Source organism: Papilio xuthus, unplaced genomic scaffold (genome assembly GCF_000836235.2).
Source record: "Papilio xuthus unplaced genomic scaffold, Pxut_1.1 DF824655.1, whole genome shotgun sequence".
In the NCBI taxonomy this organism is placed as follows: Eukaryota; Metazoa; Arthropoda; class Insecta; order Lepidoptera; family Papilionidae; genus Papilio; species Papilio xuthus.
In genome coordinates this window covers 4,140,237-4,278,530 of record NW_013533994.1, presented here as the reverse complement: position 1 = coordinate 4,278,530, position 138,294 = coordinate 4,140,237, and the positions used below count along the sequence as shown (strand labels likewise).

Below are 138,294 nucleotides of genomic sequence, written 5' to 3'. Positions count from 1 at the left end.
GCGGGGTCTGCGCGGGGTGCGGGGCGAGGGGTCGCAGGGGACACCGCAGCCTTAGCAGGAGAAGATCCGCTACCCTGTAATCATTTTTTATTGTAAATAATCATTGAATTATATATTTGGGCGTATACCCCACGCGTGGGCAATACATCTCGGATTTATAGTGGGCAGTTTGTCGTATAATGTATACGTATGTGGGAAATGTCTCTCTTATGTATACCTGAAATCAATAGCAAGAATTAAAAAGACTTGCAAAGTAAAATTAAAGCTTATTTCAATGGTATAAAGTTCAGTTTCATTTGCGATAAAAAAATCTGCTCTGCTCTCGGTTAGGTGGGGAGTGCGTTTTATTCCCTGATCGTGGGCAATGACTTACTTGCTAAGTGGGCAATGTTGCATAAAGCTGGGCGTGGGCAATGACTCACCTGCTCAGTGGGCAGTGGCGCGTACCCGTTGGGCGTGGGCAGCTCGTCCACAGGCACAGGTCTGCCGGCCGCGTGCAATCGTATCGCGTCCTGGTACTGCTTCACGATACGACCCATGCGACGAGCTTTCGACGAATTACCTTGTTCTTTAGCTTTCGCTTCTTGATCCTAAAAAAAATTGTTTTTTTAATTGAAAATACGGCGCACTGTACACGGAGGGACGTAAAGTACAATATTTTTAGTAACACGTAACATATTCTTGAGTTTATTCAACGACTAGCTTTTGCCGGCAGCTTCGTCTGCACAGTTTTTAAAAAAAATTGTATTTCATGTGTTACTACATACTATGTAGCCTATGTTTCCTTCCAGATGGATGTTCTACATTTATACCAAATTTTCTCAAGAACCTTTGAACTGTTCTAGAGAAAGTTTCTAACATACATCCAAACATTCACAATTGATATTAGGAGTTAAAATTAATCGAGACATACAGATCGGCAGATATTTAACGACATATTACCTGGAATGCAGCAAGTCTTTGTTTCAAAGCTTCAGCGAGTGTTGTAGCTGTTATCAAGCCGGCAGGTTCCGGCTCTGGCTCCGGAGGACTGGGTTCTGTATGCATATTGTTAATTCGTTAGTTAAACATTATAAAAACAAGTTATTTCTACTTATAAAAGTAACCAAAAAGATATAACTTCGTCATCAAAATATCCGAAGAATTTTTTTTTTCAAAATTTTGGTTTTTATTAAAAAATCAATTATTTTTAACCTGTTGAATTCTGCACACTGTCTTCTCCTTTCTGTTGCGATTTGAATGCAGCTGCGATAACTTCAGGCGTAGGCAGTTCACTGAGGTCCATCTGTTCACCGGCTCTGTATGCTTGCACCACCAGGTCGAATTGTTTCACCACCTTCAAGTGTTCTAGTGCTAATGCCTTATCACCTGACTGCTTGCAGGATAATGCAGCTGCTTTGAATTCCTCTTTACGTTCTGAAAAAAAAGTTTTTTTTTTACGGTTTTGTCAAAGCACACTTGTGATATTTTTTAATAAAGTAACAATTATTTAACTGTCAAATAAAATGCAGTAGAATTGTACAAAATAGACAGCATTATTAAGTCATAATTACTCAAAATAATCTGCAAGCCCTCCTGTCTCTCCGGGCTGATCCCCTGCGACTCCACCCTAGGAGGTGGGGGAGGAGGTTCCGTGGGTTCTGGAGCTATCGGCGGCTCTGTAGCTTCCAGAGGAGGAGATACTGGCGGAGCACTGGGCACAGGTTCAGATGCTGCAGCAGGCTGCTCAGAGGCAGGTTTGCCTAAGCTGACAGGTGGTGGTATGTCCTCATTCTTGATAGGTCTGCCTGCTTTAGCTTGTTTGAGTAGATCATTGAGTGTTTTTAAACCACGTCCAAATCTGTAGATGAAAAATTTGACTTTCATATCTTACGAGGCAACTTGTAATAATGTACTACTGCCATTTGAGTTCCTAAAATTACTTTAGAGAGATTCCAAATAATCTGCTAAGTTTTGGGTTCACTGCACAAGTTCAATAGCTGTCTTGGATGATTCAACAAAGAATTACAATGAAGGTTAACCCTTGATCAACATTTAGAACTATAATAATAAATTGTGAAGTTACATGTACCTTCTAGCACGGCTACTCTCTCCACTCTCCTTGGCATGTTTCTCCGCTGCACTGTAGTTAGTGATCCTGTCCTGTAGCACACTGATAACACTACTGTCTGTGCTGGTAGGCGGCGGGGGCGCGGGGCGAGCAGCGCGGGGTGGGGGAGAAGGTGCCTCATCATCATCTATGGCCAACTCCTTCAGCTCACTCAAAAGGTCAGGGTCGTCATCATCGCCTAGTATTTATGAAGTAATTTTTTTTAAGTTTTTGAACTTATTTTGTAACCTTTTGTTTCCATAACTTAAGATAACTACAGTAGTGATATTCTTAGCTAACCAATGTTACACAAATGAGGATTTCCTTCATTGAAATGAATTGAGGAAATCACAAATGAGACAGTCATCAATATAATTCATTTTAAATAGCATAATAATAGCATCTATATCTTAGAATCACAGTTGAAACTGGATAAGCAACAATCTAAGAGACTAGCTTATGTACTACATTACTTATTATGCTTATGTACTTTTTAACATTTTACATGGCTAGACTTGATTATGACATTAATGAGTTTACATATTTTATTATTTTTTTAATTACATCTTACCTGACCCTTCATCATCAGATGGAATATCCTTGAGACTCTCAGCGATCATAGCATCCAAGTTGGCCGCGGGCATTGGTGCAGGTTTCTTAGGCCGGCGAGCTCCCCCACCACTGATAGCTGCCAATTCAGCTTCCAAATCGATGTCATCATCAGACAGATCAAGAGGTTCATCTCCATCGTCAAAGTCTGGAATATCTAGTAGACCAAACTATAATAAAAAAAATGTATTAAGTATACTGTATTGTTTTTAATATTTCGTATTTCTTTATTTATGGGTACAACATGTATTAAAGAGCATCTTAAATTTAAATTAAGACTTAAAATTTAAACTAATTAAGTGATTTTGATGCTTTCTTCTAAATGGTAAGATTAGTAGTTATATCTTTTCATTCAACACTAATCTGGACATAAAATTTACAACATAGTCAATTTTTATACGACAAAAGTTAAGAATTATTATGTGTTTTTGCTAAAAATCAAGCGATCTTTCTAAGACAAAACAAACAATGACTCACTTGGGACAAGTTGCTCTTTTTTCCACTACTTGGTTTGCGCGACATTGTATCTGATTATAAAGATGAATTAAAAAACTTTGATTGCAATGTGCTCAACAGGGTATTACAAGATTATTAGTACAAAAGATTTTTTTAATTTGTTAAAATTTTCTACTCAGTTTTTGACTTTGTCTTGTCAAAACTTGTCAATAATCAATAACAATTTTCTAACTGACATTGACTCATTGAATGAACGAAGAATATTAGTAAATGTCAGAGGCAAGCAGCTAATTTTATAGTCTGTAATTAACCGCGAGGCAATCACCTAGTCTAAAATATCCCTTAAAAATACCTCTCCTTTACCCCCTTTTACAACTTCTATTTGTTTAGTTGAAGATAGAGGAAGAGAATAAATACTATTCCGCAGAACAGAAATTGACTTTTTACGTCGTTACATTAACTCACTTGGGAATTAAGAGGTCACAAGACATATTAAAAAACGTTAATTTCATTTTGAAACACCTCATTTTCCCATATCACAAGAATGTATGTAAAATAAACCCAAAAATATGCACGTTTTTAGATTTTTTTTAGCGAAATGCGAAAGGAATATCAATTTCCTGTTTTAACATTTATACTCTATTTTGCTTTGCTCTATCTGTCTGTGGTGAGAGTGACGTATGAACAGCCGAAACGAAAACGAAAGAAAAGCCCTCAGTGCCGTTGTTATCTTCTAAAATTCCTGAAGAATGGAGACAAACGGCCAGGCTAATGGGCTTAAATCCAGAAAGAAAGACAACAGTGATGGGAAGGATAATTTATGGTAATGGTTATTTGTTATTTTACGAGTAACATACAGCATCCATGTAGGGTATCCAATGTGTCACACCTACGTGATGTCAAGATTCTTACCTGAGAACTATATGACCTAGCTGCGACGAACACCTTTTGTGTGCTAACAAGCGCTAGAGTATTCACTACAACATTCCATTCCATACATAAACATGTGGACTTTTGTGTGTAAGGTAATATTTTATCGTTCAACAATATTACGGTGAATGTCTCTTCCAGGTCTGCGATTTTAGAAGAAGTTCAAAACCAGGGTAACACTAAACTACCTTCAAACAAGAATGTATTAGTTTTGGGCGATAACGAAACTGGTAAAACCACACTCATAGCTAAGTTACAAGGTGTTGAAGACCCAAAGAAAGGCTCAGCACTGGAATATGCATATATAGATGTAAGAGATGAATATCGTGATGGTAAGTACCTTTATTATGTCAAATATTATTCTTATTAGAAAATGAAAGTAATCCCTGATTAATACAGTAACTGTAAACAGGAAATTTCAATGTTTTGAATCAACCCATAATGTATATAAAACCACTACAATATTACTATTTTCTAGTACAACTAGTGAATGGACACAACAACAAAGAAATGTTATATAAATAAAGCTAAATGAATATTTAAAAAAAAAGTTGCTTATCTGTTAAATGTGGAGTAATTAAGCATAATAATAATAAAAAATACTATGAAATTGCTAAAAGTTAATATAAAAATTAAAACATTATGTTACTTTAGTAATGTGTTTCCTTGTTTTAGACCACACAAGGCTCAGTGTATGGGTGCTGGATGGAGATCCAGGCCATACAAACCTGCTCAAGTTTGCACTAAATGAGGACACATTCCCACACACCTTGGTCATATTCACAGTAGCAATGACCACACCATGGGGCTTACTAGATCAACTACAAAGCTGGGCGTCCATGCTTGGTGATCATATAGACAAATTAGATCTCACACCTGGTAAGTACTCTTACTTTCTTACAAATATTAAAAATGTGAATGTTTAGATGGATGGATGTTTGTTTGAAGGTGTCTCCAGAGTGGCTGAACTGATCTCGATGAAATTTAGCATGGATGTAGAATATATTCTGATTGACTTAAAGTCCTATGTCCCCCTAGTGAGGCAGAGGGTGTCCACAGTGCGGAAGAACATATAGGATACTAATTAAGTTTTTTTTTAATTCCATGCAGACAGTGTCACAGGCTATAGCTATTTATAAAATTAATATTTCTGATGGACTAAAACACAATTATGGTACAGTCTACAGATTTTACGGTTTTAAGTATAAATCCTATTTGAGGCTTAATCATAGCATAATCTTCATGTTTTTTTTTTAAACAATATTGTTATTTAAATATAATTTTATATAAAGAAAGTTCTCAGTTCATTGTAACATCCGAGGTGAACTTTGTCCTGTTATCTCTTGAAGTGTCACTTTCATATGTAGTTGTGTAGAATTTTTACACATATAGCTATTTATTTATAGTTTAAATCCTCTTTTGCTACATATATCTTGTTAGAAATAATGAAATATTGATGTAGATATCTCAAATTTGTTTATGTTTACTCATAGTTGAATTAATTTGCTTGTGCATTTTTGTTGACATCAATATTGTTTTGTTATCTGTGATCTTACACAATAGGTTTTTTTGCGACATTTTACAATAGAGGCTTATCTTCTTAACTTTGATTTAATCTTCAATAAATTTATATTGATAATATTTAAGTCTGGTTAGTTTGAAAACTTTAAGAGTATGATATAAAAATGAATCTGAATATTTTATTACTGGTTTAAAACTTATTAAAGGTATTTAAAAATAAACATTTTCTAAGTTGATAAATCACTATATAGCACATTTATAATGCGTTGTTTATTTTACGATGCAAATATTTCCGTTAAGATGCTATAAAAGATCCGGATACGACGTTATACGATAAAAGAGCTTAAAGTTAAAAGCTCTAAGTTTAAAATTCCTCGTACTTTATGGTAAAGTTTCAAAGACACTAGTAGAATATTAAGGTCCAACATAATGTTTATTTCTCGACGCTGACTCATTCTGTTACGTCAGTGACGTCTTGCGTAGCTTAATCAAATGCTATGTTAAAACCAGCTGCTTTATTCAATGACACATTGTCGACAGGTTATATGACTTTTGAACTAAGCTTAATATGTGTTTAGATATAAGTGTATGTGTTTACATATGTGTAAACGATAATTGTGTGCACCTGAGATGTTATAGTTATATTTTGTTAGACAATTGAAAATGTCAAGTTCAATGTTTACCGATTAAAATTATCTTCGCGTCTGTCGAAAACAAATGCTGTACTTAAGTAGGGGTACCATCTTAGGTCGCGGATGAAAGCGCAAGCATGCCCGTGGCCTTGCCATGATGCGTAGGAGGAACTGGGTTTAGTAGGTATGCTTCCCATCCGGAAGAGAATCCCACATAACTACCGCGTTACCCCTCGGGGCGCGGAGTATGCATAAAGCATTCCCCTCTGAAAAAACAGAGGGGTACTATCTTAGAATGATCGTAGATCCGTTGTTGGTGGAAAATCTTCATGTTTCGCATTACTCTGACGAAGTATTCGCACTTACGCCAGCCCTAAGAATTGACATCGATCGATATCTTGACGTCCAGTTCTCTCCCCTTGTTGTCTGTACGTACCATCATATAATTGAGTCTACGTGTTAACTTATTAGTCACAAAAATAACCTCTTTTTAAATATTAATAGGCTTCTATCGGTAGCAAAGGAGTTTGCCTAAATAGCTGACCTTATCCGGCTTCTAAAGGTCACAAACACCTTTCGTCCGATTTTTTTCGGGTATTTAAGTCAGGTGATTGACCGTTAATCAAGTCTATTATTTGAGCACTAGATAATAATATCTAAAATCTTTTCTAACGTCATTAAAATATTAGAAATAATCTCTTGAAATACGTTTTTTTACGCCGAAACTAAGGAGTTTCAGTTTATAATTCAATTACCAAAAGTAAGTTCAACTAATTAAAACTCATAGACAATTAACACATTAAGGAAACGTTACAATTACATCTTATTAGAATAATTTATTTCCAGTTAGTAAGCTTTTTAACTTATAACGGGTTTCTAATCCGGTAACGTAAAAATGTATTTGTCTTAATCTTCACTTAGATTTTACATCTGTTCTATTGTTTACTTTTGTACGGGAAATAGAAAAAAAAAGTTAAATTAAACAAATTGACTCCACCTAAAATCTAGTTTATTTACACCCTGTATATTGTCAGCTCTTTTGAATCTGACAAATACGAAATAATATTCAGTAGAAAGTATATGCTTTTGTGAAAATAATTCATGAAGTTGTCTGATATTATGAACGTAAGTATAGATGTTTTCATGAAGGAAAGTTGATTGCGACAGTTTTTAAAATATTTTGGCACTTTAGTTCTTGTATGTAGCAGAGTGGCGAGTGCGACGCTCTCATCTGCAATTAATTTGTGAAAGTGCACGGCCGCGGGAAATGACCGTTGCTGACAAATTTATACATCACTACGAAGCTGCAATACGTTTTTTTTTATTAAAGGAAACGGAATAGCGAACGATTCATGTTTTTTTCAACACTTTATAATTAAATTACGATATAAATAATGCAATCTGAACGCTCTTTGCTTTAAAATGCATATGAAGAGCATTTTATGATAGTATTTTGAAATTATATGTATCCTATGGTCAGTCGAGGCGTTAAGGTAGGGCGAGGTGGTGCGGCCGCCTAGGGCGTCGGGCATAATGGGACAACGCAAGCGCCAGAGTTAGATATAAAAGGGCACATGGGATGCAAGTAAGATAGGGTAATTTTGGAGGATTTCTCCCGACATGAAAAAAGGGGGTGTCGTAAAAATCTCGCCCAGGGCGCCAGAATCTGGCCCTGCCCATATTGTCGAAATTACTGATTACAATTAAAACTTGTCAGTTAACTACCACAATGACGTCAGCATCATTGTACTGGTTGATATCTCCAGCTCCACAATTATAACATACAATGATAGTTATACATGCATTACTGTTGAGTTGCTTGTAAATGAATCTATACATCTAAGAAATTCCCTCTGAATTTAGCTTCAAAGATTGATTAAGCCATTTCAACGCGCTGTTTGGTCCATAGACCCATGTTAAGTAATTAGTAACGTGGCCTTCTCTCAAATTTACCTATCTATATTATATTCATCACCTCGTGTATGTCCCCACCGAAGGACGTAAAGTAGAGGGCTGTAGGGGCTCAAGGTCAAAAGCTTTGGTCAACGGCGTTGGTCCAATCACGATTGGTTATTTGTACACATTTTTATTTAATGTTATTACATACAATATACATAATTAATTATATAACACTACTTTATCGTGTGTTAACAGAGCATTGTTTGAACGTTAGTATCCTAAATAGCGTCCCCTGTATCTTAGTGTGATGTTTCCAGAACAAAGGTTGGACAGTAAGAAGGCACAGACGCAGAAGTGGCAACGGTACACGGAGCCCGGAGACGAGCTGGAGCCTGCTACGTCGCCAATGAAGCGATCCTCACGCAACTTGGCGGATGAACTCGCGCATGATGATGATGATGACGCGCCGCTGCCAGAAGCCGTGCTCACAACCAACCTAGGACTGGATATTGTCGTCGTTGTAACTAAGGTAAGGGTTGCTAGTTAGATGTGGTTTTTCTATACACAAGTTTTTTTTTTACGTTGTCGTGTTTAAGTTATCACTAAGAAGTGATATAATCACCTACATTTGTTTTAAAACGTTCAGTATTTTTTAAAGAAAAGGGTTACCGATTTTTAATTTTAGTAAATAATGCCTGCCGAAGTCGCTAAGAAAGACTTTTAGTCCAGATTTAGTGTAGGAAATCTCCACTGAGCGACTATTAACTTAGTGATAATAGTGCGCAATAAATGAGCAATTACGTTGTTACATCAGACGGACTACATGAGCACATTGGAGAAGGAACACGACTACCGCGACGAGCACTTTGACTTCATGCAGCAGTGGGTCCGCCGCTTCTGTCTGCAGTACGGCGCCGCACTTTTCTATACCAGTGCCAAGGAGGACAAGAACTGTGACTTACTCTACAAGTACCTCACACATCGGATATACGGCTTACCATTCCGCACGCCCGCGCTTATTGTTGAAAAGGACGCGGTGCTCATGTGAGTATTTTATACATAGATTTATTTTTCTTATATAATAGATTTATGAAGGATAACGCCTAATTTTATAACTGTAACGTATTATGTGTTTGATGAAATCCCATTTTTATAGCATCATCTTTTAATATCAAATCGCAAAGAAATATTTTCATGAAGAGAACAAACGTCGTAACCTATTGAAATTTTTAACGCGCAATCATGGAATAATATTTTGTCTAGACAAGGAGTGAACAATCTTAATTTTGGTAGTTTTTATAGATGATTTGGTACAAATATATCAATAAAGTGTGCATGTCCGTGTATATACATCACTTTCTTATTATATTTTTTTGTATAACGTTTACTTCATGTTTTGTGTATGTTGCGTGCTACCCATTTTAATAGTAAAGGGATATTTATGAACCCCTGGTCAAACCCCACCATATAAAATGGACGGGGAAGGACAATTAATAAACGAAACGATTATTTTCTACTCTATCTATATAATAAGTAGAGTGGTAATTTGAATGCAACAGAATTTCAAAATCCTAGTGAAAACATTGGCATTACGTTTTCTTACGTATTAAACTATTTATCCCTTGCTTAACTTTGTTTTAAAATGTCAGTAAAATACCACAATTTCACTTTATCTAGTGAATGTTGTTGTTGTGATATAAAAATAATAGTAAAAGTTGTGAATTGCATTTGAGATGAGGCGGTATTGTGATAGGGTGAGTCATTTGGCGCATGTCAATGTGACTCACAGATCGATAGTCCGCTCTGCAGTGTTAAGATAAACTTATTCCGCATATTTTCTAATTTGCTATTGGCGTTTTTAATACTAAAGTAACAACAAACGGTCATACCAAAACATGAAAATTTTACTAATATTATAATTACGAAAGTAGATGGATGGATTTGTTAGAAGGTATTTCTAGAACGGCTCAAAGGATCTCGATGAAAGACATAGATGTAGAACATAGTCTGGAAGAACATATAGTCTACCAATTAAGTTTTTTTTTAATTTGGTGTGAACGTAGTCGCCGCCGATAGCTAGTCTTATATGCACGTCGGCTTACGCATTTATAATATAAGCAAAGATTTCTTTTTTCTTTTTTAGTCCCGCTGGATGGGATAGTATGAAGAAGATCAGCATATTGTACGAGAACATGCAGTCTTGCAAGCCCGATGACTACTACCGCGACATCATCGTACAACCCGCAACGAGGAAAGTCAGTATTATGTGCTATCTTTCTTTAATTTATACTTCCTATGTATTTATGAGCTTCGGTGGCTCAGTGGTCAAGCACTTGACTTGTAATCTGCAGGTCCTGGGTTTGAATCCTGCCATATACCAATGTGTTTTTCGATTTCTGATTTACATATGTACATTTATCCGACGTTTTTACGGTGAAGGAAAACATCGTGATGCAATCTGCACATATCTAAGAAGAAATTGAAGGATATGTGTGAAGTCAACCAACCCGCACTTGGCCTGCGTGGTTGAGTATGGCCTAGTCACCCCTAACTAAGGGTAGGCTCTGAGCTACTCAGTGGGGACGTATAGTGAGCTGATGATGCATGATGCATGTATTTATATTGTTGTTTGTGTTATTATTTGAAAATGACGGGGACGATGACTGTATGTTTTGGTTGTAGTATTTGTTGTGAGAGGAAGGTGTTGTGTGTGCAGAGCGGAGGTCTGCGCGAGGCGGAGGTGTGCGCGGAGGACGAGCAGGCGTTCCTGCAGCGTCAGCTGGCCGCGCTGCAGGCCGGCGCCCCCGCACCGCGCGCCGACTCCCCGCTGCGCGCCGCACAGCGCACCGCCGCACAGGTACCCACCACTACACATCTTGCTCATACTTTTAGAACTTGTCAATATGAGTGTTTCCACACAATGGGATTTTTTCCCCATTGGATCGATTGAGTGCTTAGAATAAAAAAAAATCCTTTGGTTCGATAGATTCTGGTTAACCGTTCGCTTCCGAGACCAAATTTCCCCTTTAATACATATCGTTATCTCTATTTTGTCAAAGATAATGTCAGAGTAGCAATCTTTTATATTGAGATTTTGGTCTTAGAAACCCACGAATAGACCATCAAAGTTATCTCTTTCCGTGAAAATACGGGTAACTAAAAATCCTATAACTCATTATATCACTTCCATATAAAATAAAATAAAAAAGTGACTGTGTCGGACTGCAGCAGTCTTGTCATGTAATGTCTTAATAAATATAATTAATTTGTTTTTGTGACACATTGATAAATATTGTACACTTGTTGGATAGTTGGACGGCACAAAGATCAGCATGGGCGGCGGCACTCCGGGCAACGAGGGCGTGCTGGCGAACTTCTTCAACTCGCTGCTGTACAAGAAGACGGGCTCGCCGGGCGGGGTGGGCGGCGTGGTGGGGGGCGCGCGGGCAGCGGACGCCTCGCCCGCCGCCGCCGCCGCCGCCGCGCGCTCTGACGCCGCCGCCGAGCTGGACCGCCTCACCCGCGCCAAGCGCGCCCCCCACCCCGCGCCCCTCGACCTCAACGCCTCCGACTGCTAGCCCGCTGCCGCACTGTCGCAGTCAGTACTACACACTATCGCCCGCCAGTACGCTCGCGCTAAATTAAAAAAAAAAAAAAACTTAGTTGTTCTTCCAGACTATGTTCTACGTCCATGCCAAATTTCATCGAAATCCATACAGCCTGGAGATATCTGCTAGCGTACATCCATCTATACATTCGCATTTTCATGTTAGTAATATTGAATAAGCCAGCGCTGCACCACGATCTACCTTATGTTAAATGATGTGGTCAAAAGATGACATGCGCTAGCTTAATAAATGTCTATTGACTCTACTTTTACTTCCATTCTGATGGGAAGTGGACGAGGAGATGCATGCGGGCATGTCAGACTATTTTTTACAGCTATAAATGACTACTGCTGTTAGTTTAATTTTTATTTGTATTTTAATTTCAGATCACATTAGCGAGCGAACACGAAGTAAGTCTAGCTCCGGCTCCTCCAGTGAGCGACGCTTGCGCACCGCGCCAACAACTGTTTCAACCTTACTCTATACATTGCTGGCTTGTACTTGGTTGTCGTCGTCTCGGTGACCTCACGCATCGATGTAACTCGAATACATCTGTACCGTCGACTACTCATGTCTGCGTCGTGGTGTCGCTTGCAACCGTCGTGTGGATTCGCGCGCTGTCGCGGCGCTGTGATTGGTCGGCCGATCGCGACGGGCGATGGCTATTGGTGGAATTTCATTGTGACGTCATGTAGCGCGCTTGCGTCGCGGCGGACGTGTCAATATCGGCAAAGAGTGATTATAAATGTATTGTTTATATAAAGGAATAGATGTATTGTAAATTTAATTTGGTAGGATCGGGCCATTTTCCTCATAACGAAATTATTTCATATTTATACCTCGAAAGTTATAAAGATAAAAAATATATAATAAAATACTGTTATATAATCGTGTCAAATATCAATGAAATGACTAATAATAACAAAATTTTTAACATAATTAACTGACTTTTAGTTATACGGAAAATGTGTCTATTTCTACCATTAGGAGCAAGTTTGTAATACATTTCCATTACGCTACAGTGAAGTCGAAAAGCGGAAATTATTTCCTATTTCATAAATGTTTTATTTGTAATATGTTTTTAATGATATTAATTAAGTATTTATTTAGTTAGCCTCAAGTGTACGTGATTAATAAGATTATGTGACGGCAACAATACGTATTTTTTAATAAAAATTTTTTTAATGCAGTCCAAAATGGCCGTCATCGACATTTTGTATACGGACGAACCGTCGTTTCTGTGGTAAAACATTTGAAATATTAATTTAAACTCTATTGCAACGAATTTTAAGCATATTTTTTTGCAACTGGTAAAACTTGAACTCCCTATACTTAGTAATTGTATACAAAACAGAGGTCAGGTACAAAAATGTCTAAAACTATGTGTTAACCACAGTCAGGACGGGCCTTCTGTACTTAAGTAAACTAGGAATGGTTCAGAACTGAGATTAGGCGATTTCCAAAACAACGTGATCTTCTTCAACGGAAGACTGGCCGTGCGATATTCATGTATAACTCAATCACTGTTTTGTACAAAACTATCTTATTATGAACAAAGACAACAACGTTTGTAAACAAAATTCATCCGTAATTTCTTAAAAATTAACCACTTTGATATGGTAACACTGAAGAAATTCTACCAATTTAGTAGTATTTTATCTTGACAATTGTGTGTTGCCAGTCATGTGCGAAATTTACCGAAATGTTTACGCGTACAAAATTGTGATATTTATGATTGTTGCCGTGTATGAACGATGGTTTACCTTCTATTGCCCGCATTATTGCGGCAGCTATTGACTTGAATTCGTTGAATATTTTCAAGAATAGTCAATATTAAATAAGGTAAAGTAACCCATGTACTATACATAGATAGACCCTTAAATTTAAGATTATCTGTAAAAAACACTTATTTGATGGTTAAAATTGGTTCTAACGCAATCGAAAAGTCATTGGATGATGACTATTCGTATTTGTGCGCCTAAAGACCTACCAAATTTAAACAAAACTAATTATTTAATGTCTTGTCCAAATTATCGAGAGTTTAATCCTATTAATTTTATTGCACAAATTATTTTAGTTTAAAAACAAAAAAAACTGATATAATTTTTGTTACTCGGTGATCATATTTGAGTTGCTTAAAATTTTATTTATATATCAACAATATATATTGGTAAATAAATAATAATACATTTCTAAAGTATATAGTATTCGAGTGTAATTCGTATTAAAATGTAATAATATGTAATTTGTAAGGGACTATCTATGTATTTAGTGCTTAATGTCAAAACAGTTATTTCCCGTGTCATTGTTCATTCTGTCGGTTCACTCGTTTCACGTAAACTATTTGATATTGAAATTAATGGTGACCTTTATTGTTGCTCTTTGTAGCCGAATTTATTTATTTTAATTCGCTGATTTTTTCGGGAGATTATTTTTTTTATATCTGGCCACATTTAATGGAAAATGTACGATAACGAGTGTACACATTTTTTGTAATTCGAATTTTTTTTGTGGTGCAATACAGAACATTCCAAACATGGTTTGGTGCTTATTATTTTAGTAAAATTATCGAATACAATCTGGAGTTTCATTTTTTTCAATATATTGCCCGTTCGCTATCTTCGTTCACAAAAGTTCGGTTAGTGATTTACTTTTTAAGCACTAAAGGTCACTATTATTAAAAATGTTTACAATTAAGAAAAATGCACACTTAGAAGACCACAGACCATATCGTAGGTACTTAAAATAATTATTAATCTTGTAGCTTCGATAAAATAATCATAATTATTGACGGATATGGGCTTAGCTTTCCGTATACAATTCCTAAACTTAAGTATTTATAAATGTTAATTATTATTTTTGGGATTTGTAACTTATTAACTTGAGTAATATAGCGTAGTTGTAAAGTAGTATTATTTAAATAATGTGACAAACTTATTAAGATTAGTTTTTTAATAAGTTTTTTTTGTTTAACGGCAGCTAATCAATTCTTAATGCTATTCAGGCCATTATCTCGAAAAATTTAACTATTATTTACTTTCCATTATTCACTTCTAATTAGTAACACTATTAGTATTTTACATATGACAATACTTTGTTAAAACTACATCGAAATTCAAAAATACTATAAATAAGTTTGTCAAAGTTTAACTGCTATTCGATGTATTATATTATTATTAATATGTAATTGGACGTTTTTTCAAATTTCTTTAAGAGTGTTAAGAAGAAAAGCTATATATTTTTGTAATGAGGTCAAAAGTGGCTATACTCCATTGTTGGGCGAGTTTTGTAAGTGTTGCCATACTGCGAGATCATTTTTTCTACCAGTGTGGGATAAAGCGTTTGACAAAATTTCTTTATTTAGGATATCGCTATCGTATTAATATTAAAAGAAAGTGGGCATAATGTAATCGTACGTAGGATATTATAATTATTAATATTGAAAAAAAGATATTTTGGGTACAAATTACTCGAAAGCCTTGTGGCATCAAACTTAAAAATTTCACTAAGCCATCATTCAACACGGCTAGAAACTAGATAATGTACTGGAAAATACGGATTAGTTTTCATTTTATTGCTCATATATTTTTCTCTTATATGAACTAGTCAAATTATCGTTTCTTTTAATAAATAGTTTTTGTCTTTTGTTGCGTCTTTCTCTGTGATATGCATAAATAGAACAAAGTGGTGTTTCTCTGTTGTATGATTGGCCACTTATCCCTTGAAAATAGAAAAAAAAACAGTTCTTTATATTTCATCAAACATGTTCTAAATTTAATTTGATAACTTATAATCAAACTTTACTTTTAAAAGCCCATTTTTAAATTATTATAAATTTTTGTTACGAAAATAATATTGAAATTGATAACTTTTTAATTTTTAGTAAATTAAAATAGAATTTTCAAGTTTTATCGCTCATTGCAAAATGCAATTTTGGTTGTAATTATTTTTTCTTAATATAAAAGGCATAGTGATATAGTAATAAATTCTCAGTGGATAGTTTTTTACGCTTTTTTAGATTAGTACATAAATATTTATGGTGAATCTTATATTGTCCTATATTGTGTATGATGATTAAAGCTTAATTTTATCATTATATAACTACGAACATTATAATATTTATGTAAATATATCTATTTGTATTTTAACATATGTAAAGATATTAAACTACCATTTTTAATTGAAAACTATCAGGCATATATTCTTGTTTACACATAATAAAATGATTTTAAGTTTCAATCTGTCATGTGTTTCAACTTCAATTATATTTATGTCCGAAACAATATGTGTAAAATATATAAATTGTAAGGCATAATATCTGAATTCTGATGGTTTTGATAAAAAAAAATTAATAAATCGATGTATTTAACAAATCCGCTCAATTCATACATAATATTATATAAATAACATTTCTATATTTTCCATTTAATAACTATGGGTGTTGATATACACACACTAAGTTATAGGACGTTTTATTTAATAAATACAATTACTGAAAATGGCTTCATTACCCAAAGTTTTGCACAACATGGACGCAATTTGTGAATGGTCTTGTCTATCAAAGAGTTTGATTTCCTGTAAATGCACTCGACTCCGTAATGAATTTGTGTTACTGAGTGACCGCAGTGTATTTCTTAATCCTATTACATAGCAAGCAATTTTTATTCTAAAGCTTATTGGCGATTATTGTACAGATTTTCAAATAAAATAGCACTGAAACTGTTCTCTGAATGTGATTTTTATTTATGAAAGACCTTCCCGCATTAGTTCGGATGAAGTCTTATCCTCAATTCACGTAAGAAAATGTATTGTTCCGTATTTGATTATATAACATTGTTTATTATCTGGGTATTTGTGTGGTTACATTTTTCGAAAATGGTTATGAAACATCTAAAAAAGATTCCCATAAATTAATGTTACGTTTTTGGGTTTTTAGATATTGCAACTCACGAATACTGTCACTATCATAAATGACATATTGACGTTCATTAATGTCAAATCTCATCTTCAGTCAAACGAGGGATTTGGCAAGTCGCGTAGGAAATGTTTATTAAATTATTTAAAAGAAATCTCTGTTCGTAAAATATCATTAATGCGGTTATTAAATTTGTAGAAAAGGTCCGTGCAAGTGATTCAGTGTCAAAGTGAACTTAGTGCAACTAAATGCAGTTCTTCACTAGTGTTTAATAATAGTTTTTTTTTTTATTTCCAATTCAATTTCACATTTGCTTTGTATTATGATCGATTGAATTTGAAGTGGCAAATATCATTATGGGGCAAAGTCCGAGTTCAGTGCGAAGTAAGTCTAGTAGAAGATCTTTCCGCGGTTTTGTCAGGCGGACGAAATTAAATAAATCCAGTTTGAGTCATACATTCAACCTGCCGCCGTCGGAAGAGTACCCAGAGCTGATGAATGTGAACACAGCGACCGAGGAGCAGCTGATGACTCTGCCCGGTGTCACCAGGCAGCTGGCGCGGGAGATCGTCCGCCATCGGCAGATGATTGGCAGATTTAAGCGAGTTGACGACCTTGCGTTAGTCTCAGGTGAGTTATGTTTTTTTTTAATTTGTGTTCATTAATTCAGTAATATTTAGGCAATATATTGTTTAATTTCAATATTACTCAAAGAGTTTCATTATTTACATAAAACTTGTAGGTATTGGGGCAGAGAAGCTTGAGTTACTAAGGCCAGAGATATGTACAAATACGAGAAGACAGATATCTCGCGCTAGTTCATGCACACATTCTTTAGACAGTGTGAGATTTACGGGTGAAAATAAATTATGCTCCATCAACAGTTCAAGTGTTTTCCAACTTCAATGTGTACCTGGTCTTAACCAGGAAATAGCTGCAAATATAGTGGACTACCGAAACAAAAAGGGCCCTTTTAAATCCCTCGATGACTTGATTAAAGTAAGAGGAATGGATATAGTAAGATTAAGTACAGTGAAACATCACTTGAGCTTAGAACCAAGGAAATGTGAGAGTGTTCAGCTATTAGCCAATGGTCATACATTTGGGTGGACTGAAGACTCAATAAATGAGCCAAGCTTGAACGGTGTACCAGAAGTTAGGACACCTCATAGAAAAAGTTTGTCAATGCCAAACAAACTGCCAATAACATTGCCAAATGGATTTGCTACAGCTCCAGTAAATGATATATTAGATTTATTGGCTGCATATTCTCACCGGCCAGTTGTTGAGGAACTATTTACATATGAAAGAGATGGTGTAAGATGTTGCCGCATAGCATCATGGAACCTGCACCAGCTTAGTATAGAAAAGATAACAAATCCTGGCGTTAGAGAGGTGGTTTGCAGGACTATTTTGGAAAACAAGTAAGTACAACTTGTTGGTATTTATTTATTTGTAATGTTTAAGAATTGTTAAAATATATTTTTACATTGATCTGATGATGTTTAAAACAGTTATATACAAAGTTTTTTAAGGAGTAAATAAGACAAAGATGAAAAAAATATACATTTAGTTTAAATTTAAATTACATGAATGTTTCTATAACTGTACTTTACAATGTTTTATATAATTGTTATCTTAAATAAAGTATTGTATACTTTAAGATAACAATTGGACTATTCAGATAAGATAGAAAAGAAATACCAAAGTAGATAGATAATGATGTTGTAACATGTAATATATATGTTCAACTATTCATGCTGTGTGTTGTTACTAGCTGTAGCACGCGGTTCTGTCCGCAAGGATTTAAAAAAAAATTAGTAGTCTATGTGTTCTTCCAGAACAATGTTCTGTATCTATGCCAAAATTCATTGTGATCCGTTCAGCTGTTCTAGAGATACCTACAAACAAACATCCATCCATCTTCCACTTAGGCCCAGCCATAAATTACAAATTAGCTTAAATCTATGTCAACCCTTTTATTTTAAGCTGAAATTAGATTTTTTTTTATCACAATGATCTCCAGAATTCGCCGAAATAATTAAGCGATCACTACCTACAGATACCCACAAATGTAGATATATTGCCTACCTAATTGACCGAAGAGGACAATAAGAAAGAGAATATCTCCCGTTCCTATCAATTTCCTGCTCCATCAAATCCACTTTCCCTTTCCATACGAAAAAAAGGTGGGAAAGGAAAGAGGATTAAATTTAGGCCACACACGCTCATCAGAACAAACATGGTGTTGCTTTCACTACACACCTATCTTCTGTGGGTTTGTGGTATAGCACCGAGCGACCTAATCCAGTTGTGTAACAGACGTTGTTGCTGACCTCAACTACTTAAGAAACACTATCATGATTGTTAAGACTAGATGTTAATTTACCAGGTTATCAATAATAGCCATACAAGATGTGTTGGAGCCGGCCGCATTGAAGGTGATATGCGAGGAGCTGAACAGTCCTGCGTTGAGGCGGGTGCGTGAGTGGCGTTGCAACAGTCATAAATGGGACTACTGCGCCAACGACAGAACTGATGGGTGAGTTTTATAATATCTTATCTTATATCTTTATATGAGCAATGCTTGTATATATATATACAACGTTTTTAAAAAAAAATAGTATATAGAGGGTTTCGGGGGCGATAAATCGATCTAGATAGGAATCATTTTTAGAAAATGTCATTTTATACGTGTTTTATCGATAATCAACTTAAACATAAACTTAACTTTTTCTATCGCTAAGATTGAAAAATATTATTCATATGTCATCATTTTATTAGTAATTCGTACTTAAATATAATTACCAAAAAACACAATTTAAATTTATCGGTCATCCAGATTTTAATAACTTTATGCCCGGTTTACATTATTCCAGTATAGTAGCGCTGGCCCGGTATTCACATTATGCCAGCACTGATTTTGTCCATACTGCTTTGGGGTGGAAAGGGCGCGCTTTAATGTACATTATAAGTTGGTTGATGTATGTCTCTGAAATATTAGATTGCTTTAATCTGAAGATTCTAATTCAGTCAGAATGTACTGGCATGTTTTATCGAGACTTGATATGGTGGTATACTTCTCCCTTTTTTTGTGTAATCCTACAAAAACATGTAACATTAATTATGCCGAGATTAAATACAATGGCGAATTCAAAATCATAAACCGGAACTAAGTAGATACGGGCCTGGAAGTACGACATTGGCACATTTTCCTTTATGTTATTTGACATACATAACATTTCGAGTGAGACAACTTTACTCTTCATATAATTTTACATCAGAATTTTATAGTTTTAACATCAACAACATTTTTATTTGTCAGAAAAACGAATAAAACGCTTAGAGACGGTGCTGAGTACCATTGCGTGACTACAGCCATAAATATCGTGTGTAGTTTATACGTGGTTATGCTCAAAGACAATTTGTCATTATAATTATCTTTGCCAAGGCTTCGTAAGTCACCCATTGTGCGGAAATTTGTCTGTTTAAAGATATCTTTCGGATTAAATCTTGCCGGATGCTCACCCTCGAAGTAATATCAAAATTGTCTTAGTTAACCTGACATTTTTTTGTAAATTCTGTCTACCCCATTTGAATACCTCTCTTCAACTGTTTTACGATTCATTTAGTAACAATTCGTAATATGTGAAGACGTGCCTCGTCTCATCAATTGCAGCTTGTCTCGGCCCCAATTGACCTTCAACTGGCAATGCAGACCTCTGTCGTAGAGGTCACAATAACTGAATGCCGCCAGTGTTATGCAGTTCTTATTTGAGTATCGCTTTGAGATTCATCTCTAATTAGTGTAACAGATGGTAGTTACTGTTATTTCAATCTGGTTGCACAGAGATAGTAATGTTGCAGATGTTTGACTTTGTCAAATATCTTCAAACTAAATATAATATAACTAGCTGTCGCCCGCGACTCCGTCCGCGCGGCATTAAAACGTAAAAATAGATGTTGGTCGATTCTCAGTCCTACTCGATATGTTCACAAAATTTCATGAGAATTGATCAAGCCGTTTCGGAGGAGTATGGGAACGAAATTTGTGACACGAAAATTTTATATATAAGATGTGTATGTTTATATTTTTGTCAGCTATGCGTTATTTAATCGTACTATCAACATAATTAGCAATCTTTGTCATATCTATCCAATTTCACATAAACTTTATAATCTATACAATCCAAGCTATTAGACTTTAAAATTTATTTATTGTTGATGTACAAAAGTAATTTTAAAGTAATTATTTTAAATCTCTCTCAAGTATGATTGGCTCCAGCCAACGCGTAAACATTAAGGTTAAAACCTCGTGAGGGGCGACCCTACTTGTGAAGTTGGGGAGATGATGACTATATATTCATATCCCAATTCTACATTTAAATAATCGGTACAATACCTTCATATGTACAATGGATATTCATAGATTATTCTATCGTTAGAAACAAACAAACGTCACCACATTAACTAACGGACCTTTACTGTCACCTGTAACTACAACGTGTTTGTCGGTAGCTAGATCGAACGATAACAGTTATCAATTCAACAGAGACTGCCACACAATACATTCCATCTCCAAGGCATTTAAAAATTAAAATAAAATGTACAGACGTCATTGTACCACTTTAAAAAAAAAAGCATTGTATTTAGCGACTTTATTCAGAAACTTTTCGATAAAAAAAATAATTTTAAACTTTACGTGAACAATCACAGGCGTGTCAACCTCGCACATGGACTGTGAACGCCCTTGAATATTGACACAATAAAAGAAGATAATATTAATTACCATAAACGTTAGTTAACATACTTTTTATTTAAATATAATCAGCCAGTTTTTATTTACATAAAATGTGGCACAAGAAACATTTGAATAAGTGTTTTAAACGTTTTTAAACTATGAATAATTATGCCTAAATATATAATAATTTGCCATACTTAGTGTCGTTTAATGGCTATTAATAAGTCCATTAGTGTATATTGTTTTAAGGATTTATAAGAAACTAGCTGTTGTCCGCGTGGATATATAAAAAAACTTAATTAGTGTAGCCCACCCATCCATCTATCCACATCACATTCATCTAAACATTCGCATTTATAATATTAGTAAATTAAATAAAAAGCAGCTCTTCAAGGCATAAATTCGAAATAAAAATGAATAAATAGTATCCTATGTCCGTCTCCTGGCTCTAAGCTAACTCCTCACCAATTATCAGCCATATCGGTAAATAGTGTAACTAACACGACTTTCTTTTATATATATGTAGGCAATTAATCTTTACATACATTTAGATTTTATCGTATTCAAAATGATTTGAAACGGATGCAAATGTTACTCGTGATAACATTATAATGTTGATGATTAAATTATTACGTGTTATTCTATTGTGATTTGAATAAGTAAAAACGTAATTTGACTATTTATTTTTAAACTACGTACGTTCGCCTAGTAACTGAAATATTCATTGCTTCTGTTATTGTAAACTCATAGATGTTACGGTGGAAAAGCACTTTAACTCTGTTACAATTCTAAAAATAATATAATAATAATGAACTCCAAGAATGTCTGTTTCATCATATAGACTGATTCTCGGATCTTTTATATTTACAGGTTTGCATTAGAGCATGGTTGTAAGGAAGTGGGTCAATTATTTATACTTTGACAGCGATAAAATCTTTATTTAACGTAGTTTAAATGTATGAATGGATGGATGGATGTTTGTTGGAAGTTGTCTTGAACTGTTTATAATCGCGCTGAAATTCGGTACTGATGTAGAACATAGTCTGGAAAAAGTAGCAACTTATTGTTATTTTTAGGGTTGCGTACCTCGAAAGGAATAAAACGTTACCCTTATAGGATCACTTTTTTGTCTGTCTGTCTGTCTGTCTGTCAAGATCCTTTTTCTCAAAAACGCGTGAAGCTATCAAGCTAATATTTAGCGGACTAGCGGTCTACAGCTGGTTTATAAGATTGATTCTACATTTAAATATTAACGGTACATGTACGAGACATATTGCAGTCGGGGTTGCGGACGAAAGCGAAAGCGTGCCCGTGACCTCGCCATTATGCGTAAGAGGAACAGAGGGGTTTAGTGGGTGTGCTTCCCATCTGGAAGAAATCCCACATAGTTACCGTGACCCCCCCCCGGGGGGGGGGCACGGAGTATGCATAAAGTATTCCCCTCTGAAAAAAAAGAGGTGAGACATATTGATAAGCAACATTGTACATTCATACATAATTGTGGCTTTGATAAAAATAATCGTATTTGATTGTGGTCGCCTTCGTTTCATCATCAGCCATTAAGTACAGCTGTTAACACGTGATACTAAATGATGATTCATTGTGATATGTAAAGGAATTAAATGATATACTTTCATAAACTACCAACGCCTAAAGCTTGGAAAACTGAAGTTTAGCTAAACGCCTTCATCATTGTGACTATGATATTTTACTTCTATATTTGACTAAATAAACATAATAAATCGTCACTAATTCGTTTAATCCAACACACGTTTAATCACAATATATGTCTGAAAATTTAGGGTCGTAACTTCAGTTTTAATCCAAATAAAGAATTCACAAGACGCATATTAAAAGCATACGTAAGTGAGCCCTCGTCCCGGTGGATAGTGTTGGTTTAGAAAACTGAGGGGTTTAGTGGGTAGTCTACCTGTTCCTTGGAGTAGGAGATGGGGAGAAAATCCCACGTAACCATCGTGCCTTTCCCCAAGGCACGTACTGTACGTAACGAATTCCCCCCTGACAAAAAGGTGCATATTGGAATCATTGCGTTTGTGATCTGTTTTTTAGTAAAAATGTGTTGTGAAGAAGTGTTTTTTCAACTCGATGACAACCCTAGTTTATTTTAATTTTGTTTTAGGCCATCCCTAGGCTTCATCTACGAGGCGTCGCACAAGGGCGTGACTGTGGAGGACGTGGGCGTAGATCAGCTGCACCTGTTGTCAGAGGCAGCGGACGCTAAACGACTTAGCGAAGCTCTGACAGCCCTTCGAACTGACGACTGTCTTGCTTCGCCACAAGGTTAGTTACACATATATTACTCTTTTGTCCACTCACAATCGCTAATTGTGATCCTTAGCGTGGCTTTAATGGTCCACTTAGTTATTAACGAGTTTGAGGTAGTACTTGTTTTATAAGTAAAAATTAGTCTTTCAAATCAATTGATCTATGTATACCTTTACCTATTATTAAAACAGTCTAGTCTCTTTACAAACCTAATCAAATTTTATACGTTTCAGACTGTTCTTTTTTGTCTGACTACAGCTAAATCACATCGCAAAGTTCTTTCTTTTATCATTTAGTGTGAAACTGTGTGAGTTAGTCACTGAATCCTTGAACGTACTTACTTTGAACGGATCTTTATGTGGAATAGTTTTTTTTTATTTCTTCGTCTTCGTCTGGCTTCTATAAATACACGTTGACTGGACGCGTTTGCACCGCACTATCTTTGTAAGTGGGGTCGCAGATCTGTGACTATCATGAATATTTGCGACATAAGTTTTCGTAGTATTCGACAAAATAATTCCCAATAAGACCGCTTTCTCATATAAATTTTGTCGATAAACTTATGAATACTTTATCGCATATTTTCGTGGTAGGCACTGTAATACGTTAGAGTCAAGGTCGGTTATAATACGAGTGTTTGGTCTATGGATTTGTTTGATAATAACTGTAGGTCATATTTGTTATGTTTTTTATCATAACAATTGGTCTTTTATATGACCAATCAAAACAAATACTATTGTGATTTTTCAAGGTCATAGACATAGCTGGAAATGGGAAATGCGATTTCTTGGCCTTGCTTTCCTTATTTAGTTACTAGCTGTCGCCCGCGACTCCTCGCGGAATTAAAAATTAACTATATTAGTAGCCTCATTGTTCTTCCACACTATGTTGTACATCTATGTCAAATATACATACGATGTCCGTGCAGCCGTTGTTGAGATACATTCTTGCAAACATCCATCCATCCATACATCCAAACATTCACAAATGCGATGCTATTATAATTATAATATTAGTAAGAATTGTTAGTTTCTAAACAAGGAGCGGACCGAGGTGTAAGAAATTGTTCCACTCGACCAAACCAAGAGCCACTAATGCTGTACAGTTATAAAATTTACATATCTAAAGTAAATGTGTGGAAGTGCAGAAAACTGATGATTGATTAATTACGTGTGAATTTTGACCAATGAGCAACGAGCAAATTATTCCATGTCAAAGTATTAAAATGAAACCTTATAGCTTGAGAATGTTGCGCTGTGTTGTTGATACAGCGTCGTGTTTAGACACGGGCAAGCGGTCATGTAACAAGCCGGCCGATGTTTATATCGCGGCTGAAACATTTCGCCTTCCTGAGAAAACCGCGCACACAATTATACCACTCGTACGATACGCCACGTGAACGGGAAACTGCAACCGATAGGGCTGGCAAAAATAAAGCTATTTGTTAGTTGAATAAACAATAAAGACAATATGATGATGTGATGCTAACGACTTCATTATAGTATAGTAAATTCAGCAAATTATCAAAATGACTAGTGTAAAATTTAATTTAATATCAAAAAGTTAAATTAAAGTACTCAATAGTTTGCATAGTTTAAACAAATATATTTTTTTGATCAAGAGTTATAACTAGCTGTCGCCCACGACTCCGTCTGCGCGGTAATAAAAAATCTTAATTATTAGCTTATATGTTCAAACTATGTTATACATTTATGCCAATTTTCAGCAAGATCCATCCAGCCGTTCTAGAGATAATTTCAAACAAACATCTAAACATTCGCACTAATAATTTAAAAGTGGTAGAGCCCGCTTTAACATCTTCGCACGAATCGGCCCGGCTCGCCCGATGAAATACCACGACCACACAGAAGACAGGCGTGAAGTGGAAACAATTCCGCGTTACGTCTGATGAGTGTGCGTCCCGGAGGCCTAATTTAGTCCTCTTTCCCTTCCTATCCTTTTCTTTTTAAGGAAAGGATGGGAAGTGGAAGTTGACTTTCCGGATGAGAGGATGCAAGGAAAGGGAAGATATTTTCTTTCTGTGCATCCTCTCCTCCGTCGATTAAAGGTAGGCAACGCATATGCAATTGCGTATGTCTATGGGCAACGGTCACTTCGCTATTTCAGCGATTTTGGGTGGCCGCTCGCTCGTTTGCCATCTTATGATACAAAAAAAATATATATATATTAGTAAGATTATATGTATTTTTTTAATTGTGTCAACCCTATAATGCGTTGGCGTTTCGTTTGCTTGTATTGCGTGTGGTATCGTAAGGTAACTCGCAGATCGATTCATGAATAAGTTTTATATTGCTGAAAATAGAAAAACTGCATTTATCCACATCGATATTTCACCAAATCGATTATTTTACACCTCCATCAATTCAATCACAAGTAAAAAGCCGCTTTATCAATGATTATGATTAAAAAGTAGTCAGTTTTGATATATAAAAATCTTATAAGAGGACAGCATTTAGATTGCATTCTATCTAAAAAAAACATATAAATTCAAATTTCAAAAATAGAACAAAAAAAAACGTTAAAAATATTTTTCATAAAGTAAAGTCAGTTCTAACCACTTCAATTACTTTGAATCTGCGTTCAGATGGAATAGTTTCGTTAAATTCGCAAACTGCTATGTTCCAAAAATAGCTCGCTATGTATTGATAAAACATGGAAACTTCTTTCGTGGAAACGACTGTGCACGTTTACGTAGCTATGTAACTAGGAAATTGGAAACGATTACAATATGATTTTGTATAAAAGACTAGCTGTCGCCTGCGACTCCGTACGCGCGGAATTAAAAAAAAAGTATTGGCCTCAGCGTAATGTTATATAACCTATAGCATTCCTCTATAAATGGACTATCCAACAAAAAAATATTTTTTCAAATTAGACCTGTAGTTCCTGAGATTAGCGCTTTTAAACAAACAAACTCTTCCGCTTTATAATATTAGTATAGATTACCAGTCTTCACGTCGAATTACCAGGAGTCCAGAAGATTGGCAATAGTGTTCTTTGTATTTTTAAATTAAACTTGCTCTTTCGCGAATTTTGTTAGATACGATCATTCAGAGTTGAAGTTGTGGATCAAAAGTTACGTTGATAGACGCGTGATTCTTTTTTTTATTTTAGTAAAGTTACACTTAATAGCTGTTTCGATTGTAATATAGTTTACGTGTAATTGTTATGCAGCAAATGCACGAAAGTCTTTGGAACAATGGCCGGTCCGAAAGCGCACACCTCGTCGTTTGCATAATTGATTCAATTTGATTCCATTGAGCAATGAACGCCAAGTGTGAGTTGTTCTTTGATTGAGTGTTACTAACCTTGCGAACCAAAATAGAAACAAAAGGAACGATGTTCTTCTCTTTCTCTCTCTTTCGTTCTCTTTCTTTAGGTGCTCCAACGTCAACTCCGAGTTTTTTTTCATTATTTTAGTTTACATAATTTGCATATTAATTTTTGCTGTACAATTTGCTTTTAGTTTTTGTGAGGAAAATGGTTGTAATTATTTTTTAAATTTGCATGCATGACATCAGTGACATTGTTTTGGTAAAATATGACCTTGAGGAAGAGATCGTGTTGTAAGATGTTTATTTGCCCGACTGGGAATAGGATTCATGTTTTTGGCTTGTATTAACGTATGTTTTTATATATTACTTCTTACTAATATTATAAATGCGAATGTTTAGATGGATGGATGGATGCTTGGTTGAAGGTATCTCCAGAACTTCTAAGCGGATCTCGATGACATTTGGCCTAGAAGAACACATAGGCTACTAATTATGTTTTTTTTTAATTCCGCGCGAACGGAGTCGCGAGCGACAGCTGTCGATAATTCGTTTGTGACTGCTGTGGGCTTAAACGTATTTTTGATTTGGTTATGATGGATATCGGAATTATTGATTTTTAAAACACGTTTTGTGCGCATTTGAAAGATAATTTCCTTTCTATTTGTCTTTGTATTGTAATTTTTTAATTAAATATTATATTAGGTACACTACATTGTCGGTTAATTACATGTTCTAATATATAAATGATAATTCCAGTGTTCACATAATTTTTATCATCAAATGTAATCACGGATATATCTATAAGTAGTAGATAGTGGCTAGTTTATATTTTTATATCATTAAACTATGAAATGAGAAGAACGTTCACCTGACGATAATCTTTTTGGTCCTTCGTGATTAGATTTTTCCATTTAGTTTAACAATTTCACTCTATTCTGCTTGGAGACAGAAAAATATGAAGGTATTGAGACGTTTATGTAGTTATAGAAATAATATTATATTACCAGAGAAATCATACGGTTTTTATTATAATGTATCTATTGTGAAAATTAAAAGTTACAGGAAATTAGACCTTATCTTCTGCCAACATATCGTTGAAATTCGTATGCATTTTGTAAGGAATATTCCATTAAAATCGTTTAAATGCAATTTTTCCATTGCCTTCGCGTTAAAATGTCAAACCTTGTGCAGGCAAGTTGTGGAACTAAGCATACCGTTAATAACGAGTTGCACTTGTTTATTGAATGTCGAAAAAAAAAACGAAAAGACCGGTTCCGTGCGCGTTCAAGGCAAAGGACGTGATACGTTCATCGCCTTTACATGATACGACTTTTTATCGTTACTGTATTCAAAAATATTTAAAACAATTCCCACTAAAACTTGTTCTCTTGCAAAGAGACTTTGTTAATGAGGTTAAATGTCAAAGAATTAATGCAAATTAAATGTAAATAAAAAGTATGGTAAATATAATAATAAATATAAAAACAATTATCTTTTATATAAAATTCTCGTGTCATAATTTTCGCTCACATACTCCTCCGAAACGGCTTGACCGATTTCATGAAATTTTGTGAGCATATTGAGTGGGTCTGAGAATCGGCCTACATCTATTTTTAATCCCGCGCCGATGGAATCGCGGGCGACAGCTAGTAATGGTCTATTAATCAGTTTAAGAGACCCACCACACTAAAGACTTTTAGCCGCTAGTTTGATCGTGCGCTTAGTTAGAATGAGCATGAAGGGAGGTGCGCACATTACACTGATTACGTGCTCATAGTGATTAAGCGCACAATTAAATTATCGGGGAACTAAAAGTCTATAGTGTGCGGGCTTAAGAGTTAGGTGTGCTAAATAAATGGATGATGATAATAGAATGCTCGCACAAATCGTATGGTGTAAATGAGTTTATTTAAGTTGGCTATGGTAATGTGACAGGCGCGCACAAGTGTTATTGACATCACCATGACCCTGATCTCAGCGCATTCGTTAACCCTATTACATTTATAATATTTTTTTTATTCAATATAAATAGCTAACTCCCGCGACACAGTCCGCGCGGAATTAAAAAAAAACGTAGTAAGTAGCCTTTGTGTTCTTCCAGACTATGTTCCACGTGTGTGCTAAATTGCATCAAAATCCGTTCTGACGTTCCGAATATACCTTCAAACATCCATCCATGTAAACTTTCACATTTATAATCATAGTAATAAGTAATATCTACAATAAATGTAATTAATGTAAAGGAGTGTTGGTGACAGAAAAAAGTCCTGGTTGCGCAACATTCGAAAGTGGACAGGGGTTGCGAGTGCCGCCCAACTTTTTCGCCTCGCAAGAGACAAAGGAAAATATGGAGAACTGATCGCCAACCTTCGCTAGTCGGAGAGACACCTCAAGAAGAAGAAGAATGTACAAACAGTATAGTCAAATAATACTCCTTATATCTGATTACTTCTTGAATTAAACTTCGACAAACAAGATTACATCATGTGATATATATTTGAGACAAATACGCCCTTACATACAATGTAAATTAACAAGGAAAGTCTCTTTATGTTGTGTAAGGAAGACAAAGAGCATCCGGTTCCGTGTTTATAACCTTTACTTGTCAAGTGGAGTTTTATATGTTTAAAAGCGATACGATATAGACCAGTGCTTCAACAACATATATTGTGACATACTTATGTGGCCTAGTACTTAAAACTAAGTAAACATAGGTATCAAAAACCCTTACGGCAATCTCAAAAAAGTGCGACACGGTCCTTATCTGTCCCGGTGTGCATATGAGAAATAAATCACAATAGCTTATTAGAGATCTTTGTTAATATCAACAAGTACCAAAAATTCTTGTCTGTCTTCGTGTCTGCTACCTTATGTCGTGTGTGTCATCTTTTATGTCTAGACATGTTCTTTTTTCCGCGGTAACAGGACCCCTAGATTCCTAGATTTCTCTCGCTCTTTCCCTCTCTCGCATCATAGATCGCTAAACCAAAGTGTGATATAGACTAAAATGAAAGTAACCCGTCGCTAGGCACAACGGATACACGACAATGTGTCGTATGAATATGAATATATCGCGGCAAAGGCATTAAAGAGCATCGCTTAGCGCACCTCGCACCATGCTAAGTAGCTTCCTGTTCGATTCTTATGATAATATAATATAGCAACATGTCACGGAAGTTTAGGCCTGGATTTGTTATATATTTTTGTAAAGCTATTGCATATCAACAAATTGTAGATTTTCTGTTTTAAAATTACATGCAATAATAGTATTTCTTTAGTGGTTACTTAATTCTCTAGGTATGGAAGTTAGTGTCCAAAATGTTGTAGTAGATTCATTGAGAAGTAGTACTTGGTTACCTAGTTGGTTATAATATTCACTTCAGAAGTTAAAATAGTACTTATATGCACTCTTATTGCAAAAACAAAGGGAACTTGTTTTAGCCGACGTCGACACTGATGTCGTTTGTCCGCAACTGGCGACACTGATGTATAAATAAACCAAATCGGATTAGTTTATATCAACCGTGCAATAAATCCGTTCGGTGCAAAATTAACTATACGATATAAATGTTGACATAAAACTTTTAGATAAACCATTACAAAAGAATTTAATAAAAGGTTATTTCAAATTTCCAAATTGTCAATCTTTTTTATCGTTCTTCACTAGATATTAAATTTAAAGTCTTAGAATATAGTACTGTTAGGAAGAAAATCCGACACTGTGTCGGTATACTGGCACAATACTAGCCTTGCTAAAATGTCGACGTTTATGTTCTCTCACAATTCATTCTGACACTGGACTTTGTAACGAAAGCACGTCATTCACGCCAAAGGATTCTAATTAATAATGTCTAAAAATACTTAGATTTCTTAATTGCATGTTAAGTGAAAAGTTGGCACTATCTTATGAATACGATTATAATTGTTTGGCATGTCTAAACAATTCATATATCTGCATCATAAAGCGATGAGTGTGACATGCGGCCGGATATCCGACGTTAGCCAATTTACATCGCATGTTCCAACCTCGTGATACATTTTATTTTACGTATAATATCATTTTAATATAAAATCAATTATTATTTGATCTTGACTTTTTTAAATGAAGAATAATATTAGTAATCATAAACAATATGAGATGGGAGGATGACATACAGACGGCAGCCGGCCCATATTGGAGGAGAGACGCACAAGACAGACAACAATGAAAATGTTTAGAGAAGGCCTATGCCAAGAGGCACACTGAGATTAGAGACATCTTATAAATTTTTGAATACCTGTAACTATATAATTTCAGAATAAAGGGCTATATTATGCGAATGTTTCGATGTTTCGATCCCCAGAACGGTTTAACGGATCTCAATTAAATTTGGCATAAATGTAGAACATAGTTTGGAACACATAGGCTAATTACGTTTATTTATTTCCTCGCGGACGGAGTCGCAGGCAACATATTAATCTAAAGAAGTAAAGTTGTAGGTATAGTTTACAGCATGTGTATACACTTTTCAAATAATTAAAACACAAATTTAATAGCTATTTTTAGTCTCAGAATTCGTAAGCAATCGGGTTACTATGATGCAACAACTTCAATATATATAAATTAATTGGTCATGTTTATTTGTAGTTTTTGCTTGTAACGCCTTATTTGTTATTGCAAACAAAATACTGTTTGTTCGTTTATTCAAACTATTACATTCAATTTTATCCTTATTTTAGGATTTAATAAGGTAACATTTAATATCTAGGGTAACCTAATTTGATATTATTGTAATTTAGTATGTGCCATTTGCAATATCACACAAAACATTTTAAAAGGTATGTACTAAAAATAGTAAAAAAACCTCAAACGTCCGTGACGATGTCGATATTTTTATGGGAAACGGAAAGGTTGTGAGTCGTCGATAAAGCTGAAAGCGATAGCGGTTACGCGTTGTTAAAATTATTCGATTGTGTTGCAAAAATACATGCAAAAAGTCTTCTACAACCAATTTGTACACTTATTGTGTAGATTTTATGGTTGTTTTTTCATTACACGAATTGTTGGCTTGGGGGGAAGTCATATGTACCGTAAATTTACATCATCAGCTCAGTATACGTCCCCACCGAGGGCCTCGGACCCTCCCTAAGTTAAGGGTGATTAGGCCATAGTCAACCACGCTGGCCAAGTGCGGGTTGGTTGACTTCACACATATCTTTGAATTTCTTCTCAGATATGTGCAGGTTGCATCGCGATGTTTTCCTTCACCAAAAGAACGTCGGATAAATATACATATGTAAATCGGAAATCGAAAAACACATTGGTACATGGCGGGATTCGAACCCAAGACCTGCAGATCGCAAGTCAAGTGCTTGATCCCTGAGCCACCGACGCTCTAAATAAGTAAATTTACATACTACAAGATAATTAAGAACTTTAGTATTTTTATGCCTCGTTTCACAATATATCTTCAAATTAGTCATATAACTTATTATTCTAGATTTAGTTATCTTCGTATAAGCCTAATTATAGTCTCATTCACATTTTGTCTAAATAAAGAATCAATTTAAAACTCTTCTTTTTACCTTAAAGTCAACGTCTTGACAAATAGAATTTTTCTTGGTATTTGAGAATTCTTCGTAACTATGAAACCTTACTATCAAACTGGGTCAATGAGACAATTACCTAGCCATTAACTCATTACTAGTCGTGGTCAGGACAACATTCTTTACGTAAACCTTTAACTTTCTTTGGATTTGAAACTAAAAAGTATTATAAAATCATCTTATTGACTGAAGACGGATAAGAAATAACCTGAAATATAGAAAAAGACAACTTAATAATACAAGTTAAATTGTCTTTAATGTTCAATATTTTTCTAAAACTATAACAAACATTACTATCAAATGTTTGTTGTCTGTCTGTGTTGTTAAAGGATTAACCGTTTATTGGACTATGATTTATTTAAAGTCGAGATAATAAAAGAAATTGTCATAATGTGATAACGCCAAAGGCATGTACATATTTAAAAGTCTTTGTGACCAAGAGTATAAAATAAAGCGAAGACAAAATGTATTACGAAGACAAATGTGTTCGGAATATATATATTTTGTTATACATAACAACTTGTAAATACATTATTATATTACATAAACTATCATGTGTCGTTGATGAACTTATAAATCTGCTTTTATCACAAACCGCTGCTGTGTTTTATGAGTAATACAAAATCAATACATATACCAATATAGACGTTCCATATGTTTATGACAATAATATTCTTGTATTATGTAACATGTTATCGTATTATGTATTAAGTAATAGTCTTGGATAGTACATATTAGGAATCGAAAGGTAATACAATCGGCACCAGATTGGATCCTTGAGGTACACCGCAGTCTACTTTCGAAAGTTGAGACTAATATTTCTTCAAGACTCTATGTAAGGTTTAATCAGATCAGAAATCGACATTAATCAGTCCGTTTTAATGCTCGTAATAAGAAAATAATTCGTTTATTGCTCATTTTAATAAGTAATACTTTATCAAACGCCTTTAAGAAATCGACGTAGACTTAGTTGTGTATAACTTACTAATTACTGTTTTTACTCTACTGATTTAAGCGAATAATCTTTCTTTACTTATGTATGAAGACTTATGCTGTTTATATAAATAGATAAAGATCTCTTATAGCCTAAACGTCTGAAGCGATATTGACAAGTGAATCGAGTTTTTTGATTTTTTCATTAACATAAAATGGTTTTTTTTGTAGTATTCCTAATATGCGGTCGTCCAGTGATCATGGTGAACGTGCAGTGCCAGGAGCCGCTGGTGGAGGAGCAATGCGCTCGGTTGGATGGGGTGGCGGTGCTCGCGCTCGCCTGCAAGCTGCCGCTATTCTTCGCAGGAGATTTCCATCGATGGGATAATATACATTGTAAGTACTACGTACAATATTACTAGTGTAGCCTAAAGTCTTAAAATTTTGATTCACATCCCGTTACATGATTTCTGACACTAGAATTGACATACGAGTTCATCTTGCTAATATTATAAATGCGAATGTTTGAATGGATGGATGGATGAAACTTGGCATAGATGTAGAACATAATCTGGAAGAACACATAGGCTACTAATTCAGTTTTTTTAAATATCGTGCGGACGGAGTTGCGGGCGAATGCTAGTCTCCTATAAAAGTGAATAAGACCCTCAGTTTAAAGGAGCATAATTTAGTGGCACATTTGTAACTTCTTGTTCAGAAAATTGAGTCGTCTTAACGCACTATATATACAATTCTAAAGTCAATACGTGAACATTTGTATATATTTACGCCTAGTCCTTGACTATATCGAATAACGCGTAGCGTAAAGTCAATAACAATCTAGAGCTATCAGCGCTATTCGTTGTAATGACGCAGCTGTGCATCCTTTGTTGTAAAACATCGTGTTCTTGATGAGATCTTACTCATTTCATATGGTACAAGTTATAAGAGAAACTTCGAAGTTTGATAGAAGTAAATACTTCTGAATGTCTATAAAGATAAAACAAAAGACTGGCTTTGGTATATTGTAGACTTAAACAATATTTTCCTATCTTATGTTATATTACCAATACGCCTTAAAATAAAAAAAAAATTAAAAAAATATATTTTTTGTCATAAGAAACGAAAGTACATCTTGTACAGTAATTTAACAAAAAAGACGAGAACAATGCAGGCTGAGCGTGTACTGAGCTGGTTTCCAGCCTGTAGTCGTGGGCCGAGTTGCATCCGTTCAGAAGTATCCATGAGGTCGTTTACAACCAGAAGTTGAACAAGAGTTACGAGCATTTAACAAACAAAACAAAAATAACTAACTTTGATTGTTATAGAGTTCAATTGTTTCTTTAGGTCTTATAACCAAAGAAGTGTTCAGCTTAGCATAGCTTTCTTTGTTTAACATATGAAATTAAAAGATAATATCAGTTGTGTTGCAATTTAAAAATCTGTATCTCGTCACTTGTACCACGCTACAAATTGATAAATCAATTAACAAGCGGCTTTGTATTATAATGATCTGTGGACTGGTAATAAAGTGGGTAAATAAATAAACGCGGTCAGCGCTAAATCAATAATGAGATATCTAGGTAATCACGTATCAGAATATGCTAGATGCATAAATTAAAGCTAATGGAAATCCTAATCTGATTATTAAAAAATCTAATAGTTCATTTTTTTTACTTCTAGAAACATTTACGGTTTAAATGTTATGTTATAATTATTATAAGTTTAATGCTAATAATATTAATTTATTTAAATTGGCACAAAACATAACGTAACCTTTGAATTTTTGCAAATAAAAGTATTCAACATGTCCCACTTCGTGCCAATTGTGACTAATAAATAAAAAGGTAAATAACCTTGTTTCTGGCAATCGTATATATTCAGTTTATATAACAAACCTTTCACATTACAATTACGAACCTTTTACGTTAATAGAAAGTCTATATTTGTTTTGGCTTGTAAATAAGATTGTCACATATTGCTTTCGGTAAATAACATATTATTTTCTTTCTTTGCAATAAGTAAAAGTGAACAATTACATCGTCTCTCTGATAATTCCAATCCGTAAATATTTTCATATCACGACAAAACACAACATATTTTATTAATAAAACAAATAATGCCGTCATTTGTTATTCTTTGAAGCGAAATATTTATTTTTGTTGCAATGATGTAATGTTCTTGACACTGCATTGCGTACGCGTTGTCATATCTACAGGCTGCAGTATTCAGTGCTTTATCAGTTAACTCTGCCGAGTGTTTGCGAAAGTACCTACGTCATCTGTCAGCGGAGAAAGTCACTTGTGATCATATAGTCTATAGCAGTTGTCCGCGACTTCGTCCGTGCAAAATTAAATGTGCATTTCAGCGAGATCCTTTTTGCCTTTCTGGAGATAGAAGAAAACAAATATCCATCCTTACACCATCATCTCTGTTTTGTTTTCAGTGTTAAAGAACTGCGAGTCGGTGTTGGATGAATCGGTGCCGACTAAAGTAGACGTAAACAGCGGTGGCCAGAGCGCCATCCTGTCCGCGGGCGAGGTGGCCACCAGCAGCTGCAACGGGCGCGCGGCGGCCATCCGCTCCGGCCTCAGCCATCTGGCCATCCCGCGCGGCTGGTCGTGGGGCGGCCCCGCCTCCCCACACTGCCCACTCTGGGCTGAAATAAACATCCCAGATTGACCACCACTCATATATATACAAGCCAAGACTTTACCCCCAAAGTATATCGTTGTATTTTCATTATTTATGTTGATCCTTTTGATGCACACGTTTCCTTATTGAGGTTACGCGGATTTGTCAACTTGCCCGCCATTTTGTGTGCATTTAGTTTTAAGCATAACTTTCCTGTATTAATTTATTTATTAGAAATTATTTTCACATATAAATTATAGTGCAGTGGTAGTCAACTGTTTATCTTTGCCCACTTGTGGACGATTCATCTTTCGCGGTGGGCAGTAGAGTTATAGGGCGAGATGGGGCGACCGCCCAGGGCGCCCTGCATAATGGGGCGCCTGCAGTGCCGCCTAAGATATCTTATGTTTGGAAGATTTTCTCCGATATAAAAAAAAGGCGCCGCAAAAATCTGGTAGGCGAGGCGCCTGGACGTGAGCGCTAAGTAAAAAAAGGTTGACCACTTCTGTATTTAATGTATAATAATTAAAATGTTACCTATTTATTAGTTAGAAAATTGTAATATATTTAAATGTTATGTAATTATATTGTAAATAGAGATTTTTAAAATATAACATTATTGGTCTCCAGGGATTTATATTTTCTAATTCTTGATTATCTTCCTTTTAATGAAATGGCAATTTTGCGTCCTTTATAAATGATAGGTGTAAAAATATTTATTCTAGGGAATGCATTTAAGGGGCTTATTTAAGAAATAAATATATTTATTGGATAATTATGACATAGTTGTCATCTGTCAAGTTGAGGTTATCTGTCAAATTTGACAGATAAAATTTAGTTTCTGTCAAAGAGTATACAATCAGAAAACTGATATATTTTAATATGTCGTATCCTTAAGAAATATCTGTGCAAGTGAATTTTTAAACTTATATCTTCATTCTTATAGACTTTAATATCAATGATGTGTCAACTGTTTATATCAAATAATTTCTTCATATATTTTTCCATTAAATTCATTATAAAAATATTTTTAGCGATTCTGAGTCAACGCCAAACATTTAATTATCAATATTTTTAAATGGAATAACTTGATTTAGGTGAAGGTGGCTACTTAATTTGTTTATAAAACAAATACGATCTCATATAAACAAAGATATGCCAATATATTGTTAGGATGTGATTTTTTTTATATAATTTGTTTATCTTCATAAATGTATAAATTTATATTTTTTTTAACTTTTCATTTCTGAAAATGTTCTATTAAAAATATAATGTTTATTACATTTTTTTAATTTTTAATAACGAATGTAGAAAAATCATTTGATTTACGATACTCTGTACGATTTTATGCAAGTTTTACCTAAACATGTGATAAATATATGAATATTTTATTTTTTTAAAACCTTTTCTTTCATTGTAATATATTTCTGAATGTAACCGTGGGTGTTCACAGCTGATATATCTGACAAACGATTCATATTCCGGCAGTGTAAATCCACGGTTATAGTCTTTGTTTTAAATATTGAAATCTTAATAAATTATAACAAATATAACTGTATCTTTATTTACTTTTACCATACAAAAAACATAGCTAAAATAACATAATTTAAAGCTTAAACTAACATATTTTGTTTCAAACAACTTTCGAACAATTCTAAGAAACATTTGGACTGAAAAAAATTGATACAGAGAAAGGTTCAAAGCTTTTGTATTTTGATTCGCATTGGAACAAAAACGATATTCTATATGGTTTTTCACGTGCTATAATTTTAACTAAAGAAACGTAGGCGAGGCGAGTGATAATCAAAAATCTTGGTGCTGCAATTATTAATTCAATGAACGGCCTTTTTTTGTTTTTTTTTTCGTCTATTACTAATCTATGTTTATGTCATTTAGACACTTTTTAAATGACCCAAAGGTCTATGTTACCAGGTCATAAAATTAAAAAAAAAACTTTTTAAATGTCATTGACAGTTACGACAGTTTGGAATTTATATTTCAAATATTTATAACTTTTAAAAATGTCTGTCAGCAACGAGAGAGTTAATTCTTTAACATTCGATTATTTAACGACTTCGAGGACAGACTACCAAGTATACGATTTAAAGCCGACCCCGAAAACAGTGTTCAAAGATAATAAGCATACAAAAACAGTTAACGTAGAAAAGAAAAGGGAAGCTACTATTAAATATACTCAGACTCTAAAAGAATGGCAAAGCGTACCTTTCGATTTATTGATTGGACCGAAGCCAATATTACAAACAAACCCACATCATATACAACCTCCTTTCGTAAGTAAAATTTCTAAAAATTTTACCTAACTTCTACAGCGAATCGGTTTATACCCGGCTTAACAATCTTGACTAACTCCTCTTAGGAAAAGGCACCTGATTTGAGAGCTGATGAGGTCAGAAAAACAAGACCTCGTCTCATCATATCACCTGCTGTCGTCGTGGACGACGTCGATGACAAGGTGTAAGTTTTAATCATAAATTGCTTTTAAAAAACAATAATCTAAATTTTAAAATACTAAAGAGTGAAATATAATAATTTCTACTATTTAGAACCCGAAACATTCTGATGGAGAGTACTTATACTTCGGAATCAAGGAAAGCATTCCGCTTCATTCGAGATCGGCCCGAAGTAAAGGCGCCCTTATGTGAGAAGTACGCTCCGCCAAGAGTGGTAAGCCTACTTTTGTAACTACTCTAGTCCCAATGCCAGTTTTACTGCTAATAGCGCAGTGGACGAGATTTCTAAGGCGCCCTCTTTTTTTACCCTTTGGAGAGGAAGGGGGTTTACCAGGATTACGTGAGATTGTGTAATTCGCAGACCTGTGACTCCCCTTTCTGTCCGACGCCCTACCCTAATTTGTTGTGAAAATCTTCTCTTTTTGTGTGACAACATAAAATACCTTGATCCTTGATTTCACTGGCGCTGTTTCGCCAGAGTCGCTTAATGTGGATTTTACTGGAAAAAGGTACACGCTAAAAAGAGAATCATAACTGTTAGGATTCAACCTTTAGCTCGATGTACTTCCGAGTTCACATTTAAACCTTGTTAATTTCTAGGTCGACCTTCCGAAGTTAGCGCCACCTACCATAGCGCCGGAATGGCGTATGGACTCCATGAAATGGGAAAGAAAACAATTAAGAAGCCACTGCGAGCCGACAATGCATTTTTGGACAAAACGGAGGCAGTATTGAACTCAACAAATGTTTTGTCACTATCGAGGTAAGTTCCTTGATTTTAAATGTCCTAGATATCTCCATTAACAGATCTTCAATTTGTTTAATAATATTTTTTATTTATTTTTCAGGTAAAGTTTTTAAGAGTCATGTAGTTTATTCAGCAGAAGTTTATATGAAGATTATGTTTTTAAATGATGTCTAGCGAATTAATTAGTTTATAAAGTTATTATAGAATTTTGTACATAAGTATACACAACCTAACAGTTCACAGGTCACGTCAACCTGATGGACTTTCAGTGGTATTTTTGATTAGCTTATACGTTTCATAAGATTTTTAATTATAATTTTAGTTATTTGTTAAACTTACTGTTTTAATTTAAATAAATTTATTACATTTCAATGTAGTTTCATTTAAGTTTGTTTTACACCAAACAAAAATTTTAAACTAAGCTAATTTCTCCGCCTTTCGCAAAGGTTCCTAGGGAAATAGGGCGCATGAATTTTACCATAGTTCCACATGTTATCTCCTTTTTCAAGTCTTTAATAAACTTTAAATATAATCTATTTTCATAAATAACCGTTAGAAATAAAAATATGACGTTTTTATGTCATCCAAGAAATTTATTTGATAAACATATTTTCGAGGTTTCTTTTGTAATTGTGTTTATTTTGAGTATTTTATTTTCGATTTGATTTAATTCAACGTAGTTATAGTGTTTACAAAAACATAACAATGACTACTCGACAGGAAGTTTTAGATTCTATGATAAACGACTATAAGACTACTATGGCCAATGATTACAGAGAAAGTGCGATCAAACCGTTCATAAAAACTGTGTACCAAGAGAAAAAACCTTTTATCCGAGAGAAATGGAAATATGTTAAATATATTCACACGATGAGGGAATGGGATGGAGAGAGAGCACCTTTTGATTTTACAATTCCAAGAAAAGCTATTTTACGTACAAATCCACATCATATCCAACCAGCTTATGTTAGTACACATTTTAAATAATGAATCAATCATTTGTTAATAATTTCACATAACCTCATGCCTTAACCGTGGGTTTCTGAGACCAAAATCACCAGTTAAAACTTATTGTTATCTCTATTTTGTCATAGACAAAGATACGTTTTATGCTGAGATTTAGGTCTTTCTTTTCTTTGGTTGGTCTTAGAGACCTACGGTAAGTCAGACATTTCCTATGTTTATCTTTTAAAAGTATTGTGGCATCGATTGCTTAATATAGTTTAAACTAATGTTATTTATAGGGTAAACCAAAAGATTTAGAATTGGAGAGTGTCAGAAAAACGAGACCGCGACTCGTCATGACTCCCGCCATTAGTATGGATGATATCGAAGACCAGGAGTAAGTACAATATTATGAAGAATATTACCTAAATTTAAGTTTATAGTAGAAAAAATGCAAAATACATACGGAACTATACCAAACGCTTTTATTTTCAGTAAATGGAACCTGCTTATGAACAGTTCGTACACAACGCGAATGACCATAGATTACGAACCTGTCACCGAGGTGTCAAATGTCGTGGCGCCGTTGCTCGGGAAATATTCACCGGCAGCTCCGGTAATTTGTATAGATATATACGAAAAATATGCAGTAGAGTTGCGATGTAGTGAATATTACAACACAAACTAATGCTTTTCGGACCAAAATCGTTAATCGTTTGAAGACTATTTTGCTCTTACAAGTTAAATTAATTTGTTAAAACCGCACCTGACGGTTTTAATCGTAGTAGCGATCTTTTTGACATTAATCTTTTCTTTTAGATTAAAATGACGTCACTAATTATTATTTTTTAATAGTTAACGATATCAAAATACAAGCCGCCTTACGTATCTCCGGAATGGCGCATGGAGACGACGTCGTGGGACCAGCGGCAGATCAGGGACTACTGCGACGCCAATAAAGTATTCTGGCTCTATACGAAACCAAAACGAGACAAGACGTAAAAAATATAGATTTTTAACCTATCTCACCATAGACAAATGTTGATTAACATAGACTGTGTAAATGCACTATGGTTTAACTGTCTTTTATAAAAAAAATATTTTTTTTATTTAACTTCTATATATGTGTTTTATTATAAATGTTGATTTAAAAATAAAGTAAAACATTTCAAGATTCAAATTTATTTTTTAAGCTTAATAACGTTCATATACAATTCTAATTTAATTTCAACATTTACTTACACTACATAAGGCTTTTCATGATTATATAAAACAGCACATTAAAAAAAAACATAATAAAAAACGTCTTTAAATCAAACTTAAAATCAAATATCACAAATATTCGATAAAAAATAATTTTGAAATAATACAATAACAATATTTTATAAAACTTATTTATATAAAAAAACATATTTTACATATGGTATAATTTTCACAGTTTTTTTTTAGTAAAACATAATAAAAACATGTCTTTTGAAATTAACATTAAACTGTAGGTCACATGGACGTCGCCAGCCGATGATCTAGACCCAAGTCTAAGGGGAGGGGGAATCTTATTCAAGAAAGTAATATTTACATGCATTTTATATTAGCTGTTGCCCGCGACTCCGTCCGCGCGGTATTAAAACAACTTAATAAATAGTCTATTTGTTCTTCCAAACTGTGTTTTATATTTATCATTAATTTCAGCGAGATCTGTTTAACTGTTAATATCCATTCATTCAGATATCTAAACATTTCCAATCGACAGCTACCCCTCTCTAACCCCCCCCACCCCTGACGACGCCATTTAATCAGACTGGTGGTTAATTTTTATGCGATATTTATCTCCTATATGTCTTGTCACTAAATATAGGAAGCTAACAATATATATAACAATATTAAAAATATAACTAGATTGGTTAACAATTTCATACAAACCGACTAAATTACAGTATTTTTATTCGATTTTTTTTCTAATTTTTTTTTCAGTCTCACTAAACACTTTCGTCAAAGACTTTATTATAGACTTTTAAACAATAAACGCAATTGCGTATAATTCAATAAATATAAAATATTTTTTTATAACACGTGCACTGCCGACACTTCCAAATTCACTTTTACACGAAAAATCGTAATAGCATGACGTGTGTTGGAATTAATTTTGAAATCAAAAGAACAGTTACAAAAAATAATTACATATTTCAAGGCAAACATGTCTTACGTCCTTAGCTTATTTAAAAACATATGTCAACAAAATCACTTAAATAATAATGTGGTATTCACCCCTAATTTAGGGTAGGCTCCGAGCCCCTTGGCGGGGATGTATAGTGAGCTGATGATGAATAATGTGGTAACACCAAATAGGTGATAAAATTGCAGTTAATAGCATAACATACAAATCAAACATATGAAGTGTTGAATGCATCTAAATAGCAACATAAATTGTGTATGAAAAATGTCAATTTCTAGAATAATCTTTCCCAAAGTAGGTGATAACGCCCCCTTGTGGGCGCTGCAGGTCACAAGGGGGGCGGTAAGAGACCCAGAAAGAAAATGGGGGCGTTGTGTAGAGGCCTGGGGGGTGATTTGTAACTTTATTTAGCTAGGAGGCCTCTTAGACAACGATGCATGAGCTCTCGACTCTCAACAATAACTTGTGAAAAAATGTTTAATCTCAAAATGGGCAGTACACAAAATAAGTTTGGGAACACACTGATCTAGAACCTAGCGACGTCTATTAATTGATGATGTTTGAATACCGAATGAGTGAGCGAGAGATAAATATTAGTTAAAATACGTCTGTCTCTTTTCATCATATTGCCAAGTGACAAGCATTTTTGTATGTAGATGTATGATTGCGGCAAATGGAATTACTCTGACTACATATTTGTTGTGTTTAAATGTCTTAATAATTTCAAATATTTACTTCAATACATAGCGTGTATTTCGTATGACCATATTGACCATACGGTCATACTGATGGCCATATTGTCTTCGTGGTAAGACCTCATGAGGTCATCCATGGTGAGCACAGACGAGACATATATTAGCGAGAGCGAGCGCCGAGTTCTGTCTCACAGCTGGGTTGGGATCTTTAATCAACTGCAGTAAGCGTGATTTAGCACTTTTTGTTATATCTGGATCTAGATCTATATCTTCTGATGTCTTCTCTTGTATACGGTAAAGTTCCGCGTATAGTAGACCTGAGGAAAATGTTAAGTTATTAAATAAAATTTCATAATTAAATCATTTTATGCTTGTGATGTGAAATATTTTTCTTTCCCACCCTTTTTATAAGGGTCTAAAACCTCAGCAAACATCACTTACTGGATTAAAAGTTGCAACTGACCTAACAAGAGCGGGGGATGTGGCTTCATCTCCTCGACGATGCAGTGCAGGTAGTTAACAGCGGCCTGCAGACATGAGGGCACGCAGCGAGGCATCTCCTCCGCCAGCTGCCGGAGCAGCGCGCCCAGGAACTCGTCCAGGTACAGCCGCCCCTCGTCCACGAGATGCGCTTGCACGAAATCATTCGACTTCTTTACTTTCAATGTTTTGAATACTTCACGTAATGTGAATTTACTCGCCTGGAATAAATATGTCTTTTCAAATATCACAGTGGCTAGTTTTGGCGACATTTGATAACTTTGTTTACCCCAGAATTTATATATGGTATGTAGCTATTCAACATAATATATATATATATATATATATATATTTTATGTTCAATTACTTTTTACTTTTAAATAAACTTAAATCAATGTAATTAAGCATATAAAATATCAAACTCACTCTAACAACAGCAGGATTGTTATCACACAAATGCAACAAGAAGCAGGGCAGGGAGCTAACAGCTTGCTCTATGAGTGTCTCCGAGCTGACTCTGGAGGCGATGATGCCGAACAACCTGATGGAGGCCTCCCGCAGCTGCGCGCACTCCGTGTTCATGAAGGGACGTATCTTCTGAGATATGGACAGCAGCTCGCGATCAAACTCCTTGTCCAACGTCTCCAGCTCAGTCAGCAAACGGCTCAGACCTTGGATGGCGGCCAGGGGCACGTTGTCAATCGGAGATCTGAAACAAAATGTTTATTAACGATTTTAAAGCTAGTAGCTAGCGCAAGAATGATCGTAATCAGTAAAGACATATCCGACTCGAAGGACCTAAATTATTAGGAAGTAATAAACACGTTTATTGATACATTTAATTAAATAAAAGCAGAGAAGAATATTTAATTACCGATAGAAGATAATATAAATGGATTGTCTAAGAATGCATCTATCTCATAGGATCAAAAGAGTGTTGCAAAGAACTGACTGTGTCTTGTGTGCATCGATGCCCTGGCTGAGCGCGCTGAGCGCTGCGGGCAGTGCTGCGGGGCGCAGTGCGGGCGGCAGACGCGCGACGTTGGCGGCGCCGCGCAGGCTGGCAGCGCGCACTCGCGCGTTCTCGTCCTTCCACCCCGTGCTCAGCGTCGCCAGGATCGTCTCCGCCAACACCGGCTTCTCGTTGCAACTGAAATTTAACATAGCTCTATTACTGTATAATTCAATTTCATTTTGATAGACGCCTATTTTTCTTTCAAATTAAGTAGAAAAATGAGTATGTAAATTAGTTGCCGGTGCCAACCTTTTTGAAAGACAAAAAAACAAACAAAGAGGTATTTTTAAAAAAGAAATATGTCTTTCCTTTGAAATAGTGTGGTAGTTATGTATTGTCACCATTGTTGTAATATTTGTATGTACAGACCGATGGTCGAGCAGGTTGGCGAGCAGTGCGGCGGCGGCGCAGCGCTGCGGGGGCAGCGGGGCGCGCGCACACCGCGCCAGCCGCGCCACGCAGCTCGCCAGCCGAGGTCCAGCCAGCGCGCCCGCCAGCAGCGCCGCCAGCTCGCACAGCGTGCCCTCGCCGTGCTCCACAGACAGGCACAACGAGCACGCCTCTCTCACCTACAGTTATGTATTGTCACAGATATTGAAAACGGACGTAACAACTTTTTTTCAAGGTCACCAAATCAAACAATAATTCAATTGCGTTCGCGCCATGGTCACCTCACTATCTCGAAATTGCAGCTTTTTTCTATAAAAAATAATTGAAAGATAAATTTTTGCAGCACAACATCCAAAAAAATCTAACCAGCACATACCTTTTGACAATCAGCTTGGTCTAGGAATGCATTGAAGGTGTGAACAGTGATCTTGGCGGGGGAGAGTTTGATGGCGTCCCTGTTGGGCACGATGGCGAAGCGCTCGCGGCCGCCAGTGGGCACGGTGTAGGCAGGCGCCGCCGCCTCCAGGTAACAAGCCAGCGTCGTGTACAGTACAGTGAACATGTCCGAGAACTTCGCGATACACAGCGCCTTCATTGTGCCCACTTGTAACATTTCACCGAGCGCGCTTATCAGCTGAAAATACAAAGAAAAAGGACTTTTAATATCAAAACAAATTTTCTATAAGTATTTAGGAAATATAATGAAACTCACAGTAAGCGGCTGCAACGCAGCGATGTGAGTTTCAGTAACATGGTAGGGATCCTCGTACAATTCGATAGACGTCATCAGCCTTAGGAAATTGTCTATGATAGCTTCTGACAGACTTTCATCGCTCGCTAGACATCGCCAACAGGCCATCACTGATCTAAAAAAAGACACTCAGATAAAAATAAATGATAAATTCTTTTGATAAAAAATTCATAACAATAAAAAACTTACGGTTTCAAGGGCAACTTCTGCGTTAGTAGTACAGCGGTGACCGCGTTGGAGTGGTGCCGCGTTAGTGACGTCAGCGGCGACAGCAGCCTGGTCATGGCATCCTCGTTCACTTCGTCCATCGTGGTCAGCATCACCTCCACTATCCTTTCAATATTCTGGTACAGATCTTGACCCTTCTTCATGAAGAGAGCGTTCAGCACCGCACTGATACCTACACTCCTGTACTCCTGGCTATCGTAACCCTCTAATAAACTCTCTATAAACTGCATCGTGTGATGATGAGGTATCTTAGATGATATTGTATCGCACAATATCGTGCAGTAATCACTTATCATATTCAAATCATTCGTCAATATATTGTTCTGTAGGTGAGCGAGACTCGCCATACATTCATTGTCCGCTTCGACAATAAGTCCTTCGTACAAATCTTGCGTTTGAATTATCAATTTGATGCAATCCACTGTGGTCAGTCTCACTTGGAAGTTAGTGTCGGCGACGCCCGGAACCAGTATCCCTAGTAGATATCCCATCTGACCGAATTTACTTGGAGTTTCATAATTTAGCTTTACATTTTTAATGTAAGAGTCGAAAACTACTTGAAGGATCAGCATGGAAGCAGATCTGATTTCATCATTTTCACTGCGTATCCACTCCATCAGAAGACCGACTAGATCATCGATCGTGCTCAAACATGTCGATTGTATTATCAACTCTCTAATCAGTTGGTGCAGTAACGTCAATGAATCGTTCAAAGTTTTAGCCAATAAATCGTTCTTATCCCTGTTCCCATCTATTTCATATTTATCCTTAAATGATGACAGTTCCTCGAAGATACTTCCGAATAGAACTCGCAGTATAGTATTCCTCTCTTCAGGTAATATCCCTTTTTGTAATTTAGTTAAGGCTTTCGAAGCTTTTACTATTATCGGGTACAGTTCCACGTTGCGACCGTCAATGTTTGAGTTGTAAATTTGTGATAAGACAGCATTTAATAACTGCCAGCGATTCCGCAGCGTGATGTTATGATGTGACGCGGGTTGAAGCGCCTTACTTATTTCGTAGAGTGTTGTCACGCTCGCTTTGCACAAGTCAAAAGGAGGATTGGACTTCAATGTTTCGTGCAGAATAGATGTTACATTTTCCCCGAGACGCGCTAAAACGTGTACGTCTAAGCATTCGTTGGCCACTTTTCCGTAACAAGATATAGCTGCAAATTTAACTACACTAATTTCCGTTTCGTTTTTGGAACTTTTCGGCGAAAGGAAGTTAAATATTTTACTGCCTCTTTTAGCTTCATTCTCTTTATAGATAGCATCTAGCTCATTCATGACGTCTTCCCCGTGCTGCCTAGATGCTATTCCGACTGCTTTGCTGACGTAATCGCAACTCTCCAAAGGTATCGCTTTTAAAGAGAAGAGTATTATTTTCAAGACTTTCTCGACGGCCGCTGCGTTAGACATGTGACAAGATAGGATAGCCAAGTACTGTAAGGATACACCTTTTATCATTGGAGACTGTTTCTTGCTTAGAACCTGTTGTGAAATCAGTGTCGCTATCGTCTCCACCCATTTGTTGCTGTTCACCTGTTCGATGGCGGACACCAACATGTCCAGTAACATGCCATGCCACTGATCCCTCGATTCATTCTTATCTACAAACTTTAACAATCTTTGAATTTCGACCGTCCATGATTTCTTTAAATTCTTATGAACATCGCCGGAATACTCCTCCAAGAATATCAACAAACTCTTATTCTTTTCTTTCTCGTTAGGATCGACGATGTGTGTTATGCATCTAACAAAAACTAAATCTGCACTTATTTTGACTTCGAGAGCTTTGTCTGTGGGCTCGTCTACGATTACATCGGAATTGTTTTGTAGAAGCGAAGTTAAACAATGACTCACTGTAGTCATTGAACTAGTAAATTCTTCAACAGTTAACGCAGTAAGTAATAGATTTCGTAATTGCGTTCTAACACTCGTTACCGTGTTACACATAAGTATTAAGGAACTTTTACAAGTATCGTGCAGATCTAATATGTCGTGTTTAGGAATGTTAGCAGCTCCCTCGTAGCCGCAGTGTTTTATGATAAATTCTATCATAGAGAAATCTTCGGATGTCGTTATACAATTTCTATAAACTAAACCTACGATCGCTTTAATAAGCAATTTCTTCATTTTCACGTTTTGTTCCATAGTAATCATAACTTTTAGAATAGCTATAAATTTGATAGCATACTTATCAATAAAGACTTGCGACGACGTAGTCAAGTGTGTCAATATTATCACAGCCTTCATTCTATCTTTTTCCTGGTTATTTTTACAGTGATGTAGGAGACCTTCGATGGTCTGTTCTGGAAACTGTCCGGCCATGTGATCGAAACATCTTAAAACTTCGAAATGATTTTTTACAGTGTGCGGCTGATCATAATCCGGTTCGACAAGGACCAAATTGAACATGGCGTGATTAATAGCAGTTATTACATTGTCATTTAATGTCAGCTTGGGATTCAAAGTCGACGGTGAAAGCATATAAGAGATACATTGACTAATGTAGTAGAAGTTTAATGCTGGTTTTCGATACAATGACAGCAATGAAAGGACAAACTTGTTTACAGTTTCGTTGAACTGCCTTTCAGATATCAGTCTTGTTATTGGGCCGAGCGCTTCCAATATCGATTCAGATACTTTAGGTTCATGAGATGAGAGCCACTGGTTGTATAGTACATCAAATATTATGGAGAATTCCGTAACAAAATTTTCTTTTATGGATGTAATATTATCATTCTCGACATTGTCACCAATCTGTTCTGCGACGGCGACTGCGAAGTGACCGAATGCTGTAAAAAAGTTTATAATACTATAAATTACCTATCTCAATAGAGTCCTATCTTCTTCATTGTCTCTACTTACCGTAAGCGAAGGCCTGTTTGACGCCGTCTTGTTTGACTAGAGTTAGAAGGGGCAACATTTTGCTTAGAATCTCCTTAATATGGGGCACAACGTCGTGCGTGTTGACCGCAGCGAGTGTTCCCAATGTGTGAACAATGGCATAGTGTGGCACTGACGCCGGTGACAGCTGGTTGATGAGGAGCCTAAGTACCTATACAATATCATACAATTCGTAAAGTAGCAATTGCTTGTTCCAACTTGAATGTACATATTTTGTATGTAAGATTATACCACTTGTTGACTCGCGGAATAACACTTTCATTTAGACTTTGGACTATCAATAAATAACAAGTATATCACTTCATGGCAGTTTGTAATTTATTATACAAGCAATGTTTTATCATTTAATGTTGTTTGTGTGAATTGTTTCCAAGATAAGTAGTCTCCAAAAATAAACCTATGGTCATAACAGTTTTTAGTGACACATAGGCAAATATTTTTCACCTATAATACTTTACTAACTGCCCCCCGCGACTCCGTCAGCGTGGAATTAAAAAAAAACTTAATAAGAAGTCAATGTGTTCTTCCGGACTATGTTCTACATGTGTGCCCAATTTCATCAAAATCTATTGAGTCATTCCCGAGATACCTTCAAACAAACAAACATCCATCCATCTAAACATTCGTATTTGTACGTAAGAAGAAGTAAGATTAACATCTTTCAGATGACTTTTAGACTCCACACTAAAAGATTGTAAAACAAAAAAAAATGCGTAGAAAAAAAGTATTAGTACTTTGTAACAATGTGTAAATTATTGATATGTGGTAACAGAATCTTCTAATATCTAACACATGTCATAAAATTAGCTAGCTCTGATATCTATATTGATAATACAACTGATGCACATGGCGGACAGACAAATGCAATATATTTACATTTACATATGAATCATGCAGTCTGTTCCAGAGCTTGGAATGAAAACATATTTATCTTGACCTTTATTTATGTATTCTGTTATGATCCTGCTTGTAATGTTTAAAAATAGAATGCAATATGTATAGATTAAGATCCTGGTTTTACATTGTTTATAATAACAAATTGTGATAAAAACTATGTTTTATATATAAAAGCAAGGATAGTACACAGTAAATATTGCACAAAATTTACGGTCTTCACTTACTCTAGGTTTCTGAGACCGAAAACCCTATTTAAAACATATCATCCCTATCTTTTTGACATAGCAGATATAATAATCTTATATATAAAATTCTCCTGTCACAATTTTCGTTTCCATACTCCTCCGAAACGCCTTGACCGATTCTCTTGAAATTTTGTGAACATATTGAGTAGGTTTGAGAATCGGCCAACATCTATTTTTAAAGCCGCGTGCACGGAGCCGCGGGCGACAGCTAGTATGCTATTAATGGGAATTTTGTTCTCAGAAACTGACTGTAACTAAATTATTGCCAATATCTATATCTACTCAAGTGTACTATATCTTTTTTTTCTTTTTTTACTGTTTCTATTAGGACTTCATTCAATAATTAACTCATTAAAAAATGTGTGATACAAATGTAAGTCACTATTACTATTCACGAACTGACAGGTTTACTTTAAATATTAATTATTGTAATGCCAATTTTAAAATCTGTAAATCGGAAAATCTACCAAACTATTATGCCCATATAAAACAAAGTATTCAAGAGTTATAACTCAATTGGTATAAAGTGTTGATTAAAATAAATAATTACCATATCCAAGTACTCATGGCTGACAGCAACCAGCACTGACGAGGCTCCCATCTGTATGACAGGCTCGTAAGCTGTGTTCTCCGTCATTGCCCGAAGCATTGCATTCACCAGATCCGTTGCTGTTTTTGAATTGAGTTTCTTCACTTGATTCACACATGTTTGTTCTAAAACCCTGTTAATCACAATATAAAGTCTTGTTACCACACAGTTATCAAACTAAGAAGAGACATACTGACAGTACATAATATTCATAACTAAAGCATTTAACTTTTCAAGTGTTATATGCCTCTTTGATCCACAATTTAATAAGGTTAAATTTATCATAGTGTAGTTCTATTCAAATATCTAGGCGACTCAAGATCAAGGCACTCTTAACGAATTGTGTTCTATGCAGCAACACAAGCAAAGTTAAGAGCTGCCAAGATCTCTTAAGTACTTGTGCTCAATCTTGATGCACTGAAAATGTATTACTTTGACTGTCCTTTATGTACATTACTAATTTTGCAGCAGATCACATCTTTTTTTTTATAACAGAAGGGGGCAAACAAGCAGCGGGAACACCGAGGTGTTCAACAACGCCCACGGACATCAGCAATACCAGAGGAACCGCAGATGCATTGCCAGCCTTTGTGGTGGTGATAAGCTTGTTTCTTGAAGAACCCTAAGTCATAGTGGTTTGGAAATACCGCCGAGGACAGGCCATTCCACAATTCTGCTGCGCAAGGCAGGAAGTTTTGCGATCTTATCTTATCTTAAGAATCTTAATCTTTTAAATGCTATGTATCTTTTAAGTTTCTAGTAATATTATAGTTAAATGATTGAATGGTCAGAGATGGAAATTGTCTTATTAGTATAATTATTGATATGGACATTTGGTCACTAGCACATTTGTATCAAAATGTAATGAAAATGCATACAGAATGTATTTCTAATAAATTAAATTCAATGAATCTGATGAACTATATAATCAACTACAACTTTAACAAACAAATTAAATCAAGAATATTTATACCCATAAAATACAGTTTGTCACAAAAACAATACAAACATTCAAAAATATTTATAAGAATATCAATATGTATCAAGTAACATTTGTAAATACCTTGTAAAAGGAAAATTCTAGACTAAGAGCTTACTAATAAAGAAATAAAATGTAATTTTAGTACTTTTATTTAATAAAAAAGGGTATGTAATAACTTACATGAATCTTTGTTCATCTGCGGTACTATAATATAGTAAAATAAAAAAAATTAAATAGAGGCGCAAACTTGTTTTAGTTTTATTATTGTATAGATCAAGATATTAAACAGCTATTTAATCTAATAATTGCTTCTAAATATGTATAGCTATCTTGATAACTTTATCAAGGTCACTAAAAGCTAAAAAAAGGTGAAATGTATGTGTGGCGTAAAATACGTAGCTGTTAATGCAAAGCATTTGCCTAAATTTAATGAAAATATTAAACTAAAGTTATTGAAAATATGATCAGAAGCAATTGGCTAAGACTTTACGTAATTCTTATAAGACTTATTTTCAGCCATTTAAATAGAAAATTGTTGAATACTCACTTAACAATATTGCTCAGCTGCGTATTGTTGACTTTGGCGCTATTCTTATAAAATTCACTAAATATATCTATCACTTCATTCGGATATATGTTTGCTATTTTCGTTAGGGACTTAATTACAACATTATTTACGGAATTTTCACTATCCCCAATAGCATTTATTAACACTGTCACTGTATCTGCAAATTAATAATTCATGAAAACTTTATAAACCACAAATGATTCGATTTATAATGCTTAGCACAATAATTACCTTGTAAACAATCAGTTTTCGTAGCTGACATGATTCCGTATTATTTTTACCGAAAATACTTCATAATAAACAATCTTTTTATAATATAAAATGTAAACTGACGAAATTGAACGAAATGAAAACGACGAAATTACAACTCGTTTCGTTTTGACAATAAGTCAGTGTTGCCAGCAACTCCGAATATGCTATTGAAATTTTTCCAGCAAGCAAAGAAGCCCAATCGCTATAAAATTCGTTACAACTTAGTTTTACTAAGCGTTTCACAACTAAAATCAAATCAGAGTTTCATAAGCATTCTGCTTCATCTGTTGTCAGCGTCATCTGCTTCTCTCAAGTAGATTAAAAGGCGAGTCGCCATTTGAATCTTTTGTCGCCGATTTCAATTCTAAGAAGCCTAATTTTTGACAAATTGCTTATGTCGTCAACACTGGAAGCAATGACAATGATGACCAGAGAGAATTATGTTGAATACCATAGAGAAGAACGTTAAAGAAGTAAAACACTGACATCTATGAATGCAGTGGCTATGGAATGGAGTATTTTGTGCCTATTTAATTTTCGCCATTTTGGCGCTGATGGTAGCGGTTTGAAGTGGTGGTGTGGATTCTAAACAAAAATTAACATAGAATTAGCTGTCATGTTGAGTCAGCAAAAGCTTTTAAATAAGAAGGAATTAAAAGCTGTCATTTCCAAGCAATCGCCTCTCCATTTATAGAAATCAGTGAAGTAAAAGAATAACTAGTGCAGAAATTCTAGGTTTTCGTTGTTCATTTTCACATTCATTGTTTTACAAATGCATAGTGCGAGGAATATGTACTCGCGATAACGGATAACATCGCGTTTACATATTTGTCGCACTTTTAATTTGAAAATTTATCAAATATATTATATGTCCAATGGAAATCCCATCTCTTTAATAGTTTAATAGGGACCGATGTATTCTTGGGGTTTTCAGTATACATATACAAAATAAGGCACCTATCATCTTTTTATACTCTTTGAGAAATACACGAAAGTAAACTCGACAAACTCCGAACCGAATCCGAACACTGAATGACGGTGTACTGCTGACTGGTGTATAGCTATACATTTTATGTAGTTTTACGTTCATGCAAATCGCGGATAAAGCAGACGTGCCGCTCCCTTCACCCAGTAAATTTTTTACCACTGAAACGTATACCTAGACTGTACCAAAATTGTCAACACACCATAAAAAATATCTTTAATTAAAATTAAAAGCGACTTTCACCGGAAACATTAATAATCTGATTAGTCGAATCAAGGGTTGTGGAATCATCCCGCATATCAGTGATTGATCTCACAATGCATCCGTGTGCATGGTCAGTATCAGATATATCTGTGTGATGTACCGAGTGGCTGAGTTAAGTGACAAAGCAGAAGCGTCGGCTCCCACTCGAAACTATTATCCCATTCGAGATTACGTTGGGCCGGGAACTAGCCACTTGATTTAGTTGCCGCAGGGACACCAAAGCGGTAAATACGGAGTCGCAAATCCTGCTTCGCATCATTTATCGCCAGGATTTCGGTAAGTGCACGCCCTAGATTTTAATTCTTGTTTCGAGTTCAGAAATCGTTCCGCGCTCGCCCGTTTCTGACATTGAAGAGTGCCCGATCAGCTGCCATGTATTCTTAAAATAGACTTATATTGTCGAGCCCCTTCTGGCAGCGGCGGCAATCAGCTGATGGGGACAATATTTAAATTCAATTAACCATTTACCTGGCAGTCCTCAGCTTGCGTGTCAATGGAGCCCTTTCATTACGACATAGATAAAATATTATCTCTAGATTATATTTTGGTATAAAATATTTTTTTCAGTCTACAGTAATTATATGAGTGTTGTCTGTTTTAGATTTAAAAATGGTGCAGCAAGATTTGACTTAGATCGAAGAGGACATACTAAAGGGTGATGGTCCAGCGATGGCTCAGGGATGCTCATTAGTGTGAGTTCCGAGCGAGCTAAGAACTTTGAGTGATTCTGGTGCAGTGTTGTGTTGTGTCTAGTCATAGTGAAAGTGTGTGAGTGTTGTCCGACCCGGAATGCCCTCCGCGATGTTGTCCGCCGTGCTCGAAGAGGAGCCGGATCTGTATGAGGCATTCCCCCCACATGTTGACCCAACTGGTATTACAATCCTGACTGATAGCCCCCCAGGTAAGATTCTTAACTAATTTATTCTACATTTATATTATAAATTAAATTATTAATTTATAAATAAGAAATGTATTTATATGCACAGTCCCAAAATCCATTTTCTTAAAGAAAATTCTAATATAAATTCATTAAATACAGTAAAGATCAACACTTAAATGACATGATTACAGTAATAAATATCTTATCATAGCAAGACAATCTAAGATAGCTTAATTCAAAATGTAGAGTTGACTTATCTTTACTGTAATGATCCGAACAAATAATTATATCAATGTTGTTACAGCAGTTTTTAAATGGCTTCATTTGTCCTACTGCATAACAAACAATACACACCTTGTTTTATTTATCTAAACAAGGTCATAATCTTTATTTACTTAAAACATCTTATAGGATTTATTAAGCCTATGTGTTCACGGCTTTACCTAAATATTAAGAGAGTTTCTTTGACTTGCATTTTATGATTAAGGAAAATCAATACAAATATTTTTTAAGCTATGAATATGTTTGTAACATAAATATTATTATTATTTGTACATGATTTGAAAAGTATAGCAAAGTAACAGACATAATGCCTTGATCTTAGTTTTAGTTTTCTGTTTTTGTAATTTAAATCTAATAAAATACGAAAATTGAACAAAATACATTAAACAAAATACATTAATAAAATATGTAAAAATAGTATTTAAATATCATGAGACATATTTTAAATCATTTGCATTTTTAAGTAAATAATTTTTAAACTAATCAAATTTGCAGACAATATTTTTTTACGCGTGCATGCGTGCGCATGATTACGCGCTTTTCTAGACGAATGTTCTCCGTGCATGTAACATGCGAATCAAAAATTGCGTGGTATATACATGGTGTACCAGTATAATAAAAAGTACCAGTGTCATTTTTAACATATTACGAAGATCGAAGAAATGTCAATCACGAATGGTTTGTCGATCAACCATACATTAGCGTAAGCAACATTTAACATAAGAATCATATTAGGAAGTTAGTTTATTGTAAAGGCTAGAATTTTTTTAACAGTTAATCCAAAACGAAACTTAAGCGTCGATTAAAAAGGCAACTTAATTTATACCATTATGAAATAAACTTCACTATAGAGAAAAGAGTTGTGTTCTATTCATGACGTAATAAAGTTTGAGTCACAGCTTTTAGCTTTTAATCCAGAATTTCACACACACAAATAATAGAGACGGTTATTAGGCAGCAATATGGCAGAAGTATTGCTCTGGTATTGCTGATGTCCATGGGCGTCGTTGAACACCTCGGTGTTCCCGCTGCTCGTTTGCCCCCTTCTGTTATAAAAAAAAGTACGTAGTCGGCTAAAAAGACTTTTTTATTTAATCTATGGTCCTTGGGCCATTGTGGTAGTGTTTATAATTTTTCGGATTTGCTGTCCTTGAATGTAATACGCAAATTTTAATTAGATCTATCAAGTTAATGCAAAGTTTCCTATGTCACGATATGCTTTTCACAGGTACTTGCTAACGTGCAATACATGAGTCGTTTTGTGTAATCGTAGAATTTGAGTCATGATTCATATTGTTATGCGTACCTAAATCTACAATGCATGCAAAATAAAATATTTGCAAATAATGTAAAGCTCTTGTTATTAGGATCTTTGGCTTGTATACAGTTAGCTAATTTAGATTTTCCATATTCAATTTATTAGCAGCTGGCTTTAAAAAAATAGAGCTAAAACTTTAATATTTATAGAACCTTGTCCACCGATCCCACATGAGTGGGATAAGGCTATGAATATGGTGATGAATTTACTAGCCTTCTTAGGTTATTTTATAACGAAAGCTTTTTTTTATCTAAGCACGCTACAGTGACGTTCACAGAATCTTATAGTGGTGGAGTGGTACTCAATTCCAGCACTTGCAACAAAATTTTTAATTTTATGTAAATTCGTGTCAATCAAATTTCACTGCCGAGACACATGAAGGTTCTACAAAAACTTATCCTTTTCATTGTTAAACAAAACCAGATAACTACGTATATGTTTATTTTATATGTGTGTAGTCAGTTAAACTCGCAGAAAGCATGAATCTGTTCATTACGGCGTTAGCGAGTTGATTGTATCGTGGTCAAACGGTGACAGATCGGTTTAAACCAGCAGCTGCCGGTTGACGGGTGTCGACAGTAAATAACATTATCGCTCTCTGTAAATAGTATTCAATTTTTTGTTATTGTAGAATGCAATAAACAAGTGAATTACACGAATTTAAATGAGCTGCAATATATAGAATATTGCTATAAGAATAAGTTTGCAAATTATTGTGATCTCCGTAGAATTTTTTAGTAGAAGGTACAGTAGTTTCTTTGACTCGTTATCCTGAGCATATTTTGTGGCAATGTCTGTTAGGAGTGTATTAGGTAGGTACTGTTTGCCAAATGTTGTTTAAAAATTACAATTCACATGTAGCCTAATTGATAGTTAGTATAGCTTCTACTCGTTTAATAAATATTTCTTAAAATTAAATGTGTTATAAATCTTACTAACATTGTAAATACGAATGGTTGGATGTATCGACTCGTATCTAAAATTTGGCGTAGATGTAGAACATAATCACGAATAACACATAGGTTACTAATTAAGTTTTCCGCGCGGATGGAGTCGCGGGCGACAGCTAGAAGTTTTATAAAACTTTAAATAATAGAATAGAAACCCTCGTCTGAATGACTAGATACGATAACGGCGCAGCGCTGTCTCGTAGTTTTTACGTCCATCATTTACATATCTATCCAGACGAAAGCTATTTGCATGTTTTGCGTAGAAATAATTTACATTAACGTATTTGAACTAACGATAATGTGAGTTTTTAAATAAAAATATATAAAATTAAAAATTAAAAATAGTGTAAGAGTTACACCTATCTTTGTTCTGGGTATATCATTGCTTTTTCTCAGTTTTCTCTTCAGGAATGAGAGGGAAGGCGATATGTTTTCGTATAAATGTTTCGCCAGTGAAAACCCTAAGTCCTCTTTATGCTTTAAAATATGCCAGTTTAATTTCTCGAAAATGCACAGACTGAATAGCGGCTTCTTGACTGGGTTTGTTTTACACAGATTGTGCATATGAAGACCTAACCTATTCCAACACTATGGCAAATGGATAGGTTCGTTTCTATGTATTTGGTGTAGTTGTGTTCGAGGAATACTGCAGTGCATGTGTTTGTTGTAAGGTGATCGGTTAACGCGTTCGCGGCAGCTCTGTTGCTAAGTGATAGGCAAGGAAAACGGTTTATATTGTACTCATAGTATGTCACGTGTACGGTAAAGTGATTCCGGATATATGTTATTGTTATTTAGCCTGTAAAATCGAATTACAACAGTTTAGAAGTGATGAAAACGGTGCTCACGCAAATAACTGTCATCCCTTTTATTGTTTTGAAAAAACATGGATAACAATAAAATCCTGAAAGGTACACAGGTTTAATTTTTTTAACTTGTGTTATTTGAAGGATTAAGCATTAAGAAAAAGGAGTCTTTAGTGGCTTCAATCAGTAGCTGGTTGTAGGTGACATCGAGTACTGCATACACCGTTTTCTTTCTTGCGGTTGAATAGTTTCCAGAAACAGCGGTGTGCGAGCATTGTTTTTGAAATATGTCGCCGTATGTACACATGAGCGGCAAACACATGAACAATAGCTCACATTTGATACACTGCACATTATGTTCATGGTTTATTTTAAAATGCAACTGAAAATTAGCAACATAGATAACCTGCCAACTATCTTATTAATATTAAAATGCGATAGTTTAGATTGATTGATGTATGGATGTTTGCTAACAACTCGACAGTAACTCTGCAACGTAAATCTGGAACGGCTCAATGGATCTTGACAAAATTTGGAACATAATCTAAAAGACACCATAGACTACTTACTTTGTTTTTTTTTTAATTCCGCGGTTATGTAGTCGTGGGCAAGCTGGTTACTTGATAAATGTGAAGATTATTTGTATGTAACAATTACTAGCCAATGTCAAATTTATTTTGTAGTTTTGCTAATCTTTTGTACTGTATTTAACACTTACAATGGGTTTTTTAATGCATTTTGTCTGCTAAAATTTTTGATATACAAACGCATTATTCAAGATACTCTACCCTGACATGTCATTCGCCTTAACTCTCCTTGACTTTTGTAAGAGGAAACGATATCTTTAACATTTCCTATATTTGCATGCATCTGATCACGTCGCCAGTATTTAGCAGGAATGATTACGTTGAGTTTTTTTACACAGTTTATCTACACCGAGATCAGATGATTCAACAAATTAAATCCGTTGTTTTCATCGAAGCTATTAACGTTGGGCCAAAAGCCAATATCTTCTCTGAACTTTTTCAATGTTCTTTATTTTTAATTTTATCACGATCGAATGAGGTAAACGAGCAAATGATTACAAGATGTTGTTCAGTTATATTTGAACTAGCTGTCGACCCCGACTACGTCCGCGCGGAATGAAAATAAAATGAATTAGTGGTCTATGTGTTCTTCCAGACTATGTTCTACATCTATGCCAAATTTCAGCGAGATCCATGCAACCGTCCTGGATATACCTTTAAGACATTATTAGCGAGAATCCTTTGGCGCGAATCTAGTGCTTTCGGTACCAAGGCAAGTGTCAGATTGATTAGTGAGGGGATATAAACGTTGACATTTTAATAAGGCTAGTGTTGCGCCGATACCCCGGCATAGTGTCGGGTTTTCTTCCTAACAAACATCCATCGTATTAGTAAGATTAGTAAGGCTAATGTAAAAAAAAATCGCTAGTTAAAATCTACGCTTAGTTTCTTTGTAGTAAAGGTGTTATATGTAGGCTTTGCACAAAGGTTACTATGTTGCTGGCCTCGTTGTTATTGTCAGTTATATTAGTAATAATATAATTTCTATCAATTTGTATGATGGTTATTCAGCTATAGAAACCAGTTATGTTAACTTAAATACTGATAGAATGTTGGTAGACATAGCACATACGTTTATATGGGATACTATAAATATGTGATTGATTTAGAAGATGGAGTTAGAAATACAATAAAATTATAATGAAAACTCCTGTTTTTTATTATTAAATATATTGTTTTTTGTACATATATAGATGTGTTGAAGCCTTAATCTGAAAGAGTAGTCTATCAGTAAAGTGGTACACAAAAACATTGTTGGATAGTATAGGGTGCTCTTCTTTCGTCCTGAAAAAGTATATTTTATGCAAAATGTGTCCCCAATGTTTACCTTACTCTTCCACCATCACCCCTGTACATCACACTCTATGTAGGGTTGGTATACCAGTTTATGTCCTCATGTCATTTCGATCGTCACTTCGTTTTTTAATTATGTCAACTTTGTTATGTCAGCATTCTCTTAATTAAAAAGCTTTCACTTATAATCCATTTTATTGCAATTCTCATCTGTAATGTTAGTCACCTCAAAGTTAATGACGTGATGGCCATTGGAGTGCAAAGCGTAGGCCCTTATCGTGTATAACACTAATGTGACATACTTGTTTACAAGGCTGTTGATTAAAAACTTTAAATTAACCAATGGAAATGAACTATATGGATTTATTTTTAATTTATTTATTCCTAATTATTTTTTATGATTTATAATAATGTGATCGTAATAATAACATTTCAGGGAATTTAATATAATAGTACCATACATTTTAAAATCATTCCATTGGTTTAGGCTGCTGGTTACATTGGAAAGAACATACGTATATTCGTCAAAAACAGTACCCATATACAGGATAATTGAGGATGTTTATTTATAATTGTTTATAAACAGGACGCGACTATTTTCTTTCTTTTACTTCCTTTTAAATTTAAGGAAAACTAAAGAAAAAAAATTAATTACCTTAGTAAAAGAAATCGTTGCTTAAATCTGATATTAAAGTCTTGCATTCTTTTATTTCTATTTAAAACAATTAAGGCATGTATACGTTGCAACATTTTCGCCGCTTAATTACATGGCGGCACACGATGTGTTGTAATTTTGATTTGAATTCGTACGTTTTGTGGGCAATTATGTGAAAGTAGTACGTTAGTTGGTAGATAAACTTTCCCTTGTTTGTTTTAAGTAAACGAATTCGCCACACACGACGCGATAGTGCGTTTATTTGTGTTACTTTGTCTACGGTTTATCTCGGTGTAACCTTGAAATGTTCTCTTAATTTATTTAAATACTAGCTGTCGCCCGCGACACCGTTCGTGTAGAATTAAAACTTATTAACTAGCCTATGTGTTCTTCTAGACTACGTACTATATGTATGCTAAAGTTCATCGAGATCCGTTCAGCCTTTCCGGAGATATGTTCCATCCATCTATGCATCCAAACATTCGCATTATAATATTATTATAGTAAGATCGACCCTTAATATTCTAAATAATTTTGAATTGAACTATCATCGCCTTTTAGTCTATTTTATTTTGATTCTGTCTTTGTTTGCCTTAGTGTATGCAATATACGTTCGCGTTTAGTAATTTTGTTGACAAGTTTGATATGTATCTTGTTCCTTTGTTGTTCATTCTGTTGTTCTTCAAAATTTTAAGGTTTTTTTTATATATAGATAGGGTTTCCAAACCCAACAGATTATGACATGGTTAATATTTTTCCGCCATAGATTGCTTGCCACGTGCTTTCCTTGTAAAACTTATGAGGTAATTTTACTCCAAAAATAATCCGCACAGGTCATGAAAGATGACGCCAAACGCTCTATCAATACCTACCTACCTAAATTTACATCTTTGTTTAATATTTATGTTATTTCATCATCATCATCATAATTAGCCTAGATTTATCCTCTGCTGGATGTAGGCCTCTCCCATCGATTGCCACAATGCCCGGTCCTGTGCCGCTCGCATCCAGTGCACTCCCGCAACCTTGACCAGGTCATCGGTCCATATGTTATTTAACTAAACTTTATTTTTGTATAAATGTTTTTAACTACATAGGAGTGTAGGTAAATAATATGAACAAAGATAACCATTATTTACTGTTGATACTAGTAGAATTATATTTGTAACTTTGTTGTCCGTACATCTATCTGTCTGTCTGTCAACACCCGTTTTCTTCTTAAATTACTCCATGGGTGGGATTCCGTAATGCGGTAATAGCTTCTTCTTGTAACTTATGACCTAAAAGTCCGCTAAAATGATGCTGTAGACCTCATTCTTATGTATGCAATTTATATTCAGAGTTGCATGTATATTATCTATAAATAATCTTTGTATATATGTGGTTATTATCTTCGCTCTATATAGGTCAACGTGCGATCGTTATCAATAGAGACAAACACCTCATCTCGACTAATGTTACCTTATCAGTGCGCAAATCTCGCCTGAGTGTACTCTGTTGTGTATCTTAAGTACTAACACTTATATTATGTTGCAAAAACAATACACTTTAATTGTATGTTTGTGTTTTTATCCGGAGATTATAGCGCAGTGGTTAGGATACGGTCGCGGGTTGAAAGGTCGTGGGATCGAATCATTGTAACAATTAATAGTGCATGCTAGTTAGAGTAGTTTAAAGTGGCAAAGCTTTTGGTAACTTTCGTGATAAATATAATACATTTTTATGGTAATTTATTATCAAGAAATGAACCTATCGATATGTTAAATTTTAATTAACTCGATCGACAAAGTTGCTTTTGGTTCTTCTTCTTGAGGTGCGTCTCCGACTAGCGAAGGTTGGCGATCAGTTCTCCATATTTTCCTTTGTCTCTTGCGAGGCGAAAAAGTTGGGCGGCACTCGCAACCCCTGTCCACTCTCGGATGTTGCGCAACCAGGACTTTTGGTTAGTAACTTCTAAATCCGTGTATTAATTTTGTCAAGCCCTACGTAAAATCTCTAGCGATAACCTAGCTACACAATACTTTTGACACTTAAATTGATGAGGGTCTAAGGAACTTTACTTATCTCAATGTAATCGGCAAGCAGTGACAGAATAATTTTAAAATAATCTAATCGCGAGTGCCTCCTCGAGATTTTATCTTTGCCCATCTACAGATTTACTGTTTAACTAATGTTTTATATAGTATGATAGATTATTTCCTGTTTTGTGCTATAAATTTAATTGTCTTTAAAATAAATAATTACTTTACATGGACTGAGGTATGTTATATGAATATGCCCCACATACATATCTATATCCGAAAGTGAGTTAAGTGTTGAAAAACCTTGACATTATAAAAGTACGTTATTGCGTTTTATTTAGGCATATTTTAATCAAAAGAATTGCGCAATACAATCCCCATTTAAATTGAATGCGGGTTAGGGGACTACGCCACCTGGCGAAAGGTGCGCAGTTTGGAACCCTTTGGTATCCTTTATGAATGAACGTGTGTTGTATAGTTTGTTAACGCATTCAAGCCTGTGTTTTTTATTACGCAATATTTATTTTGTTGAGTCACATACTTTTAAATTAACTACGCAGATATAGGAGTAATAGGAGCTTTATTACAGTTAAAGAAAAAACTTCGTTCCCAGTTAAGTGTTCGTCTTTTTACTAATTTTATTAAATGCACAAGAAATTCATTTAACTAAGGATTAACCCTTAATTCGACGAAACTTTTTGTAGCAAAAAAAAACAGTTTTTTTTAAGTAAAGTCATGCTTACGTAATTTTCTCTAAACTAGTTCATTAGATTTTTTTAAAATAGTTGTTCGTCACACTGGACCAGATCGAATTAAGGGTTAACGTGTCTTGAAAATGTTTCGTGTGATCGCATATGTCATCTGTTATAGAATTGAGTACATCATTAAATCAAGAGCTAAATTGTTACATTACCATATCCACCGGCGGATCATTAACAACTACCACATCCGATTTCTCTCACAACTGTTTATATCCCTTTTAATTTCACGTTGATTGCATTCGTGTTACATTTCTTCAAAAGATGAAATTTGTTTTATTTTATAACTAGGTGTCGCACGCGACTCCGTCAGCGCGTGTTTGAGAAATAATTTAATTAGTAGCCTATGTGTTTTTCCAGACTACGTTCTACAACTATAACAAATTCAATGAGATCTGTTTCGCAGATTTGGAGATACCTTCACACAAACATTCATCCATCCATCCACCTCAATATACGAATTTATAATATTAGTAAGATAAATTATTTGTCTTAATTTATAGTCTGACTTAAGATAACTACTTGAAGGGAGATGCATCACAATTAAACTATTATCAATAAAATTGTAAACAAGAATAGGTTAAGCTTTAAATCTAGAAGGAATAACTAGATAATTTATACTAGATGCACTTGTGATGTACCGTATATCATTTCAGTTGTAAAATAAGATTAATGAACAAAGAGTTATTAACTAAAGCGGGCAATAAATTGTTTATTGACAATGAAAATAATTCTTCTTACGTGTAATGGCCGCTATGTATTGTTGCGTAACCGATACGTTGCGAAAATAGCGTGTTATTGAATTTTTTTATGTGGGATAGTCGCCTGATAGATTTTATGAGCCGCGCCCACTGTCTGGACGTAATTAGTAGCGTATTTTTTTTTAGTATAAAATGTAACCACTACCCATAGACATCAGTAATTGCGGATGCGTTGTCTACCTTCAACCGACGGAGGAGGGGACGCACCGAAAGCGAATGTTTCCTCTTTCGTCAAATCCCTAACCCTTCATGTAGATTGAGAAATAAAATAATATGCATCTGAAAGCTTAACACAAATATATGACGTAAAAAAAATAAAAAAAATATCAATGGAATATCCATTACCCTAGGTACTTCATTGTTCAGTTCACATGACAAATTCTTGCTCGTCGAGACGCACTGTCAGCGAAAATGGATAGTCTTGATGACTTGTGTGTTGTCTGTGAAACTTGACTCTGGGATCGGTGTGCTACAAATATGTCGGAGGCGTGTCACAGATGTTTCGAAGTTTAAAACTAACGAGAAACTAGAACTGGATTCACCGATATTACCGAAGGTTTACAATAAAGGAAGCTTATCTGGTAAATATTAGCACCTGCGTTTGGATGTTTCTATTACGTATCTCTTTTTTCATTATTTTTTTAAAATAAAATATTAGCAGATTTTTTTGTAAATTTACTAATATTTCTTTTACCATTCCAACTAAGCTCTAGGCTTGTATTAGGATATGGTTTACGACAATAGTCGAATGGCAGGATTCGAACCCCCGACCACGTGATCGGAATCCGATCTCGATGAAACTTGGCACAGGTGTAGAACATAGTCTATAACAATGTATAGGCCATTTACTATTTTTTTAAATTTAACGAAGACGTGGCCATAAGCCTGTAAATATTGTTAGAAGAATGGATAGGGCAAATATTTGCAATTAATTATTTACACTTTCCTAAGTTGGGAGAATATTAACAAATCGGACGATGAGTAAATAATGTAGGTTAAAACTCTCTTTCTCTTTATTAAACCTCAATAAAGCCTCAATATAATAAATAGCTGCAGTACTTTGAACGGTTTTTAGACGCTTCTGCGTCTAAAAATAATAAACGTATGAAATGTATTAATTATTTTTGGATTGTAATTGTGTTCCTCGTTTTTCGGCAATGAAACATCGTCGCGGTTGGGACACGCCACTTGGCACTTGGAAACGTTTTGCGAGAGATTTTCCTATATCTTTTAAAGAATTTTCGCGGTTCTTCGAAGAACGCCTTTGTAGTTCCAACAGTGACTCAATTGTTTTGTATAGTCATGATTTAATGTTAATTGCTTCTTAAAATTGAATTGATTTATTATTAACTAGCTGTCGCCCCCGACTCCGTCCGCGTGGATATATAAGTAAACTTAATTAGTGTAGCCCCACCCATCCTTCTATCCACATCACATCCATCTAAACATTGGCATTTATAATATTAGTAAGTTAAATAAAAAGCAACTCTTCAAGGTGTGAATTCGAAAAAAAATGAATAAACAGATATATATAGATATCTCGCTATTAAATGTTTGTTTACAATCCGAGTATAAAGGAATATTTACGAATGAAGAAAAATAGAACAGATATTGTAAATAAAATATCGATTAATCGATTAAATGAAAATAAATGTTTATTCTTTGACATTGTACGTACAAATGCTTTCAGTATGTCTGTCACTCATAATGTCAAACTCGTGGTTGCCAACATAAAAAAGTTTATGAAATGCCAAAATGCATTTTATATGACATATTTATTTAACTAATATTTTTATAATAAAAGCTTGATTTATAAATGAACCTAATAATGATTTACTTTCGATTCAAAATAGACGCTTTAAATTAACTCTCAAATATATTTCAACCGATATGTTTAGTAGCGAATTGGTTGTAAATGTAAGGTTTCTGTTTAGTTTCGTATTTAACATTATATCGTACGAGTTTATTTTGTGTTGATAAACTATGTACAGAGGTGCCATCTCTCAATGGCGATGGGAAATCGAATCGCGCCGAGTATTAGTCACCGGATTTAATTACTACGCGTTGCAACCAATCTCGGTAGATGTCAGTCGCACCTCGATTAGCGGGAAAACGGCAACATTTGGTGCGCTTTAGTAAACGTTCGGATATTCTCAACAGATTTTTAATTTTAATTTTTTAACACTTACACATACAAAATTTAAGATTAAATTATAAAAAAAAACTTAAAATTAGTAGTTTCTTCAAATGCAACTGTCTATATAAATGTTTTTTTTTATGAGTGGAAATAATTTTACATTTAAACAATAATAAATATCTCCATATAAAATCCTTTACAGGTTTTGACGTTCAAATAGTTCTGATACTGTATTTTAATGTAATAAACCAATATTAGCTATTCTAACATTGTTCGATGTAATTAATGTAGAGTAACAGATTATAGATAATTTAAGTGTTCTTGTCTACCATTAAATATAAATTTTATCCGCTCTAATGATTTTATAGCTGCTGCTGTGATCACCCGTAGTGTAAACAATAATGTTTTATTACAGTTTGCGCAGCGGTCGCGCCTCTGTTTGACGTGACCTAATATTTAGGTATTACAAGCTGTCACCTCGACTCTGTCCGTGCGGTGTTAAACTTAATTAGTAGGCTATGTGTTCTTCCAAACAATGTTCTACATATATACCAAATTTCAGATCCATGCAGCCTTTCTGGAGATACCTTCTAATAAACATCCACCCATAATCAATAGAAGGGAAGTAGATTAAGAATTTTTTGATAGGGTTTTCATGTTGTTAACGGTTTCTGAGTCTCTTTTTGAGATGAAATAAAAGGCTGTTTTAAGTGAATTATTCACTAATTAATATCTATTCTACTGATTGATGTCTTAGTGTTTATAATTCCCTTGTCTCGTTATTAATGATTTATTTTTAAGAGAGATCGCGTGAGATGGCTTTTGATGAATGAAATGCGCTATGAAACCTCTTTATCGGAAAGTCACGGCCTTACATTAGTTAGTTTTCAAGCTCTAATTGAGTATTGTTTTGTTTCTGATAATGAGCTAGCGCACAAAGTTGCAAATAAATTGGTTATTTTATAAGCGTAATACATAACTAAAGTATTGCTTTTTAAATGAATATGTATCTACTTTTTATATGTTTAATACTACTATTGTTGTCTTTTTTATATCATAAGGTGGCAAACGAGCGAGTGTCCACCTGAAATCGCTGAAATAGCGAAGTGACCGTTTCCCAAAGACATATGCAATTGCATGTGCGTTGCCTTTAATCGACGGAGGAGACGATGCACAGAAAGAAAATATTTTCCCTTTCCATGTATCCTCTCATCCGGAAAGTCCACTTCCACTTCCCTCCCTTTCCTTATAAGAAAAAGGGTGGGAAGGGAAAGGGACTAAATTAGGCCTCCGGGACGCACACTCATGAGACGAAACGCGGAATTGCTTCCACTTGACGTCTGTCTTCTGTGTGGTCGTGGTATTTCACCGGACGAGCCGGGCCAATTTGTGCGAAGATGTTAAAGCGGGCATTGCCACTGTTAACACTTTTGACACAATAACAGAAGGTTCTCACTGCAGAAACAATTACAAAAACATTTAATCATCCTTTTCGTTATCTTAGTAACTCTTGTGTCTTGTCAAAACTATCAAAGTAAAAAGAGCATTTCAGTGTACGGATCCGCTTTAATAATTTACAATAGAGGTAATAAATGTTGTTAGAGTAAAATGTAAAATTTATTCCTAATTGTTTACTGACATCTTGACATCTACTTACACATCTTACTTCTTACAAATATTATTTTAATTATTTTTTTTTTAATTCCGCGCAGAGTCTCGGACGACAATTAGTTTTTGATATTTCGATTAGCAAAGTATCAAGAATATGTTGTCATAGTTTTATCAAACCAATGAAGACAAGACGGTGCTACTCTTAGGTTACAAGTTTTTAACTGATGATAAATCATGTAGTTGGTTTCTGAGACCACAAACTCTAAATTATATCGTAATCATTGTTGACAAAACAGAGGTAACAATATGTTTTGAACTGAGATTTCGGTTTCAGAAACCCACGGTTAATGCGCTTATCGTAAATGAAATAGTTGAGAAGTTTTTTTTTCTAGAAGAAGGTATATTTGTAACGTTAAGAGGAAAGTGTGTAAGGAATTGAATAGAATGTTGGTGTTATGCAAGCGACGGTGTTATCGACCTGAACAATTTCATGCAGATAACCTACATAGCGCCCAATACAGCGTAATGTATCGATTTAAATTCATGTTTCTTTTTTTTCCACTTGCATATATTTTGATCGCCAAGACAACGTTGTTCAAAGTCCGACCCATTTTGAATGTGATGCCGAGTATACTATTAAATAATCTTGGTACTTTATTTAAAAAAAAATTACAATATGCCAGTACTTTGAGCTTAATTATAAAGACTATTTGTTTATAGTCTGGATTTGTCTAATCGGATTTAATTTGAAGTTTCTTAAAAGTTTGTAGTCGTCGTGTACAAACGTAAGGTCAGTATTGTTTTTTATTTATATAGATAAATTAAAATATGTCTGATAACTCGTGATCTGTATTATTTTCTTACGATCACGTTCTATTTTTTTCAATAGTTGTTTACTTTTTAATAAACTTTGCAACGGTCAATTGTATTATGTTTACATTTATTTCTTTTAGCGATTGTTGTTTGCTATATTTTTTATTGTATGTTTCTTTTTATTTAATATTTATTTTCCTCTGATGTAGAGTTATCTCTTTGATTAGAAGTAATTCTGTGACAGTAAAATATTAGTTTTCCATATGTTTATATAATGTTGTAGTTTTCATTAAGAAAAAATACAACTGTTAAATTAAATTGTTTTAATTAACTTCGTGTACTTTAGAAATTACTTTGTTGGTTAATTATTTCTTTTTTTAATAATTTTACTTTGTTTATTCGTTGTATCCAATTTACAAATATTTGTATACGAAACTATTGTAGTTTTCACATGTCTGTGATTAAAAGAAATGGTTGTTTTATATCCCTCTATATACGACGTATTAACAGACGTTTAAACTTTTAGTTACTTTACGTAAATGTTGGTAAATAGTACATAAAAACTGTTATTATGTACCGACTATTTTAATATTTTTAATGCTAATCATGTATCGACGCAAAAATAAGCTCTAATTAGATATAAACGAAGTGATTTTATAATTTTATTTAAACTTTTATTATCTATGGTTTGAGAATTTTCGCGTTTATGTCGAAAATATTTGTAATTCCAATTGTGACGGGTGTGCGTGTTGTGACTCTTTCATTAAACTGTTTAAAATTAACTCGTAGTGATAATCGCCGCGACTGCCGAGACTGCGGCTAGATAACCTCGTCTTATCTGTCGCTTAACACTGCCGCTGCTACGGGGCTTTTTTGACCCGTTAATATGTTTACTTTTTAATTTATTGATTTTAAAGTAACATAATACATTTTTTTTGCATAAGTAAGTAGCTAAATTGGTAAGGTATGAGCGAAAGACGGTGTTAGAATAAATAATAGAGTATAGAAGATACAACAGGGGAGACAAATGATAATTGTTAAACTCTTTCGGCCCCTCTGAGTTTTAGAGTTTTTAGAATTTCTGTATTTATCTTCTTGTTATTAAACCTACGTACTTATACTATTTTATTACAATATTGTTAGGTGATGCAAGTCAAGGAAATTTATTGATTTAGCCAAGTTAAACAACAAATCGGTTCCGAGAAAAAAATAATACTTTAAATCATTGGCACGGAAATATATATCTGCATGTGCACCATTTGATTTCCTAAAATCACATTCTACATGACAGTTGACATTCTTACTAAGAATCCAGTATGAATTACTTGTGTTGGTGCTTTTGTGATTTTATAAATAAATCGTAAGTCTTTGATTACACGAAATTACTCACTTGTGTACCATTGGCGACCGTCCAGCGGTGCGCGTGCGTTCCTGCTACCATTCCACCACTATTTCTGTATTTCTGCATGTTGATATGCCACTGTGTTTACACTACAATGTCAATGTAGACCGTTTTTTTCTTTGTACGCTAAGCAATTAGGTAATGCGACGCAATTAGAAATATTGCATGACCTCATATTCAATAGTTCTCCGAGTATGTCTGTTATGAAATATACGTATGATACGAAGTAAAATAAAACAAATAACATTGAAAAATGAAGATGACATTAAGGGCTTTTAGTGATTTTGGCCCATCTTTGAATTTTAATAGTCATGTTCTACCTGACATTATTTAACTAAAACTTAAATTATATAGATATAAAATTTTATAACTTCATAGGTAGTGCTTTTTTATCAACTATCTGTTAGAGAAGATTAGATCGCGCTCGGGGCCTATTCGGCCACGGCGGCGTTGCACGGTCAGATAAACAAGGTACGGTTGTGCCGGGGCGCTATCGCGCGCTCGGCCGGAGGCTGGCGGCTGTGCGGCGCTCGGCTGGCAGTGCCGCCGGCGCGCGCGCACAGGAAGCATGTGCGACGCGATCGAGCCGTCATGTACATAGAGCCGGCCGCGTTTCGTGCTCCGAGCGACGAATCGCTCGCGCGCGACCACACGCCGGCGCCGGTCTGGACGCAGTGCTTACCCTCGCCCTTATTCGCAGGCAAGAAGGCGCCCCTCAAGACCTATGAGGAGGTGCAGCCGCTCCTCCAGCAGGGCCGCAAGCGCGACCTCAAGCTTGTCATCCGCGAAAATTCCTGGCCCATCAACAGCCCCGTGCGAGCCGCGCTCTGGCCCGCGCTCTGCAGACAGCACCAGCATGGCAAGTCCATGCTCGACGGCTTCTACTGGGACATGGTCACGCAGGTCAGTACTCCTTACTTTTATAATTATTTTTATTTTAATGTGATCATAACGTGCACTTTATCTCGCTAAAACTTACGTCAAGGTCTCGTGTATTTACTTTGTTCGTCGCCGCCCGAATTCTGCTGAGATACCGCGCCCCCTGATAACATGTAGGTATTCGATTCGAAGGTCATCGAATCGAGGACGTAATATTCATTCAGGTAGCCTTAAGCTATTTCGCAAGATAAAGCTCTCGTTCAAGCTAATATAACCTTTAGTGTAAGTATGCGATGCGATGAAGATCGCTTGTCAGGTTAGTTAAGTGCGGTCTCCATTGTCAAGTTAGTAAGCGCGTACGTGACGGCCGCTTCGAGATGAAATTACAGCGTGCAAGTCGGTACGTCACGTGGTCGCCCAAAATGTTTCCTAGCGCTTTTGTTTGTCGGCGATATTGATTCAGTGGAGCGCGACGCTCGCCGAAAACAAGATGAAGATAAGATAGCAGCTTCTATCGTCGCTGATGACACATCGCAACACTTAAACTATGAACAAATTACATCCCGACGCATTTTCGTATTTTCGTTTATCATTGATTGTCTTTCATTTGTCATAGTTATACGTGATTGTTTTGTTTACTTTTAACAATACATTTGGTTCAACTTCATTAAGATGCTTGTTTTTCCCTTGTTATCATCGTCTCTGCTACTATGTTATTACAATGTCGTTAAAGATTGATATATACTGAAGCAATAGTTAATTATAAAATAAATTCGGAAATCTATTTAAAAATAATTGTATCTTTTTAAATAACATATATGAAGTAATATATTGTCAAAATGTATGTACAGTGTAAAGCATTGTAGTGTGTAGTTTCTACAATTACATAAGACGGGCGCGCGGTGTGTACGACATCAACGCGCATCCATCCGCCGCGCACGGCATCACAATTAATGCGGCGATCCAAACAACCCGCTAAGGCTTGCTACAAACTTTTTTTTAATATTGCTTTTGTATGATCTCGTAGCTGGTAAATGAATTACAAAAGTAATTTATTGTAATTAAGGCTTAAGTATTAAGGTCTTCATCATTTTTTTATTATAGTTTTTAACGGTATTAAAAATACAATCAAAAAGTTTTTATGTATAATATCGATCGGGTACAAAATCGATTTTGAAAATCTATTAAAACCATAAGTTAAAATTACGAGAAGTTAAAATAGAAAGACTACAAGTATTTTCATCGATTAGCATTTTATTTGTTTTTAATTAATGTGAAATTATTTTGTTTTAATAAAAGCTATTATTTTGTAGGTTGCCTGTATTGCACAGCTGGTGCGTATTGATTACAGCAAGTGATTCGGTCCACTCATTGTCTTGACCGCGCCTCGCAGCGATTATGTTTTTGTCGGCGAATACTGACGCGTGTTTTAGCGGGAAAATAGTAATACTTGATATTAGATAATATACGAGTACTGTACAAGTAAACGTAGAAATATAATATTAAACTAAGCCTCAGCCTTCGTGAATAAAAGCAAAAAGAGGCAAAGGGCTACTTCGAGGGTATCGATAAACTATCGTAGTAAGATAATTATGTTAAAATTAAAAAGTATTTTTAAGCATACAGTTTATATGTAATTAGATACATAATTTAAAATTTGTATAGACATAATTTAAATTTAATGTTTTGTTGGAAAATGTAAAAGAAGTGATAAAAGAAAATTTTTATCAAATTACATTTTCGGATTACAAAAACGTAATTTGGGATGAATGCCCTCAATTTAGAAACAATTGTATTGTATTGTAAAGCTAAAAACAAATTACATTAGCGAATTTATGTTGAAAACAATGGTATACAAAAGCCATGCCTCGGGAAATTGAACGTAAATTGTACACGTTCGTAATTAAACTCCTCGTATTGTTTTTTAACTAAATTCAAATGTAATTATTCAGATGTCGGTTAAAGCTTTTGTGAAGTAAGTTGCTTTGTTTTAGTAGAACGATGTAATTAATCACTACGTCGCTTTATCTGATTTCCTACTAATATTATAAATGCGAATGTTGAGATGGATGGATGAATGAATGGATGTTTGAAGGTATCTCCGGATCGGCTCAACGGATTTTGATGAAATTTGGCACACGTATAGAACATAGTCTGGAAGGACTCATAGACTACTTATTAGTTTTTTTTTAATTACGCGCGGACGGAGCCGGACAGCTAGTTTACCATAATTTTATAAGAAAAAAAAATGATGCAGCAATCTAAATTTTCGGCTAATCCATAGATGCGCTATTTTAACAATGTTTTTGTTATGAAATAAATCAAAATCTTAAAACGTTTATCCTATAAATCTTAATGTCAGAATTCGGCTGACGCACATACAGACTGGCGTATTGGAATGCGTCATACCGCGGGGAGGTCGTCATTGTCTTAATCTTAACTTGCATTAATTTATTTACTAACCATCCGGCTATCCATACTGACGAAAAGGGAGAAAATTCATATGAACACATATGGGAAAATATAGTATCAGACAATTTTACTATGTCTAAAATATACTATTTAACAATAGGTAACACTTAAGTGAATCTGGTGAAGGCATCGACTAATTTCAGACCCATAGAGGGACCTTCTTGTAAAATGTTCTTCTAAAATCTATCTATATATCTAATATATATAAGAAAGTCGTGTTAGTTACACTATTTATAACTCAAGAACGGCTTTACCGATATGGTTGAAAATTGGTGAGGAGGTAGCTTAGAGCCAGGAGACGGACATAGGATACTATTTATTCGTTTTTTTCAAATAGCCTTGAAGAGCTGCTATTTAGAGCTATTTAAGTTAATAATATTATAAATGCGAATGTTTAGATGGATGTTATGTGGATGGATGGATGGGTGGGCTACACTAATTAAGTTTTTTATATATCCACGCGACGGAGTCGCGGGCGACAGCTAGTGTTTGATGTATAAAAAAGTTCTAAATTTTACTGTATGACAAAACCATAAAAATGATTGTATGTAAAGTATTTAATAGGCGTAAATATATCTTTGTTTTTAAAATTTCGATGTCATTAAAGCTCATGTTCTAGATAATATATTACTTATTGATAGTGTTATTATATAGTAATCAATAAACAAACAGCCCGTTTAAAGGTTACGGCGTGTAAGAGTGGATCAAACACGTGGCAACATTAAATATATACTTTAAACGTAAATACAATTGTAATCGTTTTCTAACTTCTCAAATCTTTTATTATTAAGAGGATAATTTACCTTGCATAGATCTTGTGTAACACTCTAAAATTATGAGCTTGATTTGTTTCTAAAAGTTATTAAAATTCTTTTGATGTGTTGTTTTGTTGAGCTAAATGGTAAAAAATTTACTTAGTAAACAGTTGTTTAGCGGAAAAGTAAATCTATAAATTTGATTGGCAAAAGACGGGATTCGTTGATTTTAAGACTGAAAGATAATTCATTAAATTATTCAAACTTTCCTGAGACATTATATAAACACGGCTAAACACTCACGTATATTCGTCCGGTGGCGGCACCGACTAGTTTCGAGCCCATCGGGGGCCTTCATCAGGATGAGTGGTACTGGTATTATTTCGGGGACGCGGCCCGTCGCTAACAAAGTGACTCATCCTGATGAAGGGCCTCCGATGGGCTCGAAACTAGTCGGTGCCGCCACCGTACGAATATACGTGAGTGTTTAGCCGTTTTTATATCAGTTTATTGAGAGATAATTCTCTTGGTGATGCCTGTATTGTAACCGAGCGCTCTATGATATCTCGCATTTGCCAATAATACTTGCCCGAGGCGTTTTCACCGACCGAGTGCATTATGAAACTTTATTTCGGCACGCGCTGGCACCTCGTCAACTGACGCCCGATCACCTTCGTTTGTGCGCATAATTTTATATGTACATGTGTATGACAGTCACTGTATATACATAGCTAGTATATATATCTTGAAAATAATTATGTATAAATGATGCGTTGAAAATAATAATAATTGACACGTAAAAACAATATAAAAAAAGTTGTTACAATGTAAATGTTTTCAGTATGTAAATATAATAGTTCTGTCTATTATATTTATTTTGTTTACATTATCTGATCAAAAGTTATGGCATTTCTATAATACATATCCTAAAGTGCACCTAAGCTTGATGCTAAATTTAACCTCATCCATTAGGATAAAAGCCGCGGAGTATTTGCAAGCTAAACGTAATACAAAGCGTAAACACCGAATGTTCGCTTGAAGGTCGCGAAACATGCATAAGAAATGTACCTACTCCAGTAAATAGCCCAAAAAATTATATTACATCTTAATATACTAAGTCCGTTATTAGATATCCTTTGTAATATTCAAATAAATTCAGATCATGGTGAATTCTGTTATTTTGTGTCCCAAATGAACGGATAACAGCCTTATTTTACTTAAATAACGCAATTCGCAGGCATTAGTAAAAGGTTTGTTAACAAAACGCTGTTTTTTTTTTAAATACCGAATCTGTATGAAGATAATTCAAAGATCAATGATTTTGTTTATCCAACTCCTCGATGACAAACACAATGAGAACGTTAGCGATGAGTCAAACAGTTGGGCACGCGCCGGTCGCTCGCCAATATTCCGGTTTTCTGAGAAGCGAAGGCAAAGGCATGCACATCTCAAAATATCCGCCTCCAAGCTGATGTCACGCTTCCTGTTGTGACCATTCCGGTACTCACTTCCGAACACAATGTTTATGTGTTATGTATGCAGCTACCGTAATCTTTGATATCTTTGTGACTAAAATTGATTTTGTATTGTTTTGCATAGACTACTGGTGTATTATTATGGTTTGACAAATTTGTTAAAGAATGTTGTTATTGATAGCAAAAAAGTTAGAAAACTTCTGCCATCAAATGTAGTTCATGTAAAATTTTGGTTCTAGCTCTTTCGTTCGAATAACAATTGTTCTGGTTAAAATCTGGATTATGCAGTATCGTATTTCGGCACGCGTCCCTTGCCGTCTTTCAATCACATTGTTGAGAGACATCATGTGTTGTGCCAACGGCCGCGCCGCCTTGACCTCGCGCTCGACCATGTGCCATCCGACACATCTCTGTTTTAATCACAATACGTGTTTGTAATTGTTGTCATTTTCAGAATAGTTCCCATGGTCGATTTATTATTCCAAGCATTACATCTTCCAAATAGACGCGAGACTTTAAAAGTAGACTATTGCTTATTATCTTTATCGAATATATTGATCGGGATGCCGATATTAACGATGGAAAATCTGTCATTATCCAACTTAACCTTTCCTGATCCCTTTGTAATATTTAATGGGACTTAAACAAAAATAACCTTGATGTTTTACTCTGTGCAATATTAAAGACGGGGAGTATGATATTAAATGAAATATTCAGTGAAATCCGCTTGTCGTTGAGCGCTTTGCGTCTTCGGATTCCGTAATTCTATTAGAGCAATCCGATTATGCCGGCCTGGTGCGGCGCGGCTTTAATTGAACCCGGGCCTTTGCTAAATCTCTTCTTGATGAATTCACTTTCAGCCGGTTCTAATTCACGCTTTGTATTTTTAGTTTAATAACTGTTTTGATATCTGTCGCTGTAATTAGGACGCCGTTGATGCGATGACTTTTGTAATGTTGGAGATATTTTTGGCTATTAAACATTCATGTATGGTTAGACTTTAGATTTGTAAGTTTTTAATACCTTTTTAAAGGTCTTATTTTTATCCCTACTATTTACCATATCCAGAAAACTAAAATTCTGAGTACTCGGTTCAGATGCAGTACAATATTTCTTTAAAAAAAAATTTATACGTACCTCTATTTTGCAATAATGCTATTAATGTCAGTTGTAAGCTTGCATTATTTACAGTTAGTCGTTTATCTGTATTTCCTTGTAAATCATATTGATTGCACCATATAAAGTAATCGGATGATATTGTTTTGGGGATTATGCATTGAAGTCGTTCATGTATTGCAATTGTTTTTAATTATATTATTAGCGGAACTAAAAAATACTTAGTAGGCTCTGTGTTCTTCCAGACTGTGGTCTACATGTATGCCAAATTTCAGCTGGATTGAGTCGTTCTGACACCTTCAAACAAACATCCATCCATCCAAACGTTTGCATTTATGATATTAGTTAGAAGTAAGACTAGTAAGATAAATTGTTGGACAAAGGTAAGCATATTATTTCTTTCAACCACACATCTTGAGGAATCCAATCTGTTTATTGTCATTTGTCGGTCATCACTCATTTCATGGAGATTAGTAACAGTGTTATCTATAATTATTTCTCTCAATCCCCCCCTTACCTGCTCCGCCCCCGTCTACATGACGATGCGATATGTCTTCCCTATAGCTTGACATAGAGCAATCGTTTTTCATAATATTTCTCAATTACTTATCTCAATACCATGAAGGTACTGCATCTACAATCTATGTGTTTGCTATTATATATTGCATTTTGTGCATATTTTAGTCATATCCAATGTTTGGTTGTATAAAAGGCGAGCATATTGGATAACAATTTTAAAAATTGACCCAGCAGCATTCAACATTTTTTTTGTAAATTTACTAATATTTCTTTTACCATTCCAACTAAGCTTAAGACTTGTGCTAGGATATGGTTTACGACAATAGTCGAATGGCAGGATTCGAATCCCCCACCTCGTGATCGGATATTCGTACCCTTAACCATTAGGCTATTGACGCTTGAATTCAATAATTAGTTTTGATTTGTTTACATTTCTTATGAAAGATTAATGTTTTGGCTGCGTATTATATTTACGTTTAACTAACACAAAAGCTGCCAAAGCAAAAGTTATAAAGGTGCCAATGCGTTGATCCATATCCTAAATATAACCATTGATTTGGTGAGAAAAGATAATACTTTATTGAGTACGCTTCATTAAGCTGTCGTTTCGTCACAATTTTCGTAATCATTCCACTCTGCGGCAAGTTCTGCGGCTATTATTAGTCTTGGCACCAAATTTGACATTAAAAGTAAAATAACATCGTACATTTTACAAAAATCCCAGAAGGCATTAATTGTCTTGCATAGGTAACGCGGTGCGCGGTGGCCGCGAGCCAAGTCCAAGAATAGCAGCTCACTTTGCTTTCTCACCTCTGGTACACGGCAGTCACGTGCGCACTTTACACGCTGTGTTGCCACTGTTCATATTTATATCAATCGATATGTTCAAGACATAATTTATGATTGTTTTATTGGACTAAAAACGCATTAAGCAACAATAGTCGGGAATAAAAAGTTAAGGTACTATTATCCTATATTCAATTATTAGATGTCCGCGCCGAATGAAAAAAAACTTGTGTCCAAATAAAAAAACGCATTTATAATGTTAGTAAAAATAAAAAATTACTCTTTTTTTTTATAAGGAAAAATTGTAGACAATTCTTCTAGAAGACAGAAACGTTAAACCATCATCATCGAATTCCTCGTGTATTGCGCGTCTAAAAGCAATAATGCAAAATATACAACCTTTGACTGAGATGTTTGACTAAAATGTATCACTTTATCTCTTGTGAGATGCTCTATCTTATCAGATTTTCTCTGATATAAAATTAGTAAACACTTTTCTTTTGATAATATACTACCAAAGACTATAGATGTTCCAATAGGATGAATCCTAAAAGCAAAAAGGACACAATAATAATCTTGTTGTATTTCAAATGTAATACAGCTGTAATATGTAACTAGTAAATTCCAGCTCGCAGCTGTTGCAGTCTCGGTGTCGTTTGTGTACTATCCCCATATCGTTTAAAGAATATTCTAGTAACTCTAAATATAAACTGAAGTAATATAAAAAAAATACTCAAATTAGATTACATACAACATGTGAATTTTTGCGCTGCAGTTAATTTAATTTGCCTTTATTATCAGTTTGTCGAATTTGAAAAAGATTTCACGCATTATGTCCTTGTATGTCCGATGAACGAGTCACAAGGTGGGGAGAGTGGGGAGGGAGGGACTAGTCGGCAGGATTAGTCGAAAGAGGAAAGTGGGGTTTATTGGTTTACGGAGACGATTAAGGAACAAACCAGATTGTTTCCTGTATTAGCATTCGTGCCTCCTCCCGAAAATCTTGATATGTCTTCGATGCTTCCCGTTTTCATTTTTAAGCCTCCTGATGCTTGTGCCAATTTGTACTAAAGGGAATGAATACAGTCTACTTTAGCTTGGAAGTAGCGATAACTTATCGTAATTCTTTTTGTTTTCTTGTTTATAGTAGTTTATAGATAAGATATGATAACACTGGCATGTTTTTTATAAAGTATTTCGTAGCGTATTAGTTTAACATATTAGAATGGTTAAGTTTACAAAAACTTTGATTATCTGTATTCGTCGTTTCCAGTAACACTTTACCTTTAAATACGTTTTCAATAAATCACATGTCTAGACGATATTAATAAAACAAGGTAATTTTATTCAGATTGTCTAAGCCAGCAATGTCGATTTACGCAAAACGCGTGGATTGTGCGCTATTGACGCTCGAGCCTACGGACACGGCAGTCATTTGCAATTCAATCATATTTATGTGCAAGTTGCATTGAATTTTGAATGCAAGATATTTGCCTAGTGACTGACAGATAAAAGATACAAAATAATATCGTAACATTTGACTTTACGTCCGTAGAACAGTTTCCGAAATCTTTTCGATTTGTTTATGTGATTGAGAAACTGCCAGCACTGATTTGGAACTCTGCCTAATTTCGATCACTCTTTGTTATTGTTATATGTGTTAAATGCATTAAGGTTAGTGAGGTTTCCCACAGTTGCAAAGATTCATTCTAAATTGCATTAAATACTAGTGAACAGTGTAGATTATAAATTAATGTTTCATTAGTCGTTGGTTTCCGAGTTTAAAATCCCTGGATATATACATTGTTTTATCTTTGTTTTATCAAAGATAATGAGAGGGATGTTCATATGTTTTTATAGGGATTTTAGTCTCAGAAACCGACGATTAGTAATTTAAATTTAATCTAACTTTATGGGCAAGACGTGGCTATGATAATCCATATATAAAACTAGAATTATTTAATGCAATAACAATAATAAGTTCCATGCTATTATGGTTTTTTTCTGAATGACTGTAAAGAGGCGAGTCGACATCAATAAATGTTAAATTGTGCCTATGGCACCGTTTATTAAATTAAAAAAAAAATAGAAAATTGATTATGTTTTTGACAATAAATTAATCAGGTACTGGCACATCGATAATCGGATTAACATTTGGCATCTTTGTAATATGTCACATGCTCTGCCAATTTTTACCAAACGTCCGCGTTCGTTTGTGATCCGATCCACCTTGAAATTCTATGACGACCTAGGTCAATTGATCATTTAATTATCACGTACAAATATAGACTTAATAATGATTTAAGTGTTACTACAAAGTAAAGACTTACCGATTTACAAGATTGCTTGATTTTACGTATATACAAGAACTTTTTTAAATGTTATACCTTAGTAATAAAATAATAATTAATCTATTAATTTATTTTCTTTGCACTAGAACGAGTGATGAAAATCTAAAGAGGAAAAAACTTTCCTAAACAACCTAAGTATTTTAGCTCAAGCAACCTACAGTTCATCTAAGAATTTGCGTCAACATAAAAGACATTGTATATTGTATTACAATTAATGATGTTATATTTATTATATATAAGTAGTAAATATTCCCTATCTTTATACAGCAACCGGAGTTATTATTATATGTTGATGTTAAATAATTATTAATGCGCGCTTGCATGTTTTATCGTGTGTTCGATGTTCTGTAATCAAAAGCTTCGCTCAGTCGGTCTAATTAGCAGTAGCTTAATAGTTGTTTTCATAATATGTACACTATCGAACAACGTGTGCTCTATTCTAGTTTCTTTTAACAGATTTTTTTTTATTAAATTGTTGTATATTATGACATGGATTTTAAATTTACGGTCAACATGAAATTCGTATATTAAGTTGTTTACGCAAATAAGGAAAAAGTGCTTTTTCGTTATTATTATTATATTTTAAAGCTTGCTGATTAATCCGAAGAATAAAGACGCCAGCACTATCGGAACGTTGACATTGGCCCATTCCGATGAGGGAGAGCCATAAACAAGAAACAGAACAGAACAGAACTATCTGAACGTCTCAAAATTAGGGAGAGGATAAAAGCTACTTAGATACTGTTCAGTTAATACACATAGATTATTAAATTGTTTTTATTTCATTCTCAATAATTTGTTTTTGTATTGGCAACATTTAAATTAGTACAATTTTTTTCCTATGCTGGCAACAATTATTCATTGGACATAAGTGTTTGCTACCATAACGCACGCTATTTTTTTTAATTTCAATTATTTAGTAACTATTCAATAAATAGTTAAAACAACCACGCTTGTTTAATTCAACAGATACGTAGATGTATGTATATATTGATCGATGTTTTTTTATTATTTAACATTGAGGTATTACATTGGATCATGACTACTATCTTATCTTAGATTTATAATATTTTTGTTCAGTTGCAAAGCGATCTCTATAATACTTGAAATTTAAATATTGCTTTATTACTTGTGCTTATCAAATCAATATAAATATTGACACCAGCAGAGACGGGCCTCGACACATACAGTAAATAGTCATGTTTTTTTTCACGACAGCTAGTGTCATTATAAACCCACAAAAAGGTACATTGCGTTCCACTTTAATAAATGCACCATTAGCAATTCTCTTGCCATTTACATCTGAATCAGATTTGATACAATGTAACGCGAGCGTCAAGGGTTTGAGACATTTCTACGCAATGATTGCGCAATTATTCCTGGAGTATCTCGCTACGGATTACGCAAGGGAGATAAACATATCCATGTATCTGTAGTATGTAACAAGTGAAACCACTTGTAAATACAATTAAAAATGCGCACAAAATAAACTTGCTATTTAAATTGGTGGGTGAAAAAAGAAGCCACTGATAAATACTATTATCAATAAAAATCTAGGCAATCGTTTATTATTTGTGTTATTAAGCGTCAATATCCTAATGGTTAAGAATACGGATTTCCGATCACGAGGTCGGAGGTCCGAATCCCGCCATTTCACTATCGTAAACCGTGTCCTAGCACAAGCTTAAACCTTAGTTGGAATGGTATATGAAATATTAGTAAATTTACAAACATCTGCTAACATTAAAAAATAATACGTACGTTTATTAAATTCAATGTTTTCTGACGTGTTCGAGTCATCGAGCCCTTTATGTTGACGGACAGGTTTTACCACGCGCCGGATCCATTCGACCTTGAAGCCTTTAGCCCACGACCTTTTGATATTTTCATCCTTTCCGACACGGTGGATAATGAGCTTTTCGTTTATTTTCGTAGCGTATTTTATAAAACGTATATAAATTTTCATACAATTCTTTGTGATTTGATATTATTGAATAATTTAGAAGTAATGAAAACAGTTTTTACATAATTCTGTTTTAGGTTTCATGTAAAATTACAAACTGTATAAATGATTCGACAAAAAATTATTGGGTAACCCGACCATATTTGAAGCTTGAATTATCTATATTACGTATTAATGCAACAGTTTTGATTACAAAATAAATATAACAGCACTTTAAGCGGTGTCTGCGAAGTGCTTAAACGTAAATGACCTAAAAAACATATAGATAAACTCAACAGTATAGTGCAGCGGACTGCAGAAATCTCGCTTCGTTACAGACTTTGACTTTTAAGAGACAGGACCTGTTAAACGCGCTCATTCCCTTGTCAAAGAAATATTCAAAATAATTGTAAGTTCTACATCTGCTAGTCTGTATGCCTTTTTACAAAGTGAAACGCATAGTTCACATGTGTGAATGCGTGATTGTCACCTTAACTTCACCCCCGCGAAAAGTGGTAGAATTTATATATTACTATCCGTCGGCCGCGATTCATCTGTGCAGAATTAAAAAAGTTAATTAGTAGCCAATGTGTTCTTCCAGATTTAATTCCACATATACGCTAAATTTTAGCGAGAAATTTTATTCGTTCAGGAGATACCTTCTAATAAACATCCATATAACCAAACATTCGCATTACAATATTAGTAAGATAAGACTACTACGGTTTTTTGCCTAGTCTGTTTCTCTATAGTCAAAGGCAACAGATAGCCCGCAGGTCAAATATATCTCAATATATCGCGCTGTCAATCAAGCTAGGCGCAGTAAACAACGCCGGAGGTTATCTAGTTATGTTTACATTGCGCTAGTCTAGATTGATACGGAAATTGTCGCTGCACACGATCGAGCCCGTCTCAACACTTTGTAATTGATGTATCCGTTAGGCGGAATACTTATGACATTGTTTGAGTTTACCGTTTCCACTGTTATGATACCTGTACATTATCTTTGAGAAGAGATGTATCTGGCCAAATTGATACCCGTATGATTAAAAAAATCTTGACTTTAATTTTGTGTGTTATTAAGTTTGTTGTTTGCATTGGTTATTTACTTAGTATTTTTCACTATCAGTAATGATAACGTTATCGTAGTTAGGTTAACATTTGTTAAACTAACCAACGTGGAATAAACATGTCAGTCCATCTGACTTATAAATAGAATAAAAAAGCACACCAATCAGTAATAGGGTAGGCAGTAGAGATTAATTGAAAATTAGTAGCAAAATACCATTACACTTTAAATGGAAGGTATCGAATTTGGATTTATTACTAGCTAAGGAATAATTTAATTTAAATTATTTTGATTGGATCAGAACAAAACTTTCCTTCCATTGGGCATAATGCATAACCTTTTCCAATTTATACTCTGTGGCTTCGCGAGTATATTCAGCCAGGCTTGTCATGTTATTTATTCAGCTGTCAGTCAATAGTAGCTTATGAAACTAAATGCCACTGCACTGTTAGTTCGCTTTCTCATGATCTGGTATTTGGATCTCTTATGCGTACATTTTCGATCTCACTAATATTATGAATGCGAATGTTTGGATGGATGGATGTTTGCTGGAATGTATTTCTAGAGCGACTGCATGTATCTCCCTGTTTGGAATATATTTAGAACATAGCCAGGAAGAAGATCTAAGAAGATCTAGGCTTTTTTAATTCTGCGCGGATGGAGTGACGAGCGGCAGTAAGTTTTATATAAATTTATTGTGGCGTTATCGGTCCATTGTTTACAGTTCAGTTTGTTGGCCGGTGACGTAACGTTTTGCTGTCGAGGTGGCCGGTATGTTTTTCACAATCGACTCGCCGCCACGAAAGATTTACAGGCGTTCGGTGCGATGCTGTATGTAGCGAGGAGTTATTTCCGACGGAATCCGCCTTGTGGATTCGCTCCGACCGAAATAGTATCATCGATCTTATTTGCGAGAGGTATAACGTTGGTAGCGTATTTATTTCAATCCTTATCCAACATTATTTTCGGACGAAATTTCGCAATCGCATTTAGTTCTTTGCGCGTTTCAATTGTCATAAACCTTATTCTTTTAAATTGCTGCTTGTATTTTTATTTGGAGAACATTTTTTTTAATACAAACATTGAGCAATTGCGCATAGAAATATCATCTATTTTGTTCTCTCTCGACGGTTTTTTGTTCACGTATTAGTTCTTTTTTGAAAATTTATAATGAAAGTCGCTCAAGAAAAGACTCCTTTTTCTTAATTATGAACATAATCGTGAGTTATTTATTACCACAGTCCAGTGTGAAAATAAACTTTTTCTATTTACACAACCTTATTGTACACAAAGGAGAAGCAAACACTGAGATGTAAATAACACAGAACCGGCAAAACAAATATCATCGTTACACAAAATTTGCAATTGTGTAATTGTCTGTAGCATTTTATTGAATTAGTCCGTTGATTGTCGGTGGCAAGAGGTCGCGTCGAGGTTGGCTCTGCACTAATTGGTGCCTTAGCGCTTCGCCCACGTGCCTGTTGAGCCCCTCGTGCCCCCGACTATAACCCGGACGATTCAAGTACGTCTCTTTGTTAGTACCCGCTTAAGATTGTTCGCAATTTTGTAACATGTTAGGTACTACCAGAAATGTTTACCTGCTTTACAAGTTAAAAGGGTTAAAAATAATAATTTTACTAATATTACAAAAGCAAATGTTTAGATGGAAGGATGTTTGAAGGTATCTCCAGGACGGCTGCATAGACCTTGCCAAAATTTGGCATAGATGTAGAACATAGCCTGGAAGAACACATAGGCTACTAATTAAGTATATTTGTAAGTCCGCGAGGACGGAGGCACGGGCGATAATTAATTCAATTATAGATATAAAAGAGTGGCTTCATTCAGAATGAAAATACGTGTATTGTAGACCATACCATTGGTCTAATATAGCCGTGAGAATTTATTTTGTATTCCAAGGACGTTGGATTGCGTATTTGCAACTCGCGTTGAACCATTCGGCCGCTGCCGTTTATCTCAATAATTTATAGTTGTTATTAGCGAACGTGTGTCGAAAGCTTTCAATAACAACGCATAAAATATTTGAGTCGATATCAAGGCGGGCCCTGAGTGCATTTGTTTGTGCAAACATCTAACTGGAATAAACATGAACGTATCGAAAACCCTCCTAAATCCTATTATACGTGTTGCGCAAATCTTATTAGGATTTTCATACAATAATTTATTGGCTTGAAAATTTTATCTAATTTAAATAAGTTACAATGTAGTCTGAATAGTTTTCTTTCTTGTTGTTTATTATATTCCGTACAGCGAGAACACGATGTAATTATAAAAGATGTTTATATTTCACTCACGCACTTCAATGTTCTTTCTTTAAACATTTAACTCAAATATTTACGCTGACGGCCATTTTAAAGTTTTTATCATGAACAATACGTCTCGGATGTGGTGTTGTGGAACTGGTTTAAACGGTTTTGTTTTTGACCGATGTGTTTGCTCTGTGGCGGCCTTGACTCGGCGAAGGACGACCGGCGGCGAGGCGCGGGCGCCGGGGTGACAGTGACAGCCGGCGCGTCGGGACGTGATCTTTTTACTCTGTTCTATTTTGAATTTGTTGATATTTTTTTGAATGATTTCACACATTTTTACTGCTTGGATCTTTTGGACCGTATAAATTAAATAAATAAAGGTTAGACCTCTATTGACCCGTTTCTGTTGCCCTTTCAACCTTAACTCTCATCCTGCGCTCATAATAAACTTAGAGTCCCTTATATAAGTCTAACCTTTAACGATCTCTTGTTCCCAGAGTAAAAGCTCTTTAACACAGTAAAACTGTCGCTATAATAAAATATATTTGTGCACTGAAAAGTTGATAGGAATAAATCTATTTTTAAGTAAGAATGTATATATAAAATGCATCGGCAACAATTGTTTATAATTAACGTCATTGCGTTCGATTCCGCGCATATTTTGGCAATCGCTGCGGCTAACTTATTGGCATAGACAAAAGGCAACATCAAAGAAAACACACTAAACGAAGTTCATAACAAAATGAGCCAGTCATGGACATAACTCATGAAGTTGTTTACGAAACAACGGTAGAGGTTACCAGAGAGCTTGATCATTTTTGCAAGCTTGTAAATCAAGCATGCCTACATTCTGCAACTGAACTGCTTTGGCAAATATATAATGTAAAATGTGCAACCCATCTTTTATCTTTGACAAAAATGTTTTTGTACTTACTTAAGTGTCTTTGTTGGTTCATAAGACTGATGGCTTTAATAATAAACATAGAAGATAAACATTCGGCTTATAAATATATGAAGCTTTCCTTAAGTTTCCTGTCACATTTATGAATCGAAGCAAATAGGAAATACACGTACATTAAATGCCTTATTCATGATATTCGGAAGTGAATGTGGAAATAGAATATACGAGTGTACGTCCCGTACGTCCACACCCACAGCTGAGTGGACACGTAATGGAATGTTTTGGATACGTTCGAAGCGTTTCGCAAATAAACCGATACGATGCTCGACTTTATCTGTTTGGTCGAAATCGACAGTAAAACTTTATGGATGTTTTAGTGAAATTGTTGCTATACTAAAAGCCTTATCTTATAGCTCGTAAAATGTACCAATTTGATCTTCGATATGTTTTGTATGGGTTTTAGGTTGACTCGTGTTTTGTATGTTAGAATAGACTTACGACAAATATAATAGTGTAGGTTTTAATTTTATTAAAAGTTAGAGTTACATCAGGTTTTATTCATTGTACATCAGCGAACCAGCTCTGTTGACATCTAAATATAAATCTGGCACCGGCCACATCGGCTGGCAGGCTGGTACAATGCCATCCAAACTTTATGATTGCTTGTAATTTCGTACGTGTTACTGGACACCTCACAATTTGTAGCCCATACCTCTGTGCGTACTTTCCTTGACCTTTGATGCATGAGCTCACCTGGGATGACATGGTTAGCTACAAGCTAAGCTAGCAGCCATAACGTTTGAATTATATAAAGTTCCCTAGATACATCGTAGAATGATTTGTGTTGTATCAGTCGCGCAACGCGCACGGTCATCGCACCTTTGGGCCGTCTCCGCTCTCGAACGCATTTCCAATGCCCTTATCTAAGATTCACCGGACATTGAACTCACGAGTTAGTTTTACGCTAGCTTTTGTTTCTTGATGAATTAGTTGCTAAATGTGGAACTGCCATTTGGCTAAATAGTCCAGTCGTCAAGGTAATATGCTTACATATCATTTGTTCTCTTGCTTCGAATGATTGTTTGATGTAAATAATCTAACTACCGTCTTCCACTGGCTAGATATATTTCTCATTCACCTTAAAAAACTTATATAAAAATATGTTTTTGAATTCACGTTCCCGCAGAAAAAACTCACTGTCTAATTTTTGCAGTATATGTACATTTCAAAACTACTCGGGTGTCGCGTCTTTCTAGCATGTTTCATGCGCGTTTGTGAATTACGTTATTAAGAAAGATGAAGGAAACATTTAAATGGATAATCTTTTATTTACGATGCCTGTTTGCTATAAACAACCGCATCCAAATAAAATGGAAAGTTATAGCTTTGTTAATTGTGTCTTTATCCGCTTACAAGTTAATAAAAACGAGTTATCAAACTAAGAATACGTTTAATTAAGTCATTACTTTAGTGTTATATGTTTTTGTGCATGTTTTCCGACAATGAAAATCCATGGTTAATTTTTCTACATGTAAACCGGGAATAATGCGAGTCACGTTAATTTCGAAGTGGTATTTTTATTTGTAGATAATTAAACGGTAGTCTTAATACAAGTTTCCTTATCTCCGACGAAAATATTGATCAGAGCGCGCTTGTATTTGACGATGACTGGTTATGCAAATAACATTAATTGTTCATACAAATGCTATACAATTAATACCTCAACCAACTTCTTGTTAGAAATACATATAAAGTAGTAAAGTTTGAATAAACGTAATTGTATTAGTTATAAAAATAAAATTCTTAACGTAAATAAGACATAATGGTTTTAAAGTCTCGTGTATAGTCTTAATTCTAACTAATATTATAAATGCGTATGTTTGAATAGATGGATGCATATCTGTTTGATTGAAATCTCCAGAACAGTTGCAAGGATACCGCTGAAATTCGACAAAAATTTAGAACATGGTCTGGAAGTATACATATTAAGTTTTTTTTTACAGCTATTATTCAAATAAAAACGATCCAAACGTACTTAATATTGAGTAACAGTATCTCTCTACTCTATGTCGTTAAATTGGGTACTATTTCAGTTTATTGTAAGCTAAAAACAATTGAATGATTTTGTTATTTAATGGCGATTATTCAGCCGGTGGGGCCTGTTGAAGCCGGATCAGCGGCCTCGCGCGCAAAGTGGATAATCACGAGCGCACTTGCGAATTTGTCTACATTCAGGTAGTCAACGACGTGTGTTTATTCAATCAATTCGCAATGAATAAATGGATTTTTTTATTATATAAATATAATACAATTTTGAAATGCGCAATTCGTTAGGTACCTCTTGCAAAATGGGCAATATGTTAACTGAGTCTCTTAAGCAAAACAGATTATGTCTGATATTATTCAAGAACCTCTTCTTTTTTTGGTTTACGTTTCTCAAAGTATCTGCTATAAAGAACCTTGTACTTATCTAGTTGTTTCCTTGTTTCACAGGTGTTCGGTACAGTGGAACTGCCGGACAAGCCGATTATGTTGCCACCGTTCGTGGAGGCGACCCACTGCCTCGGTTACCACCTGACGCGCAAGGGGCGCGCGGTCGCGGACCGTGTCGTGTCCGTACTGGGTTATGCATGCCCCGATATCACCTACAGTCCAAGCCTGTATCCTATCACTGCGGCACTGCTGCATTTTATGCCTGGTAAGTATCCTTATTGCCTTTTTGAATTTAGTAACGTTTAGTTGTTAATTAAAAAAATAATTTAACGTATTGTCTTTATCTCAACGATACAGAAGAATAATTGATAACAATTCCATCTGATATTAGATAATTCGCATCCTATTCATAAGTATCGGTATCATCTTACTTCTTACTAATATTATAAATGCGATAATTTTGATGAAAACATGCATGGATGGATGTATGTTAAAGAGTATCTCCAAAAGGGCTGCATGGACCTCGCTGTTTGGCGTTTGTTCAATAAAGTCTGGAAGAATACGTAGGCTACAAAGTTTTATTTTTTAATTTCGCACGAAAGTAGTCTTGGGCGACCGCTAATGTCTAAATAATAATCAAATCTCAATTATGAAAATACTAGACAACTTATATACTACATCTTCATATCCACTAGCTATAAGTATTATAATTTGATTTATGAATTGTTCGCAAGTTAAATCTCACAAGTTATTAGCTCTATTATAACATGCAATTAATTTTAAAGCTCATTTTGTTTCCCCCGGGGAGCATAGCTCCAGGAATTGGCGCCGTTAATTTTATTGGCCCGCTTCAGCCGCTTTATTAATTATGCTCGCCTCTAATGATCGCTTTATACCGCGTCATTAGCTGCCAATGCATTATGAAAATGCATCTTACTTTATGTTTTCTTATAGTTTTTTTATTCATTTTAAGTAGATTTTGAGAAACCAACCCATTACAATATATTTAAAACTAACTGTCACCCGCGACTCCATCCGCGCGGAATTAAAAAATCTTAATAGCCCGTGTGTCCTTCTAGGCCATGTTGTACGTCATCGAGCGACTGTTCTGGAGATACCTTCTTACAAACATCCATCCATCCACCTAAAACTTTCGCATTTATAATATTAGTAACAAGTAAGATATGTCAGTTGTATTTTTTCTATAAAACTCTAATCGTATCGAATGTAAAATTTATGAAAGATGTAATTGAACTTTGCACCATTGATGGGAAGCGACAGGTAACAGCCGGTCACATAAAACATCCTCCCGATTCAACAATGACACAGGCGTCACGAAATATACCTACTGTCGGTCTCGCCTTAATTCAGTAATGAGCGCGGGGGGCGATAATTGAGCAGAGCAATAGGCAAATTGCCGGAGCTACCTTCCTAGTTTATATTTGCTACACATTTGATTTGATTTTGAACTTTAAACCAATGTAATAAAGTCGGATCTGACTTGTATCGAAAGTACTACGATCTATTTAAATCCAAATCGATATGGAACCCTCCTGCGTGGTAATAAAATCTAAAATAGGTCGTCGGTTATAGTGTCAGTAAGATACGATAAATGTTGATCGCATCATCACAGATTTGAATTGTGTTCGTCGCGCTGTCAATTTCCTACGTCTCACTCGTTGGAGCGCGAGCTAACGTATAATTGGTTGGTATTTGACCGATATGGCACAATTATTTCGGTCTGAATTCGCATAATTTGATCGTACAAAGATATCTCTGACGTGTGTGACAATGAGAAGAATTGGGACACCTGCCCGGTGCCCGTGCGAGAGGAGGCGGTAATCAGTTGCGTCAATTTGTCCGCCGGATGGACCCGAGTGTTGATTTCCTTCTTAGTGACATCTTCACACCTTTTGACGGTCCACTTGTTATTTTTTCATTGTTTCCTGCACACTGAGCTATAGTTTGAAACAGATTCGCCGGGATTGAAATTTAAAAAAAAAACTTAATTAGTAGCCTATGTGTTCTTCCAGACTACGTTCTACATCTATGCCAAATTTCAGCGGGATCCAGCCTTTTACATTTATAATATTAGTAAGATAAGTAGCTTTTATCCCAATATTTAGTTACTTGGAAATTCGTGTTGTTTTCTTTTTTTTATATCAAAAGGTGCCAAACGAGCGAGCGGCCACCTGTAATCGCTAATGTATATGTAGGTCTATGTATTTCTCGCATATGTACGTCTTAGCATTTTGGAGTTTCGTATAATTTATATTTAATAAGCTATGTCAATTAACTCACATATGGGTCATGTCATATTGTTTACATATATTCATATGCTATAAATGTACACTTACGTAAAAGCAACAGCTAAATAACACGGCTACCTCGATCTTGTGTATTTAAAGATCTATAAAAGCGGTCGCAATTTTATCGTATAGTCTATTCCCGTCGTCGCCACATCTCAGAAGCGAGATCGGAACGCATACGACACGCCAATTTATATTCACGACGCCGCTTCCGGGGACAAGGCCTTCGACTGATTGTATTATGTTGAACCAGACGGATGAATGGCCTCAGAACTATACTGGTGAATGGTGATGGTATATAAAATATTATGGTTCGTTTTGTTGATTTTAAAATATACTTTTACGTCTACATCTTACAAATATTATAAATGTGAATATTTGTATGGATGGATGTTTGTTAGAATCTCTAGAATGGCATTGATTCCGCTGATTTTGCATAGATGTCAAACATAATCTGGAAGAACACATACGGACACGCGGGCGATACCTAGTTTTATAATAATATGTATGATAATTTTTCCTATTATGAATACACTTTCTGTTTGAAAAACATAGAATGCTATTGACGTTTTAGTAAAATTTTTAATGTACCAGGACAACAGAAGTCTAATAGAGTTCAATGAGAAAACGATAAAGACAGAAAGAGATAAAGTACTCTACGTGTTTGTGGTTATAGCAATAGGAAGTATTTGTTCCGGTGGGCGCTGATACACGTGCCCGCCTCGCTACCGTTGCGTTCCAACTTTTTTCCTAGAATCGCGTGTCAAATGCGACGCTTCGAGTTTTTCAGAACTCTACAACTATTACTATGGCATTATAATAGTTTGTTTATTTATCGATTACCCTACATCTTGGGATAGCAAGTGTAATTTAATTTCGCTGACAAAATACAATAAAAATTCTTTATCACAGCTAATCTATATAATTTTTTCTTTATCTAGTATTTACTTGGATGTGAACAGGATAAAAATGATTCGTTTTAAGTTTGACCATAAAAAAAACTATTATAATGTAGGTAGTACAAAATAATAAAGAGGCAAAGCTCCAATACAAAAGCTTCATACTACCGGAATAAACACTTCACAGTACACAATTAAATAGAAACGTTGATACCATAGTTAATTCATGAAAGCAAAGGTTAAAAGGGCTGAACAAAAACTAGTGGACAAACCGGTGTTGTGGTTACAAGACGCCAGGTGGCGCACCGCTCGCCTGAGACCGGTGGACTTCCTCTTCCGCCCTCGTGTTATTTACTATGTCTTTTGTACTTTGATACTACAGCCTCATAGTCAAAGAGTGAGTTAAGAAGCTATACTACAAAAATCTTTACAAAGACGAGAATTGAATTAAGAGATATTTTATTAAAATCTAGCTCTTTATGGTGTTTCTTTCTTCAATCCTGTATCTTAAATGTTTAGGCTATTTCTTTGATAATCGCCGAAGTAATCCGCAAAAAGGCCCGTAATAAATGTTTTCAAGAAGTTATCTATTTTATTACTATGAAGCTCAATGCAATCTCATAACATGAAAGTCACGCGAAGCCTCTACGTGCTTGTAACGAACCGGGGTGGGTTATCAGAGTTATTCTAGTTTACACGAGGACAGAACAGGGAAGCAGTGCAGTAGGATAGCATAGTTGTGCTACACTTTGTCCAAACTGTACTGTTCTGTCACGGCGTGTATAGCAGTACTGAACTGTAATATTGCACTGATTCACCGTTCTGCCCTCGTGTGAAACTATCATCATGCCTTCATATCCGCCCCGCCCGCATCGCTGTAATGGCCCTTACAGTCCCGGAGACGGCGCCTCAAACGTCGGATGACATAATTTAGATCTAGGCTGCGACACGCCCGTGCCACTCAGACGGCCAATTTGTAGCTGGAGTATAACTAGACGCGAAAGTATTTTATTACAGGACTAGAGGTTTTTATGTTAAATTGCCCAACTCGATTATGAAACTGAGCAAAAAACGATGAAAATCTGCTACTTAATTTTTTTATAAAATTATTCTCTACGTACTATCTATTTTACTAGTCCCGTCCTAGCAAGTTGAAAGTTTTAATTCGATACTGAAATTGAAACAGGATACATAATTTTTCGTAAGTTCGTTTAAATTTCATAGTTAAAATGAAATCAGAGCTATTCAGTTTTCTTTAGGGAAAATAATATTAAAGTGACTCTTGTGGTTGAGTCATAGAATAGAAAAAATCGATCCATATCTGAACAAAGATACTTGAGCACGCGTTTAGCATTCGCGTCGCTTTTTTCCGCGCTCCAGCGCATTGTGACGTCACGCCACTTGTCACCAAGGACACGTCTTCAATTTTTTCAACACGGTTTTATCTTCTCTGACTATGATTTTATGTCCTATTTTGCAATTCGCACGTGGAACATAAAGCTGTATTAACACTATTTGGTTTTCTAAGATTATAATCTTAGTTTCTGTATTACTAAATGATACGATGTTTTCCTGTTACAAAAAATATTCCGCCTGTTCAAATTTCCGACGCACGTGTACGGACAATCAATGGCTCTGCCGTTGTTTATTACCACGACGTCTCTTTGTTGTCAAGTGCTTTTGTGACGTTTGAAAAAACTTGACGTCTTGAAGTGGTTTATTCAGTATGATGTTGTGGCCATACTTAGTCCTTGATAGGGATTGTACATTTTGGCAAGGTTTATTTCGAGGATAATTAAGAAAATATAGAATGGGATGTATTATCCTTGGTAGGAGATAAAACGATAATTACTATACAACCAAATGTAAATGCTCAGAAGAAAAATGTTAAGTTACTACAAAAATAGAAAAGGGCTTTTAATATTTTACCGTTTACACAGTGAATTTCATAAAAACGTTTTAATACACTTGGCTCGCTTTTAACTGAACATTTTCATCTCGCAGCGCATACTTGATTCCTCTGGGAACGGCTTTAACTATGTATTATATAGGTCGTGACCTCAGACACTCCCTCCCCCCTTGGCCCCTCCTCCGGTACCTCGAACGCCCTCGAGCGAGCTCGACGGCTTAACCGATTGAAATCTCTGCTTTGTCGATGGTTCTATGTGTTTGAGAGGAAAGCCTTTTAAAGCTGATTAAGCTATAATTTTATGAAGGACGTGCCTTTATTCGATTTTCGTTCGCTTTGGCAGCACCTTACATTTAGAAGTATATACTATCCTTTGATTTTATTTAACACTGAGAGTTTGGTTAGTAAGTTCGAAATGTAATCTCAATTGAACGCTTGGAGACGTACTAAAAAGAAAGAGGGTGAGTTTTTATATGGGTAAATCACACAAAAAGGTTTGATAAACAAAGAATGATACATATTTATCTATACGTATATTCCGGAAAACGACTATTGTACACAACTACACTAGAATGTTATACGTAGTTTTAATATACAGGGTGCTTCTCATTGTACCAAATGTGAAAAAAGCAGTATACAAACTGATGATATAAAAAATAGTCGTAGTTGCGTAAAACCAAACTATTAAGCGGAAGCACGGACGTAAACACGTCTACATCAAAAGCTCTAGTTTTAACGAGCAACACGACTGTCCGGATCGCTTGTCTGGTTTACAGTGACCAACTGATTGTTTATATTATGTTATAAGTTCTCCTAACATCCGAAATCTAAGTCCTGGGTAACTGGCATAAGAAAAACCTTTTTGTTTCTTATTAAATGAAAGCCTGTATTTAATATGTATAGATGAACACGACTCAGCGATTGCTTCATTCTATTCATATGTTTTATTTCATAAACATACTTTGTATTGAGACAATGAAATAACGCGTGAGAATATACGATAGTGAATCATAGACACACGTGACCCTGCACACTGGTCGGCCTTAGGCCATATCTGAGAACACGCAAGGATTTGCACCAGTTTCATAATTTCACCGTTAATGTTTTAACTCGCACTGTTAAACCTGTTTAAAACTATCTTTATGGCTTAATTTGTAATGTCACACTATGTTAAAGATTAAGACGTCTAGCTTTATATCTGAATTGCATAAGTTTATATGTCGCTGACAGTGAAAGTCGATAAACCTGTATACAGTATGAGCTGTTGCAAATTACTATGATGTTACTAGTCATGATATTATTGTAATTCATATCACAGTATAGAAATGATAGATAATTTAAAACAAAAAATAATTGACATTATTGAATTAAATTAAAAAAAAAACAAGAAGCGGTTCTCTTTATTTGTAATTAGCGGTCGTCCGCGACTTCCCTAGCGCCGAATATTAAAAACTGTCCAAAGTGAAAATCCTGTCAAAATCGGTTCAGCCGTTTCATATAGACAGACAAATATTTAAAAATTCGCCTGTAAGATTATTATTATTAGTCAACAAAGCATCTAGATTGTTCCAATGGTTAGGTGAGATTAATTTGTACTACTCATTTGAGTGTAGGGCCATTGTGAATATTTGCATAACGTACATCGCGCTTCGCACCAAATGAATATTTTTACACGTCTTCATAAAAATGGAGGTCGTTGGCATCGCCGGCTGATGAAAACCGTAGTATTTGTGCTTCAGTTTTGTGCATATTACAAGTTATTTAGCGTAGTAACGGACATTCTACATCAAACATTAGTGTCAAAAGTATACGTTTTCATTCTTACCCGTGTGTTAATATCATTTTTAATTCCGTTATTTCTTGTACCAACTTAGCACTAAGCTTATCACTATCTCAAAGGCCACCAACGCATTTGCGGTTCCTCTGGTATAGCTGATGTATGGGCGTCGTTGAACACCTCGGTATTCCCGCTGCTCGTTTGCCCCCTTCTCTTATAAAAAATTAAGTTACGTATTAATTCTGATTTCGTATAAATGCTAATACAATCGTAGTTAACGTAGGTCGTTTGGAATGTGCTGACAATGTCTATCAATGCTATGGTTTCCTTATGTTACTATATATGTTATAATATTCTAATGAAGTTAAACGGCTTTGTTTTTTATCTGTATTATGTACGGAGTATATGTAACGACGTGGTGGTGATTAATTATAACTATTTTATTTAATATTCCTAATAGTTAGTAAGGTAAAATCGGGGTATACAATTTGCTTACAACGCATCTGCGGTTCCTCTGGTGTTGCAGATGTCCATGGGTGTCGTTGATCACCTCAGTGTTCCCACCGCTCGTTTGCCCCCTTCTCTTATAAAAAAAATCATGCTTATAATTTGAATTGCAATGTAACAGGCCCAAAATAAATATATATTTACCATGCTATAGATTAAAAATAAAAACTTTGTCAAACAATAAAGGTGGCATTAAGATGTTGTAACACAATGATGAAAATTTTACACACTATATAAATAATAGTATTTTAGTTTTCGACGTCAAAACAATGTTTAACGAGGCTTATGCAAATTCGACTAGTTTTATAATGGCAGTCATTACGTAGTTTACGATCCGCGCTTGAAAAGAGCCAGCTGTAAAATTTGCCTCTTTTCTTTTTATACGATGCCACATCAAAGTATAAAGTTTTTAATATTTACTCTTATTCGAGCGCAAGGGCGATGCGGTGAAGATGGAATCCGATGAATGCTAATTTAAAATATACAAGATGGATACTAAAATAATTGCCAATTAAAATTTATTTTACAAGATTCATTTTAACTATAAGAAATAAATATCCTCTATACAATGATCACATGGATTTAACAAATTCAAATATTTTATAAAACGAATAATAAACAGTGTTTTTATGCGTAAATTATGTCCCATATGCTCTCATCTTCTATGCACTAATATTTAAGTTATAACATTGTGCACGGAGTAGACAACGTGATATATATGTAATTCTCCTTGTTCCCTATTAGTAAAATAACTATAAGTGACATGAATAACAAAGTTATAAGAATAACAACCATTATGGTAGTAAACATTGCGTGACTTGTATCAGTGTAGCGGACGGTGACTTGGTCCGTAATGACAGAGGCCTCGTGTGTCCTCGACGGCACAGGTGTTACGTGGGCGTGTCTCAAACCTTGCTACGTTTGGTTACAAACTGGTTGAGATTATAACAAGGTAGACTAAACGTGCTTATCTAACGCTATATGTTCCAAAATATGTAAAACTAGCTGTCGCTTGCGAATTTGTCAGCGCAGAATTAAAAAAATAAGTTGCCTACGTGTTCTTCCAGACTATATTCTATATGTATACCAAATTTCATCGAAATCTGTTCAGCTGTTCAGGAGGCTGTTCAAACAAACATCTATAAATCCTTCCATTCATCTAAATATTCGCATTTATAATATTAGTAAGATATAGCGGTCAATGCTATATTGGTAGGGTTTGGCCTGAAACAAGGATAATTTGGGTTTAGTGGTGACATTTCTTAACCGAAAGGGAGTTACGACTAAAGAGATGAATTATATCTGTTTGGAAGACAACACATATGCAATTGCGTATGCCTATGATCAACGGTCACTTCGCTATTTCAGCGATTTCAGGTGGCCGCTCGCTCGTTTGTCACCTTATGTTATAAAAAAAAAGACAAAAGTCTGCCATAAATACAGTTGTTGTAAAACACATTTTTGAACACTTTTATCATTTGGTGTTCGATTATTACCCCTAGATTAACCATGATAGTAACGATAATCCATTCACCTCACTTTTGCGTCTAGTGTGGCTTACTTCAACAGTTTGAAGTACAATTCATCGTTATCATTAACGTAAGTAACTTATCAATAGACGTCACAAATGTATCTATAATACGTAAAACGACTCATTGAATTCCAATGGCATAACCTACTTTTGTATTAGTATTTTGCACTTTGCGGATTTTTGACATCGCAGATGGCTACGAGGTCGTTTGAAAATTAAAATAGATATAAAAATCTTTGCTAACGTTCGAATTAATTAAATATATAAAGCGTAATATTTAAAACGATACGAATAAAATGAGATCATGAATGAAATAGTCTATTAATTAGTTTTATTTTTATCTGTTCTACTCTGTGTCGTAAAAATGTGAATCATATGTAAGCACGTGACTGGCTGATAATGTTAACGATTTGAATCGTGTGAGGCGTCACGTATGATATCGTTTACGTCACCACTGCTAGGACATTAGCGCTATGATGTCGGAATATGTCATTACGTATGTTGCGGTCAATTTGTTAAATTGGGGAAAATGTGAAATGTCCATTTTGAAAATTGACTTATCACTTTAACACGGACGGTCTACACGGTCTACGTCACACTGCTAAGCAAATGCTGTACTACGTATGTTACGGTACCATTTAACAAATTGATTTTTAAACTTGATGCTCATTTAATAGCTAAATCATGACCTAGACAAAATAAATACGTCACTGCTAAGTGAATGCTAAATTATATCGAGATTACTAACATTACCGGTAGTCTAGATACTTTGCTAGTTTAGTCATTATTTAAAAAATCTTTTATCTCATCATAGATTGAGCTATAAGGAAGTAAATTACTCTGTCGTGTTATGTTGTCAGTAACGGCCGAATTACACAAACAATGTCAAGGTGAAAAACATTCGCGCGGTCGAGGCGATGTTTAAACGAGCGATCGTTAACGTCATAACGGCATATATCAGATAATTGCGCTCATTTTAGTATAATATCGAAACTGTCATGGATTTATAAATGATCTGTGACATAAATTCGTTATAAGCATTTTGAAATTGCACATTTAGTGTACGAAATTACTATTTCATTGCATGTCTTAAGTATGCAATATATAACAAAGTATGTACTCTGTTTTGCTAATGCAAAACTGTTTTCTTAGTGTATGTTTGTACCCCTTGTATGTCTGAGGATCGTGGCAATCACCAGTCAGTTTATAATACTAACTAACCGTTTATAATACGGTACGTCTTAAAAGGAATTGCTTATACACAGTAATGTTTTTTATTCTCTTCTAAAATAATTCTATGCATATGGACTCGGGATAACAAATGTAATAACAGTCCAACGAAAATTGTCGCAAGATTACGAATGAGTAAAGTCCGTGAAACCATGATAAAAAAAAATTAATTGTTAATTTCGTACATTCACGTCCGACAATTTAAAAGTTAATCTTTTTAACCCTTGTTTGGTAAATCAAGTTTACTTCTTCAGTAAAGTAATTACTATAATGATCCGATGTTATTAAGGAATGATATACGATTCTCTGAATCTGTCTTCCGAGTTTATTTAATTTAATACTTAATTCATTTAAGAACTTCATAGTACTCTTTACACCTTACATACATAACTAAATCCTAAGTTGATATAAATAAATAAGTAAAGTGTTAAGTAATAAATAATAATATAAATTGTTTCCTTTCATCCACAGAACTATTGTAGAAAAACAATTCTAGATTACGCGTGGATGACTGATATAAAAAAAAGTTTGTATAAAAAGAAGGATTCTAACAACTAGAAACAATAGATTTCAGTGTAGTTGCTTTAGTAAGATGTGTAAAAACCCTTATAGACAAGACAGGAAAAAGATTTCCAAGCGTTTAATGTTTAAAAAACTAAACGCACAATGTCACGCGTAAACAGTTGAGAAACTGGAGAACTCTTGATAATGAAAGCGGAAACATATTATTTCGACAGTTTTGTCACGTCACGACTTTAATTTGTCGATAGAGTTTACGGTACGTCACTATATTTAAGTAGCAAAATTTATCGATATGGTCAAAGGTCGTGACATTTTCGTCTGCCGTTACTATTTCCAACAATTTTGTTAATCTGTCATTATATTTAATTTGCAGACGATAACATAGTATGGTTATAATTATTTTTAATGTACAAAGATAAGGGTAATTTTAACATAGTAGATAATAATAATCAGTATATTTACCTAGTAAATGTCTTTATTTTTTTAACCTTTGATCTTACAGATTTTTTTGTGATTACGTTGTTTGATAGGAAATGTTTTAAAAAAGTTGTTGCAGACAGTATCTAAATAATATGTACTAAAAGATACATGTTCATTTTAAAATGTTTATTTTGAATTTCGAATACTCTCCGCCATATTGAAAATAAATTGATGAAATGCGTAACGTCGTTGTTCACTTAGTAGTTTGATGGAAAATTTCAAACATTCCGAAAATGAAAGCCGAAAACAATTTTTTTTTTAGCTATGATTTATTACATTACAGTTATTTGCGTACGAAACTAGACTGTTTGGAATTTACTTTTGTAATATTTTAGGCATTTCTCTGTTAAATTAGTGCGATAAAAATAAAACATGAGCTTTGCCTCTCATTTTAAAACATAGAATGCCTAATACGAAATTCCGTGAGAATGTTTTCATAACTTAATCGACAAAATTTGTATTAAAATTAGTCCAGCGCCTCTACCGGGCATAAAATACAACAACAAATCTGAAACAAATTTTGACATATTATGTCGATTACGGTACGAAGGCGCGATGCTCAAATATTCGTGCTAGGCCCTCTAAAGCTGTAAAAGATTCGTCATCGATAAAAATAACATCAGAGTGGTAATATTTTTAACAAACGACATTAAACATACGTAAAGCTTTTTGATTTTGTTATTTTCACCTTTATGCCTTTGTAATTGAATTCAAATTACATCGTATTAATTTGTGGTGGTTTTGTTGACGTTTGTTAACCATATGACCGTGTACATATATGTTTATGATCAATATTGGTTTGTCCGTGAATTACAATCAGAGGTCAAAGACCTTAATCGAAATGTTTCAGTGAATAAAACGGCCTATATTATCTATACTATAAAACTCTATCAATACCTTAGAGGTATTAGGACGGATAGCGCTCTTAAAGAACTAAGTCTGCTTAATAATTTTAATAGTAATTAAACAGACCCTACAGTCTTTGTAAATATAATTTGTTGTGACCTCTCATCAAACGTGAAGTAGGCAGTTGTTAACAGAATTTATGTTATGTAGAAAGTCGAAAGACGAGACTCTCACTGGCATGTTGCCAAACCAGCAATCTGTTGTAGCGTCCATAATGTATTTTTACAATTAAAGTATTGTACCAGTGTTATTGTAAATTGAAAAACTAGTTAAACGTAAACTAAATTGTCTTGACAATTTTCAGAAAAATGACATGTTTAATAAAATATCCACCTGAAAACTTTTTGTTTAGGATCTCAGAAAAGATTTGTAATTATTCGCGTCTGCGCTTCCCGTAGTTCGATTTTTAAATTATATTAGTATCGTCAGCTGTACGAATAAAGTTAGTCCTGGTTTTGTCATGATTAGGCACAAAAATTGATAACATTTGAACGATCTCTATGAAATTGGACATCATTTTGCGGTTGTTATATTTATGTCCGCCGTTTCAGAATTGATTTAAATAATTTGGAAATAACAATCACAAATGTAGAATAACGATTATATAAATTACTCTGTTTATACAATCGTTATATAATAACAATGTATATAAAGATTGGTTTACATTAGCGCAATCTAGCGGGCGTGGGCAGTAATAAACAACCAGCGAGACATTTTTACTACCGGCTATGAGACCGCTCACGTTTTATGAACAATCAAACACTCATTGGCCGCCTCGGACACGTGAATGTGGCTTTATCTGATAAAATTTAATTGTTTGATTGTAGTAGTGATAAATAAATTTGCTATCCTTTGAATATGACTGCCTTTTGGATTAAAATAGCCTTCAGTTCAAGCTTTTTAATATTTAAGATTAATCTCATAGTCAATTGTGAAAATACACATTTTTTCGCCTATTGGATTATGTCCTAAAATTACTTTAAAAACGTTCTGTCTTTCTCTTGAAGAGATTCCATTAAAATTTGTAGAACATAATTTAAAAATACGTAACGTGAAATTGCTTTTTCATATCAAAGTTCTGAATAATTTAATTCGTTTCACGTTAATGGACGGTACAGTTTGCCTTTTCGGCGTTTTCGTATCCCGGGGCGATGGGGGGAAAGGGGGAGTCACTTAGCAACACAGCACTTAGTAACCGCCTAACCTCAAATGGCGGGGTCTCGACCTTTGCTATTAATTTCAAATGGAAATTTTCTGAAACGTTTCTTTTCAGTTTACTCACTTTAACTTTTTAATTCCTTGATTAATAAACCACTTAGTTTATGTATGCCACCCTTTCCCTATCTCCTTGTGTTTATCATAGTGTTTTTCACCCGGCAATTCCGTATAAAAAAATATTTCTTGTTCAATGACCGATATTTATGCAATAAATAACATTAATAAAGGCATTTCAAATGTAATAAAATAGTGACGTTTCTTTATTTACACATTTTAAGTTAAAATGGTTTATACTTTTTTTTTCAAATGGCATTTACGACATTCATAATACGTCTGCAACGATGCTGCATTGCGATGTAGCCTTCAGCTTTCAATTGCGGCTTCAGATATGTCGGGAACTTTTCTAATTTTAACCTGGCACAGATTTTTATTGCACTGAAAATATGCCTTCAGAAAAATTAATGACTACCACGTCAGTTAAAGCTTTATGATCAAACATAATATGTGATTATTACTGTGACTGTTTCGACAGTGGAAACCCATGGTTAGACATGACTCGACTTGTACAAAACCAAACGAAGTATTGCATTTTACGTTACTGTAAGAAATACACTAAGCTGCATGTATTTCTACGTTCTCATATGCATCGTGTTGATTGCCTCTGCGCTTCGTCGCCGTTCCCGCCCAGTTGGCACGATAATTGAACACATTCACATAACAGTGGCCATCGCTGCTCTTGATATTGTGATACTCCAGGGATTTCTAAACTTGTGTGACGTTGTTCATTACTAAGCTATATATGTATCAGTATTAATATAATGTTTTGTTTGTTCGCAGAGGAAGAATGCTACCACTGTATGGCGAGCCTGGTGGCGTCAAAGGAAAAGATGTTCATCACCCAAACCAAATTGCACAACGAAGTCACCTGGAAGACGGTCATGCAGATCGCCAAGAAACATGCCGTAAGATTTGTTTGTGATTTCATTACCACGTACAAACCTTGTATGTAGTCGAGAGACGAAGTACTGATAATTTAAGCAGCAATCACGAGAGCCACAACATTGCTTTTAGAGTGGATGGAAGGGGTGTAGTGTTTTCTACTTTTAAATAGCTAAATAATCTCTAATTGTAGTTAATTATTGCGTTTATAGAACCGCCAACGTACTTTGATCAGGATAGATATCGATTAAGTAAACCTAATTAATAAACTTAAGTCGAGTCGTTAAATAGTCTTCGTTCGTATGAGGAACTTGTATAAAATTCTGAATAAGGCAGTTAGATTGACTTTGTGATTCTGACGACTGATTATTTGACGTGACAATTGGAGAGAAGAGTTCAAAGGTGCTCCATCGATTTGCTATACCGATGTCGTTCACCCGACGAGGGAATCGATACCAGCGGTCACTACCTCTGCCCTCTCGACATTCTTATCAAATATTTATGGGTTCGATTACGTTGTGGCCCTTTGTTGTGGTGTTTGTTCTCGATTACAAGTTATGGTTTATTATAAATAGATTCCTTTGTTAGATACACTGCAATAAATTACAATTTCAACTAGGCTTCTCTCTTCCTATATTTATTTTTTATTACATTCTTTTTTTCTACACAGCTCTTCGCATCTTTTGTCATTTGACATTTTCAATAGGCCTCCGTAATGAAATTATATAAAAACTTATTGATTGTTGCGTTAATCGTATTATCTTGTTATGTATTAGTAAATACAGAAACATTGTTATTCTAATAATAAAAAACGTCTGATGTTTATGTTGCGTGTGATTCCGTGGCGGGTCCGATAGTAGGCTGCATTATAACGCTCTGACACGCAATCCTATAAGGCTTTGTTTACACATGTGATTTTTATATTTCCTAATAGCAACGCACTCGGTTTGCTTCAGCATTGTATGTATACAAATGCAACATAAATAGACTAAAATACAAGCAGAAGAGTTCAATCATAAATAATTTTTTCAAATTATATCAGTTTTTAGATTTAATCTGGAACAAATAATATTTTTTTCATTTATCAACGGAATACGGTAGTGCCTGAAGGTAATTCTATCTAAAACAGTCAACATTACTAGTTTTTTTTTTAAGTTTTCGGTAAGTGTACAACATTCTTTATGCCATTTCAATGTTAATAAACGACATTCAGTGAAGGAACTACTTTTGTGAAGTCACGATAATATGTACTTGAATTTTAGATTTTTTTCTTTTTCCCCTAATTCGTTGTAGGGGCCGTATCGTTTTTAACAATCGGGCTACAACTAATGTTTAGTATTATATAACTAGCAGTTGTAAAGGATATTCTTTTCATAATTTTACTTCTATGGAACAAAACTAGTGACGTAAATTAATTGTATTAAGTTACAATCTGTCAAAATACAATTGCATCTCTTCTCGTTTAGTTTTGGCTTTCTACCAATCACTAGTTTTAGTATATGTTTAAGATACTAATGTCCCACAATAGAACATACGAGACTTACGAGCATGTATGCTTAGATGTATCTGTTTATTAGAAAAGAAAAGATGTATACCAGGACCGCAGCAAATCGATATTCGAAATCGTTTCTACCTTTCTGGGTTGGGCGTTAGTATTTTATTTTTGTTAGTTACTGGTAATATTATCGTTGTCGCGAGTACCCGTAACGCGGGCGTTGCTTGCAGAAGTCGGCCGCGCAGCAGCTGTCGCGGCTGTCTGGCGCCATAGGACCGGAGCGCATCTACGCCGACTGGCAGTGGTGGATCCTCGCTGCACTGCCCTTTCCGCACCTCGTCCGTGTCCTCGACTGCTTCTTTAATGAGGGCATTAAGGTAAGAAAGATTACTAAGATAAATGTAGCTGGAAAAGAAGATTTAGCAAGTGTTTTGATATACCTAGCACATAGCTCTAATTGAGAAGTTTTGATGCATATTATTTTCTCTGTTTTACTAAATATTGTGTTATAGGTGTTCTACAGGGTAGCGCTGGCTATCTTGATCCTTTTCCATAAGCACTGCGCCAACACTAGCTCGGAGTGGTACGCGGAAGCCAGCAAGAGCGGCGTTGACCACGCCATCGACAAGTTCTGCCGCAACATGCCCGCCTCACCCACTAAGCTGCTCCGCACCGCATTCAGCATACGGGCATTGAGGTTTATATAAATTTAATAATTCCGTTTGTGAAATTTTGTGTTATTATTTAAATTATTTCTGTTAATGATTGGTAATTTTGTAAACAGTTCACAGTACATATCACGGGTGTTCATAAAGACGGAGATGACTTTGAAGTCCAAGCAAGTGATAACGGGCTCGCGGCTGGTGAGGTCGCGCTCCTCCGACAATCTACCCACCAGCCAGTCGCAGGTCAACATACAGATGATGTCCCATACCCTCACCATACGAGAGGTCAGTATAAGACGACATATATAATTAACACTAACTTTTAAGACGCATTTCCACCATGCGTGATTCTGCAAACGGACTACGAAAAGCAATTTTAAACGACTCAGTGTTTGTCGCTGTACCCACAGCCGTTCGGAGAATCACGCATCGTTGAAATCCGACTTTACATGTTCAGTTCAACTACTGGAACTACTGATATTGACTACTCTATGTTTTAATAAAAACATTTTTATGAATCTTATTTTACAGATAAAAAACAATCTAAATGAATATTTATATCACAAAAAAGGAAATTTCGTTTTAGATTTTATATAATATTATTTGTATAATGCAACGGTAAATAATTTGAAAGTTAGATTTGATTGTTCATCGATACACATGACTACAGATGTCCAACAAACACACTGCATCCAAACGCAACAGAACAGACCAACTGACTTATAATGTGTTTAGAATTGTTTTTACTTGATTTGCAGAGAATGTCTGAGGAAACGTGCAAACAAATGGTATCGTATCGAAAGCATTAGGCGTGGCTTTGGCTTATCTTTGTCATAAAATCATTCGATTGCGTTCCTAACACGACTAACTTCAGACCACGGATTGACCAGATCCGAACGGCATTGACCACGCGTGTGTCGATCTGTTGCAAGACACATCTCAGACCTTTCTTTGTCAACACGAAGTTATTTTATTTTTCAGTCTGTGTCGCCAGATTTGTCGATGACGGTGTTGTGTTACTTCGATGTGATCATTCCACAAAACATTATCGAATTTAGTTTCTTTTGCTGAGACTTTATTGGATTCAACTTTCATTTCATCTTTAGCTTTGAATGTCAGATTTTTTACTATCTTCATGTTTTTTTTTATCATTGTGTTTAAGTGTCATTTTATTTTTTTGAGGCCAGCATCTGATAATTAATGATGTTTTAATAAAAAGAAATTATATTTTCGTCAAGTTGGCATGCGTGTGAGAAGATCTTGTTAAAGTTTTACAAAATTTAAATGTTTTTCGAGTAACAGGTGATGCGATGAACACGGCTTTTTGAATTAACATAAGCGAGCAGGACATCGCGACTAGTGATGTGACTGTGGCATGTTATCGATTGTTTCGTGTGAGTGCTAACAGTGTGTCGATTTTCCGTTAGGGCTCCCACTCTCCGGGCCCGCGCGCCCTATCGATGGGCGTTTACCCAATACAAACGATCAAGTCGCAGATTCTTGACCTGAGCGAAGTAAGACCTAAGTAGTATTAAGTCACAAATCATAAGTGTCGCTCCGTTGGTAGCTTGCGACATTATCGATGTTTAGATGCACCGCTTAACACTTAGGTGTTTTTTTTTATTTCGTTTATAGCCTAGCTTACAAGATATCTTCGAGATTCGACGTCGTCGCTTCGTTTTTTTTTTCGTTGTTATTTTTATTTGCTATTTTAATCGGCCTAAAGCGTGTAATGGTTGGTTCAGATTCAAAAACAGCTCGTTTTTTACATGTTTAATTATGCTATCTTAAATATAGCGTAAAATCTTTTAATGCAGTCTGTATCAACCATAAAACTTGCATGAAAATATTATACTTCATGTCTTGTAGTGCGTCATTCTACCAGTGTTTGTCAATTTTAATGTTTTCTATATAATTTAAATATATTACGTAAATTAATATTTACTTTTATATCTATAAGCATCAACCCTAAGACGCAAGGTAATTTATTGAATACAGTTGAACCTGGACAACCGAAATTTCAAGGGATCGCGTCATTTTACTCGCTAATCCAGATTCAACTGTATTTATGAAATTGCCTCCGTTACTGTGAGTTTCAACTGCAGTGATTCTTGTATTGAAAAATAATGTCCTCTCTTGAGTTCTCTTTGATGCAATGGAGACAAACATACGTGTCAATACAACGTTAAGGTGGTTGAATCCCACAGTAAGGTTTATAACAATGTTATTATGTAGTACAAAAATGTATCATACATTTTACACCGCTTAAAATTAAAATATTCAAACTTTCGTAATACATTTATATGAATTAATATAACGGCCAAATACTCACGTTGAACACCGAACATTGTATGACATTTATATTTCATTTTAAAGTACTTTAAAATAAACAGTTTTTGTTTTTAATATGCATTACGAGATCCACTCATCCGTTGAATAACCACTATTAGTTCATTTAGAAAGCACATCATATACACCTTTATTACATAAGCCACGACAAAGTCATTCATGACATGAAAGTAAAGCTTTTTTATCTGTGTCACGTATGTACGACTATTTGACTGTGTCAAATAGCATTGACATGAAGTAGCTCGGTGTTCGCAGAGCCCTCGCTCCTCCCACCTGGCCCTGTGGTTCCCATTCCCTAATGCGGTGTTCAAGGACCAGCGCCAGCACTCGTCTGACCTCAGACAGAAGGTTTGCCGGACTAGGGTTGATGTTAATATCACTAACTCGGGCTGTAGATGTCGCGGCGGCATTGATTGTCTATAGTTATACTCTATGCTTTCCTGTCAATACAATCTGTGGAAGTTAGCACTTAGTCTATGGTTGCATTTTAATTTGTCATAGATTAAACAGTGTTAGCACAATGCAAATATTTTAAGTAGTAAATTTAAACGTAATTATAGGTTCTTTACTTTGATCACTTTAAAAGTATTTTTCTTGGGTTATTTCGTTTGTTTTAGTTACCTTTAGAATGTCACCGCGACAAATAATATTTTTTATAATTTACTGTAGACACTAAAAAAGACTCACCATTCAATATTTCACCTTAAAATGATTAGATTTCTTGATTTAATTATTAATACTTTGCGTGGCTAGTTGTGTTAGTGTCCGTAGATATTTTGTTATTTCAAATAAATAAAATAATTGCACCAAATACGATAAATTAAATTAATCACAGTTGCTTTGTAAAACTTTAGTTCAGATTTGATCGTAATTCTTTTTCGTCTGCTAATCACGTGATCCACTAGAAAGGCTTCCTTTGGTTTCTTAGGTAGATTATGGCTTGATTAAGATATCTTTATGTTTATACATATTACCATTGTTAATATTGCATGCAATTTTTGTCTGTATGTATGCTCGTGCAATCCGACTGTCTCAATGTTGTACCATAAGGATTGGATATACGCACTCCGCACAAGTAGATGTCGACTAATATGACACAACTAATTTTGTGTCGTCCTTTTGTCTATGTTTGTCTTTTTTTTATATTTCATAGAATTTAGCGATAAAATACTTTTAATTCTATATTCATTAGAATTGATTTTACATGTTTTTAATATCTAAAAACTTTTTAAACTGCTCAAATGTCATTTAGAGTAGCATAGATAATATCCGGTTACCATAGATTAGTATCGAGTTCAACTAATTTGTAATCTATGGTCTGATCTATGGTCGCGTGTTGCAGCTGTTCACTCTATGGTCGTGGCTGCCGGTGAGGATTACGATGTACCAGCCGGTACTACTGTATACTACAGAAGAGCACGGCTGCTCTCTGACCACCTTTTACGTTCGTGTTGAACATCACGAACCGACGTTGCTAATGATAAAGACGTGCAATAACGAAGTGAGTATACATTTTTTTTTTCAAATTCACTTTTAGACAAAAGCATTGACCGATGAAGCCAAAATTAAAAAAAAAAATACTTTAGAAGCAAGGTATCCAATATGGACCATTTAAAATTGATGTTAGTAATGTTTTATAAAAGTGTGAAAGTTTGGATGGATGTTTGTTAGAAGGTATCTCCGCAACTGCCGCATGGATCTCGCTAAAATTTGGCATAGATGAAGAACGCATAGGCTACTTAACAAGTTTTTTTAATACAAAACGACGTATCGATATGATTCTCTTCCTATTACACACAATTTCTACTTTTTGTATAAACACTGCAAATATTTTAGGTTTTTGGTGCGTATTGTTCTACGCGATGGTTCGAACGTAACCAGAAGGACGAGCGCGGTAACCGACAGGCGTACTTCGGCACCGGAGAGACATTCCTCTTCAGGTAAGGCATCGCTTCTTATGATGTTGCAAATGTCTATGGGTGGCAGAACACTCAATATTTTGACAACTGTGACCCACTGGTTAAGGCGTATTAGACTAGCCGAATCGCCTCGGCGTAAGCGCAGTGTTCACGCGTCGATTACTAGTACTAGCACGTCTTGGACACATGTTACAAAATATAATGAGCTATTTTGAATCTTCTAACAAAATTCTTTTCTTGTTTTTTATTTATTGTATTTTTTTAAATTTATTGTTATCTGTCTATATGAGTCTAATTTTCTAATATTTATGAGGCGTAAAATAACAAAATATAATAAGTTTGCTGTTTGCTGAGATAGATAGGAACCGCAGAATCTTTTCTGTTTTTGTTTAGTTAAGTAAATTTTTATTATACGCCTCTTTAATTAATTAAAATAATTTTATTCAGCTGTATTTCATTATTATATATTTATGTTTAAAATTGCTTTCACTTATTTTCTTTTTTCGCCTTATAATTTGAACTTAAAAGAAGTTTATTGAAAAATATTTTTAAGTTCAGATTGAAAAGAATTGCTAAGTAACAAAACAGAATTTTATCCTTATTCAACTGTTGGTTTGGTTTACTGCAGTGCAAATCTACAGTAAGTCGAATGTTTTAAATTATTTCAATATGAAAGATTCTGTCAGTTCTTAGTAAATCTTTTTACTCGTAGCGCTTCGGGTAAAGTTTGCTTTTCTTACGCGGCTGCACTTATCTTCTCTCTTTTATTTTGCTTTAATTATTTATCTTCTTAGTCTTAACTTTGCACGCATTGAAATTAACTGTAGTTATTTCTTTTTATTCATTTAACAACTTTTTTAATCTTTGCTTAGTTTAATTTATGCTAGTCTTTATATTAAATATATTCTTCACTTTTCTATTACTATTGTTTTTATCTAGATTTTTTTCTTGACAAATGGTTACACTTCATGCACACGAGGTCTTATATCAAATTTTATAATTTAAATTTTTAGTTGACTCTACATTTTTTGTAAGCTTCAAATATCCAAACTATTCAGATATTTAATTGAATTTTGAGAAATTAATGGAGAGAAGATTACTGTGAACTTTAAAATGGGTTTTCACTACAGTACGCTCAGACCGACTATACTTTGATAGTTTTGGAGACTAATTTTATTCTGAGTTGTTATTCTGAGTATAGTGAAGTGAAAACCTTGCTTAAATGAGTGCGGCGTGCGTATTGCAGCCTTTACCCGGAGCGCGCCAAGTACCCGTGGGTGGGGTGCTCGGCGAACGCGGGCGGCGCGGCCGCGGAGGGCAAGGGCGAGGAGCACCGCGTCGCTCACGGCTCCGAGCTCTTCATGGCCGCAGACTCCAAGATGATCACCATCGGCGGCGGGTTAGTCTCACTTCTCTATACCCCCTTGCAGCTTGCACCCCGTGCGCGCCAAGTACCCCTGGGTCGGCTGTCTGCAGGAGACCGAGGGCGACGGCGAGAAGACCTCGCACGCAAACTCCTTGTTTATGGCCGCTGATAACACTATGATCACCATAGGCGGAGGGTAGGTAGACATTGTGACGTAAGTGTCGGCTAGAAGATTATATGGTTCTGTGGAAATCGTGGGGAGTTTTTCTACCGGCTTGATGATGTCAAGTCGGATCAAAGTTCATATCGACTCGATGCGTTTTTCCCGCTAGCATAAAATGAAATATAAAAAATAACATCCTGGTGACAAATGTGTGTGTCGATATGCTAAAACTATACGTATGTACCCAAAGTTCGACAGCTTATGTTTAATATTTAATATTCCAGTGATGGACAAGCGATCTGGATGGACGAGAACATCAGGTTCGGGAAGACTGACCGCTGCTCCACGTTCAACAACCCGCCGCTCTGCCCCAGCGGGGACTTCGAGATACGAGTCCTCGAGGTGTACGGCTTTTCAGGAGCGTAGACCCCCAACACCCACATCACCCCCACACCCCACCCACGGAGAGCAATCTCGTATAGTAGTCTTCTTGTTCCCCACTCACCCCTTATCCTGCGCTGTACACCTCTCAATCGATTCTATTCGATTATCCACACTATAGGACGGTTATTCCGATTAACGATTAATCGATTGTGCTAAAAAATTACTCGATTTGTTTTTTTTTTTGCTGGATTCGACAGTCGGATTGAGTTTTGCCTGATTTGTTACTTTTAAACTCTTTTACGGTATATCAGCAAAGGTATATAGCATTTTATGCTATCTGTTATATTTTTACCCGCGAACTTGTGTTCAGATTTTTAATGACAATTGTTTTTGAAGTCATTTTAAAATATTGCAAATTTAATACTTATGAAGTGGGCAATAGATTACAAAGAAGTTTTTTCGGATCACTAGGATTTTTTAATCGGATCTAATCTTTGCAATCGTGACGTTTTATTTTGAAATATTATCATTATTTCGTCTGTTGAAATTGTATTTTAGTATTTGTAGTAATATTTCAGTGATTCATCACGATATTATTGTTAAATAATCCGATGTATCGACAACTCCTTGCCGTGTTAACACCAATATGTTAACCCTGAGGTTTGTCATCGTGTGACCCCGTAGCCATTATCTGTCAACACAGTCCGTTCAAGACAACGAAAACGGGGACTTAGGTTGTTTCTAAATATATATTTAGTATATTTAATCGTGTTTAGTGTTTCGTGTAAGTACAAAATAGATGTCGTGCCTACTCGAAGTTAATACGCTTAAAATAAAAGCAATATGTGTAATGTGTCCGTGCGAATGTACGGTGTATCGATGTGAACATTCCAGTGATCGCCTTGAGGTCTATACGATCGACCCTAGTGCAACATTAATCGATGGAATTAAAAATCTACCTTAATGCGTTAGACGTAACGTTCATAATATATTGGCAACGATAGTATTCCGTGTTATTAAGCATCCTTGTCGCTTTAAGGCTTGTCGTTTATATTATATTCGAACAGACTATATTCGATTGTCTTTGCTCACAAATATGTACCAAAGAGAATATTCGTAAGGGGCTAAGTCCTGTTTCAAACGTTCCATAGACATTTTCTTAAATATTTTTTTCAAATTGAACGTATTTTACAAACACGCACATTAGATCTTTACAGGTTGATCTAATTTAAAGAGGCTTTATTTTTATTGCAATCTTATGATATATCAAAAGGCGAAATTTATCAGAAAAAAAGACAGGTTAAAAAGAAATGTGTATGGTAACATTTGAAACGGGTGCATACGTGGGGTTACTAAGAAAGTATTGCCACATTATAAATTAAAAATTTCCTGCAATATCGGGTAAAATTGCTTAAATTTTATTAAAAATTCTTGTAAATTTATAATTGTAGCGTTGGTGTTGCCATACCACGCGTCGCATAGTATTATTTATACATATTTGGACGATAATGTGCCAAAAATGGACCATTTCAAAAAAAATATACAAATTGGATGGGTTTTGGCTATCGTAAAGTATTGTTGGAATTTCGCTTTTACTATTTATACGATAAGTATTTACACTTTTCTCTCGTATAGTTCACTGTATGACGAAACTTGATGTGGATAGGATAAATTATTGAAATTCAAAGTAAATTATGCTCTAACGTTAAGATTTGATGATATAAAAAGCAATGCAATATGTTAACTGTTTAATGTCACAAGTTATAAATGATACATATCCCTGCCAGTACAAATGGGGGTTCACTACGCGTTCATATCACTCGCGGGCTTGTTCTGTCTACGCTTCTTTATGTAAATATTATTTCTCCTGTTCCTTTTACTCTGCACATTGCACTGTCTTACTAAATGATAAGCTACTACAAAGTAGATGCAGCAAGAATAATAAAGTTTTAAGGAACTTTTGAGGCTTCCTAATGATTGTTTAATTACGGGACAGTCGCAATGTGCGGAGTCAAGCGTAGCTAACAGCTGTCGTGTATTCGATAAACAATAATTATTATCAGAAGCCTAAGATTTGTTTTTAAATTCAGATTATTTATGTAATTTATTGAGTAGGTAACAAGTATGTTTTGTAGTGTATTGATATAGTACTCTGCGGGGCGGTGACTCGGTCACATGTTACGTTTTAAGGATGCTATATTATTTGTTCGCTCAGTTATTTGAGTAGAGCACTGGCAACACTCGCTCCAGACGACGCGGGGATATTTATAATACAGTAATGCAATAAAACATGAAAGTATGGCCAGTATGTCATTTATAAATTGTGATTACATAGAAAATTAAATAAAAGAATGAACTGGCTACCCTGAGTTGTTCGTCTGGACCGGTGTTGCCAGTGGCGGCGCGCGTCGCTTTATTTTTAAGTTTAAGGTCGCTGCCTCCCGCAGAGCGGCGTCACTCGCGATTTGTTGCTGTTAGCCATTTTGTCGTTGATCAGTGTAAAGTCTAGTCTTTATTCTGTTTTTATTCTTTAACGATATAATATTCTAAATATTTACGAATTGATATTTAAATTGTGCGATTCGGCCCCGGTAGTGGGCAAGTAGGCTCGTGGTTAGTTAGTTTATAAGTACATTTAATGTAAAATATACAGTTATTAATCTCTGTTCTCCCTTTCAGTATTTGTGGTGTACGTTTTTTTTTTTAATGTGATGAATAAATGTGTAGTGTGCGAGGCCAAGATGGCCGCCGTGCGAGCGTTGTTACGATGTACTGTTACATTCGAATAGTTTTAGTCCGTCGCACTCGCGACGGTACGAAACTCGTTTATGGTAATGTAAATGTTGCTTTATAATGTCTACAAAATATATAATCCCATATAAATGACGTTTTATTTACTAACTACCCACATTAACCTTCAACCTAATACTAAGAAAAGAAGTGAAAATATAATAAAGTATTGATGTTAAGAACAGCAAAGCTAAATGTTTTTGTCTTACCCTTCACATAGAGCTGACGTTTTTACCCATAATAGGTGACAAACTATTGAATCCAAAGAACAAAGAGTTGTTAATTTTTGAGTAGTAAAAGACCTACCTGTAAGGTCCCCACTGTCATATTTAACGCACAATAAAAGATAAAAAAAACAATTATGAATCGAAATTCTCATTTAATCTTGTTTTATAATCAAAAATTCTTTTAGATACTGCAACCTTCATATCCATATCTGTGAGTGACATTAATATGTCCTCATTATCATTACCAATTTTATCCAATACATTAAACAAATGTTCCTGAGAACATTCCTGCATGTACTTACACATTACAACACTTAGAGATGGCTTCATATTCTTAACAAATTCTTGAAACTCCTCTTTATCTACCTCTTCAAAGTTACTATCCCCATTTTGATTAACATTTGTTATAGATTTTAGAGCTTTCCACATACTGTAACATGTGTTAAAGTATTTATCTGGTTCACATTCTTGACTAATTGGTATAATCCTGATTATGTTATTTATACATTCCAGTAAGTCAACCAGATCGGAATCAATTTCTTTTTCTTGTACAAGTTTAGCTTCATAATATCCCAAGATAGTACTTATGATTGTCCCGACATTTTCATTACAATCATCAAATATTTCTGTGGGCTTTTCAAAACTAACCATATCTAAAGTCATTTGTAAACTTATGATCATAATTCTCTCCAATTCGTCTTTTGATAAGCTTTCTTTTTGTGTGATACTAAGTTCCGTGAAAGCTGTTGTCATTGAAGTAAGGGCTTCTTTACAAACAAAATGTTCAAAATATTGATTTCTATATTTTTGTATGTTACAATATGAACAAATTGTATTTAAATTCTCTAATGCGGTCACTAGAAGCTGTTTGTTTGATGAGTTTTTTAGGATATAATAAAGCGCTTCTGAATAGCCAACTTTATTGAACATGTTTAACCAGATTGCTATGTCTTCACTGTTCATCGAAGGTAATGCGGAACTCACCAAACGCAGCAATTGTATGAGTATCAAACTGTCATCTGTCTTAATGTAATCCAGTAGCAAATTTAAAAATTCATCCATTTTTATGAGTGTGTTCACAGCTTCTTTCTGACAGCACATATTTCCAATTATACCCACAAATATCTCAATGTAACGAGGTGTTTCTATAGTCGGCAATGCAAAATTAAAAAGATTTAATACCTTATGTTTTAACAAGAACAAAACAACGTCCCTTTCCACCGTCATATCCCAAAGAGTGCAGATATCGTCTTCGAAGGCTTTTTCGTTTAATTCATCTTTCAAAGAGTCCAAGTTTGCTAATTTTAACAATATTTTCAACACAAAGCGCTCGCTATACGCTGTGTCCCCTATCACATCGCCGGTCACTACGGGCCCGGGAGTCTCAGATTCACTTTTTAATTCAGGATCCGTCTTCATGTTTTTTTATTTTAAAAACATAATCCCGATAAAATTAATGTCAGTCATATATTACAATATTTAAACTTTCTTCTCGACTTCACAGTAGCGTAAATAAATAAATAAGGAAGCTAAAATTATTGGTGTTGGTGGTTATTTCATCGATTCTTGTCAATCATGTGTCAGTTCAGTTGACACTGACAAATAGTTGTCTAATAATCATAGACAATATTTTCATCATAGAACAAAACCAACCTTTTATGTGCAATTATATACTCTTTGGCAATTATCAAAATCGTTTTGATAAAATGTACTCTCAAAGCTGAGCTCGAAACTTGCTTCCATATACTAAATGAATCATTAAGTGGTTAGGTTACAGATTTTTGATTCTGGAATGGTGGCCAAGGTGGGGGTACCAGAATCGCGGTGCGCTCTCCTTCCTGTTGGGAGGATGACCTCTGATGACAGGAAATTGCTGGATGCAGAAAGCAGCGCACTGCATACAGTGGAACTAACATAGGCTGATGATTGGTTGATTTCGACGAAAACGTTGAATACTTTGCCGCTTAGATAGCGCATTGTGAATAAATTAAATGCGTCCGATAACTATCATGTACAGTAATCAATAAAACAACTATATTTTAAAAGTAATTTTAATTACACAAATTTAGCAGATTACAGAGAGGAACTTAGTTCCTGATTTACAACCTATGTAACAACTGTAACCTGCATTTAATTATATGTATATTAGTTTTTTTTAATTATGTGCATTTAGATGCATATATAGTTAAGGCTGTTTAAATTTTACTCTTAATATCTAACAGTATTACAGTAATTAGAACTCTACTTGAGTACTGAAACAAATAGGATATAATTTTCTGATCAACCTTTTTTTAATAGCACAGAACTCAACTATTATGTTTATGTGCCCTGTAAAGTTATCAATATTTACGATTCTGGAATAAATATTTATTTTAATCACAGGTTTATAGTTATGTATAGGAAATATCTTGAAATTGTTTCTTTGTAATATGGAAGCATCCTTAGATTAATAAATTCAGTACAATGTAATAACTAACTATCAGCCTTAACCTTAGAAGGTGGTGCATCACCATGGTCATCCTGTTTACGTTTCCTGTTCTGTTTCCCTTTGTAGTTCTTTCCTTTATTCTGTTTGAAGTTCTTCTGGTTTCTGCGACGTTTCGACATTTCTTCAATCGTTTTATCTAAATATGCCTTCTCTTCATCACCCTCAAGAAGTTTGAAGACAACTTCTGTGTCTTCAATTGTCAGTTTTCCATCTGGTATTTTCACCGCTACCTCTTTGGCTGCATCCTCTTTCGTGAGTCGCACCCAACCTTCTTTTTCTCCAATTTTGTAGCTTATAAAAGCTATCTCTGCACCTGATAATTAATTTAAAAAGAATTATTTCCTCCTGATAATAGTAACATAATATATTTATCTAGACTGTTCTACATCTATAACAAATTTTTATCTATGGAGCCGATCTGAAGTTACTTTTGAACACCCCTCCAAACTTTCACATTCATAATATAAATATAATTTTATTAAATCAAAGTCTTACCTAATGCAACTAAGGCTTCATTAATATTTTCTCTGGTCATTTTCTCGTTTTCTTGCTTAAAATGCAACACAGTGCCGGTCGGCAGTTTGAATTCCTTCTCTTCTTTCTTTTCCTGAAATGCAGGAAAATTTATTACAACATTATAAATATTATGTTTAAAATTGACGATTCAAATTCTGGATTAGATGAAGAATATTAGGTAAGAGATCCTAGAGGGTGGATAAGTATAAATAAATAGAAAGATGGAAATGGTATGTGAAATTGTTTGTGGAGGGGACACATGGTATGGGAAAACAGCCTCTTTCATTGCATCCCCTCCTCTGTTGATTTAATGCATATGGGCAATGTTTTATTATTTTGGTAAATTCAAGTGGCCACTTGCTAGATTGCCTTTTACTATAAAAAAATTAGAAAGACTAATCAACTAAAGTTGTCAATGTAATTGCTAAAGGATACTTAAAATACTCACTTCTTTTTCTTTATTTTTCTTGTTTCTATGTTCTTTTTTGGCAGCATGCTCTTCTTGCTTCATCTGCAGATAATTGTCTTGCCAAAGAACAATCAGTTCTGTGTCATTGTGTTTCATACCTTTGTTTTCCATAAATTTGTCAGCCTGAAAAAAATGACTGAATAATCAGAACTTTTGTAACAAAATTTAACACATCCAATGCTGCTAAATGTGGACTTGGAGAAGTGTTGGTGGCATTGAAAGTGTTAACTGGAATGTTTAGGACTATATTAATTGATGTGTTTTCTAGTTTTATTTTAACTTGCCATGAAAATGAATAGGGCAATATGTCAATATTATTGAATTTACTTGGAAAATGTCTAGATTATTGGATAAAACTTAGAATAAACAAAAGTAAATAGTAATTGTATTTTTGACTACATACCTGTTCTTTAGTCTTAAAAGTTAAAAACACTGATCCCTTGAAATGTCTTTTCTTGGTCTGTCTGTCCTGATATCTTCTCATTATAATATTTTCAACACCATCATAATCTTTAAAGAATTTAAGAAGGTCATCCAAGGTTGAATCTTTAGGGAAACCTTTGGCATAGACAGTTCTTGCCATCATCTCCTTGCGCCGCTCCTCGTTCATCTCTGGGATTGGCAACTCGGGATTCCGTCTTACTTTTTTGTTATCATCTGAAATCTAAATATAAAGGAAAAAAGTGTATCTTTAGTCATTTATTGTTATGAAATAAGGGTAAAAATTACTTGTACCATTGAGATTGATAGTGGATAAATAGAGTTGTTTAAATTATACTAATAAGTGTCTACTCATTAATGATTTATAACACTCTTGCCATATATTACTCATTAAGGACTTTGAGTATGGTGCTACAGATTTTATTCATATTTAAGTATAGTATAAAGTAAAGTAACCCATCAAAGCACTTTCAACATTTTAAGAAGCTTATTGTTGCAAGAAAGTATTTTAATTGTTTTTATACAAACCTCAAGGAGACCAGATGTTGATTTGGCAAGGGCATTAGCAATGACTTCTATGTCCGTACTAAGTTTAGCCAGCCTGTTGAACTTGGTGAGCACATCGAGAGGCACCCAACCATCATCCAATGTTACTTGTTCTCGCAAAAACTTATCCCGGGGGAGATTCACATCACCTGAGATAAGACATGTTAAACATATGACATATGCTAACAATTTGTATTATTTAGTAATTAGTTTTTTACTTGAAGATTCTACTGATTTTTTATAAAAATTTGAATGAAAGTTAATATTAGACCAATCTAAATGTCATCTTCGTAAATAAATTCAAAAGACAAAAATATGTTTCTTACTGAAATAGTATTCAACTTGCCGAATGACGGCACTTTCTAAATTAGTTTCCTCCTCGGCATTGTTTTCTTTATCATTTTCTTGACCGTTGGTTTCAGTCGCCACTTCTTTTTCTTCAGTCATTGTAGAAAACCTACGGCATACAAGAAAATATTTATGTTAACCCCACGCGATGTAATAAAGTGAAAACGTGGTGTAATTGTTGGAACAGATTCAAAATACTTACGAGTCTTTATTGCTTTTAGACTTGAATAAATAAGATAAGTATAACTTCGTTAGAAATTATCCTTTTATTTCGAACACGTGTTATAGTTTTCTTTCACTACGAACGAACACGCCGGCGCAATATCACAAGTTATGGTTTGATGATGTTGGGCGTCCGAGAGTGACAAGTAAATGACAGAACAGGGCTAATGTTGCAATGAATAACGCCGTTTTTGACATTGTCGGGAAAAATTACCAAAGTGAAAATTGTTATTTTGTTTATGTAAACGCTTTCTTAAGACCATTGTATATTTTTAAATCTTACTACTAATTTATGATTTCACATTGAGATAGGTATTGGCAAATGGTGACAAACGCAAACTTTAAAAAATTAAATATGTTGGCTTAAACCAAAACCAGCAAGCTGACACCTAGAGCCGTAAAATATGTTTTAACAAAATGACAAAAAATGGAACAAAACTGACATAACCTCCAAAACTCCAAATTTAAAAACACTTGTTGAATAGTTTTAAATAAAAAGCTTTTGTTAATATTTACTAAATGAATTTTTCATCAAATTGTTCCTATTTGAGAGAAGCTTAAAATATGGGAGTTAGAGGCTTAACTACGTATATAAATAGTAACCAAGACATTTTTTTACGTCGACATTATCTTCATGATTGTAATCTTGTGATTGATGGCCATAGCCTGTGTTCACAATTGTATCGGTCCCTGAATTGTTTCTCAGCCTTTGGCGGCGACTACGACAAATTTGCATCATATATAAGAACATTTTTCAAAAGCCTACGAAAATGCAATCTCAATCCGTATGTTCTTTTCGACGGAAGCTATGAGATGAGAAAGCTAAAAACTGCATACAACAGACTAAGATCTAAAATAAATGGGGCATCTCGATTAGATCCTGTCACACAATCGAGCTTACAAATATTTCCATTACTGCTTAGGGATGTTTTTAAAGAAGTTCTCATAGAAATGATGGTCCCGTACACAACATGTGAATTTGAAGCTGACGATGAAATCGCCGCTATGGCTAGATATTTGAACTGCCCTGTTCTCAGTTATGATTCAGATTTCTTTATTTACAATGTTCTGTACATACCTTTTAATACACTTGAAATTAAACCAAAACAGATTGTCCTCAACAATGTAAAAGTGCATGTCATGGAATGCAGGATTTTTAAAGTCGAATATTTAGCTGCAAACTTTGGTGGTTTAAAAGAAGAACTACTACCATTGCTGGCAACATTACTTGGAAATGATTTTGTAGAGAAGAGAGTTTTCAACAAATTTTTTTCTCAATTAAAATTACAAAAAAGTAGGATCAAAAGAAATGAACAACAAAGAAACATCCATTCATTGTTTAAATGGCTGCAGGATGAATCTCTTGATTCAGCTATAAGTAAAATATTAGGAAGATTAAAAAAGGAGAGAAGAAACAAAGTACTTACTACAATTACAAAAAGCATTAACGGTTACCATCGAACACATTGTTTGTCATTAAAATACTTCAATCTATGTAAAGAAGAGCCTTTAGACTGTTTAGATACAAACATACAAATTACTTTAAATGATAATGAAATTGATAGCAGCGAGGAAACTGACAATGAGGAAAGTGATGATAGTTCTTCTACATCATCAACGAAAGAAAACACAGATTCAGATGTGCAAAATTCAAACAATAATCATATTAATGGTATGCCAGAATGGCTGGCAGAGTATATAAGATTAAATAAGGTTCCAAGGTTCTATATCAATCTGTATACTCATCAATTGTATTTTAGTTCACCGCAGGCAGAAGATTATTCTGATGAAGATGCATCATTGTGCGCATTGCCAATACTTAGATATGTGTTTGATATATTAACAGACTTTTCACATGAACATTTTGTATATGTCAGCAGAGAAAACAATTCTAATTATAAGAGGTTGTTAGTAGATAAAGAGTATTCAATATCAAGATTTATAGAAACACCATTTAATGAATTAAATAATGAACAATTAAAGAAATATTTTTATCATTTCCTAGAACAGAAAATGCCATTAGACTATGAAGCCATAGAGTTATTGCCACATAATTTTCAATTATACATGATATCAATTCTATGGTGGATAAGGAGCTGCAGTGTACCTCTGGCTCATGTTCACAGCTTGATACTAACTTATGTATTCTTAGATGCTATTGATGAGAAAATTGGAAAATTCCGAGGTCACAATTTCTTCAATAACAAACATTCTAAAAAAATTGAAGAACTGAAGAAGCGTCCTTTTGTACCAGCGTCAATTGATGAAGAATTATTTTTAAACAAACACAAGATTCAATATGAAGATTGTCTTATAGCTGGTAGTGTTCTTTTAAAACATTTCGAAATTGATGACAGCATTAGGAAGAGGCCTAAAAGTTATGATGTAAAGAAAATACATTCATTTGCACAGTTCCAAAGCTGTTTGCTCCAGTTTAATGGCCTCAATAACTTGTGTGGAGATCCATTTAGAAGTACAAATTATTCCAAATGTTACAATGGAACATTTATATATAATATAGCTCTAAAATTAGAAAACCAAGATGACCCAATACATTTTATTGAACAGTACCTAAAAGGTGCTACAAGTGTATTAACTTTTTATAAAAGTTTGTGTCATTTGTTTAAGAAATGCCTTACTACTATGAACTTAAGTACTGTCAAATGGAGTTACCGTAAAAGACGATCAAGACGTAAGAAAAAGGAAGATGAAGATACTAAATTTATTGTGGAAGGATTTGAATCTCATGTTGTCATATAAAATTTTTAATGTATTATACAAAGTCTTTGTAAATAAATTTTGATAAAGAAATAGTTGTCGTTTCCCCTCTTAAATGCAGTGTCAGCTTATTCTGTTATGCAGACACTGACACAGACTCTCATCCCCACTACTACAAATTGACTACGGGCGGATTATTTTGACCAGTAGAACTATTAGTGCCTTCAAATGGGCAACATGTAGTTTAAATCGTTTTATTTATAGTCTCAGAGCCTTATTTTTTTGTACCTTCTCACTTTAGACATCTCAAACTTAATGTGACAGTTTTAACAAAGTTTAGACTTATTCGTCGTCTTCAGTTCATCATATATCTCCACCGAGAGGTTTACAGCGTATACAATTTAGGAGTGACTAGGCCATAGTAAATCTTACTAATATTAGAAATGCGAAAGTTTAGACAGATGGATAGTTGCTTTTTTGAAGGTATCTCTAGAATGGCTCAACTCTTTTTAATGAAATTTGGCACAGTTGTAGAATATAGTCTGGAAGAACATGTAGGCTACTTATTACGTTTTTTTTTTATTCCGCGCGGGCGGTGTGTCAAGTGATATCTATAATTGATAGATTTTGGTAGCAACACCAACAAAAATAGTAGCATACTTAGCAAAGTCATATAGAAGTATCAACTAAAAGCTAAGACTCAAGCCTTTAGGCGGATACATGTTAGCTGAAGTCGATTAATTGTCCGTAGAAAAAATAAATTGAACTAAATAAATGGGTCAAAAGTGGATATATGAATATGACGGCACTATCAATATCAGCGGTTTACTTATCATTTTATCATACGTTGAACACTCGGCAACTTATCATTTTTGCAGAAGTGCGTCCAGTGTCGTATAAACAATTTTTTAGGTTTTTATGCAGGCTATTTTTTTAAACTAACAAATTCGTTTATTTTGTTAAAATGGAAGAAACTTTCTCAGATGTAAATCCAAGTTATCCAACAAATTCAAGGTAAATATTTAGGTTTTATCATTTGCGATATACAGATTATTTATGACAGGTAATTAATTATATTTGATTTTTCGAAATACCATAAATTGTTTCACGAAACTTCATATAAATTCTTCATTGCCTTAATCAGTTTAAGTTTATGTTCTTTTTCTTATACAACTTTTTTCAATACAATTTATATGAAATAGTGAATTTAAGGTTAAAAGAAAAGAAAAGTTAATTCGTCTTTCTACTTCCATTCCAGTCAAAACACCAGCAAGACTTATGATGCACGCAATGAAACAAGATTTGTGACCAAAGCGCAACCGATATTCAATCCGGAAGATTTGTTTTATGATATGTCCGGTGATAAATATCTTGTGATATTTAATCACACTAAATATAAAATGACCAGATATTTTAAGTACGTACAAAGACATGGTTTTAATATATTTTTGTTGAAATGCGATGTTGAAATAGTCGTAAATCGTAATGCGATGGTGTAAAAAGAATCGTTTGTTTCTACTTTTTTTCATGTAGTTTTCAAACACCGACACCACGGAAAGGAACAGAAAAAGACGTAGAATCACTTAAGAAAACTTTTTCCAATTTAGGATACAAGGTCCTAACTTACCATGACTTGGATCACGGCGAAATACTTAACAAGGCGCTGGAAAGTAAGATGTTAGAACAACTTTGCAAACATTGAATCGTGCCCATAGACAATCTGCTTATTTTTTATTTTGAGATTTTCTATAGCCATCTCTCTCTTCAGCCAGCCACACTTAGGCTACTTTAATATGATTGGGACAAAGTAATGTATAATTGTTGATCTGTTCTTCCTTTGCGACCAATGAAATACAACAATTGTTTAATCGCATTAGCAAAGGTTTTTTACATATCTTCGTTTCTTTTTATCTTGCTCCACGAACATAAGAAAGAAGAATGTAATGGAAGATCCGCCTTAGAAACCTTAGTAGTTATTAACTTACGTGATATACTTAGCATATAATACTTTAATTATGAAGTAAAAAAGTCAACGCATAAATGTAGATGGTTTACTGCAGTTTGAGGGACAATTATAATGTTAAAACTGGCCTGTATTTTCTGGTATTATCTGAAAAATCGATATAAAATATAGTAATGTTGTCTCAGTTTTGTCTAAGAAAATGAGAGGGATAACAATATGCTTTTGAACTTCAATTTATAAATAACGTTAATTTTATAGAATATTTTTGTATGTTTTTCAGTAAGTCGTATGGACCACACTATGACGTCATGTTTGTGTTTCGCTATTCTGACTCACGGTGATAAGGGTGGCCAACTGTTCGCTTCGGACCGTCCATATCAGTTTAGTGACGTCACTAAGATGCTGGAAAATGGAGACAAGAGTTTAGTTAATAAGCCAAAACTCTTCTTTATACAGGTAATAGTTTATTACGGTTACGTTGATAATATTAAGAAGGACATGTTAATTTAATGATATTAATACTTTTTAACGATTCTTTACAAAAAGGGCGACAAAATAGGTCTAATAAATACGTATAGCCCAATAATTCATTGTATGATGTGAAAAAATACTGGAACACTGATTTTTGGCCCTATTTTATCCAAAGGCAATTACCACGGACGATTATGCGAAAGTCATTATTTTTATTGATTCTGTTGTCTCCATTCTTAATTTTCTGTCACATTGTCACACGTAGGCTTGTCGCGGTGGTGACATGGATGACGGCAGGACGGTGCAGCTGGACGCCGATGATGACCTCACTTTCCACGTACCTTCGCACGCTGACTTCTTCACCATGTACTCTAGTGTTGAAGGTAGCTAAAGAAGATATTAATCTTCTTTACTTTAAACCTCTCTAGTGAGATTTCTACAGTAGATTCCAAAGGCACCTGTAGTCGTCTAATAGTCGTATAGAACTTACTAGAAGGTAGATCGCTTGATAGAAGTTTATATTGCAAGAAAAACTACCTCCATATTTACTATTATCTATGTATTTTTTTATTGTTTTCTCAGTATTATTGTATGTATTGTGAGATCAGGGGTGTGTTTTATTCTATCTTATTTCTTCTGGATTTTGTTCAAAATAAAGACTAGTAATTATTTCAGGTTATGCGGCATTCCGTACTGCGTTAGGCTCCTTCTTAATACAAGAACTTTGCCAGGCGATTGACAAGTATCACGACACTTTAGACGTGCTACACATAGCGACAGCTGTCAATAGAAGAGTGGCATACGAATATAGCACTTATACCCCTAGTAATAAGGACACGCACAACAAGAAACAGATGCCCGAAGTGCGATATACTTTGACTAAATTGTTGAAGTTTTAACGTTTTAGAAAATCAAATTAAATTAAAAATAAATGTTATAATTTTATAATAAACTAGCTGTCACCCGCAAAACCGTTCTTCCAAACTATGTTCTAAATCTGTGTCAAATTTCATCAAGATTCGTTATGCCGTTCCGGAGATACCTTCAAACATCAATCCATCTAAACATTCGCATTTATAATATTAGTAAGAAGTAAGATAAGGTTAGTAAGATTCCTGGCTATTAATATTTATGAATATAAAACAGAATAGACTTGTTTTAGATTTGTACAGGAATTTTATGTAATTAAATAAATTATGAGTCATAACAGAGTTTCATTTTTTTTATATTGCTTTATTATTTTGAATTAATTATCTAATCTGTCAGAATACCTATGTCTAATTTTATTGTTCGTGTATCGCATTTGATGAAAAAGATACGATTGAAAAATTAGATTCAACTTGGATATGTAATGACGTAATTTTTATTATGCCTAGTTTTTAGATTTTATGGTGAATTCCAATATAATACTTAACATAATAATAAATTGTAATATCGTTAAATAGAGTTGTATTAAATTTTACAAAGTACACAGCGTAATCGATGTTATGATGACGACAAAAAATCGATTTTCTATGACAGATTAAAAAAAGAAATGAAAAAAATTCAACATTTATTTTTATAAAATAACTTATTAGATTCTTCATAAACGTGAAAACATGATACATTTTAGAAAACAAAATGCAACTCATGTTAATCAACGTTTTTTATGTTTACCACTTAAGTTCTTCTCAGGTTTAGAACCGGCTGCAATATAATTTAGTTTTTCAGCGACAATATATATCGCGACAACTACTAAATAACTAAACAGAAGGAACACTATTCTTAATGGCCAGTTTAACTCATCGAAAAGAGGATAAGCCCATGTACCAGTCATAAAATACACAGTCAAGTACCATGAAATATATAAAACAATAAAGGTGGACATGGCAGATAACCCTACTTTTCTAGATGGATAATTTCTGTTAGTGATTAGAAGTTCAATAAACATGAAAATAGCTACAGTCGTATGTAAAATATGGTTGACCCATTCTGGGTATAATTTAGCGATATATTCTGGGTATATCAAGTCTTTATCAATAGCGTAAATTCCCCAAAATGCACTAGAAACGTACACAGCCACGGGGAAAGCTACGCTAAATAGTACATCTTTAATTAGTCGTATTATAGGCTTCTTCTTTGGTGCTGCAGCGTTGGTTCCGAAGACATCGTTTAGGAAGGCGACCATGTGGTACGTTATTTGAAGTATCTGAAAGTAAACAACAAAAAAATTATATTAAGTCGTGTTCTGAGTTAAATGTAGAGTTTTTGTTATATCAATTGCATAATAAAGGTCTTTTCACACAGATCTCCTATAGTTAGTCTTTGGTCTAAACAATAGTACGTTGTTAATTCAAATCATTGATATGGAAAGTTACAATTAGATTAATTGGGTTTCCATTGTCTTACTCTTGCACACAGCAATGTAACTACACGACAAATATACTATATACAGTTCATCAAATTGTGTCCGTGTAGCTTGTACCACCCACGTAAGGTTCACGCAACAGTTTTCGTCCTCCACATCGATCTGTCTTCCGTCATCTTAGTCGTCATTTCCATGTTAATCCAGTCACGTTTCACGTAATTCATTCATTTAGGCTTACATATAGCAGTGAACCATATCACGGTTAACAACCAAAAGTGTTTAGTTTATGGTATACATATTTCTTTTTATTAGTTATCAAACATAAATTTACCTCAAAAGTCAACCAATTTCGTATGGTATCTTTTGGTGCAAACAACGAGAAATACTTTTTTTTCATACATTACATTTCTGGGACCACAAACATTGCGATGCATAGAATAAGTAATACAGCAATTTTGTGTCTGGCACAGCAGTGCAGGCGACATACATTTATAATTAGTGTCGCGACGTAGGCACAACCTGTCGCGACATCCTGGCGGCTGGAGTCGAGGTATGTCATGATGGTTTAACACGGATACATTGTTTATTGTATTAATATATATACATATTAATATAATCGAAATGTCTGTATGTGATATCCAGAAAAAAAATTATTTCGTACACGTGGTATTTGAGTTGCTGATAACGAAAACCCAATATTTAAATTTATTGGTCTGTCTGTCTGTAAGTCTGTCCGCAAGACTGCGTTTTACCGATTTTGACGGAACTCAGAAAGGAAGGTAACTGAAGCATACGGGAAAGGAAACTTGACAATAATAGTAGTAGAAGTGTTAGCTAAATGTCAGCTAGAAAAATAAGAATCGAATGCATAGGTAAAGTCTTACTTTGTAATAAAGTCTACAGACAAAAGCTGTCAAACCTGTTGGTTTAGCAATTAAAATGACGTTTTATTTGTCGAAGCAAAGTACCAGAATACGAATACCTATATTTAGTTGATTACACATTGCATAAGAGTGTTTAGTTCAGTTAACAAGGCATGTATAAAGAGATTCATACTTTACGGCCGCTTTCGGTTTGTGGTGAGTGGATATTTTCGCAGGTAAGTGTGTCCGTCTCTAAATGCGAGTGGAGAAAGACTAGTTGTGGATTACATCATAGTTCTTCTACTCGTTTAAAAACAGAGATAATAATTATTTGTTTTAACAATTTTTATGGCAGTGGAAACTCAATGTTTGTCAATGCTTAAATTTGTTGCGCACAATGCTTGGTGCGCAATTACGAGCTGCTATAAAGTTTGAATTGCACTATACTTTGTATATAAAAACTTGTTATCATTGACTGACTATACATATTGTGTAACTTCATTGTTGTGCAAATAATTGACATATTTAGATATCATAGACACGCAATAAACTTTTTAATGATATCTATGAACGTTCATTAGCAGTTTGTAATAGTAAATGATGGTTATTTGATGTTCTCTTATATTTTATCTCAATATTTATTAATTAATATTGTATTTGACTCAAGTAACACATATTATAATGAAGGAAGATTTAAAAAATTGTTTTTAGAATAATAATTTTATTAAATTATATTAAATTTAATTTTAGTGTATTTTGTAAGCGAGACCGTTCGAAAAAAAACTGTATTAGTTTTTACTTTTGAAGAGTTTGTTTGTTTAAACGCGGTAATTTGAGGAACTACTGGTCCGATTTGAAAAATTCTTTTTTTGTTGGATAGTCCATTTATAGAGGAAGTCTTTAGGCTATATAGCATTACGCTGCGACCAATAGGAGCCAAGCATCAGTCAGTACTGTTTATGTTTTTTTAATACCGCGCACACGGAGTCGCTGGTGACAGCTCCTTCATAAAAATAGAAACCAACATGTTTTATAGAAGAATTTCGCAGTAGTGGAATCTTGCGGCAAAACATGTATATGAAAAGTGCATCTATAATCTACTGATATAATTATACTCGTGTTGCATTGGAATATTCATAACTTTAGTACTACATTTTACTTTGTTAACTCTTTTTAGAAATCGGTTATTGATCATTTACGTAGGTAAAAAGTCTTCCTGGTTTCTTATCTCAAAATAATATTAATAATTCGATACAATGTTTATTACTATGAAAGATAAAATGGAGAATTAATTAGATTTGAATCTTTTTACATTTGATAATTTGTTTATTGTATAAAATCATGTTGACGATATTATAAAATTAATTTTGTTTTATAGTTTGTATTCTATTACATTATTATGAAAGAAATTACGCGAAGAAAGCATAAATGTCTGAAATTTTTGTAACGCATTTTCAACTTAAACTCAAAATCTATAATACTAAACTTCTAGTCAGTTTAAAACTTAATTAGTAATCTTTTCTAACCACAAACTTGACTCTTAATATTTATTTTTTTGTTTTCGAACATAATATTTTTTTTATAAACTCTACTGCCCGCGTATGTGTGTGTATGAAATAAATATTTCCTTTATTAATTCATTTTTTTTTCTATCTCTTATTTGGTGATTTTTTCAATGTCACGATCATGTATGTACAACTGTCATTGATCGTAGGAACTATCTTTCAATAAAAAAAAATCAAAATTGGAGTACCAGGGACGGATTTACGCTTTAACACAGATAAAAAGAAAAAACATACAGACGAATATATAACCTCCTTCTTTTTGAAGTCGGCTAAAAATACTGCATGTAATGATGTAATGCAAGTTAAAATTCAAGTTTACAAGTTGTTTTATTTAATTTTTTGTAGCGAATTTTAATTCGAAGCGCGTCGTTCATGGCCAACCAAATAAGAAACCGGTCAATTTACAGTTAACTAGATAACGATGTACCAAAAATGACCAGAAACGCTTACTAATCTTAAGAAGTCAGTAATTTTATATTTCTTAAAGATATAATATAATATGATTAACCTATCTTAATTATTTTACCTTTATAAGGCTGTAGTCATAGACTTATTATAAACAGACATATCATCATTAAACACTGGAACGCTGGAATGTTCCAAAATAAATCCATAGACAATAAACATTATCAGCCAATGACATGTGTTAATCTTTCTTTTTTTATATCATAAATGCGAATCTTTGGATGGATGGATGTTTATTTGATTATTTGAAAACCCCTGTATGCATCTCTTTGAAATTTGACATATACGTAGAAAATAGTCTGGAAGCACACGTGTGTAAAAATTGTTCTTTGATATTGTTAACTGTTAAAAACTTATATAATCAATAATAATAGAGGCAATTATATGATGACTATAATAGACGAAAGCAACTATTGATAAACTTAATTATATAAGAAAAAATATTAATCATACGAACAAAATACTTGTGATAATAAGCTAGCTGTCAACGCGAATTCGTCCGCGCGAAATCCTGTCTTTGTCCGAGTTAATTTTCTAAAAAAAAGGGGATCTTTCTACAATAAACGTAGCCTAAGTTACTCCTTATTACATTATCTATCTGACAAAAAAAGTTCCGTTAAAATCGGTCCAGCCATTTCAGAGATTAGTCGGAACAAACAGACAGATAGACAGACAGACAGACAAAAATTGTAAAAATATTTTGGTGTATATACCATTTATATATTCTTACTAGCTGTCACCCGCGACTCCGTCTACGCGGAATATAAAATAAAAACACCTAAATACTATCCCATCTGTTCTTCAAGACTATGTTATAGGCCTATACCAAATTTCAATCGGATCCGTTCAGCCGTTATGGAGATACCTTCATACAAACATCAATCCACCCATCCATTTAAAAATTCGCATTTATAATATTAGTAAGATATACATGTATTAAAAAACGCCTATTTCAATATTACAAACAGACACTCCAATTTTTTTATAACAGAAGGGGGCACACCAGCAGCGGGAACACCGAGGTGTTCAACGACGCCCATGGACATCAGCAATACCAGAGGAACCGCAGATGCGTTGCCGGCCTTTGAGGTGGTGATAAGCTCGCTTATTTTATTTATATGTATGTAAAGATAATAAAAAAATAATAAAGAAGTTAACTTACAAGACACCATATAGTTAGGAACATGCACCGTGACTTTAACGGTAGTGCTTTCACCAGAGGATTATTAAACGGTAATTCCACATACGTCTGATCGTACCACAAAACATACATATCAACCGCCATAGCGGAAAAGTGGAATATAGGTAACAGCATTATCACGTTTTTAATTTAAATAAAAATCTATATAGACGTCCGTCACGCACAGCGCTCGGCCTTCGACTGTGTCGTGTTGTATTAAACAAGTAATTACTTAACAAGTTATCTTTTAAGAGTTTTCATTTCAGGGTTGGCACAATTTTTTATTAATAAAAAAATATTATTATAAGTGAGACTTAATACTAAAAAAAACAGTATGATAATTTCATAATTATATTTTGTACCGATTAATTTTCAAGGACTAATAAAAGGAAAATACTTTGGTATTGCAAACAATTGAAGTCATTTTCCTTATAGAAGGGATTAAATTAAACTTATAAACAGGAATATTGAATTTAATAAATTGTTTTTGTTTAGTTGCGTTGTTCACAAATGAACTCTATGAGTTCCAGAGTTCATTTGTGAACAACTCAACTTTGACTAAATATTTATTTTATAAGTTTTTATAGCGGTTAAATTGTATACTTCTTGCAGATAAAATGAGCAGATTTATTGAATTACTAGCTGTGGTCGTCGACTCTGTCTGCGCGGAATTTAAAGCAAACATAATTAGTAGCTTCGTGTTCTTCCTATGTTCAACAACTATGCTAAATCTCACCGAGATCCATACAGCCTTTCTCGAGATATTTTCAAACAAACATCCATCTTAACATTCGCATTTATAATATTAGTAAGATTAGTGAACTTGCAATTGTTTATTTGCGAATATACGCCGACCCATTTTCTTGTCTCCTTCATAAAATTAGCTTTGATCTTAATATCCATTGATTCAAAAACATTAACTTACAAAGTCTCAAGATTCATTAGTCGATGTATATTTACGACAAATTACTGTTAATATGAAGACATACGATCGGATGTCTTGCCTCCGGGTCATTCGTTCAAGGAGATCTGATTAGCTACAATCAGTATATAAAATTAAATAATATTGATGCGGATCTATAGTTTGACCTGTTTTGTCCACGTATCTAGTACGTTTGGGGGTCGTGGTTTTAATTACAAATACATTTTGTTTTGAACGTTGATATAATCAAGTCGCAAATTGAAAACAGTTCGTAATCGTTAATTGCAATTGTCGAATACAGATAACACTAATGATGATTTTTTTAGACAATTATCAATATTGTTTTTTTAATAATTATTATTTTTATATCATATGGTGGTTAATGAGTAAGCAAGCCATCTGAATTTGACGAAATATCGAAGGGACCGCTGCCTATAGACTTCTGCATCTTCTGATGCATGGCATAACTTTAATCGAAGGAGGAGGAGCACGGAAAGAGAATATTTCTCCATCCTAGGCGTCCTATGCTCCGTTTAACCCATTTCCCCTTCCCATTCTTTCCTTATATGGTAAGAGAACTAAATGTGTTTTTGGGAGTGGAAATTCAAATAACTTTATGATCTTTAAATGTGTGATTTAAAGCCGGTTACACACCTGTAGTTTCACCTGCATAGTTTTATGAGTCTGACTGTGAAGTCAAAACTGAAAGGGTGTTTCTGGCTTTATATTATATTTGGAAGTATATGTTGAACCGTTAAACACTAGAGGAAAAGATTGTTAATTGGAAAGTGTGTTAGTACTTTTATACATACATTTTCGGGTCGGAACTATTAACACCCTCGTCTACGTTTAAGTACGATCATTCTGAATTTCCTTAAGCTAAAAAAACACTAACGATTTAAACACATTTAAATTATAATTATTATACGTTTGATGTTAAATTGATACTAATATAAAATCCTATTCATAGTTATTTGTTGAGATTGAAGTAATTTTATATAGGATTGAGCAAAAACACTGTTATTGTATTTCCCAAGCGGCCGTAAGCCACTGAATATGTAGCTCTCAGATAACATTTATACGATTTAATCTGACTTTATTCAAAAGATTTCTTTTATTTAAAATATTTCTAAATTACTATTAATAATCTTTTAACATATACGCAATGATTAGAATAAGTTTTTTTATTTATTTATAAGTAGTGTAACTTCTTTCGAAATAGGTATTGCAATATTAAAGCGATTTTTAATATTAATTTTATTTACAAATAAAGATCATTTATTGGAAAAGATTTCATTTTAATAGTCTGATTTTGTTTCGACGTTACAACGCTTACTTATATTTTTTTTTTTGCGTTTTTGTATATCCAATATTGATCGTATCCCTAATTTCAATAACATAAGTTTAATTTCGGCAATATTTAGTGTTTTTAATTGTCTTTGAACGGATTAAATATCTTATTCTTATTTATTTTCTATTACAATAAATCTTTGTATAGCTCTTATAAAAGGTAACACGATCGTGTATCAGTAAAATGGACAGTTTTCGAATGACCGTATCTCTGAGCGATCGTTGGCGCACTGCCACGTGGTGTTTGGACCATGTTCAAGTGGAGCCACTGCAACACGTCATAACTTCCAAATCGCTTACCCACTTTTCCGCAAAATACTGATATCATACATCTTTATTTCTAAAACGAAATAATAGATCCTTTGTACCTTCGTTTTTGAACACAAAGGTAAAAAGAAACGAATAGTCAATTTCACACCCAAAAAAAATCCCGACTAACTTGAAAAATTATAAAGAATTGGGTTAAAACTCGCTCAGTTTACAATCGGTCGTGTTACTTGCATACAATATCTATATATACATACATTTAAATTAAGATCTCGATTAAATATGCCAGAGATATACATTGAACATAGTGTTCTTATTAAGTTTGTTTTTTAGTTTCGCGGAAGAAGTCACGGGAAAAGGTAGCACTAACATGTTTTTTTGATTAAGATTTTTTAGAAACTTCTTTAATATTATGGCAATACAAATATGCTACTTATTATCACGTTCTTTTTGTCGAAGACAGTTGATATCGGAATCCATTTCCTCGGCGGATATAACTTTTTTTTAAGACGACAATCGCTGATTGATGAGTATTTGATTGAGTCCTTTTTAGGCAAGTTTTTGCGTTGGAAATTTAATTTCCGATCGAAATTATTGCTGATAATGTACCTCGTTAATGATCTGACGTTAACGTTTAGAATGTCATTAGTATTGATGTTGGTTTGATTATATAAAAAGCGTTTAAAAATAATGTGAATGAAAGAAACATCTTACTAATATAAATACGAGAGTTTGGTTGTTTGGTGTTTATTAGAAGGTAACAGAACAACCCTACAATTTTGCTGCTTTGCATACATAGTCTGGAAGAACACATAGTCTATAATAATTTTAGAGTATAATCTAAGTTATATTATAATTATTTCGACAAAATGGTACAGTACCTAGTGTAAGGAAAAAAAATCGAAAATGCTCCAGTGTATTTGACGCAACACTAGCCTTACTAATATGTCGACGTTTATGTCCCCTCACATCATTCTGACACTGGACTTTGCAACGGAAGCAAGTCATTTGCGCCAAATAATTCTTACTAATACTGTCTAAAACTAGTAAAGTAATTTTCATTTTTAATCTCAGTCTTCAAGTCTTACCAAATTGTCTAGTTTTCTAGCAATTTTTAACCGGTCGAGTAGGTACATGAAATTTCTCTTTCATATTCAACCAGAAAAAAAAACATTACTCCATCACTTAAAATGTAACAATTTATGATTATTTTATAGAAATAAGTTTTTCCTATTAAGAAATAGAAAAGGTAGTTCATAAATATTTACTGCAGCGTAGGATATTTAAAACATAATTCCAGTAAAAGCCGGAGGTAAAAATTTCCCAAGAGGCTCCTCCCGACTGCGGACTGCCGACCTGCTAGATTTTATGACATGCCTTTAATATACAGTAATCTGCATCAGATTAACATATTACACATACAGATTTTTACAGCTTTTAAAAACGATTTTGCTTGTGAACTTGCGTATCGTAGTTTTTGTAAGATTTCAGTATAAAAATGGTATACAAGAGACTATGTTTTTTTTCATTCTCGTTTTAAAAGAGACATTAACAGTATATTTTTTTCACTTACAAATAAGTATAATACAAAACTTAAATTTTACATTTTGTTTTTAAACAATTTTCAGTTCTACAAAATTGTCTATGCTATTTCAATTGAAAAGGGAGATAATATGTTTTTAACAAGTGTTTCGACAATGAAAACTTATTCTTAGACAAGTATATACAAATGAAATATATATATATATATATATATATAAACTAGCGGTCCCGACAGACGTTGTCCTGTCTACACGTCTTTAATTTGAATAAATTAATATGAAGTTAATATTTGATGAAAATTGTGAATCTAAACCGTTCCCAGATCCCCTTGAACACACACAAAAAATTTCATCAAAATCGGTCCAGTCGTTTGAGAGAAGTTCACTGACATACACACTCACAGAAGAATTATATATTATATATAAAGATTTAAAAACAATATTATAATACTATATTTAGTATTTATTGCATTTTTTACAAGTTGCTGCATTTAAAAGTGACTGCGTTTAAATGTAGACAATAAATCTTGTAATGTTCGCGATAGTGGCGCCCACTGGGGGGAAATTAAGAGCACTCTGTAGCAAGTAGTCTTGGTGACGTTAATGAATGAAATCTGTTTGCGAGAACAAGAATACTGTTATAATCGTGAAGCACTGTTGTAACATATTGTCGTCTCTATTTTTTTCAAAGTGACTGAGAGGGATGAAAATATGTTTAATAAGTGGAAATGTATTGTTAAACGTTTCTTTGTAGTGGTTTAAATTTCTGTTTATTTTCAATTTGTAGCTAACGCTTTTAATATAACAATATTGTCATATTATGAAATTACGTAATTACGAAGCCGGCTTTGCATCTTATCACTTCTAGAAATAATAAGAATCGTTTGATAGGATTCAGTTCAAAATCGGTTCAGTCGTTTAGGTTACATATATTGTACCTTAAATTGGAACGGACGCAGTACATACAACCATACGAACAAACTTACATTAATCTAATGTCTGTCTCCTATGTCAGATTGTGTTATGAATATTATAGGTGTATTAAAATTTTAGCTCCTTAATTTTGAAAGATATTTTTTTTTAATACAGTTAAGTAATTTAACTAATATAAATTATCAGGCGCACGGAACAACAGCTGCTTGTGTACATTTTAATATTAAATGGACATCATTGTTTACATTAATAAGTTTCGTAAATAATTCAATTATCGGTGATGTTCATTACGTAGCGTACACCGGTGTTGGGTTTTAATTAAAATTTTCGGAGGTAAGAAATTTTAATCAGCTTTGTTGTTACAGATTATTTCCCTACCAAAAATAAAACTGCACCAAATTTATCTATAATATTTAAGAAGGTAAATATGAAAATCCATTATTGTTGCGAAGTTTATAATTTTTTCTTTGAGCAATGAGGCTAGGATTTATCACCTACATCTAATTCTATTTAAAACTAAATAGAGAGTTTCGTGTAAAGTGTTCGCTATACAAAGTTTAAAAGCGTAAATATATACATCGTTATAAACATATTCAAAAATTTTACTGTCCTTTTTAATTGGTTTATATTATGGTTTCCAGTCTCTTGTAATAATAAAATCACGATTAGATAAATAACATCTTTGATAATAAATACGCAAGATAAAAAAGAAGAGAGTAACAAACAAGAATAAACAATGAAATTGAATTTACAATATCTTGTGACGCTTTCGCTTGTTCCGTGTCTTTTCTGAGAAGTTTCAAACAATGTTTTCCACTGGAACAGAAATCTTCGTAACATCCAACACTTCGGGGAACTTTCAATACTGGGGGAAAATATGAAATTAATATTATTTGACGAGTTTTTATTAACATTAATGTTTTTTTTTCTTTTGTTATCTCCATAAATATCACAAGTTAGGAAATCTAATAAGAACTAAGAGAACATTTAGCAATTACTTATAATAGAGATAAAATTAAACTTTAATATTTGTGGTTACAAGATGAATATTGAATTCATGTAAGAAAACTCACTGTTGTCATTTTGAAATATGAAACTGGTTGATTTGGCTAATATTTAAACAAGTATATTAGCTAGTTTTGTTAATAGAATATTGTTTTATTTCACTAAACTAAACATAAGAAACTCTAACGAAAGGAAACAATGTTCAATTATTTTACAAAGTATAAACAATATTAATAAAGTGTAAAAATAAGTTTAATAAGCTCTCGCTAAACAGTTGGATTAAGGGCCCGATACAAAAGGCAGTCATCCTAGAAACCGCGCGCATCGTGAGAAGGTTCCTGTCTCTACAGCCCTGACCACTGGTTGTTTGAGTCATGGGATTCCGCAGCCGGTGGTGTTCTGTTTTAATATAATATGTTTTGTATATTTTTATTTTTTTTTGGATATGAAATGTTTATGTTTGTTTATTAGAAATGTGATAAATAAATGTATCAGTTTAATAAAGCATTTACATGAAGACTTTATCTTTAATTCTTGAAGTGAATTAATCTTTAAAATAAAATTAAGCCAGTGCTTAACTTCAACGTTCAAGTATATCAAATATTTATGACCGCTTCAAACTTTAAACGAATCCGAAACACTGGAGTTAATGACTCGATTAGGAAACGACTTGGTTAAATTTCAATGATTAATATTTTATGAATTTGTTAAAAAAAGACGAACTTTATAATATAAATATAACCTAAAAGCATTGGTTGGAACAAAGATAAGGAGTTTTTGTACAAAAAAAATATGTTTTACGTGAGTTTTTGTAGAGAAAACGGTATTAGTGAAAGATAAACGAATTTTAAAATCATTCATGGTAACATTCGTCAGATAAGTTATCATATTTAGTTATATATTTACTTTTCATTTGTTAAACGAACTAACAATATAATCCTATAACTTTGTAGTGTACTCTTAATGGAGGATTCTAAATATCTCCCAGTGTTGCCATTCAGTGGCAATGCAACAAGATTCATTAATTTCTGTAGAGTACTTTAATTAAGTACTCTATTTGCAAATGCCCAATTAATTTTAATAAAAGTTTGTGCAGCTGTTTGTCTTTGGTATGAATGTTTG

At 34.4% G+C, this 138,294-nt stretch overlaps 11 protein-coding genes across 16 annotated transcripts in view; 6 read left to right on the top strand and 5 right to left on the bottom strand.

Annotated features, from left to right (window-relative positions):
- Window positions 1-3,384, bottom strand: part of l(2)gd1 (lethal (2) giant discs 1) — a 9,478-nt gene extending 6,094 nt beyond the window's left edge. The window contains exons 1-8 of the mRNA XM_013325938.1: window positions 3,176-3,384; window positions 2,661-2,868; window positions 2,072-2,288; window positions 1,554-1,840; window positions 1,195-1,416; window positions 943-1,037; window positions 423-590; window positions 1-74 (exon numbers count right to left, since the gene is read on the bottom strand). The exon at window positions 1-74 is cut by the window's left edge and continues 128 nt beyond it. Coding sequence (XP_013181392.1) covers window positions 1-74; window positions 423-590; window positions 943-1,037; window positions 1,195-1,416; window positions 1,554-1,840; window positions 2,072-2,288; window positions 2,661-2,868; window positions 3,176-3,220 — 1,316 coding nt within the window. The 5' untranslated portion in view covers window positions 3,221-3,384. The remainder of the gene's footprint in view (window positions 75-422; window positions 591-942; window positions 1,038-1,194; window positions 1,417-1,553; window positions 1,841-2,071; window positions 2,289-2,660; window positions 2,869-3,175) is intronic.
- A 437-nt stretch (window positions 3,385-3,821) lies between these two features.
- On the top strand, window positions 3,822-11,624 carry Dlic (dynein light intermediate chain; the record flags this gene model as incomplete). The annotated part of the gene is made up of 8 exons (XM_013325536.1): window positions 3,822-3,977; window positions 4,226-4,416; window positions 4,760-4,963; window positions 8,454-8,665; window positions 8,951-9,180; window positions 10,280-10,391; window positions 10,853-10,993; window positions 11,448-11,624. Coding segments are annotated over exons 1-8 (1,341 nt in total), but the record flags the coding sequence as incomplete, so codon positions are not given.
- Window positions 11,625-16,755: 5,131 nt separating this feature from the next.
- On the top strand, window positions 16,756-36,719 carry LOC106127699 (endonuclease/exonuclease/phosphatase family domain-containing protein 1). The gene is made up of 6 exons (XM_013325901.1): window positions 16,756-17,289; window positions 17,402-18,083; window positions 19,052-19,201; window positions 23,541-23,701; window positions 33,733-33,897; window positions 35,948-36,719. The coding sequence occupies exons 1-6, from the start codon at window positions 17,016-17,018 to the stop codon at window positions 36,181-36,183; spliced, it is 1,668 nt and encodes a 555-aa protein (XP_013181355.1). The 5' UTR covers window positions 16,756-17,015; the 3' UTR covers window positions 36,184-36,719.
- Window positions 36,720-38,113: 1,394 nt separating this feature from the next.
- Window positions 38,114-41,427, top strand: LOC106127457 (uncharacterized). Its single transcript, XM_013325535.1, has 8 exons — window positions 38,114-38,426; window positions 38,513-38,610; window positions 38,700-38,820; window positions 39,207-39,338; window positions 40,003-40,320; window positions 40,599-40,696; window positions 40,795-40,915; window positions 41,155-41,427. The coding sequence occupies exons 1-8, from the start codon at window positions 38,157-38,159 to the stop codon at window positions 41,299-41,301; spliced, it is 1,305 nt and encodes a 434-aa protein (XP_013180989.1). The 5' UTR covers window positions 38,114-38,156; the 3' UTR covers window positions 41,302-41,427.
- Window positions 41,428-41,938: 511 nt separating this feature from the next.
- c11.1 (maestro heat like repeat family protein c11.1) lies at window positions 41,939-52,586 on the bottom strand. 2 transcript variants are annotated; one of them, XM_013325707.1, is made up of 13 exons: window positions 52,456-52,586; window positions 52,204-52,381; window positions 51,837-51,860; window positions 50,636-50,807; window positions 48,905-49,094; window positions 45,993-48,831; window positions 45,765-45,918; window positions 45,429-45,686; window positions 45,032-45,231; window positions 44,600-44,797; window positions 44,074-44,356; window positions 43,631-43,868; window positions 41,939-43,484 (listed from the first exon to the last, which is right to left on the bottom strand). In XM_013325707.1, exons 1-13 carry the CDS (start codon window positions 52,484-52,486, stop codon window positions 43,297-43,299), a joined length of 4,953 nt encoding a protein of 1,650 aa, XP_013181161.1. In that variant the 5' UTR covers window positions 52,487-52,586; the 3' UTR covers window positions 41,939-43,296. The 2 variants fall into 2 exon arrangements, with proteins under 2 accessions (XP_013181161.1, XP_013181162.1); XM_013325708.1 differs by lacking the exon at window positions 51,837-51,860.
- Window positions 52,587-53,488: 902 nt separating this feature from the next.
- sky (GTPase-activating protein skywalker) lies at window positions 53,489-114,418 on the top strand. 5 transcript variants are annotated; one of them, XM_013325710.1, is made up of 14 exons: window positions 53,489-54,001; window positions 54,327-54,626; window positions 70,700-70,902; window positions 89,028-89,232; window positions 103,093-103,217; window positions 104,923-105,066; window positions 105,202-105,386; window positions 105,474-105,639; window positions 106,113-106,142; window positions 107,959-108,051; window positions 109,046-109,204; window positions 109,540-109,643; window positions 110,869-111,021; window positions 111,436-114,418. In XM_013325710.1, exons 2-14 carry the CDS (start codon window positions 54,515-54,517, stop codon window positions 111,575-111,577), a joined length of 1,821 nt encoding a protein of 606 aa, XP_013181164.1. In that variant the 5' UTR covers window positions 53,489-54,001; window positions 54,327-54,514; the 3' UTR covers window positions 111,578-114,418. The 5 variants fall into 5 exon arrangements, with proteins under 5 accessions (XP_013181164.1, XP_013181165.1, XP_013181163.1 ...); XM_013325711.1 differs by lacking the exon at window positions 110,869-111,021 and adding an exon at window positions 111,053-111,184 and having other exon boundaries at window positions 104,920-105,066; XM_013325709.1 differs by having other exon boundaries at window positions 53,490-54,001; window positions 104,920-105,066.
- A 266-nt stretch (window positions 114,419-114,684) lies between these two features.
- On the bottom strand, window positions 114,685-116,147 carry LOC106127456 (uncharacterized). Its single transcript, XM_013325534.1, has one exon. It carries the CDS (start codon window positions 115,969-115,971, stop codon window positions 114,685-114,687), a length of 1,287 nt encoding a protein of 428 aa, XP_013180988.1. The 5' UTR covers window positions 115,972-116,147.
- Window positions 116,148-116,589: 442 nt separating this feature from the next.
- Window positions 116,590-119,707, bottom strand: La (La autoantigen-like). Its single transcript, XM_013325893.1, has 7 exons — window positions 119,563-119,707; window positions 119,339-119,469; window positions 118,995-119,161; window positions 118,429-118,689; window positions 118,005-118,148; window positions 117,536-117,647; window positions 116,590-117,353 (listed from the first exon to the last, which is right to left on the bottom strand). Exons 2-7 carry the CDS (start codon window positions 119,457-119,459, stop codon window positions 117,025-117,027), a joined length of 1,134 nt encoding a protein of 377 aa, XP_013181347.1. The 5' UTR covers window positions 119,460-119,469; window positions 119,563-119,707; the 3' UTR covers window positions 116,590-117,024.
- A 127-nt stretch (window positions 119,708-119,834) lies between these two features.
- On the top strand, window positions 119,835-122,359 carry ast (single-strand DNA endonuclease protein asteroid). Its single transcript, XM_013325892.1, has one exon. It carries the CDS (start codon window positions 120,147-120,149, stop codon window positions 122,340-122,342), a length of 2,196 nt encoding a protein of 731 aa, XP_013181346.1. The 5' UTR covers window positions 119,835-120,146; the 3' UTR covers window positions 122,343-122,359.
- A 661-nt stretch (window positions 122,360-123,020) lies between these two features.
- Window positions 123,021-125,695, top strand: ICE (protein). Its single transcript, XM_013325618.1, has 6 exons — window positions 123,021-123,314; window positions 123,559-123,717; window positions 123,834-123,970; window positions 124,544-124,719; window positions 125,000-125,117; window positions 125,410-125,695. The coding sequence occupies exons 1-6, from the start codon at window positions 123,265-123,267 to the stop codon at window positions 125,631-125,633; spliced, it is 864 nt and encodes a 287-aa protein (XP_013181072.1). The 5' UTR covers window positions 123,021-123,264; the 3' UTR covers window positions 125,634-125,695.
- A 574-nt stretch (window positions 125,696-126,269) lies between these two features.
- On the bottom strand, window positions 126,270-131,357 carry LOC106127521 (androgen-dependent TFPI-regulating protein). Its single transcript, XM_013325608.1, has 2 exons — window positions 131,137-131,357; window positions 126,270-126,922 (listed from the first exon to the last, which is right to left on the bottom strand). Exons 1-2 carry the CDS (start codon window positions 131,287-131,289, stop codon window positions 126,371-126,373), a joined length of 705 nt encoding a protein of 234 aa, XP_013181062.1. The 5' UTR covers window positions 131,290-131,357; the 3' UTR covers window positions 126,270-126,370.
- Window positions 131,358-138,294: the final 6,937 nt, after the last annotated feature.

Excerpts from the sequence above, each read along its gene's own strand:
- LOC106127699 (XM_013325901.1), top strand. The coding sequence starts at position 17,016 with ATGGGGCAAAGTCCGAGTTCAGTGCGAAGTAAGTCTAGTAGAAGATCT. Across the intron at positions 17,290-17,401 it reads CGACCTTGCGTTAGTCTCAG|GTATTGGGGCAGAGAAGCTT; the intron begins GTGAGTTATGTT and ends TAAAACTTGTAG. Across the intron at positions 18,084-19,051 it reads AGGACTATTTTGGAAAACAA|GTTATCAATAATAGCCATAC; the intron begins GTAAGTACAACT and ends TTAATTTACCAG.
- LOC106127457 (XM_013325535.1), top strand. The coding sequence starts at position 38,157 with ATGTCTGTCAGCAACGAGAGAGTTAATTCTTTAACATTCGATTATTTA. Across the intron at positions 38,611-38,699 it reads GACGACGTCGATGACAAGGT|AACCCGAAACATTCTGATGG; the intron begins GTAAGTTTTAAT and ends TCTACTATTTAG. Across the intron at positions 40,321-40,598 it reads ATCATATCCAACCAGCTTAT|GGTAAACCAAAAGATTTAGA; the intron begins GTTAGTACACAT and ends TGTTATTTATAG.
- c11.1 (XM_013325707.1), bottom strand. The coding sequence starts at position 52,486 with ATGTCAGCTACGAAAACTGATTGTTTACAAG. Across the intron at positions 52,382-52,455 it reads GAAAACTGATTGTTTACAAG|ATACAGTGACAGTGTTAATA; the intron begins GTAATTATTGTG and ends ATTAATTTGCAG. Across the intron at positions 48,832-48,904 it reads CAAACAGGCCTTCGCTTACG|CATTCGGTCACTTCGCAGTC; the intron begins GTAAGTAGAGAC and ends ACTTTTTTACAG.
- sky (XM_013325709.1), top strand. The coding sequence starts at position 54,515 with ATGCCCTCCGCGATGTTGTCCGCCGTGCTCGAAGAGGAGCCGGATCTG. Across the intron at positions 106,143-107,958 it reads AGGAAACGTGCAAACAAATG|AGCCCTCGCTCCTCCCACCT; the intron begins GTATCGTATCGA and ends CGGTGTTCGCAG. Across the intron at positions 109,644-110,868 it reads GGAGAGACATTCCTCTTCAG|CCTTTACCCGGAGCGCGCCA; the intron begins GTAAGGCATCGC and ends TGCGTATTGCAG.
- LOC106127456 (XM_013325534.1), bottom strand. The coding sequence starts at position 115,971 with ATGAAGACGGATCCTGAATTAAAAAGTGAATCTGAGACTCCCGGGCCC.
- La (XM_013325893.1), bottom strand. The coding sequence starts at position 119,459 with ATGACTGAAGAAAAAGAAGTGGCGACTGAAACCAACGGTCAAGAAAAT. Across the intron at positions 119,162-119,338 it reads GCAAGTTGAATACTATTTCA|GTGATGTGAATCTCCCCCGG; the intron begins GTAAGAAACATA and ends GTCTTATCTCAG. Across the intron at positions 118,690-118,994 it reads CAACATCTGGTCTCCTTGAG|ATTTCAGATGATAACAAAAA; the intron begins GTTTGTATAAAA and ends CTTTATATTTAG.
- ast (XM_013325892.1), top strand. The coding sequence starts at position 120,147 with ATGGGAGTTAGAGGCTTAACTACGTATATAAATAGTAACCAAGACATT.
- ICE (XM_013325618.1), top strand. The coding sequence starts at position 123,265 with ATGGAAGAAACTTTCTCAGATGTAAATCCAAGTTATCCAACAAATTCA. Across the intron at positions 123,971-124,543 it reads ACTTAACAAGGCGCTGGAAA|TAAGTCGTATGGACCACACT; the intron begins GTAAGATGTTAG and ends TATGTTTTTCAG. Across the intron at positions 125,118-125,409 it reads CATGTACTCTAGTGTTGAAG|GTTATGCGGCATTCCGTACT; the intron begins GTAGCTAAAGAA and ends TAATTATTTCAG.
- LOC106127521 (XM_013325608.1), bottom strand. The coding sequence starts at position 131,289 with ATGCTGTTACCTATATTCCACTTTTCCGCTATGGCGGTTGATATGTAT. Across the intron at positions 126,923-131,136 it reads TCCTAACTATATGGTGTCTT|ATACTTCAAATAACGTACCA; the intron begins GTAAGTTAACTT and ends GTTTACTTTCAG.